Consider the following 127,208-nt stretch of genomic DNA (forward strand, 5'->3'; position numbering starts at 1 on the left):
CCCACATTCCCCAGAGGCCACATCGCCCTTTTGGGTTCCCGCTGGCCTGCTTCATGGAGGGAATCACAAAAATGAGTTGATTGCAGCTGCAGTTTCAAAGGGGAAAAAAGGCCAAATTCTGCTCTGAAATTAGAAACTTGTTTTAGAGAGGATGAACGTGATGAATAGAATTCTGTCTGCTGAGTGCACCCGCTCACTTTTGAGGGATTGTCTCCACACATTTAGGAACTCATATGTCCACATGTGGATTTGTGGAGCACCTAAAAACACTGACAGTGCTGACATAATTACTTCAGCTTACACACACACACACACACACACACACGCACACACGCTGAGGGTGCCGACCTCATAAATCAGCGGACGACACATGAGGCAGGCGTAGTGTCCGCATGGTTATGTGGGACCACTCATTTGGTTGCCTTCATTGGAGACTATTTCGGGCGTTCTTTTACTTGACACAGATTTTGAATTAAAACAATGGGGGGAAAAACATGTTTGGTACATTTGTTAACACCACGGGAGTGTTTTCTACCCATCCACATCCATCCATCCAGAGGAAAACTTGCATCAACCTATCCATCCAAAGCAATAAATGCATCTATTGGGCTTTTGAAGACTGAATACATGCATCGATTTTAAACAGATACCGATTTACAGGATGTCAAATTGTATCAGTCCTGATGAAGGATGTTGACAATATGTTTTTGGTAAACACAAGGTCTTATTTGTATTGTGGGTGAAGTTGTCACACGCATAAAACTTTACTAACAGCGCAGATAATATTTTAGTGGGGGGGTCATTATGGGAAATTGTTTTCATCATCACATGCACAAATCTGCACACGAGTTGAGTCAAAACGTTTACAGATGTAATTTGGAAGCTTGGGAATGAACTGCCACCTCCACAAGTGAAATTACAATGTTTTGACAGTCTTCATGGTGGCGTGCCTGTGCTCCGCACTCTCTTTTAGACTCTTGGATTGCTTAAGCACAACTCACCAGTTACGGCCTACTTGGCTTGTTCGGAGACATGAAAGGACACAAACAAAAGGCGGGGAGCTGAATTCCATGAATTTTGTTTTGCATGCTACACATGTCAATAATTTTAGAAGTTCCGGTATAGACATAGACAAAGCCCCATTGATTGAAATCCATTCACTACACTCGACCTATGATCCTCCATGCTGTCAGACATGTGCATTAGCAGTGTAATCCGGATCACACATGCTCTGGATAACTCACGCTAAAGGCTGTTTTGTACAGCAGCACTCTGCATGTCATACATCAAAACGGACAGGACATGCATGTCCTGCTATGGTCATTACCTTCAATGACATATTTAATTACATATAAAGGTTCTTTCGTAACAGCAGGCCATTATTTTGACATTTCTCGCTCAATGCAGCAAGGGTGATGAGTAAAGGAGTAAATAATACGGAGTTCAGATTTACCGTATTTTCCACACTATAAGGCGCACCTAAGAGCATTTACTTTTCTCAAAAGTCAACAGTGCGCCGTATAATCCGACGCACCTTCTGATTTCTTGGATATAGTATATTTCATGTTCTGTAAAGTGCTTTGTTCCAGCTGAAGTGGTTGTGAAACCTCGATACAAATAAAGCTGGATTGTATTGTAGCTCCATCTAGTGCATACATAATGCAACTGCAGCTACTATTGTAGCTCCTATTCTATGCACCTTATAATGTGGTGTGCCCTACATCTGAAAACAGTTTTAAAATGGGCCATTCATTGAAAGTGCGCCTTATTCCCGGAAGTGCCTTGTAGTGCGGAAAATACGGTTAAAAAAATTAATTGACTAGTCCTCTTCAAAACTCTGCCTACTCAATTTTTCTTTCATTTCGTCCATGATATTATTCACTTTATCTTTTGAAACATCCTGAAAATTACAACAGTATCCTACCGGGGTGAAATTAAAAAAGTAACTTAAGATTTTGATTCAACTCGCAAATAGGTGCGTTCTTCAGAAACTAGCTGGAAATAAGAAAAATCGCAAATAAGTGAATGTGTGAATCAGAAACCACGAGTAGGTAGGAGTTCAATGGAAAAAACTTTTACCCACATTACCTAAGCTACAGTAGTTCCAGACATGGTTTTGTGATACCAACATTCCATTCAGGGTGAAAATAAACACAGTCATTCCTGATGCTTACTTGAAATGCCACCGTATTTGCAGTCTGACAACCTCCTGGAATCCCAAATGTCAAGCACTCGCATACGTGTAAATATACACTTGACCCTTGTAAGTAAATATGCGCAGGCACAAAAAAAACAATAGCATCACAATACATTGATATGAAATGATTTATGACTATGGAAATGAGTCGCTCACCTCCAGTATGGCGTATGAAGAGTGAAAGGTGACGCTACTGCAGTGACGATGATTAATCGTAAAACTGCCCAAGTACCAGGAGCACCGTATGAGATCATGCTATGCTGACATATTGATTTGACAGCCGATACATGCAAACGTTTGCATGCGTCATCTCCATTAGCACATGCGTCGCGCAGATATTTTTTATGATGCTTTCTAAATATTATGGGTGTATAGTACATCCATTCAAGAGCTCTTTAGAAACAGGCAATTTATCATATCAAAGAGCTGAAAGATTGCCCATAAACTGATTTTAAAAGAACTCATGTTACCTTCATGCTGAAATCTCACATGAATATTTATAAAGCTCCGGTTTTGACTTATTTAAATCAGGCTGAGTGCTAGTGTTCCTCTTTTTTTTTTTTTAGATTTGAGTGTGGCCATCTTCAGTTATATGGAGCGCATTCATACTTATTGAGATACTCTTGTTTTGTCGTTGAAATCAATGAGGGAGGCAGTTCATTAAAATGTTTGCGGAGTCGCCGCTATTCAATCACTTGCATGCAATGAGGTGCGAAGACCATAAAGTGGAGCAAAAATAAATAAAGTGCTTGCGGACACATTGGAACAAAAGAAGACTGTTTTGACATCGAGTGAATTTTAACTGCGGGACCGCTGGCAGTGACTAACAAAATTAACATAAAGTGCCTCGGGCTGTAGCGTTAGGTGGTGTTGCTTCTCTAAGTCAGTATAAAACCAAAAAGTGAACACTCCATTACACACTCCATTTTTTCCGGACGCATTTGAGGGCTGTTATTGACCATTCATTACTTCTAATGCACTGTGCCTCTGAGATAAAACGTTGCACAGTTGTTCCAATTTGTGTTCAAAACATCGCTTTGGTCAGTCGGTAGACTTTTGTTCATATTTGCTGTATATTTTATACATAGGTACACGGTATATGTATATATTATATTTTTATTTATGTACGATTGTGATAAATTCATTGTTGACAAGCTGAATTGATAATGCCACAGATTTGTTTGCATCTGAATTTTGAGAAGTCGTCACATTGAACGCTGAAAAGACTCAAGTCAAAGTGTTTTGTAAGTTAACTCTAATTGAAGGAGATGAATAAACTCTTACATATTATTACATGGTTCATTTTCCTTTATTTTAGCATAAGCCTAACCTATGAAACCAAAACACTTATGTATTGTAAAATACTGTTTATTGTAATACAGATGGAAAAAAAATACATGGGAAGAGGACCTTGAAAAAATAATCGCATATTAAATCGTAAACGGAATATTGCGGGGGGGAAAAATTGCAATTAGATTCTTTTTCAAAATTGTTCAGCCGTAGTTCTGAAGTGAGAGCTATCCTATCTTCTGATTGATTGATCGATTTATCATTTTGTGTGTGTATATGTGTGTGTGTGTGGGGGGGGGGGGCATGGCCATCTATTGCCCCACTGCCACCTTGGCCCAGAGGCCGCGGAGTGGAAACTGCCGTGTGGAGCGTGATGACACCCATGAGGATGTAATTACGTGAGGAGCAGATGGTCTTTGCAGGAAGACGCTCCGAGTCAGGGCGCAAGCCGCCCGCAAAGTGAGCGCAACTGCAGTCGCACACTCAGAGCACTTTAAATGGAAGCCAGGCATGTAAAGCTTTGCGCAGGTGCTCCATCTCTGTTACAGCTGTCCCACCGCAATACATCAAATCAGGGGCAGGGAAAAAAAAAAAAGACGCTGACTCATTGTCTTGTTTTAGCTCTTTTTTTTTTCATGCAGTTAAAAATCTCATAAAACAGGCAGTGGCAACCCAGAAAGCTCCCATGGCATTTTATTAGATTCAACCATGACATGTAGGATAATTGCTTTTATTTAAAAGACCCTAGCATACCAAATGTACTGTTGTTGGGATTCATGTTTCAAGCATTTTGTTGTTTCCTCCAAATATACCTTTTTAGAACTCACTTTCCCCATTGCTTCTGTCTTTCGTTTGGTGTGTGATCCTTTTGACTCAATTTACTGATTGCTGTTCCAGTAATGACTTTCTTCAAGCCTTCGACTAGCTAAAATGTCTTCTTTTGTAACCTTGTTCTGTTCCTCTTTTCCGCTTCTATCTATTAGCCCATTGCCCTGCTCTCCATCATTACCGGTCATTCGTTCTTTCCCAATGGCCTCCAGGTAAGGCCATTGTGAGCAGATTCTTTTGCAATGCTGACCTGGCATAGAAAAGTAAAACAAGGCAAAAAAAATAAATAAATAAAAACTGTACTATATGTATTATAAGGCGCACCTAAAAACACTCAATTTTCTCAAAAGCCGACAGTGCGCCTTATAATCCCACGCACCTTATATACGGAACAATATTCAGATTTTTTTTTGGGACGTAGTTAAATTTGTATTTTAAAATGCTCAGTAAAGCGCTTGTGCCTTATACTCCGAAGCGCCTTATAGTGCAGGAAATACGGTCATCAATAAATAACCAGACAATCTTGTTCTCCGATCAAAGTATACAATCTCTTTCTTCATTCCAACCATTAACTGTTAGTTCATGAGAGAGGTAAGTGAGGATACTGGGTTGAAAGATTTTTGTGATCACAGCGTGCATGCACCGAAATGTTTTTGTTGTTGATTTTACTCAAGTAGTTGCGTGAAACATAATCATCTGGTTCCAAAGAGACTTTTTTTTGTTTCGTGGACAATACACCTGCTTAAAAAAGCCTATCTGGATCCACGTGATTTTTTTTGTGCATCCACCTGTTAAAATTGAGTACATTTAACCAAAACGTTTTTCACTGCATAAATTTAACACACCAATTTCTTTCGGTGTGACGTCACTCACGCCAAGCTTAGTCTGAAAGGAAAGGAGCAACGACAGTCCTCCGAGCGGGTAGTTCGTTTCAATTTTCTTGTCCCATCTAGTCATTTCTCTCTCTCTCTCTCTCTCTCTCTCTCTCTCTCTCTCTCTCTTCTCTCTCTCTCTCTCTCTCGCTTCCTCTCTTGGAACATACCTGGAACTTAGCTCCAAGTTGGAGGGCGAAGCTCCTCGCAGCTGTGCTGCACATGCTCCATCATAACACTCCGCTCGACAAAACTAAAATGTAAAAAAACTAAACTGGGTTGGAATTGTAACGAGGCTTGCTGCAAAAATACCGTCTGTTGAGGTGTAAAACAAGAAAACTTGCGGCCATTCAATCCCTGTCAAGTGTGAATTCAAGATTAGTCCCATTTTTTTCTCTCGTTTAACTGCTGCTGTTGCTATTGCGGCTGCTTTTCTTAAAATGTCATCTTTTTGTAACCACGATCTCGGCTTTTCTTATTACTTCTATCAATGGTTCATTGCCCGTCACGGACTGATCACACATGGGATTCTCTCTTTTCCTTAGCTGCCGCTTTGCCCTTTCAAAGAAATGGCTTCCTCCAAGCTTCTTCTGATTGGCTAAAACTGAGAATGTTTTCCTCATAATCATCAGTCCTGCTTCTATCCATTCTCCATATTTTGACTTGGAAGCATTGTCGTTGTCAGCATCCTTATTGGCTACCGTGCAGCTAAAAAAACAAGAAGCCATTTTTAACGTTTTATATCACTGCAGGTATGGCTGAAAATGTCTTCTTTTTAATAGAGTACCAATAGATTTGTGGACTCACTACCTGCTTCTAAAAAGACAATGTACACAATTTTGCTTGTCTGCACTCCCACAGGATACAGATGCTTAGCGCGCAGCCATAACCTTCTTTTATCATCCGGGTCGAGAGTGACGACTATCGCTCGGTTGTTGTTGAGAAGGCTAAGAAAGTATTCTATATTTCATAGATGGAGTCAGAAAAAGCATGCCAGTGTTAAATATAACTCGATGCAGCGTAATTCTGGATGATTAAGTGGATTCACAACACAGGGAAAGAAACAAGGTGATTTTTTTTTTCTCACATCAGCAGATGTAATCTACTCACAATTGCGATTGTCGTTGTCATCCCAACCAGATGGGCACACATGAGTGTGCGCGCGCTCAGTTGAGAAGAGCGTTTTGCAGGGTTGAACAAATGAGGCGTCCTTGTCGTCAAGTGTGTTTGCTATAAAGCTGCCACGCGGCGGAATCAATTACAGCATAGTTTGCGCCCGTGACATGACCTGACACAACACGACGCGACAATGACTGGTTACCCCAGCGGCTTCAACAACTCCCATCATCAAGGCGCCAAACACCAGAAGGTCAATGATACTCGTCTAATGGCCTTATGATCCCATTTGGTGTCACTTAGATGACAAAACAAAACACGTTCCCTCGGTATGCCTTCATTGAGCACTTTCGTCCATTCAAAGTGGTCGCAGGATGATGCAGTGCAGTCCTAAAGCACTGCGAACTGCAACTCCAATTACAACTCTTTTTTTTCTTTTTTTGGTGAACCTTGAGCCAAGGGCAATGAAGGATGTGGGAAAACAGATACGGTACAGTATGAGCTTCCTTGTCTGCAGTTGTTGGGTCATTTCATGGAGCGACTTTTTTCAAGCTTCTGATTGGTTTACAGTTTTACTCCCTCATCTATCAATTTTTCGTCTTCTTTTTGAGCTTTTCTGCAAAGACTTACTTCAAGCCTTTGCCTCACTAAAACGTCGCCTTGTTTCGATTTCTATTCCTCTCTGCTTCTGATGTATTTGTACATTTTGCAGCAAATGCTTTCTACCTGGGAAAAATATCAAATTCAAAGATGCCAAGTGTGATGTAGGGTGTTGGACTTGGTCGCTTGTTCAGTAACTGCAGAACAAATGTTTACAAAACTTTGAGGAGACCAACAAAGAACTGATGAGATTGAGTTTAGGTTTTTGTTGTTGTTTTTTTTTTTTTTTTTAGTGTAGCAAGTTTTTAAAGAAGTTTCTAGACTCTTTGAAATGGTCCAGTTTCAGGCTTGTCAGAAATACAATCCGTCTGCGATCGAGTAATCCATCCCTGGAGGTAAGCCCCATCAATCTTCCCCTTCAAAAATAAACAGCATTCCTCTTTCAAGGGCACAGCAAAGTCCAGGTTGGGTGCTATATACAGTATGTGTATGGGGTGCTACTCACACTGCTACTCACACATACAGTAACAGCTTGCTGCATCCCATTATCTCCTCACAGATGGACATGCATGATCCATGTGGCCCCTCGCCTAAGTTCTGGATAATTTATTCTCTCTTTTTTTCCCTCCTAGTTTTATTGTACTCATGTCATCTGAACTGTAAAAGAAATCAGCAGGCTCGATACGATTCCTAATATGTGCATGCACACGCACGCACACACACGCATGCTGTGGCCTCAATTTACAACATACTGCTACGTCCTTCCGTCCAACAAACAACAAAAGGTTTTGAGGGATTCTGGATCTTGGTTCGCTTCTTTGTGTACAAAGTCTTTCTTGTTGTCCTATGACAGGTACGAGCCACTTGAGGCCAGGTGTTCGTGCAACTAAGCCATGTCTGCCATCTCGTGGTGAATGGTGAAATTACAACTTAAACTTCAATCCCTGCATATTCACAGTCTGGCACCCGAGGATTCAAATATTCACCCCCCCCCATATTTTTTTTATATTTTGGACTTTACCTTTTTTTCTGCATTTCCCCTATTTTTCGTGGAAATCATAATGAATGTTTATCAGTGTTGTCTGAAAATTTATTTACCCTTCCCTGGACGATGGATTCCTATCGAGTATGTTTGCTATCGGTTTCCAAATTTTGGAAACAACTGTTTAGTCACAGCATCTATCGGAGTACGATTCGTTTAACGCTAACATTCCAACCCAAAGTCTTACAAATTGACCCCTGCTTCCTTACTCATTCTTCCGTGAATGCAATTTTATCGCTTCCTGCTTTCTCCCAGCACTTATCTTCATATTCGGCCGCGAATGTTCTTTCTGGAATGAAAAATACATATTTCGACTCTCCAGGCTGACTGACATTATCTGGTTGACCCCACCTCCGCCATCAAGATAAGTGCTAAGGACTGAACGCTCTGATAACAGCTTAACAAATGACCCAATAAGTGTGTCGCTAAAAATGTCAGAGGGTGTGATGCTTTTTTGATGTGAGTGATGTTATTGCTTGAAGATCTGGATTCAATCTCTTGTTGCGTTGTGCTCTTTCATCGGAGGTCAATGGCATTATCAGTGTGATTTTCACCTTGCATATGTTAAGCTCGCAACAGGCAAACCAATGTCGCTAGCTACTCTTCCGCTAGAAGCAGAGCATTATGGTGGCATCTTAAGGGCATTAAAGAAAGAAAAGAGCATTATTTTTATTCCAATGTCATCATTTTTAAAAAGAGACAAAGTATATTAATTGTTTCTTACGGAAAGTACTGTTAATATACCCGAATTCGCTACAAGCTAGTTTTCATCGGTCCTCTCTTTGCCAAATGTTAATTGACACTTCATTGAAAATGAATTGAAAGTATCAGATGAAGGGCATACTGTCGTTATGCATATGGTGGTGTTTTTGCATTTTTGTCTTTAATACATAAAATTATCATATACTGAGACACAAACAAGAAACTCTCAAAGACAAACAGGCTAACATATATCTCGCTCTGGACTTTGCGCCTTACCCTCTCAGTAAACAGAATTTTTTCTCTTTGCAAGTGAAGATGCTGGCTCAACTGTTTACATTTAATTGGATCTGTTTCGATCAAGTGTATACATGTGCCACCTCATTAAATCAGAATAGCAAAATAAAGTACTGAAGATAAAGAGCACTAGCCTGGCATTAAACCATTGCCGGATCTTATTTGCCACCGACAAGCATTACTTCATTCGCTTTGCCAATTATCAGAAAGGAAGTAGAGAACAGCAGATAATAAAATACTAACTTGGGGGAAAAAAAGCAAAGAACCTGACAATGCAGAGCATCGCCTTCTTCTTGGATATTAAAAAAGAAATAAAATCTAAACAACAGTGGCTGGATAGACAATGCATTTCCAAATTTCTAAAGTAAAGGTGCTTAGCAAAATATTCAGTATATTCACAGTTGCATTTGACTAAAAATATGAACATGTCTGTTCCCTAACTGTTCCCAAAATTTTGATATATATCTTTTTTTTTTATCAAAAAGTGACACAGATCATAACCTATGGTAGATTCCGGATATTATTATGTCCTTGCCACAATGAGTACCGTATGAACTAAAGTATTAGCCATATTTATCTCACTTCATAGATGCAATCGTTCACACAAATCAACCGTTGAGCTCATTTGATCTCTTTGTGAAGAAAATATGCAGCACCTACCAAAGCAGGTAAACACTCCAAAAATGGTCGCTGATGGTGTAAGTGTTGCACTTGCCTGATTTGTGTGTGGGTAGCGTGGGATCGGTTCCCACTCAGTGAGGGTGTGGATGTGTGTGAATGTTTTTTGTGTCTATATGTGCCCTGCGACTGTTCAGCGTGTAGTATGCCTTGTGCTCCAAGTCAGCTGGGATAGTCTCCAGCAGCCCGCCTGTGACCTTGTTCAGATAAGCGGTGTTGAAACTGGATGGATGGACTCCAAAAATGTGTCCTCCATGATAGCCCAAGTGCATATTTGATTTGCGAAATGATCGAGATTTGCGAGCACATTTGCACATACTTTATGCACATAGAAGAAAAGTAGACTTTTTGTACAATATCTCACTAAATATATTTACATGACATACAATTTGCCATCAGTGCAATACATAGGAATGTTGCATATTTACCAAAAATGTTAAACTTTTTCCTTTTTATGAAGAAGAAAAATAATGACAGAAGCTGAGTGTTTTTTCTCTCACCATCTCTCTCTTTTAAAGGAACATGTGCCACTCTCATATTTTGCTCTCATTCCAGCTCCGCGGCAAATAAAAAAAATAAAGTCGGCACCATCCTATGCACAATCGGAACACATGTACATATACATCTCCATGTATGGAATGGATTTCGTTTGTTTTTGTACAAAGATTCTAAACAACTTTGGCAGTTTATCAGGAACTTAATCAAAAAAATATGACGTGAAATGATGCGGCGTAAGCTTGCCTTCCAAAGCTCATGTTCACAGTGGTCATTCAAAAAGGCCAGAAGCTACCAATTCAAAAGAAACAAAAAAAGGAGGAAAAAAATAAACAACTAATCCATTCTTTCTGGAGTCTTTTGTCAGATATGTCATGATTATAAAATTACAAACACCTATGAAGGTTTACGTAGCAGTCATCGCCATTTCTAAACAAGATAAAAACAAACCAATTCCTTGCGGTGGACTTACAATACAAAGAGTTTAAAGGCTCGGGGATCGGGACCCTGTTTGGTGGTTACCTTGGAAACATGGGAAAGACGCAACCGAGAGGACGTGCAACAGTGCTGGGTGACAAAGCAAAATACACTTGGAAGAAAATCATGCAACGCAAAAACAGCTGACTCCTCAACAGTGCTGTATGACAAATACAAAATGTAATTAATTAAAAAGGTCAATTAAAAACAAGGAACTTTACAACTGTGCTGGGTGCGAAAAACAAACAATAACAGGGATTCCACAATATGTCTAGGTGGCAAAAAGTAAAAAAATAAGATACAAAAGACTCCACAACAGTGCTTGGTAGGAAAAAGTACAATAAAATAAGGGACTCCGCAATAGTGTTGGTGGCCCAAATATAATATACCGGTATATATTTGTTCTTTCTAAAATAAGGGATGTTGTAACAGTGAAGGGTGGTTCAGATGACAAAAAGGGACTCGATTTTTTTGGAAGGGCAAAATGATAATAATTAAAAAAAAGACAAAAAATCTCGGGTGCAACAGTGCAAGGTGACAAGAACTGGGTGGAGGAATGTAAAATGAATGCATAACAAAACCATAAGAAAACACAACTCGCCAAAAAGTTGGGTGGCAAACGTGTTGTAGAAATAAATCAATAAACAACAAATAACAAAAAAATATAAAGTAAAAACACATCAAGGAACTTTACAACAACGCTGGGTGGCAAAATATATGTCAAACAAACAGACAAACGAGAGACTCTGCAACAATCAGAATGCCACACAGTCATAAAGTGACTTACACTGGATCATCGAGCAAATTTTCCAACACACTGTACTTAGTTCATTGCCACAATTCCTGTACGCTTTGTTCTTTTTTGTTTCATTTCATTTTTATGTTGTTGTTGTTGTTGTAACTCCACTGGTTTGGCACTTTATTGGAACAAATCTCAGTTCAAAAAAAGACCAAGTGTACAAAAGATATTTTGTCTGCTTGAACGTAACCGGTAGAATATGGTACTTAATAGTAAGCATACGGTCAGTAAACACTTGTACGTACTTGTAGTATTCAAATGAACATTCCAACAGATGTTTTTTTTTTCTTACACACATGCACAAAAACAAACAAACAAACAAACAAACAACTCCTTTGCTCGCATCCTGCTTTGGATCATCTCAAGTAGAACACCATTCCAGTCATTCTCATCTGTAGGACAAAACCATTCAAATGAAATACTGCATTTTTTTCCCCACACCCCACACACCCTAAATTCGCATTACGACACTTCCTCGGCCGAGCGTGTGTCCGTCTTGAGACGCACAAACTCTTTGGCCACCTCGTCGTTGGTCCTTTGCGAGAGTATCCGCATGATGGTGAGGCCTGTCTCGTCCATGGCGATGCTCTTCACTAGCGGGTAGCAGGCGGCGCAGCTGCCCGAGTCAGCCAGCTCGCGCAGCTGGATGACGGTCATGCCGATGATGCGGTCCTCGCGGGCGAAGCAGTAGTCCTTCACCGACACATGCAGCTCGTACGCCTCTGGCCCGTGCTCGTTGCTCAGGACGCTATGGGAAAGAGGGAATGCAAAGCTGAAATCTCATATGATTGACAAATGCAGTGAACAGCAGTTCACCTTTCACCTTTCTTCAGTAGGTTAGCATTTTTTTTCTGAACGTAACTACAGTAATCGTCCACGAGGTTGTGGGTCTCTATGAATTTGTTTTGTGAAACCCGCTCCAGCTATTATCTGGAAAATTCCCCTGTTCAGACAACTTTGAGTTGTTAGAATTTACACTGTCTTCACGTTATACACCCTCAATTTATTTATAAGGATAAGAAGAATTTGAAATGAAATTGTTTGCCTTGGTCATTTGTCATCAGAGTTAAGATTTCATAAATGTCTTACAGTATACAACGATACCGTATTTTCCGCAGTATAAGACGCTTCTGAGTATCAGGCGCACCTTTAATGAATGGCATATTTTAAAACTGTTTTCATATATAGGGTGCATCGCATTGTGAGGCGCATACAATAGAAGCTACAAGAGTGGCTGCGGTTGCGTTATGCATCAACTAGATGAAGCTATGCTAAAGGGAATACAATACATTATAGCTATATTTATATAGAGCTGCAGCTGTAACAAGCCGCTTTACAGAACATTTAAAATACTACATCCAAGAAATCTGAATATTGATCTATATATAAGGCGCACCGGATTATAAGGTGCACTGTCGGCTTTTCAGAAAATTGAACGCTTTTAGGTCTGCCTTATAGTTTCGGAAAATACGGGAATATACTTTGAATTTTTTTTTTTTTTTTTACTATTAACAGCTTCTTAATGCATTTGTACTGCGGTATGGCAGTTAATGTTACTTTGCCTTTGCCATGAGACTAAAATTGTATTTTTGTATTTTATTTACTTAGTGTGTGAATGTTACAATATTACTTATATATCCATAAAGGTTTTATATGTGATGCCCCAAAATGAGAATTCTCATCCGAAAGCAAAGAAACCAATGCCGACAACCGAAACACAGATAATACAATACCTTAAACCGGCCCCCACCCCCCTTCATCAATAATAGTGTGTCAAAGTACAATAACGATTGTGACAGTGACATGTGAAAAGCCACACACTTGTTTGGGGATTGTTGAGTTAATTCAGTCTTGTTTTTCCAGTCATGACTTACTATTGGAATGTTTCGTTGTACTTTGGTGACCAGTTGTTGTTCTTGGTCTTGGTGCTGAATTTGCGCTTCTTGTCAGCCAGGTGTGGCCCGACGGCGTTGACCTCAACGAATGGCCGGAACATGGCGGTGGTCTGCCACTGGAGGTTGTTCACGCCGACCACTGATACACAAAGTCGGGCTGAGTTAAAGCTTTGAGCAGCGATGAACCTACCCTTGAATTGTCAGACGAGATGCAAGTAAAAAGTTTGAAGGAAATTGGAAGAGGCAGTGTTACTACAAGTAGCCTCTACTATTTCTGCCAGAAATTGTCACCTCATCTCAGAAGGAGGGTGTTTGATCAAGCTCCGACCTTGTGGAGTTTCATGCATTCATGACAAATGATCAAACTTTGCTGCCATTCAATGACAAAACGGCAAAATTTTGTGTCGCCTGTCTGATTAATGTCATGATTCCCAACCACTGCATCGCAGAAAGTGTGTTCTCTGTCCATAAAGGGTGCCAAGGAAATGATCAGTTTCACTTAAGTCTTGTTACTGACATCAAAACAATGCATGTGTATTGATCAGTTTGTGCCAAGGACATGTAGTGACAGGGTGAGCAATTACAGCCAATGCTCTTTCGCCAGATGGCAGGAGAAACATTTACCGTATTTTCCACACTACACGGCGCTTCGGAGTATAAGGCACACCTTCAATGAATGGCCATTTTTACTTTCTCATATATACTTTTGTTTGGTTGAATGCATATGTGCCTCGACTTAAATGTTGGGAAATACAGGTGGTGCACAAGGTAGGTTGTGACAAGTCGAAATCTTTAGAACTCTTTGCAAAGGACCACTGGAAATTGTGAGAATGACCCCATGATTTCCTGTGTTCTTGAGGGTTCTTGAGATTTTTGAGGGTCTCCTCATGATTGAAAATGCCTACCAAATTGTACGTTGCTCTCTGAAACTGGCTTTGGGGGCTGAATTTTCAAAAGGAAATCCAAACTTGGCCAAACTACACTTCAACGTAAAAAGTTTCTTTTATTAACACATTATTAGCACTCCGGACTATTTTATGATTTGCTCAGCGCCATGGAGACAGACATGAATGATTGGTAAGTCGGCTGCTCCAGACCATCCAGCACTTCCAATGTAACTTTTGATGTTGTGGCTGAGAACGAACACAAAAAAGGACTGATGATGGAAGATTAAGGCAAAAAGCAGCACTCAGCCTCTTGTGTTGCGCCGTCTAATAACAAGCTAATGGCACACCCCACTGTCTTGGTAATAAAGATAAATGTAAGGCTGTGAACATGTCGTCATAGCGCTTATGTTGCTGACAAAGTGTGTTATTCAGGGAGGCTAAAAAGAAATAAAATGGCACCCATTAAAAAGAATCTGCGCAGTGAGACAGAGCGCAACAGCAGGGGGGAAAATGCTTAAAAGTCATACGCCCCCTGTTGGTAAGAATGACAATTCATCATAATTGATAGGACGGGCTCTTAAACACAAAGTGTCCCACACACATATTGCCAGTGTTTTTTTTTTCTTTTGTTCACTGTATCATAAACAGCGATCCACTATAACTGCTGAGCCTTGGTTGCGCACCAAAACAGCAGGACCTAACGAGGCATGTTGACAGTCTCTGAGATATAGTTTCTTATCAATTGTAAACATGGATTAAATGCACTCTTAAACAACAAGCGGTCGCATCCCAACGTTGTGTCGATCCACTTTGACGTTCGCATTCACAGGCGATGCATCTTTTTCGATAGGAGTGCTGAAGTACAATTTCAATTCCTTTCAAGCGTGACATATCTCGTTGATGTCTGATAAAAACCACACATCTCGTGTATGGGTTTTTTTTTTCTGAGAGCAACAAAAAGGTGTTTTCTATTAAAGTACATGAACTAACCATCGCGAATTAACAGTAGTAACGTGACCAGTAGCCACCATCTTTGCAGAATTTTCTGAAACGCATGGAATGAGTGCTTCAAACACCTCTAAAATCCTCTCTAACAAATACATTCGTTAAAAAGATAGTTGGTGACACAAGAACATGAGCTGCTCACATTGCTCTTCAAGCATCATTTATTTGTCCAAAAAATAATTAGTGCAAAGTATGAATGACTCTCTCTAATAATGCCTTCCCTGTCTGCAGTTGAGTAATGAAATGACTCTCCCCTGGCCACCATCTGAGGTACACCATATTTGTTTCTAAATGGAGCCACAAGCACAGTCACCTGCTGCTTCATTCATTTTCGGGATCCCGGCCGGCAGCACAATCATCTCGGGAGTTGCCTCAGGCGAGCGAGCGTGAATACATTTGAATAGAAATGACGACTGATCTGAAGCTCACCCTTCACGCTGACTTTGTGCTCTCCGGTGCCAGGGTGAGAGATGAGGTTCACTTGTATGGACACCTCGCCCACCGAGCCGTTGCTTGACTGACCTGAAAACACGGCAGCAGAAGAAAATTAAGGAAAAGGCGTGGTTAAAATTCAGAGATGTAGCCAAGAAGACAAAAAAAAAAAAAAACATCAACAAAACAACTGAAACCCAGAAAATGCTGAAGGGATGCACGCTTCTTTCAACAATGTTGGCCACAAGATGTTTCCTTTAGCCCAAGGCTGAACAAGAACCGCAACAGGAGTTACCCAAAAAAAAAAAAAAAGACAAGAAAAACTGAAATATCCTGTCTGGTTTGAAGGCCAGCGAGAGGCAGATTGTGCAGAGGGATACATTAAATCTTTTTTTTTCACAGTGAAGTTATCCACAAAAATGGCAATGAAATACTGGCAGCACTTTAGGGGCGCTCACAGTGGTCTACAAAATGTTGCAGTGCAACATGCTGAGGGGCATTTCCAATGTTTGACCCTTTTACATAGAATAGCAAAAGGCAAATAAAATGTTACAGTATGCAAAAGTCATAGAGTTTGCCAAAGGGTTTCTTGATACTAAACTAAAATAACTTCCTAAGTTCTTACATCAGTAGCTTTGGGATTGTACTGGAATTGTACTGGCAAAAAAAAAAAAAAAGAAGAAGAAATCCCCACGGCTGTACATGCTCATTATAACAGTAGAAAAACAAAATATATATTGGTGGCCTGAGTCTTTTGGAAGTCGTGTTGGAGTTTCTTTACAAAAAGATTTTTTTATTATTTTTTAATACTAATGTGACCAAACATTAACCCGCTTATAAAAATGCCACATCACGTTCAGCATATTTGCAGAATGTACTAGTGCAGTTGCTTGAAAGCGACTGCAGTCCACATTTCAGGGGCTGCTACCAAGTCAAGTACCAAAAAAAACCCAAAAACCCAAAACGTAGTCTTTCGATCAGATTGCTGAGCACGTCTGCGCTGCAGCCAAGCGGGGACGGACGGTGAACGCCCGAAGGCTGCGAGCGGGCTCTCGTACGACGGATGATGGAGCGTGCTGGGCTGATAGCTGATCGATATGTGCCAAACACGATGCATATGTTATGCCACAAATGAAGAAACGAGCCAGGTGATTTATTGTTATGACAGCGCGAGGGGAGGGCTGAGAGTCCCTGCCGCATAATTAAGCTGCTAACTTTTGTAAAACAAAGAAACATCACAGCACTTTTACCTCACGGATGTGCTGATACAGCACAGTATTTGTAATCACGTACAGGGACGGAAGCTCGACTGTACATTATCAACATACGTATAGTGTGCACTGGCTTGGAAGAAGAAGGATGCTGACTGGCGTTGCCCCGGCAACCCTACTTTAGCCTTTTGTATCAGTGGACCAGTCAGGATACTATTCCTTAGCTGCTGTTTAGTTAATGTTTATTTGCAATAATGTCTTTTTTTTTTTTTTTTAGATGTTGGATCATGTCGGATCACGAGATTCCAGATAAAATATTACACAGAGCCAACTATTGATCTTTGAATACGATGTGAATGTCTGCATTGTCTCGCTATTGTGGCTCCCCTTTGGCCAATTATTGCTGTTATATAATTTTACGGGTAACTTTGCGATTTCCACTTCTATTTCTAAAGTGACGGCAGTGTAAGTGGAAAAGATCTGATTGACACTGTCATTGCGAGATGGAAGTTATTGATTCCAAACTGCTGATCTCTACATTGCCTTATTTCTTGGTTGGTAGTTTGCTGAACTTTTTTTTTTCATGTTAAATCCTCCAAATGATCAAACACTGAGGCTATGCTGTGACATGAGATGGTGTGGGCTAAAACGTTAGCCCAGGTCCTAGAATATTAGAATCCAAGTGCTGGGATCGCTGGTACCAGGTGGGATTCATTTGAATTCCTCAGTCGAGTTGATCAAAGTCAAAGTTTTTCAACTCCCAACATGGCAACTTCAAACTAAAATGGCAGACTTTCTGTTAAATTTTATGTATCGGTCCAAGAGACTCATGATAGATGTCCACCCAATTTAAGGTCAACTGATATATTATTATTTTTTTCTTAATACCAAGGGGGCGGGGCACTACTGAGCATTTTCTCTTTTCAATTAAATGCAGACTCAACATAAAGCTAGAATATCTGCCCGGTTCTAGCTATCGGTTAGCTAAATGGGGGGTTAATGTAGCTTGCCTGTGTTTTGGGGTTTTGTGGTAAGAAATCAAGTTCGATGTCATTGTTGTTATCTTTGTGTTGAAAATCTTGTATGTATGGTTGCATGATTGTATTTTTCTGATTCTCGAAAAATAATCCAAATATAATAATCTTCTAAACTCCCTCCCTGATACAGGTAGTTGCTTCATGAGGTAGCTTCTGCTCTTTGCATCTCAGCATACCAGTTTTGTGCACACCACACACGCAGACACACAAAAAACACTGCCTTGGAAACAATTTTTAAATGGAAACAAGCCAGACATGGCCAAGCATATAGTTCAAGTCTAAAACACTCTCATGAATACCAAATCAAATTCAAGTAGAGTCTTCCAATTAGCATCTTTATTGGCTATGCCCAGCATGTAGCATTATATGCAACGTAAGGGAATCACACGTTTCCCAAGCACACGGGGATTCTGGGCGCAAAAAACCCAAATGACCCACATGACCACAAAATAAACCGCACACTTTGAAGGGAGAAACATCCCTTTTTCTATTGTCGCCTGACCGCTGGTGCGACATACTTTGGCTTCTGTGGAATAAACGAGTCCACGCACGCCGGGCTCTAAATATGTCACTGTCATGAGCAACGGGGGGTTGGTGATTAATGAATGAACGTTCGAAAGCCAGCACATCGCTGCCCTGTTTGCTGACCTAATGTGCATCGGCCACCACACCACCTTCACTTCTAGGTCCCGCATTTGCCTTATTAGGTGTGTAGTGACTAGAATGAAAGAAAAAATGCAAGCTGTCAGTTAGCAAGGTGGTGCCTATATGCAACCCGTGTGTATGTGCGTGTGCGTGTGTGTGTGTGTGTGTGTGTGTGTGTGTGTGTGTGTGTGTGTGTGTGTGTGTGTGTGTGTGTGTGTGTGTGCGTGTGCTTCAGCAACTTGGGCTGAATTCCCTCTTGAAATACTTGGGCACCTGGAGGTGTTTGATCCGTCTTACAGCAGGGAAGGGGGAGAGGTTGGTATCAAGAAATAAACCGAAAATGGGCCAGTGATGATAATGGGTTGTGAGAGAGAGAGAGAGAGAGAGAGAGAGAGAGAGAGAGAGAGAGAGAGAGAGAGAGAGAGGGAGAGGGGAGAAGAGTGTGTCTGTGAGAGAAAGAGAGAGAGAGAGAGAGAGAGAGAGAGAGAGAGACAGAGAGAGAGAGATGATCATGGTTTGTGAGAGAGAGAGCGAGAGAATGTTTGAAAGGTTCCGTTCATATATCTATCAAAGACAAAAGGCAGTCACCAGGTGAGCAAAAATTGTTATCACATGTACAGTAGCACAAAATATATGACATAAACAACAGCTCAAAAAGTAAATTAGACTTCGTAGCTAGTGGGGTGTCTTACCTTGAGAGGTTTGGGTGCATATATATTTCTTGATCAAGGCATCTGTAGGTTGAGTGTAAAGGCTAAGAGCATATTTGAGGGACTTCATATCCGGGCTCTTCTCCAGGAATGTCTTCTTTAGCCCGTTTCCTCCAGCATGGAAATATTGCTGCAGTAAACAGGCAAACAAACATTTCTTGCGTTTACATCGGACAATGTGTTATATTCATGTTGCAAATGGTTCAGGGATAAGTGGAAGTGGGAGCAAATGCATTAAGCCACATTTTCAGCGAATTAGCATGCATGGAAATGTGGAGGCCCTGTCTGGAATGTTCATGAAATTCAAATCAAATGTATTTAGTGTTTTGTGGCGTAAAATGAGAAAAGAGACGAGATCAAGGGACGGTGAACTCTCAATTGGACTGTACATCTTATTCCTATGCGCATCTTATGTGCTTGCCTAAAGTATTGCATCACTGCAACCAAGTTGAATACCCTGTGAAAGACTGGACTTTGAATACAATCTTCAAAACGCCTGTGAGCCTCACATAATTCAAGTTAACCCTGTTGCATAGTTGTTATATCTTAGTATGAAAAACTGTTTCACTCGTGTTTTTATGCATGTAAGGGCAGCGAAGTTTAGGTTGGTCGAGTGGCTTGTCCAGTGATTGAAGGGTCCTCGGCAAGACACTGAATGCAGATCTGCTCCCAGTGGAGCTTTGGGCACATTGTTGTCAATAAGCTCCAGGTACCATTTTCCCAGTTGTTTGTCAAAATGTTTCTTAGCTTACGGTTTACACATTGATCAAGGTGTTACGATGGCCATATATTAGCCCCTTATGCATCTATCTTTTTACTTTGTTTATTTTTCTAATATCCCTTGCCTAATTAGGGTCATGGCTATCTCAGTCCTGCAATGATCACCAGTCAATTGCAGGGCAGGTTTGACACATTATTTCCTCTGGAAAATTGCAAAGCTTCCCTGAACAGATTTTCTTCCCCCCACATTGTATGTTTAAAAAACTTACATATTTTGGTTATGTTTGTCTACAGCTACACTTTAATGGGCAATGGTTTTCTTGATTTCCACATTTTGTCTGGGAAATATTGGGCATGGGACCTGCAAACTATTAGATTTTGTTCTGAATCCTGGAAAGGATATGGAACTGGAGTTTTTATTTTCTGTCAAAACTTCCAGCAGATGGATGGCATTTCTCCATTGGGCAATTGACGGCCAGTTTGTATTGTGCATTACTGCGATCTTGGGGACTGGAGTGGAACAGTGATTGAATTTAGCTCTAATTACAAAGGCTTGTTTAAGAGCCAGAAATGAAGAGACCATCACTATTGGGAGAGCTTTACCACTATCACTGGTGGAAGCACTGAGAACTATTGTAGGTTTTCATAATCTCTCATTTTGTGTGCATTCCATTAGCTGCAATGCTAATAAAATACATATCCAGCATATCAAACTTGGTTGGCGAAATGGAGCAACTGCCCCTCTGCTGTCATCCTATTCAGGATGGAGTTCAGATGAGAGTAAACCTACATCATTAGAAATGTGTCTGCGGAGCTAGCATCCCTGTCTCATGTGGACTCTTATGTGGGTCTGCACATGGATCCATTTTTCTGTCCATTTGCATATGCAGGTTTAAAGTTCGGTTTGGTTAAATTGTTGCGCATGGAAAATCCAGCTTCTGCATCCTGTCACTGTTGTTGTTTTTTTTCTTTGTGTGCACATGTAAATGTTCTGAAATTGTTATCAAGAGGAGGCGCGTTGGATCGATCCGATCGCACAGCTCCAAAGCAATAGTGAACGATGCTAATTGACTGTTCTTGTTGGAATACTGATGACAATAATCCCGGCAACCCGATTGATCCAAACCACCGGGTCGTCGTCTCAAAGTCGGTGCAATCAATCCGTTTTCTTTGCAGCGCCGCTCCTCCCCAGAACTCCAAAATTTGTTCCCACACAACACAACTGCTCAGATGTCAAGCCTTTGGTCTCCCAACTGTCATATAAGAGTGAATTAATATGAGCACACTGCATGCTTTGCTTTGCCAGAAATTTATGAGCCATCAGGAAATATAAAGTAGCGAAAACATATAGATGTGCACTGCTATGAATCTCCGATGCATCCTCACTAGAGGTGGAGCAGAACATATTCGTATAAACACAACACTTAACTAGATTAGACACAGCAGGTACAGTAGTACATAACTCAAAGTCTAACCAGTCAGGACACAAATAAGATGAGTCTTTGTCACTGTCACTTTATATTCCAAAAGAAGGATAGTTTCACCAATAAGTGGTGTACCTACTCTTCAAATATCAATAAACAACAGACTAACCGCAGTCGGCATACTGTCTAAAGAAACTGAGCAATATTTTGTGGAAACTACAAATGTGCCAGCCGGTTTGTAATAACAGCTTCTCATGAAAAAGAAACCGGGCCAATTTTTTGGTTGATTCCATTATTGTTGCTTCTGCCACATTGAACTGCCCAGCCAGGACAGGGAAGTGTGTTCATCACTACACTTCATTGAAGTCCAAACTGCTACAAACTGCGACAATATGTCCATCTTATCGCATTTTTCCTCTTTGTCAGCAACAGTAACCTTCTGTAGTTGCATCACAAAAAAATCCACATAAATCCTGTTTATATGAGTCCCACCTGAACAGTAAATTGCATTTTGTGGCTGTATGGGGAACCCAAGAGCCAAAAAAACAACAAAGCAAAACAAAACAATGGCTTCAAGCCATCCATCCATTCATGTCTGTTGGGCCAGTTCACTCTCGAACATAAAACTCACCTTGATAGTGGGAAGCACAAGGTCCATGGCCGCACATTGCCGTGGAGTCAGACTCCTGGCTTCCTCGCGGATGACATGCTCCTGCGGAGGGACACAAACATCAAGATAATGACCAACGTAAAAGTACAATTAGCTTGCTGAATTGAACCGTGGCTTGCGCGCTTTGCAAGTGCAGTCTTCAATTCAGCGTGGGAAACAAGAACATTGCCATAACGTGCCAGGATAAGAGAATCTGTCTTAATCATGAGCAGTGTAGTCAAAAACATATCAGGATACTGTAAAATAGCTCAACTTCTAATGCCAATTATAATTAGCTTTTACAAAGCCGTTAACACCCCCATGCTGATATTTATGGTGCATTGCAGAGAAAATGCACATCCCGTCCCTAAAATTAGAACTTGCAGATGAAACGCGAAGCCCTGCCTCGCTTTCTTATGCATATTCATTTAATCAGAGATGGCTTTAAATTGATTTCCATGAGCCGATGTGAGACTGCAAGCACTTAAATCGCCATCTCTGCTAAAATGCAAGGCAAGTGCCAAACTGCGCCCATTTCATTTTCATTGACTCCGTTCCAGTACAAGACACGGTAAACCAAAAAATAAACGTGGTGAACCGCCACAGTCTAAATTGATGCGTCGTCTTTCCGATGAAGAAAAATTTTTGCTGAAATTAATTTAATTCAGTGATCACTCACGTGCTGACATGAAAACATTGAGCATGTGAATTCCTTTCACCAAAACAACAGCAACTACAGTGGCAGCAGCTTTGTCATAGTAGAAAAAAATGTTTCATGCACAATATTAAAGATGATTTTACAATAGGGGTGCCGACACTTTTTCAGCAGATGAGGTCGAAATTGCTTCGATTAATTTTGTGAGAACCCCCAAAGCATTTCAGAACAAAAATTTCACAGTTTTTGGGGAGTATGACTTATATATTTTGAGTTTTAAGCAAGCAGGAGTTAGCCGGCTGCTGCGCTGCCGCCACGCCATTTAAATACTGAAAATGAAGCATACATAAATCGGGTTTTACAAAAATACGTAACAATATTTATAAATTCATATGCACAGTATCTGTGGATGAAATCGTGAATCCTGCAGTCCCTGTCAACAAAACGTGCGCAAGCAATATACCTACCGTGCCGAGTACATACAAATAAATGGGAACGAGCTGACAAGGAGCAACCAGCGACGTCACTATGAAATCCATTAACATGATGGTAGGTGTAGATAAAGTGGTATGTACGCTAAGTGCAGCGCTCCATTTAGCACAGACAGCCCTATACAATGATTCATAGTACACTGCCCATTCCGTGCATAGTATTAAACATCTTGTTGTGCGGTGATGTTGGTGTTTAGAATTTCATTTGACACTGATATGTGCTCCATAATGTGCAGTCCTTCTGCCCAGTATGCCTTGGTTCAGTACTTTCTCTGCAATTCAACATAATAGTAATTTTTCTTTGGTGTAAAACTCATTTGACATGAATTATAATATACCACTACCATTGATAATATTATTACCCGTCCATCCATTATCCAAACTGCTTATCTTATAATAATAATAATAATAATAACAAGCACAATAATTATTATTAATATGACAACTGTTATGATTATGATTGCTATTATTATACACAATCATTATTATTAATATGACAACTGTTATGATTATTATTGCTATTATTATCAATAATAATAATAATAGATTCAATACAATACTACTACTACAACAATAATAATAATAATAGATTCCAAAACCCCATTTGTACTACAACATAGACAACCCCCCACCCCACACCACCCAATTTGCAGCCGAGTACTATACACCCTTGGCTATCATTTGTTCTGAAAATCCCTCATACGAGATGATTATGACTCATGACCAGCATTAACAAGAGGATAATAAACGACTTTAACGCTCCAGGAAGGATACAGACACACGCCCATCTGTGCGCTCCTCTCCAGATGTCGCCCCCTCGAAGGATGGCAGCGTTTCCACGAGCAACGGGCATGGTTGCCGACTCCAAGGAATGCAAAGGCAAAATCATATACTGGGCGTGCATCTGTTGCATCACACTCTCAGGTTAAATACCTCCGGTATCGGCATATCACGGTGGTTAGTCAAAGCAAAAGTTCTCGGAGCCTGTGGCATTACTCGTCCACGTGTGACATCAGTAAATAGACATGATTCGGCTGGATTGATGCCGAGGTACTGCAGTGGCGAACAAATGTTTTGGTTTTAACAGATGTTGGCAGTTACCATTCCTTCTTTGTTGTTGTATAATCACACTGCACACTGTGAGTGCAAGCGTGAACCAGATTATACATGCACACAAAGTTGCACTGCTGCATTTAAAATCCTTGAGGACATACAGAAAAATTTTGACCTAATATATTAATTGGACCGCATGATTTGTGTTAGGCTGTTAGGATTTGTTTCTCTTAGGCTAAGTGGACTTGCAAATGGGTATTTAAAAATGCATAGCTTCTGCATTACTGGTTTAAAAAAAAACTGCAACCACAAACACACAAAACAACCATTTTACAGAGCCGCAGACATGTGGCGGAAAAAAAGTTTTTATTCTGGCCACAATCTAGATTAACCAAAATACACTACTCAAAAAAAACAAAAATCAGGACATTTGGGTTTCGGGTGCATTTCCTGGTTTAAACTAAAGGGCACCACAACATTTACAGGTGGATTTGACCTTCTATAAACCTTTGAATGGATATCTCCAAATGTTTCAGTAGTTTTTGCACGACTTGCTGTTCACGAAGAAGCAGCTGACAATTATGATGAAGAGGACTTCATCAACATTCATTCTAATTCATTTAGGTAATGTATTGGCCCATCCGTGGATTAAACACCTGTTGTGAATTTTCCCATTCAGATTCTGTTTAGAGAACTCATTTGTTGAATGTTCATTAATTGGCTAAACATTCCCATATACGCGCAAAAGCTTTCCATTATACGTCACACGCGTTGGCATTCCAACATTCCTGTGACACTCGTACGCGTGACAATATGCTATGAATTATTCTCACTCGAATCCGAAAGGACTGATTCGGGCCTTCATTTTTAGCGGCCAATTAGTGTACAGCCCTCGTATTCGGGACCTAAGTCATTCAGCGATTTATAGACCAGGAGCATCATTTTTAAATCTATTCAACAGCTGACTGGGAACCAGTGTAAGCGGCAGTTAAAAAAAAAATGGGTAAGCCTTTTTTTTTTGTATAAAAGTGGGATGAAGTACTTTCCTGAGCAAATCTTTTGTTTTGATGACGTCGCCCCTTTTCAACGTCGCCGCTTCAGTCACTTTGAAAACACTGGCGCATATCCGTATACATAGTAGTGAAACTTTGTCTTTGTATTCGATAGATCCCATATAATCACGTGAGACTTCTGCCTCTGAGGTCTTGTTTCAAGATTGGTGGTGGAACAGAATCTTTATTTTGTGGTCTTCCGTATTGAAGTAATCGGAGCACACCACACAAAGTATGCCCAAAACTGTGAGATGCCTGATTTTTAATCGTCAGGTGTGGGCTCTATAACAGATGAACAATATTTTGAAAAATCCTTATGCATGAAGTGGGCCAAAGTCACATACCAGTAAGTCTTACTGTAAAAGTAGACGCTGTTGTCGCAGCAAATGGTGGGACCTTGCAGAGGTTTTTGTCCATATAGCATCTGAATATACTGTATAATGGCTCATAAGACTGGAAAACTTAGAATAGTCATTAAAAATAAATGAACAGACCAGTGAATTTCAAGCATATATCTACAGTGGCAGAGTATACGACCTGACCATAAAGTGTGATATGAGTCACCAGAAGGCATTATGAAGCAAACTCTACAGCACATTAGCAGCGGAGTGAAGAAACTGGATTACCTTCAATTTGGACAATTGTCCCAAGTCCTTTGCCGCATTGAAGATCATCTGAGCTCCTTGCTGCTGGAAGAAAAAAAAAAAAATTAATTCACCTTTGTGCCATATAAAACGAAAAATGCATGGTTGTGTAGACATCCACAATGTGCCATCATCGGGCATTCTCACAGTGGAATTACATTAAATACCGTGTGTAGGAAAAGTGGTTTAACATTATAGTGTACACTACAGTAATCTAACATCATTCATTGGGATAGGGAGCAAGTACCCCCCCCCCCCCCGCACCCCCAAATATTTACAATTCAGATTAAGGAAAAAAATCTGTTACCTCTGCAGGGCAATTAATGAACAGAGAGCAGCAGAGTTATTGACAGTCTACAGCAGGCGTGTTTCCAATAAAAATGAAGAATAGAATTGCATATATTCATAGTTAAATCCATAAATATGCCACAAACTATAATTTGGAAACGGTTTCATATAGTTTCAAAATTAACATGAGAAGAAATGATTTACGGATGAATCGATTAAAAAAAATGAATAAATAAATAAAAACAGCACCCTACGTACATTCACATGCAGTAAAGACCTTACACGACCAACTTCAGCACCTCCCCCCTGCCCCCGACATTTTTGTCTCTTTCGAGATGTATTACTTTCCGTTACTTGAGACAGATTCCAATTTCGACAGGGCTTTTCTGCCATTTTGTGACATCTTGAAACATTATAGAAAGAGCACAAAATGATAAATAACTGAGGATTAAAAAAAAAAAAAAAGCAATACTATTTGAAACACATGTTGAGTTCTCAAGTATTGCTCAAAAAAAAAAAATTAAAATTAATTGATCCTAATAAAATCTTCCAGAACCCACTATGGAATAAAATGAACAGATTATGGCAAACATGAATGAATGTGTTAATCGAAAACAAACAAACAAACAATAAGTTACAGCCAAGTGTGCAACTTAATGGCTCTTAAACAGCAAATGATGAAATACATTATTGGTTATCATGCAAAAGACAAAACAAACAAAAACACTCACACTCTGGTCACTCAGCGGGGGCAAAACGATGGTTCTCTCGATGGTGTTCAGCACGATCTTCCAAAGCTCTTTGAGAACACGTTTCAGCACTGTCTTCTCACAAATCTTGGCGAATAACATCAAACTGCAAAATAGGTGTAAAAAAAAAAAAAAAAGAAGCATGTGTTTTAATCACAGCTTTAAGAGACATCTTCATAAATAACAGGATTAGCCGAGTGCTTGATAATACTTGTATGAGAGTAAATCATCAACTTGTTATGCTGTTTTCCAACTGCAGGCTGACATTCACTCTGAGTAATTCCCGACGGAGGATGGGAGGGATTGAGCATTTCCCACCCTGCAAACCATTCACAATTCATCTTATTACCATAAAAATTCCTTTTACAAGTCAACATCTATATGAAAAGGGTGTGGAGTGCAGCAACGACATACAAGAACATAGAGTTAAAAGGGCTTTGCTGTCTGTTGGCCGCTTGCCATTACCGCCACACAATGCTCGATGGATCAATTTTGTCCGAGCCAAGAAACCGCTGCTTAATATCTCCGTGACAGACCAATCTGTCAAACCGGGTGGCGTGGAAGGATTCCAAGTTCGGGCAGAGCGATTGTTACACTTGCAAAAATATATCTTGAAAGGTACGCTGACTTATAACTACGGCTGGATCCGGAAAACTACCTCAGTACCTTTGACTTGCAGGCAGAATAGTGCGCTGGATTCACTTTTGTCTCTACCATGGAAATAATGCAAAACACAATGATGGATGCTAAAACGTACATTTTTCGACACCAAATTGATAAGGTGGGGAGCTCTCTCTTCGCTATTAGTCAGAAGCAGTAGGCCAGCGCAAACATTGCAGCTGAGAGTAAAGGTATTGTATTGTATAAGCATAGCTGACTAAGCTCGCCTGCGCCATGGGTTTTAACAAGGCCTATCAATGGAGCATTAGCATTTTGGGTGATATGAGCTAACAATATCATATCGTTATTCTATACGTAATCCAATTTATCTGCAATTGACACTGACATCCACTCAAAAAGCTTTTTCAGTTGCCTATAGACGCTACAAGATCGTAGCAATTGGCAAAGCGCTTTTTGTTTTTGACCTCTCCCCCTCATTTCGATGCTTGGCACCAATATGCCACTTGATGGTGACAAACCCAAATTATTTGATACATGACTCTGCCCCGAGTAGGAAAACAGTGAACATGTATGTTTTTCAGTGAGTAACAGAGGATAAATTCCTAGCCGCAAATATTTAGGGGGTTACCTATACACTGCATACGTTTGAGCTGAGCAATTAGCTTGTTGAGGAATTCACGTTTGATCACAAACCCGCATCCATGTAATTTAGGGGCCTAGTTTTTCGCTATTCATGGCAGGGCTCGACCAAGATCGCGCCAAAATGGCCGGCGGTATACAGTCATCCGAAAATGTATCATCGAATTCAATGAACGCTACCGTGAGGGACAATAATGAACTCCTCCAGTCCCCCTTTTTGTGGCAGTATATTGTGCAGATGGGAGTAAGGATTAGCATTTCCATACCATAAAGAGGATTCCCCCTGTAAAATTCCACTGACCTCGATGCTTCTTTGACAATGGCTGAGAGGGACTTCTAAACCTCATCTGAACCATTTATAATCTCTGTGGCTGTTTCAGGAATGGCTTGTATTTCACACAATCTGTTCTTTTATCCCTCATTCTGTCTTGAGAAGGGTGTTACTAAGAGGTATAGCATCAGTATTCATGTCTCTTTAGAAAGCAAGGTTCACCCCTAGAAAAACCACTTTACTGCATGTACACTATTGTTGTGCAACCTAAGATCAGCGGGCTGTACAGGATGAATAAAAAGAGACCTCACTCACTTTTTATCGAGGAGGTCCATAAGAGGCCGAAGGACAGTCTCTGCATCCATAGCGGCATTGCTTCCCTTGGCCGAACCTTTCATCTGGATCAGCTCCTGGTTCATCTGCTTCACACAATCCTCGATGACCGGTTTGAAACTGAGGAATAGAAACGGAGCATTTACTTCCGCCTGTGTCCGTAGAATGTGTAATGACATTTTGGTTCAGCGAAGAGCATTTTTTTTTAGAAAACGCAAGAACCCGAGGTATTGTTTGAATGGCAGTTGGTCTATTTTTCAGGAACAGGCTCTCTTGCTATCTTAACTTTATAACCAATATCAGGCAAGGGCCTCAGGGCAGCATGGAACAGCATGATGGAGTTTAGCATGTTTCCCTCACAGTGCTGAGGGCTGCGGTTTGAATTTTGGCTCTGGCTTTGCTGTGAGTTTGCATGCCATCCCTGACTTCCTCCCACATTCCAAAACATGTATTTGATCGGATAATTGAAGACTCGAAAACGTCCACAGATTTAATTGTGAATGTGAGTGTGAATGGTCGTTGGTCTCGATATGCCCTGCCTGGAACCAGTTCAGGATGCCCCTTGCCACTTGCCTGAATCAGTTTCGACTTGCCTGAGCTCACCTGTGACCCAAAAGAGTATAAGGGCTAAAAGAATATGGCGGCGTCAACAAAAGTACGCTCCCCTTTTCCAAGTAGAACTGATCGAAATTGGCTTAGTTGTTTCGAACTGAAGACGATAACTTGGTGGACAGAAGGCCATAAAGCAACGTTGAGGAGTTGTTAATTCATGAATGCGGGCCGTAAAGTGCATCCCGGGGAGCTTTTTATTTGTGCCTGAAATGTTTCGGACAGAGTCTCTAAATGGAGCGCGTGGCTGTTAGTTGTAAAGCAGATTAGCGGTGTCATTAGTCTGAGAAATTTGTACATGGGTTGTGCTAATACTCACCTGGAGCCCAAGACACCGCTGAGCTCATCCAACACGGTGTTTAGTTTATTCTGAAGCTCCTTGAGCAGATCACTGGCCTCCGCATCCAGCTGTCGTGGTAGAGGAAAAAGACGGACAGTTACTGCATGGCTGCACTCCGCAGAGCTCCCACACGGCCTTACAACTTTGCAGGATGCCTGGGCTGGAATGAAGCGGGGGGGTGGAGGGGGGGGGGGGGGGGGGGGGTGGTGATGGGGGTGTTGGTGTTCAACGGGGTTTGGTAACTTGTTTGCCTCCCGCTCGTTCTACGTGCCATCTGTGCCGAGCATCGCTCTGAATACAAATGGATGGCTCCGAGATGAGCGCGGCTATAAGACAAGGCGTTGGCGGAGTAGAATCAGCCAGCTAGAAGAAGCTGCGTGCACTAGTGCGTACCATACAGTAGTCACAGCTGGGAGAGTCGAATATCAAGGGAAAGTGTAGTTCTGGATTCGTTCTTTCCATTTTGAATTGATGATAAGACTCAAATGAAAAATATGAGATGGAGAAACAGGCCACAGGAACGAAACTGATTTTAATAATGATGAGTCGGATTTACCTGAATTTTGGGTATAGAGCAACAAAGTTAGTAATGTTAATTATTACATTGTTAGCCGTTACGTTACGAGTTGTTAACCCCCGTTTATTAATACTGTATACAAACATGTCGAACAAATAATTTCAAAATATGAACATAGTGCAAAAAAAAACCCCAAATAAACTTGGCTGTCAGAATATCTGCGACATCTGTGACAAATCTGTCATCAGCTCCAGTTTTTATTATATGTAGAAATATTAAACCAACATATGAAAAATCACATTTCAATCACTTTGAATATCCCACCCCCCAAAAAAAAATATTTATACATTTTTATAGCCAAGGTACATTTATTATTTATTTTAATTTCAATTTATATTATTTATTTTCAAGGCAGGATATTGCTCATTTTTATCTTTAAGTGAAAAAAAGACGAGGCGATCAACAACAACGAGCCATTTTTAGGCCTTGTAAACTAAATTTAAAAAAATACAAATAAAGTTGACTCACTCCTGTGGCTTGCTTATTCAATGTTGTACTTTTGATCCAAGCCTAAATACAACTACGACGGAGATTAAAAATAAGTAAATAAATACAATTATCCTTCTTAATTGTTACTTTTTCACTTTTGGATTCTCAAGAAAAAAAAATCAAAGACTTCATGATGCATTGATTTCAATTGATTGTAATGGTGACTGCGGTTGCTTGGGAGCAACAAGACATTGGCCTATCAGCACTGGCCCCTAAACAGGATAATGAGCACGGCCAACAAAAACAAGATCATTCAATTTAAATTTAGAATTAAATAACATCTTTACATTGTCAGATGATATCGTTCTCTATTTCTGATTTGATGCCCACGGACTCTCAGTCAAAGATTTGATGCACTGCTGTCTGGGTTGTCAACGGTCCCGAGTAGCAGATGTTGGTCTTCGGCCTTGAACTGAACTTGGAAAGATTTTTCCAGAGGGTTCTTTCTCGAATCTAATTTTATACAATTTACGTATAGTGTGTGGTATGCTCTTTTTCATCCATCCAGCCATCCATTTTCTAATCAGCTTACCCTGGAGCCTATCCCAGCTGTCTTCGGGCAGTAGGCGGGGTACACCCTGAACTGGTCGCCAGCCAATCGCACACAGACGAACAACCATCCGCGCTCACACTCACACTTGGGGACAATTTCGAGTGTTCTGCTCCTTTTCAGTTGGTATTCAAATCATGTCACCTAACGATGATTTGGTTGGCTTGCTCCGCAGACATGGCTCTGTCGGCACATGAGCACCGCTGATTTACGCGTTTGGCTGCTCACTTATGGACACATTGATACTGCTGTCAGTACAGCACAACACATTCCGGTATAAAATATTTTTGTGTCACAGAGAAAACTGGCCAAATGTTGGACTTTTTCATTTTACATTGTAGCGAAGGCTCGGTTTAAGCATCCGTCTCAATGACCTGGCGAACGTATTTGCCTGACCTCTAATCAGTTGTCGGGCAGTCTCTGAAATATATATTTATATATTTTTTTCCATCCTGTGTCTGAGAACTCTCACTTTAATGGCAATATGACTGAGGAACATCCAACCTCACAGTTTGATATCCAAGGCCACTGTCGTACCCCGGAGCAGAAAATTCAATTCTGACTTCAAATGGTCATTGACACTCCGGTCAAATGTTTGAGTCCTGCCAGTAATGCCATTTTCTGAGAGGTAGTCACACCTTTCCGTATCATCTGTGGGTCATTTCTCTATAGCTTGTTTCTTTTTCAAAAATTTTTTCAAGGAAGAATAGTAAGCCTTGGTCCTGTGAAAGGTTTCAAAATAGTTTTTACGTTTCTGGAATTGGCTGATGAGGAGAATCACAAGGGTGATTAGGACAAAAGAGTCTGAGAAATACAGTAGTTTAACCACAAAGTATTCTCACATAAATCCTTTAAATCTGATTTTTCTATCCTATCCTGGTAACCGATGTTAATTCAAAAGAAGTTTTGAATCTGAGTTATCAGCTTATGGGGGTCACCTCCCAACTGAATAAACTCTCCTCTGGCTTCGAGCCTATCACCAGAAGCCAAGCTTTGTTTTCATTTGCCTGTTTCAACACTTGCGCACGAGGAGCCATTCTGAATGCAGTTACTGAGTAAATAAGGGGTTGATAAACCACTGTCTAAAATGCGACACAACCCACCAAATGGGGAACAATCAAGACTGAGACCAATCTGTGGATGTCAGGATTGCGTCTATATGTGTGTGTTGTTTGATGTTTTGGCAAACCTTATGCCAAACTTTCAACATTGCGCCAAAGCTGCAAAAAGCATTCCCTGAGACACAGCCGAGTGTCTGGCAGCATTGGAGAACCCAACAAAGATTTCTGGAGTCATTAATACATCAGCAGTAAATGCCCTGGAGGGTACCAGGTACCACGCTCTGTTCGCTGCACCATCTCCAGGAACGTAAAGTAATCTAGATATCTCTCGAATCCATAAGGTGAACATTTGTGGCTGCAGCCTGGATGACCTGATCCAAATCACAACCAGTTGAACTCAAAAGGGTTGTGTGGGGTGGGGAGGAGGTGGTCGACGAGCTATGACACGTTTCTTAAATTGCCATGGTTAAAAGACTGGCTGAGAGGGGGTCAGGAAGCAAGCTAAAAATAAAAAGATGGTAACACGTGTTTTTTGAGCCACTATCCCGACAGTGCCGGTGATGGTGAGATAGAGCAGCCTGTCCTGAGGGATGATGGGCAATTCAGATTCTGTATGCTTGGTGGCACATGCTGCCTGAAGGTATTCATACTAGAGGGGTGTGGTGGAGTGAAAAAAAGCGCATGAGTAGTGGCGAAAAAGGGCGGAGGGGTGGGGAGGGGGGGAGAAATTCGTGCTTTTTGACATCATTCACTAAATGGCGAGAAAGGGCTGTTGGCGGGTTCTACTACACACACCTTACAGAAGGACACAACCCCCTCCTCCTGGAGAGAGAGAGCACATAAAGGAAATTGGGAGGCGGGGAAGGGGTTATCAGGACGGGTGAGTATCAGGGACGAGGGCATGACCATAGGAGACAAAACGCAAGGCGAGACAAGGTGTTAGATATTTACAGAGAAACATGCAATCAAGTAAGAAGAAACCACAGGGGCTGCATCGTCAGGAGTGAGATGACAGTGTTTCACACACATTGAAAGGGTTGATCAGAAGAAAAGGTGAACTTTGAGAATCGAACTCTGACTGAGTTCCAAAACCTGCATTCTGCATGGGCCCACTAGCTCCAAAACTATTTGCTCATCCTAGGGCCTTGCCTATAACAGGGGGCTGGCTTGTCCCAATGGTGTTTCCAACTGGAAAATTCACTGTCAGCAAAATGAGAGAAAATTAGACCTCAAGGTAGGTACAAGCAAAATTAGGGGAACTGATCACGAGGTAGATTCTTTGACAGGGTAGCCAGAGTGCATAAAGCATGCTCTGTCACAGTAGCTTCCCCTTCCAAAATTGCTTTTTTCTCCCCCCAGTAGGCCAACCATCACCAGGGACCTCTGACGAGTGGTTCCCGCAACCCAGATTTGAGGCAGAGTCTATTATGTTGAAAAGCAGTACAATGACCACAGTGACACAGAGCCTGGCTCTTTGGCAAGGTTACCATAGTCACAAGTAGGATAATCGTGGGGGAGCGGGGGCGCCGGGGGAGATGTTTTCACGTTGAAGGTTTGAGGTTGCAAGTACAGATAAGAGTTGGAAATACGATATTAGCAAAGTGACCGGGCAGATTAGTTGACAAGTCTGGTACACGGGAAACTGAGGGAAGGATTACAGCACAACACTGTCAGGGTCAATGCCTTTTCACTTCCGAAAAATGTCACCTGAAATTATAATTTACATAATCATGACCTGGTACTTATTTCTCGGGCTGAACAGTGTGAGGATGTGGCGTTTCAGCCTCCGTTGCTAACTGATGGCAAGTCTGTTCAATTGTCCTTGAGAAAGACACGTAATCTATGACAAGCGACCACTGCGTCTTGTCCATATATTTCATCAGGAAGGGCGGGGGGGGCAGACAGACCTGTTTCCCTCCCATTGACTCGAACATCTTCTCCAACTGGACTCTGAGCTGCTGAATGTTGTTGAGAAGAATGCAGGGCTGTCAAAAGGGGTTAAAAACAAATAGGACGTCAGCACACGATACATATTTAATGTTCACGTCTCGCAAAATAAATGACAGCGCCTATAGGGCAGAAGCAGCACCTAAGGTTTGACTCACTTATAAAATGGAAAATACATGGCCAGTACATCAGCAAAAGAAGCAACCCCCCCCCCCCAAAAAAAAACAGGAATGGCAAACATCCATCGGTTTGGCTTTCCTGTCACATCATCTACACAAGTGATGCGAGACGTCTGTACTGCATTGTCAGTCAGCAGAGGAATATTATGCTACCGGGAGAGGAATGCCTGCGCTGAATACACCGGACATTATCGATTTTTCAGCTCCCTGACAAATTTAACAGATGACGAACATTAATTACAACACTTTTTCTGCTAGCCCGCTAGTAATTCTTCTCAGCTTTTAGTCAGTCGAGCGTGATGTGCATTATCTGCCCCAAATAGTAGCAAATTCAGCCCCGCAGTTTATAAAAAGGAGGATAGATCTAATGGATAGGGCTGAGATTGTGTTAACCACACAGGAGCATGATTGTTTCCTTTCAAACCACTAAAAGCAGACCGGGAGAACATACTGCACATACAGTAATGACTCCATCCTCCTTTTGCATTTCTTTTTTGGGATCTTTTTGCATCGGGTGTTTAGAGAATGAACAATGTGAAACGAGATTTCTCCGAAACCTTCTGTAACTTGTGGGAGGCTGAAAAATGTTGCGGAACTGGCCATTAACGCAGGAGCCTAAAATCACAGTGACAGATGAAATGTGTCTTACGGCTTTTATTTACAAGCTTGGCTATGAAATTGATTTAACCCTTTGAGTTTCAGGGGAAATTACGTTTAAAAAAATCGCTATTCTGATGAATATTATGTTTGTGGAATCCACTCATTTTTATCCATCTAATGGGGATCCCATTTTGCTTTGTGCTGCCACTTGTCGACTGAAAATGACATCACAGTGCCTAAGAGCCCAGGTAACGACCGTCATGGCTCACCTCTTGGCTGGGTTTGGTCATGTGACATTCACAAGCTGGGGAAATGTTAGACTTTACTGCCCCTTTAAAGGCTTGTAAAGTTGCTTCTTTTTTCTTGACTTTTTTTTTTTCAGATCAGATTCATTGACTTCCTTTCATTGCTTTTAATGCTGGTAATGTACACTCACCAACCCTAACTTAAAGTACATATTATTAATTGAACAAAATGTTTATGATTCGTGTTATCTCGCTTGCCGTTTCATGTGAGGAGTTTTTAAATCCACTACATTATTGGAAAAGTCTTCTCTGACCATCTCAGTTGTCGTACATAGTAACGATCTGTAGTCACTAGCTTAGCCTAACCTATGCTAATGTTGCAGTAGGGTCATAGTTCCAGGAAACATTAGCATAAAAACAGTTAGCATGGTGGTTATTGAGCGTGCCTTCATTTATTTTTAGAGTTGTCTTGCAAAATTCTTCTATGAACACTTTTCATAACCTTGAAATATTGTCGGTCCTGTCGTAAACATAAACATTAATAATGCTAGAAGTAAAAGTCGAGGACAAGGTTTCTGGCTTTGATGCAGCGTCACCCGAATTACTGCCGCGATAGAACTATTTTTTGTTACCGAGTATGTTTTTCTTCCACTAACACTTCCAGTTCAACTACTTGAGACTTTTTTTTTGTTTGTTTTGTTTGTTTTTTGGCACTTGTAGTGCAAAAACCATCAGTACTATTTCAAGTGCAAACCTGCTGTGAACTTATCGCTAAACCAGTCATAAAGAATATGCCTGCTTCAAGAGAGTTCCTAATAGCTGGGGGGCTGAGCGACTGAAGTCTCCCCAGGGTGACCAGAGGGGTAGGAGGTGGAACAAGTTGAACAGTTTGCACAGCGGCGTAAAAATATGTCATCACACAGCAGTTACCGCCACACTTAGTGTTTTCCATTTGATGGATTTCTATTTATGCCCTTCGAGGTGTATTTTATACAGATGATTACGGTAGCTTCGTGATAGATTACGCCGTGTTCCAACTGTACAATGTCCCAAGTTCAGGTTATATTGATGCCACGGAACTCTAGCGAAGGAGAAAAGGCTCATTTCCTTTACCAAGTCTGGACCTCTGCCAACATCTTCCCCTAACACACCCACACAGATGACTGCATTGTAGCATACAGTAAATTTCACCACGTGTGGTTCGTGAATGTTCATATTACAGCATCAAGTTGAAAAAGTATATCAAGTCAGTGGCTACTATATAAATAACATCGCTAAATCTTCACTGAGTATCCTGCACACTGTGCTCATGACAGGTTGACTGATTCTATTTTATGTGGGGGGGTGTTTGTGTTTCTTTTTATGATTATGAAATTTATCAATGCGCTGCTACAATACTTCTAAGTAGATCTTTGAGTCATCTAATTGCATCTCTGCATTTATCAGCTCTGCGTCACAGTGCACGGAAAACAAACATCATTATAGTGATTGCATTGTTGCATTGTATTTGATGTATGAGTGCCACTGCATCATGCCAATGGCTTTTAACTTTTTTTTTTTTTTTTACATTGTCATCCATTTGTCTAACAAGAAAACAGTTTTTTTTTATTTTTTTATTTTTTCCCCCCAACTCAAAACATACCGTAATATGTGCATTGCTTTGTTTGGAACCCTTTGCTTCATATTCCATCACCACCAGAAAAACCGGCGGGCGTAATTTGGGTGCTGGGAAGGACCTTGCTAAGTGTTTGGTCATCTGTCACATGAACCATCCGACACAAAGGCCCCGCAAAAAAACTTTGGGCCGGGAGATAAATAATTATGCTTTAAAGTGCATCACGACTCACGGAGCTCGACTCAACCAAGAACACTTCCATTTGCTGTTATACCATCGGCTGGATGGACTTGAAATAATTATCTTGGAACAAATCTAAATAAATAAATAAATAAATAAATAACAACCCCGTGTCACATATCTGCATATAGTTGAGCGCACTTACCACGTTCTCCTTGTTCAAATACAAAGGGAAGTCCTTGGAAATGATTGCGGCATACTGCAGAAGAACCTTGTTGATAGTCTGTATGGAGGGAGGGAGGGAGGGAGGGAGTCAGCATTTTAATTAGAATTGTTTGCTTTTGCTGTTAATGAATCACAGCAACATATCAGGGAAAAAAAAACAATACAAGCAACGGCCTGATGGCATGAAAGATCAATACAGTCAGTTATTACTGAGAAAAAAAAAACAAAAAAAAAAACTGAGGAAAAACAATAGCACTGCACGCTGCAGTAATAAAGCATTTGTGACTTTTTTTTCTAAAGTTGATGATTCTTAACACGTCATTCGGAATATTTTCATTTCAGTTTGTTGGTTTTCTAGTGTGTTTTCCTTTTTTTGTGGGGTGTTTTTTTGTTTTGTTTTGTTTTGTTTTTCAACATTTAACCCCACCCAAGGCGTGGACTGTTGCTATGCAAATCTCATAGAACCTCAGGTCAGCGAGCATCAAAGAATTATTCTGCATTTCTTTGGCTTTTGTTGTGACAGAAGAACTAGGCAATTCAAGAAGACCACAGAGTGAAAGTATAGTAAAGTGAGTGGAATTACATTCAAGGTGAATGTAATCCTGAAAAAAAGATTAACGTTAGGCATTGTTTTTTCTTTGGCTTTTTCCCACAAAAGTTGTTCTAAAACATGGACTAGTGTTGAAGATGACATCATGCAAGACCTAAGCAATTTTGCCTTTCCGCGACCATCAAAGCATTGTTTACTTTTTCTTTGTCTTGAATATCAACGATTCAATATTGTGGAAAAACGTAATTCATTTCAGTCGCTCAATTCAAAAAGTGAAACTCGTGTGATAGAAATTCACCACATACAGGGCTCATCTCAAGTCTCTTAATTGCAAATTTCCTAGCTCGTCGCTGCTCCAAACATCCCAAATGACCCAGAGGTTATTCTCATATCGCCATATTAAGGACCATGGATGCGTCATTGTCAAGACGTCATCTTTACTAGACATGTCCATGAAAGGACAATGTTAATGAACAGTCGTCTCATTTCCCCACCAAAATATTTCTACCTCCTCCTTGTCTCCTTTCTCTGTCACTCTCCTCACTCCTCAATGGAATTTCTGAAGGCGAGTCACAAGCATATAAAAAAGGAACGAGCAAGGACCCCCCCCCCCCAAACAAATCAAATAAACTTCAAAAGCTCCACCGTATTTTGTTGCTGAACAAAAACCTGACCTTGGCAAAGCGGCACATGAAGTGAGCCAGAGCCTGGGGGTTCGGACACTCGAGCTTCTTGATGATCTCAAAACTCTGATTCAGCTGCGTGAACACGTCCACCACCGAACAGGAGAAGAGGGCGTGCTCGGACGTCTGCTGGAACTGTCGAGAGAAAAGCGTATTCAAATGTAGTATTGCACGAAATGAGTGAAATGTCGGTTTGAACACTGGAAAGATCCTAGAACTTCTCTCTCGAAAAGCAGGACTCAAATCCACTGACTGTTTGAGATATTTCTCGGTCCGTTTTTACGTATCAATCAATTATTCACATAAAGTCACAGATTTAAGGTGCAATTACGAAAGTGTGAAATTATGCTCCGATACACTCATTGTAAGAGAAAGATCTGCACTGAGCACAGGTCCTAAACACTTGAAGGGAACAAAGTTGTATCTTTACTTCAAGTGGCATTCAAAAAATTCTACATTACGTACAATAATCTAAACAAATGAAAAATAAATAATTTGTGAATAAAACAGACATAAGGCAGATATAAAATATTCAGAATGCACAATTTTCTAATTTTAAATTGCAATAGTGAATGGCACAATGGTTGTAAACTAATTTTTGTGAGCTTTGAAAGATAAAATAAAAAAACGGTTATTTCAATGTTTTGTAAATTTTTCTAGGGAAAAAACAGTTTCAATAATTTGTATTTATATTAAATTACACTGATCCATACAGAAAAAAAGGGTGCCAGAAGGCAACTAATTTATTCATTCATCTCATTCTCTAATATACTGGCAGCCTCACCCCACCCTTTTTTCTTTTTTTTTTTTTTTTTTGCCTTGAAATCAGTTTTTTTTCTGTTTCATTCAGTCCCATTCGTATTCCTGTCTCGTGCGCGACCCGAGGCAAAGAATGCCTCTTGTCTGTGTGAAATTCCTTTTTATCTGAGAGACTCTCTCTTCGAGGAGAAGCGCAATTTTTCTTCGAGGGCTGTCCTTGGCCCATTTAAATAAAGCAAGGAACACTTTCATTTTTATTTTATGTTATTTTGATTTTTTTTTTTTTTTTACTCACGCCGTCTTTCTTGTCTCTCTCCAAAGCTCCATTGAGGAAATCCATGGCCACGTCCTCATTCTCGTCAAGCCACTGAATGACAAACGGCTCAAACCACCTGAAGGAGAAAAAAAGGCGTTTGCAGTATCCCTTATGATTGTGCTTGGGTTAAGGTAAGTGAGGAAGTCATGAGATTCAACATGGTTTTATTTGAAGTAGGATTCTTTTTACAAGACGACCGTATTTCCTCCACTCTAATAGCTGGCCTAAGTGACCTGGTGTGCTTGCCACTTCACCAAATGTGCTCATCACTAGGTGTCTTTTATTCTTATTACTATAGCTGATAACGCGGCAGATGTCTTAAGCCGACATGCATCTTTCAAGCTGGAGTTTATGGTGGCACTGAAACATTTTAACCCAACCAAACAACAACAACAAAAAATCTAAAGTGCTGTTGAAATGCTGTCATTATTTTATTTTATTGAATGCTGCTGCGCTTTTACGAACTCCGCCAAGGTTAACTTTGAAATCTGTTCGTGTGACTCGCGCTCCTTCTTGGAGTGACACGGAATTTAATGTATGCGTCGCCCACCATCAATATTAACTTTCAGACAATGTTGCCTCTGCGACAGTCGTCCAACTGTGCTTATAAATCAGGTGTGACAAAGTATTCGTGTGACTTTCCCCTCCTCGCCGTCATCTCGGAAATGCATTGAAACGCGTCTTGAACGGACGGTTCATTTTCTGCGGTGCCTTAAAGTGGTCTCTTAATTAACGGATGCAAAAATGTTGGCATGGTTTGATCAAGAAGGAATTCCATCTGGCTATTTAGCACCAATATATCACGGCAGCATAATTTCACATGTGATACGTTTTGACCGTATGTCCATTCAGTGTACGTACGTTGAGGAAAAGAGCGCATATTACTTACAGAGAATACTCTGGCGGAACCCCCTTGAAGGCTGGCAATTCGCGCACGTACTCATTATGGAACCATTTGACTTTGAAGTGAAGATTCATGTATTCGGTGCTTTTGCATAAGCGGTGCTTATCATGCTCTGAAATGCAGATTAAAACAAAGGAAAGGGAAAATGGTTAGCTCAAAACGCTTCATGGCCAAATCGTAAAGCTTGGTCAGAAAAAATAAAATAAATCAAAAATAAATAAAAACAAGCTTGTTCCATTCAACCTGTAACATTGTTTTAGAATTCACTCCACCTCGAGAGACCAAAAATGTGCAAGCACGTTCATTATAAATACGAGACTTAGGTTGCCGTGTTTGCTTTAACACAGACAGACATCTTCCCAGGCACGATTGTGCCAACAGCCTGCAGCTATTGACGGTATTAGAAAATAAAAAGCATCCAGCAGCTCCCTTTAGAAAAGACAGAAAGCCCTTGAATGATTGCAGAGAAAATCCAGATAAATCCGTTTTTGCCTGACGTTGCTGCTGAGTCATGAAGTCTTGTCTCACTTCACTAATTTTGGAACAATTAAACCTTTCTGTGGGGTACCCTCGTCATAATCAAGTGTAACAAGGCGAGGAAAAATAAACTTGGAAATACTTAGTGTAAATCTGTAATATGAGAAATACCTGACGTGTCCTTTTACTGTGTCCTCCATTATCAAAGGGCTACACAACATTTTTTATGGGTTTCCCTACTTCATTAATAAATGTGGCACTGCCTCTTTTAAGTTGAACACACACCTTTGACTCTGCCTCCGCTTTTTTCTCTTGATGTCCATGGGGAGGTAAGCATTTTTCGAGTTGGAGAAACTTGTTGTTTTCATTTACAAGTTTTAAGTATTTCGACACATTGCTGTGCCATATAATTTCTGTCGGAGTATGCTGTATCAATATAATTGGCGAGGAGGACATTGTTTTCTGTTGTTTTCGTCAGGTATGTTGTGTTTGTGTGGCCCTTTTTTCTTTTGATGTCCATGGGGAGGGGCACGCTGTATCTATATATCGTAATTGACGAGGACGACATTGAAACGCTTAAACGCAACCAAAACACGAAATCCTGCTGTGCGCCATCACTATTCTTAAACACAACGCAGTCGGACACCACCGATTACTCAAGGGATGGCAAGAATGATGCTGTCAAAGGAAAGAAGTGAAATCCAAACAGCGACTTTTAACCATTTTACATCAACATGTCTTTTCAAAAGCCAAAAATGGACAGATTTCATTAAAAAAAAATTAAATCCCAATCAAATAATTGCTGTCTGTCGACAGGAAGTTACATGCCCGTCCGTACATTCATGAAATAATCCATTATCTTTCCAGCTCAACCCATATTATATCTAAAATATTGAAGTTCAAAATATTGATTGATAATAGCAAGTGAATTGTGGACTGACGTGTACGGCCACAGCATCGTGTCAAAAAAAAAAAAAGCTTAAGATGCTAACAATATGAAGGAATTAATCTATGGCTGCTCTCATTTAGCTCACACCTCCTTGACGCTAACTGAATAGACGGTTGGAATCCAGCTCGTTGCACTCAAGCTGTCACGCCTTAATCCTGATAAGAACCGCGGGTGCTCAGCCTGATGAATAGCGCTAACTAAAGCCTGCCATCCCACACTCTTCTTTTAGCCCAACGAAAATATTGCCAGGTGTTTAAATTACCGTTTTTTTTAACATACACATGCTTGTTGCATTTAAATAACCAAAGCAGTACTGGCTGTTGCTAGATTTCAAGAAGACAAAGGTTGCGAGGGTGATGAGGGATTTTCACACGCTCTGAAAATAACAAAATAAAAGCTGCACCGCAAATGTCATCTTTGTTTTGGTTCTCATTTTATCACTGATCCCCGACTCCTGACACAACAAATAGCTCACACTGTAGTTTGTATCGTAGAGCCCTTTTTTCCTCTCCCCCTTTGCTCCATGCTTGCCTTTTAACTTCCTAACTGTTGAGTTAGTTCAAATAGTGTTTACATTTTGACAGTTTGGCAGGGATCCCCGGAGCCCGAGTTGAAGACTTTTTGGAAAGCACTTGCAGTATCCTTCCTGAAATGAAACCAGTCAACGCTTTCCAGTTGCTTTTCCTCTGAGATCGCTGCTCCCATCCACACCCGACCGTCATGGGTGAATCGGCTTTGACGACACAGAGAAATGTCAAGTTTCACTTGGTGGCAGCTTCGTTCGGAGTATGTTTTTCAAGAAGGCAATCGGTCATCCGTGTGCAAGAACGGAATGTCAGGAGTGAAGAGCGAGATGGTACAAAGTGTTTGGAAAACAGCAAAAACATCAGGTAAAAAGTCAAATCCCTTCACAGTCCACATTCACCGTTTATTCCAATGCCTTTTTAATCGTTTCTGTAGTGCTGAAGTACACACCATGTTTTCTTTTCTTAGTCACATTTATACTCCTTTTATGCTACCAGGCATTAAATGAACAAAATGTCCCCCCTTTGTGCGATATACGAGGAAGCCAAAGCACCCAAAGAGCACGCAAACTCCACACATGTAAACTGAGATTTGAACGCAGAACCTCCAACTGTGAAGCAGATATGCTACCCACTATTGCTCCATGCTGCCAGTTTTGGCCAAACACGCACATTAAAATTTGTCACCTGCTATCTCTGGGAAGCAGATGGAGGTCATTTCAAAGAAAAGGTCAGCAGGTGTTTAGTAAGATTGTGTTTGCATACATTATAACGTCATCATGAGGTTTTTTTTTTTCATAGTTCCTTCCAACATCTTATAAGTTAGCATATTTTATTTGTAGAGTGTTAGCTGTTCTCACAGAGAGGTCGTGCAAAGTGCTTGACATGGTTAAAAAACAAAATCACAAACATCGTAGTTAAATCGAGGAACTAGGTTAAGAGTGTTCAACAAACTAATGGTTTTAGAATATAAGAGGAAGCTGAGGTACCTGAACAAAACTCACGGTGGGATTCAAACGCAGAACCACTTGACTGTGAAGCAGACATGCACACCGCTACTTACTGTGCAGCCTGCATCATCTGTACGGGAATCTTTTTAATCACACCATATCCCATTTGCTTATTGGAGGGAAAAATAAAACTCGAAAGGACAAAAAAAAGTGTCTTTTTCCATTTTATATATTTTGCAACTGCAGTCTCTGACTGGCCCTCAATAGAGCCTATGAAGTCAAAATCAAACGTAAAATTGTCAATGCTTTTATTTTGAAAGTTGTGCTTTTACTTTATGCGCACACGTGTGGATGTTGGTCCAAGCGATGGAGCTACGACTTGTCTGCAATGTTGCCAATTCAGCAAAACTTTTTGCTACATTTGGTGACTTTTCCCAACTCCTCAAGCAACTATATTTTCCCCTAAAAGAGATGAACAAAAGCGACCAGAGTGGTCAGAATGTTAACAACATTTTAATTTCCCGCATGGTGGACGAAAGCGGGCTAAGAGAACTTAGGAATACTCAACGCAAATCGACAGTTTCACGGACTCCACGTATCGGGTGTTTTGGAATGTGTAAAGATTTCACTTGAATGGCTGCTTATAAGTTTGTTTAGAATGACCATCCATCCATCCATCCATCCATTTTCAACATGGCTTATCCTGAAGATGGTCGCTGGGGGTGCTGGAGTCTATTCAGTTAACACATAGAGACGAACAACTATTCACACTCACATCCACAGCGTCACCGTGTGGGAACCGATCCCACGCTGCCTGCACTACACCATCGGCGACTCTTGTTTAAAATGTGTATTTCCATTTGACAACAATCCTTGCCATTTTCACATGTAGCATTCTATTGAAATAAGACAATATTCTTTTTCTCAATATGTTCAAAATAATAAGAATGGCCCTTGGCAAGAGTTCCAGTTTTCCATGTGGCCCCTGTGCAAAATTAATAGCCCCAACTTCGCTCGAAAAAAAAAAAAAAAGCACCCCTGACTTTGAGCGAACTGTACCTCTCCTTCCATTCATTGGCACCGCAGCCCAGAGCCTTGCAATAGAAGGGAGAATCCAAGGGAAATGAAACGAGGCCAGCGGGAGCGGTGCAATAAAACGCGGCAGGGCTGCGTGACTTCTTCAGAGTGAGTCATTGGCGTCATTTTTAGAAAAGCTTTCAATGATTCATATCCAACAATTGCAACTGGGATTGTAAGCGACAAGTGCCTTTTTTTTTGTGTGTATTTAACAATTAAAACAGCTACTAAGGGTCCCTGCTTTAACTTGATTGATTTACTGGATTGTGTCGTGTATCCCATGAGCAGGTACCTAATGAAGCGTCTGGTCAGCACGATGTTCTGAGGCCCATCAATGCATATCTTTCGCTCGTGAAGGTCAGTCAGTGTATATTCCTACCGCTTATGTAAATCCATTCTCATGAGGTCTTCTCTCGCCGCAACACGGCGAACCAACCGCCTGTTTGTGCATGTTTGAATGTTGAACAAAGACAAGAGAAGGACAAGCCGCAATATGTTCTTCTCCTGCCCTCACACGTCATCCTCTTTAGCGATATTTTTCTCAAGTCTCTATTCATTGCTCTTGTATTAAAATGATTGATGCAAGTACAGAAAGTAATGTTAGCCACACACTGACTCTAAAAATGAGAGTTTGTCTCTGTCAAAATGTGAACAGCATGTTGAGCCAACTATCCCAAACTTTTTGTGAGGAGCGTATGATAATATTTTTAGATTTATTGAAGAAGAACATGACTTTTGTATGCTTGTGCTCATGATTTAGCTCAATTAGTTCGTTCCAGTGGGATAGCAGCTGCAATGTCTTCCAAGACCTTGCTTCACTATGTTCTGTTCATTTGATCTGTCCAACTTCTCCTCTTTCTTGTGAGAAAGCAAAAACCATCAAAGATGCTTCCCACTCCTGTCATCTCACTTTTCAGCCCACTTTTGTTGGGGAACAGTTCGCTTGCGGTAGCGTCGAGCTGAATAATTGTGTTACTCTCTGTTGATTGGCAGACCAAGAATTGCCCCTTCCGTGTTTACGATGAAATAGTTGACGGGTTCCTTCAGCGCGCAATGCTTTCTGACGATACGGCATTCGTAGGCGACGAAAAACACGGCAATAAACTGATGTGCGTGGCCATGCCGCACAGCCGTGTCGGCCCGCTCAGTGACTGTTGTACTTACTGATTTTCAATTGATTGTTTAAATTGATGGTCTCGACCAAGGGTTCCCAAAAATGTTCCTCGAGAGCCCTATCCTCCCCGTTTTTGATGCCTCCCTCCTTAAAAATCCCGATCCTGATCCTGATCATTTGAATCAGTTGCGTTGGAGGTGGGAAATATGTAAAAAGGCCGGATGGGGGCTTTCGAGGAACATACTTGGACACCACTGGCCAAGAGTGGACCCCCTGTACTGTACTTGGCATTCTAACTGTTTTTTCACGCGGTCATGACTAATCACCGCATGAAACACTATTTCATCCTGCTTCACAGTGTTTGCAGAAAACATTTGGCTACATGCCTGTCAACAAAAGCAAATGTTCTGTTTGTTGCTAAGCCTGTGATTGTGAAACAAGTTCTTTTGTGGCCCCGCCGGTGGTTAAACAATGTTGACTATCCTGAGGGAGGAGTTGGCTCAGCATCCCTGGTGAGGATGTCTTTTTATCTGACGCAGCGATTCACTCGGGAGCCCTCTTTGTTTCAGCGTCATTGATTTAAATCCTTTGTCCCGCTGAGCGGCCAAGGTTTTTTGCGAGTTTTTGCGAATGTATTGAATGTTGATTCTTCAGGGTCTGCACAAGTTCGCAAACGGTCTCAAAGATGGGCGCCAAAGATGGCCACAAACAGGTTTTCTCTTCTCACAAAGAAATTTTGAACATATTCGGCAAGAAAATTGATGTCATTTTTTTGTCATGAAATACCGCTTGTGTATGAAATTAACAAGTGGCAGCTTCGTAATCTCTGCTGAGCTCAAAGGTGAGAGGTGTTGTTTGGCAACTCATTTCAAAACTTTGGAAATGACCGAAGGCATTTACAATCAGTTAATTTGTTCTGTGCAGATAGGAATAAAATGTAGCTAGAGGGAAGAATTCATTTTTATTGACGCTTTTGTTCCCAATGCCATTAGCCATACTGGCAACAGCTGCACAGTCATATTTTATGAGATGGTGACAGTCCCTCTACTCGATGCCAAATCAGTCACCGGGTGTTTCATCCTGATTAAGCAACAGAAACAAATGCCTTCCTCAAATCGATATCTCCCATATCTTTTTCAGGGAAAAAAAAAAAAAAACAGGGGAGTAACTAGAAAATAAGCCCATTTCAACTTGTTGCTAGCCAGAACAGCAGCACGAGAAAGAATTTCCAGGAGACTCCGACGTGGTCGTTGCACAATGTTGTGTATGTCCGTGCTTGTTCTATGGAGAAACCGGAGTATTTTCCTTGATTCTTGATGTGAGCCTGCCATTCTCCATAATAATTCCAATTTCATTTCACATGAATTATATCAGAATCAGAATCATCTTTAATGGACAAGGAATTTGTCTTCGGTAGTACAGGCTGCACGAGTATTATCAAGAACAAGAAACTATGATATATTGATACATGATGCACACAAAACAAATTCAATTGGGCTGTTTCTCTGATTTTTGCCCAGTCCCAACCAAGGATGACAAACTGCAGACTATCTTATGTCTTCAAAAATGACCCTACATCAGGGGTGTTAAACACAATTTTGTCGCTGGCCACATTGTAGTTACGGTTGCCCTGAGAGGGCCATTATGAATGTGAATTTGGTGAAACGGTATAAATGTTTAATCACCTCCACATATTACATGTACAATGCACAACAAATTGGTGGAAAATAGTTTTGAAATCAGAAGTCAATCATAATGGTTTGTTCAGCCATTGTTTATTTTTAATGTAATAAGTATAATAAGTAACGGGATAATGCTTACAAGATCTCTATGTTTTGATGGATTACGTATGACAATTTGAAATTATAGTTCAGACTTTGGCAAGCATCATGGAAAAGTTGATATGCTTGATTTGCTTTCACAGGCCACACAAAATTAGATGGAGGGCCGGATCTGGCCCCCCGGGCCTTAATTTTGACACAGGTGCCCGACATGATTATTCTGTAGGTCTGAGGTGTGTTAAAAGTGAATTTGTCTCGATAATAGGGTTCGAAACATGTGTTTTACTTGTATAAACGTGTGTTCCCCAGACGGCAAGAAGTATTTTTTTTTCAAAACCAAATCTTTTTCGGTAACGTTGTCATTCCACACCACTTTTGCCTCCGGTACCTTCGGAAAGACTTGGGGAATACTGTTGCAACATATTCCGTAGTGAAAGTTCTTGTTTGTTTATTGCTAGATCATGTGAGATGTCTGCCATTGAGGCCTTTTTTCAAGATCGGTGCTGGAACAGAATCTTTATGTCTGACGTGGTCACACAGATTACAGTGCGACCAACGCTGTTGAAAGCCTATTTTTTTTTTTTTTTTTTGTCTTTATATGTGGGGTCAGCGGTGCTGGGTGATATGAAAAAATAAATCTTCTATCAAATGTAGATATCAATCTAAATAAGAGGCATAAAACATGCTTCTGACAGATACCGCATTTCTTGAACAAAATCTCTTCTGGGACGCTGCTTTGTCAGGATTTCATAACTATTTTACCGAATGGGTTACAACTGACATCTTGCATGGGAGCGTCCAAACAATTGACAAGCCTCTTTTTATTGGGGGGCGGGGGGATGACTTTCCACAGTAAAATCGCACAAAGCGCACATCCAAAAATAAGGCTCTGTCAAGTACCCGTGTACAAACGCATGAAGAAGCACAAGGAAGTGCGCTCATTCATTATTTCACACCCTCCCCTTCTGTCTTTTTCTGCCTCTCTTTGTCTTCTCTCGCCCACATTCAGCTTCACACAGAGATGCTAATATTAGCATCATCTTTTTTTGTTGTTGTTTTTTTTTTTTACAGCCGCACTGCCACCAAGGACTTCTTAGCGGGAAGCAGAAGATGCATCAAAGCCCTGATTAAGTCACGCGCATGTGCTCGCACGCGTGCCCATTCATTTTTTTTCTGTGACGCAACATAGGCGCGCAAATAAACATGGCGGCATCCTTCAGGCTCACTTTCTTACATAATCTCGTCCCCCCCTTCTGAGTGATTTCCATTCGGTGTCTGAGACCAGCTGCTCAGTGGTGTTATGTACATTATATTGTATATGTAGAACGGGACCGCCTTTGTTAATGTTTGTGGCATCTATAATGTGTGTGCGTGTGTGTGTGTGTGTGTGTGTGTGTGTGTGTGTGTGTGTGTGTGTGTGTGTGTTGTACATCTGCAATTGGCAATTTCATTTGGTATCTGGTTGTCGTAGCAACGCAGGACACTGTGGCACGGGGAAAGCAGCAGCAGGTACACGCTGTGGCTGTGAGGGCATAAACAATCCTCAGTGTTTGAGTTTGACATCTCTGCCTATCATTACCAGAGGACCTTTCCTTTGACTTTTCCTCTGACATACAATTTGTGTATCTAATCACTTACAAATGTGCAAATGTGCTCCACCACATGCTTGGACAAAAAAAAAAAAAAAATCTCTTGTTGCCATTGTCAGGATTTGGACCATACCCACTGTCAGTTGATCTCAACTCGGATTGTGTGAATCAGAAGTGTGTAATCAGTGTGTGAATGAGAACAGCTGATGAGCTCTATTGTGACAGGCAACGAATGAAAGTGTTGGTGTCACCTTATACCTGATGAGCACATGACTTAATTAGTGCTCGGCGAACAAATGGATTTCGACTCAAATGTAAAGGAGCCCAAATTTGAGATGAAACACACCTTCCATGGCATACTTCATGTCCAGGGCGAAGAGGTGCCATGTGATCTCGGCACTAATCTTCCCCACGTTCAGCTCCTGAGGAAACCTGTCGAAAATGGAAATGGATTCCAGTCAAACTCATTTCCCTATAATGATATGTTCCGCTAGGTGGCCCGAGAAGAATCTTAATTATTTTGCAAGACGATACGATTGGCGAGACGCCCCATGTAACGAGAACAGCCAGAGCATGGCCCTTCACGGAGGTTTAAACATTTTTCATCTGCCAAATCAATCAGAGAATGACTATAATCTAGCATGGCTGTAGAGCAGTGGTTCTCAAATTTTTACACCAAGTACCACCCAAAACATTTAGCAGCAGTCCAAGTCCAACATTAAAATACTAATCCGTAATAGGTCTGAGTGTTGAAATGAATCAAACTTTTTATTCTTAAAAACAATATTTACTATTATTTTAAGGAATGCAAGACATAATCATATTATCCACTTTGAACAGTAACATTAGTTTCAAAGAGTGGTTCTCAATTTATACAGTATTATTTTACGATCTTTGAGCAAAATATTGATTTTCAAAGTATTGTATTTTCCGCACGATAAGGCGCACCTAAAAGCATTCAATTTTCTCAAAAGCCAACAGTGTGCCTTATAATCCGATGCGCCTTATATATGGATCAATATTCAATCGTCATATCGCACTACGTATGTGAGCATTAGGCCTCCCAGGAAATTGGAAACAACACAACTGCAGCGCCATAAGTCCGACAATATTCAATGATTATTCTGCATACCACAGAAAATGCTTAACGTGTTGCAGCCTGTGCATGGTCCATTGCAAAGTCAACACAAACTATGCATTTTGAAAATGTGGTTAAAATTGGTAGGAAACATACAATAATTATAGGATATGATATGAAAATCAAGATCTTTGACAGAGGCAACCGGTTTGCCAAACAATCAGCTACTTGGAATGCAGTAGAGTGGTGGTCAGAAGTTGCATGTGACACATCAGTGGTTTAATTATCCGTATTCTCGGACAATGATGGGGAGACATTAATAGACGAAGGGCTCCCTGGCATAGAGGAAGGTCAGCTCTTCTTACTGTTGATTTTTAATAGCCTCAAGTATTTTTTTCCCCCAGCTGAAAGCACAATCACTCCGGTGTGTCGAATAAACACAAAGCGAGACGAGGAGGCGGATTTGTGATGTGAGCGGCGAATGAAGGAAATAAAAAACAGAACCCGAGAACAATCGTTCCTCCTGCTTCCACGTCGATCGTGCTTTATACCTTCAGCAAACAATAAAACGTAAATCTGTGAGGATGCATTCTACCTCAATGCGAAGTAAACAAGCTCTTTGCGGAATGGCTTTTTTACGTTTGGAACAATCTTGAAAGCTTCGAATCTTTTGTGGGCAACGTTCGATATTTATGTTATATGTATCGTCGCAAAATGAACACTGATCTTTTCCTAGTTTCACCCTGAAAACAAATGAACAGCTTTCTATTACAGGTACTAAGATTTTACACCCCCCCCCCCCCAAAAAAAATGGTGGTCGTTTTGGTCCCGGAATTTGACCAGAGGAGGAAAAGTGGAGGAAATAGATATGATTATTGCAGAGCTATCATTAGACAATGTAGGAGAGTGTAGGCAAGGACGCTTAGGGCATAAACATTCATAATGAGCATCGTAAATCAGCAGGGCTCAAAATAAAAGAAAATGAGCTAAAAATATGAATGTGTACAAAAGGACGAGAGGGGATGTAATACTGCAACGTGTAAGTGGGCCAGCAATAATTATCATTGGCTTTGGTGAAGTCCCCATTTTTTGTGGAATGTGCAACATATGCTCAGCAATGACAATCTCCTATTCAATCAATGCGTTTTTAGGAAGCCATTCAATTAAGTCTCGACACCGATGGGAGGAATGGCCATACCACTAAATTGCCTTGGTTGATTCCGGGATAAAAATGACCCATCCGTCCACATTCTATTGTGCTTCTCCTCTTCAGAGTTGCGCGTGAGCTGGAACCGATCACCGTTGCCTTTTGGCATGAAGTGAAATAACACCAACCAACTGCAGGGCCCGTACAGTATCATCAAACAACCACTTCCATTGTCGCATTGACATCTAGGAACAATTTAGACTAATCTTCAATTATCATGCCCGTTTTCATATTGTGTTTTTCTTGCACATTATGTTTCTTTACTTGTATAAATAATGATCATGTCAGTAATAGTCGACACAATAGATTTATTTTCCAAAGTAAAAGTATTGTGAATCAACAAAAAGATAAGTCTGCTTATCATGAGGATAACCACTGATGAGAAGCTGAAAATTCCAGGGATTTGGACAATTTAAAATTAAACTCTGTCTCAAAACCATGAATAGATGATCAAACGTGATTAGCGATTAATTGTTTCAACTCTTCTCCATTTTGTTTCAGTTGTTTCAAGACAATTAAAAAATAATAATAATTTCTACACAGTCGACTAAAATAAACAATTTATTGATTTGTCTGACCGTACCTAATTAATGAGTGTTTTATAGTACATACTGGTTGATGACGGGCGTGTAGGCTGTCCGGTCCTCGTCGATGACTGACACCATGAGGGTGATGAGTTTTGGCCAAAAGTCCAGGTTCTTGATGGATGGTCCCTGCTCCTCACGTGGGATGTCCTGCTTCCGGCTCTGTCGAGAAGTAATTCACGAAACGTTAGGCCACATCACTAAGTTGGATGATGAAAGGAATTTTTCAACAGGAATAACAAAAGTGATGCGTTAATAGGAAGCGTGAGAAAAAAAGATCTTGTCAAATACTAAAAACTCACAAATGTATTTACATTTGTTGGGGTGTAACAAATTGTATATTGGCGTTTGGATTTTTCGATTGGGAACTGAAGCCGTGTCAGTTTTTCAGGCATGGCAGCAGAATCATTGATGGTGCATTTCTACATGTAAATTCCAAGTAATGATGACAATGACAAATAATATTTCCCATACCCTCCCAAGAAGATACTTTTCTCCATTTGTTAATGCAAATGGTGGCCCATTGGAAAACGGTGAATTTGCTTCAAATCTGTGGTTGAATAATTTAGTGGGAATGATCTAACAACCTTTAGCGCATTGACTTTGGTGCAGCACACAGAGGAGGCGTTGTTAGTGAGGGAGCTTGCGAATTGAAATTACAACATGTATCCATCCATTCCTCAGCATCCAATAGCTGCCATCAATGATTAACGTTGTGTTTTAGGTGCTGAATCAAAAAGATTCCATCGCGTGTTTTGCAGTGCCGAGGAGGGCAAGAGAGTTTAATCTCACCCCAACAAGGATGCAAATGATGATCGTGCTACACTCAATTCTGAGTTGCCTCGATTTAATCACATGGCTTTGGGACCGCTACAGTAATGAAAAGGGATTACGTCATTCGGATCGCAGCTTCTTCTGAATACTTCTCATTTGCGTTTTCGGCTCGATGTGTTGAAACTACAATTCTTCATCCATGAGGTATTTTTGTAGAAACATGGCACAGAATGCTAATGAGACTCCGAGGAATTCTTTTCATTTGTAAAAACAAATCTGTATAAGTCTCATTTAAATTCACCCCGTTAAGGGACAACGGTTACTACAGTGGACAGCTTATCGTGTTATCAGGTTACACGGTGCATGAAAGGGTTGAGTTCCCTTAAAATCTTTTCCAAACTAACCAACTTGGGAAATTCCAAGTGCGTTTCTACATTTAAGCACTAAGACGACAAGTAATTGCAGCGATGGGAATTGTGGTTGAGGTTTGTGACTAAATTCATGTTCAGTTGGAAACATGAATAATGAAAAGAACATCCCTGCAGGGTTAAGTCAGTCATGGGAAATCCTCTCGGTACAAGTGCAAAAATGAAGGACGCATTTTCAAGGTTGGCTCCATTGGCTGCATCACGCATATGTTCAAACTCCCTTTGCTCATTTGTATTCGTCTCAGGTCACTATAAGCACATTGTTGCATGCGATTAAGTAGCACGCTGCTGCTTGTGTATTTATTTTTTTATACAGTCTCTGACCCGCCAATGGGCTCTAATCTTACTTGCACAAAGAGCGGAAGACAGTACGGGAATATTGGATTGCACCTTAGAACCGCGACTTACTATGACTTGCTTGAGACAGTAGCAGAAAGATTTGATAGCAGCACATCGCTCTCCCAGAAGCTAGCGACTGCTTTATATTTATTGTCTGTTGCTCTCAGCTCCCGATGTGTAGGCAACAGCATTTGCATGCAACTGGCTCTCTATGACCCCCCCCCCTCCCCGCCCCAATCAATTCTCACAACTCAGCTCCAAATTAGAGAAGAGATACTGAGGAATGCTCTCTGGGAATGTGGTTGATTACTGAGAGACAGCACAGACGTGTTTGAAGGGGAGCCAGCATAGCTGACATTAGAATATCGCCAGTGTCCTGCGATTGGCTGGTGGCCAACCCAGGGTGTGATGCCATTTTGTTCTTGTGTGGCCAGGAAACTTTCTTCAGTTTGATTTTAACGTCACAACTACTTCCTTTTCCGAGTGTCCTCTCCATCTGGTGGTTAGTCTGTACTTTTTGGGGTTTTGTTTTTGTTTTTTTTAAATGTCCTATATCTTGTCTTAGACATTTTCTATGTGCTGTATGTAGTCTGGTGATCCCGAGTTTGCCAAGATTTTGTGTTTTCAATCAGCTCCCCACTGACTTTTTCTTCCAGTGTTTTTTTTGGGGGGGCTGGGGGGGGGGGGATTTTAAATAAAGCCCTCCAACACCAACGCCGTCCCGCTTTTGAATGTTTTGGGATGCATTCTAGTTTGCTTGTCTTCCACATTCCCTTCTCCATAACCCCACCTTACAATTACATTCCCCCCAAAGGAACAGTGTGGGATTTTGATTAGGTTTTTTTTCCGATTGACTGAAAAAAGTTGGGTTTCACATGAAAAGATATGAGACAATAAATCAACAATTCAGATCCCACTCTGAGGTATTTACATCTGGATTACATCAACATCAAATGTGTACATGAGCAAAAAGTACATGAGGTGTGCCAGAAATTCAAAGTAAAAGTTTGCCCCTAAAGTAATCGCCCAATAGCCTATTGCACTATCCCAGTCTTCTCTGTCATGGCTTCATGCACTCCGGGAAAGATTCATCCGGGATCCTTCTTAGCTCTGCAGCTATGTCTTTAAAACGGGTCCCTTTATGACTATCTTGAGCTTTGGAAAGAGCAAAAATTTCAAATGATGACAGATCAGGTGAGGACCTCAGCAAATTTTGTTGAGCCCCCAGTGTGCAAAAGGATAAGCGAGCATGCACGCAGGTGCAGTGAACAGAGACGAATAGGTGGAGTAGTTTACAGTTTGAGATGGGACACGCTCTGCAGGTGACATTAAAAACCAATGCCGTGCCGAGTATTTTTCACAAGCCAGAGGTCAGAGCTCAGCTGATCTGCCCGTGGGAAGATCTGTGCCTCCTCTCAAATCTTTGCTCGCGGCGCTGGCGGCATCATTTCCAAAAAGTCCGTGTTTGTAAATTAAGCCGCTGAGTCACCGGACCAAAGCAGCAATCTTTTGATTATGAGTGCAAGGCAGCAAATTTTAATTGCAGAATTGTCCATGAATGTGTGGCTTGTAAGTGAGCACCATGTCGCTGATTCACTCATTCTCCAAAGTGTATTTTGTGGCATCAAAAGAGGATTCGATGCTGCATCTTTCAGATTAAAAGGGGAATCTAACTGGCTAGACTTATTTTATGGTGTTGGTGAATAAAAGCTGAATTGTTGATCCTGTTTTCACCAGTCTAGAGAAAAAAAATGAAACATTTAGTCGCATTGTTCCAACATTTGTGGAGGAGGGTGTAGTTCCTCCTCTTGCAAAAGTTCTGCAAGCTCCACAGTGGATGAGCCGCATTTGTTTTTTTTTTTCCTCCATTTACCATGACTGATCTTTTACTGTGAGGATTCTAGAATTCGTTAAGCTGAGGTCCCCCCAAAAAAAACGCCCCGACTTATTTCATGCCCGGGCGGAAGCGGCGAGCTCGGTTGTCATGTTACGCAAGATGTCCTGTTGTGTCAGGGCTACATCTCGGCCTGCCTTGTAACGAGACGGGGCTCTCAAATGAGTTGTAACCACGGCGACAGCGAGGGTAGCTCGTGTCTGTGACCACAATAATTTATGGTCACAGCGAGGTTAGCTTTGGGGCAAAATCTTTTCCCCCCCCTCCTTCTTCTGCATCGAGAAGCTGTCTACATTGAAACAAGCGCAAAAAGATGTAATTAGCAAATGTGCCAATCTCACCGGAGTGGTAATTGCCTGCAACACCTCTGGCTGTTTCAACAGAAGGAAAGCTTAATATTCTACTTTTGAGGCGGATTGCCTCCGATTATAGCCTAAAACTGACATTATCTTCTGTGGTGTGGCAGTCATAAAATTCGGAAAGAGTTGCCTGATAATCCACCCAGACGTGGCCAATGAATGAGAACGCCTGGAAATCCTTAATGCAGCAGAGCCATGCTGTTTCCAGAGTGTCTGTTGCCTCATTTAAGAGCCTCCAGGTGGTCCCGGCAAGCCAGCAATATTCATGAAGACTTTAAAAGGTGGTTATTTTTGCATATTGCATAAACAGTGCCTGTTGCTTTGCCTTCGGCTCTTTGAAAACGTTTTATTGCAGATTGAGGGTGACAAATAATGTGATAACTGTGGCGTAAGAGAAAGGTTGCCATTTGTGGTAATAGGAGCTGTCAAATAAGAAGTCAAATTGAAGTATACATTTATTTCAGTTCATTATTACAGTGGAGCATCCAGTCAGGACAGTCGCAAATTTTGGGGGTCCACTCCTGTTTCTGTTTTTCTTGTGTGGCGTTTGCATGTTTGCCCTGTCCTTTTGTTGTTGGGGTTTTTTTTCTTGGTGTGCCTCTTCCAACATTCTAGAGTCTTCCCATTTAGGTACTTTGAGGAATCCAAATTGCTCATCGATGTGAATGTTTTTTTTTTTTGTTTTTTTTGTGCACTGTATGTATGCCCTGCCATGGATTGCCAACCAGTCCAGGGTGGACCCTGCCTCTTGCCAAAGTCAGAGGGCACAGCCTGAATCATCATCATGATCATCAGCAAAATAATAATTCCTGCTTGGGCCCTCATAAAGTAAAGCACATCTGCGAAATTAATCCTTTAGCTGCTAACATAGGTGAAGTCTTGCACTGTTCAATTTTGGTGACGTCCAAATTGGGACCACTTATCGGGTGTTCGATGGTGGCGGTATAACAGCCATCGCTTTTTGGAGGTAAACCAGCCTAAGGGGCGATTAGTTATGTACAGATTGCTCCAAAGCGGACTGATATTATTGAAATTGGATACCAGTTTCCTTTTCATTGGAAAAAAAATTGCATAAAATGATCTTGTTAGTGAAAAAAAAATGTACCTTCTCGATGCTATAGGTCCTTTAAGGATTAGTCATCTAATGAGTCTTTGCGACGAATCTGCCTACCTACATCATCATATCTTAAAGTGGTACTTCAGGATTAATGGTGATTGCATGAGGGCGCCTTTACGAGCATACAGTGTGCTGCTGTTCCTATAACCCAAACAATCACGACCACGCAAGGGCGTTCATGCGTGTATCTAACCCAACGAATGCAATTACGTTGCCACAAATATTGTTTGCAAACTATAGTCTGTTCGTCAATGGCATGCATGATTTGTTTGCTTCAATCTGCATTCATTATTAGGTTAGTGAATTATTGCTTTATCTGCAAATGCTTTTGCCACAAACGGATTTCTGCTCTTTAAGCAGTAGCCAGTTGTGATCATTTTTCTTTGCCCCTTTTTACAGACAAACGTTGAATTGAGAGATGTGGTTTATCTGTGTTTCAGCTCCCAATTCCAGTTTTTCATTTCATCTCTAAATTACATTTTTTTTTATTACAATAATAGACAGTGTACAGCATAATACAATGTTTGGCGAATAAATGGGATATAGCTTGGCCAGGCAGGGCTGGGTCTGAATCCACTTTGAATAATAAATATCTGGAAGTACCGTAATTGTACGTGTGTATGTAAGTAATGTATTACTGTAATGTAAAATTCCTTTGAGGATCAACGCAGTGTCAACCTAATCTAATATAAGCAATTTCACTGTTACTTTATTGCTTTCATTATAACAGTGTAATTTGTTAGTTTACCCTTGACATTAAATAAATTAGAACGTACAGTTGTGTGTGGCTCAAGAGTGAATGAATCAATATTTGGGCAACATAAAATGTAATTGACGCAAGTAAAAAGGTATATCTTTCGAACATACACTGCTTTCAAGGGTACATATTATGTAAATCGACTTCTTTGTAATCGCTTGCATACAAATAGCTGGTTCTCTGGAGTGCTTACCCACCCGTAAAATTTGGCATGACAGTTTCTTTTTTGGGGAACTGACGTCTTCAGAGAAAGCTGTTTGGATTGTGACGCTATTGTCATAATTACACTCATTCAAATATTACTTCCCTCTCACTGAGTTTGAGCACCCGCAATTTGGCAGCGACCTGAGCAAACCTGTGACATTCGGTTGGTCTTAGTTGTGGAAAGTTTGCACTCCCATCGGCACACCTTGAATCTGTGTGTGCGGGTGAGTAGTGGTTCATTTGCTCGCGACAGGATAGGCCACCAAAGCCAGCTGCTTTAAACAGGGCTGTGATATATATATAAGTGTGCTGTGATATTTGATCCTTGGAGTATTTTAACCAAAGCCTGAAGCAGAAATATTATGAAGACACCTGGGAACAGTTTTACTCTGTCGGAAAATAGCATGTTTAATTTAAATAAAACTTGCTGTTCATTCAAGCATTTAAAAACCGAGGTTTGGAAAGTCTTCATACTGGCCTGAGTTTTCTCAGAATTAAAACAAAAAATTGTCACGTTGATTTATTGCAGCGATTTGTTGATTTGAGGAATAAAACAATACAGACTACAGAGCTCTTTATGTGCAATTTATCCATCCATTCTCTTTTGTGCTTGTAATCATTAGAGTCATGGATGAGCTGGAGCTCATCCCAGTTGACTTTGGACAAGAGGCCGGACTGGTCCCCGGTCAGTTTCAGGACACACAGACAAATGACCACTCTTGCCTATGGGCAGCTTTGAGTCTTCAATGAGCCTATAACATTCATATTGGGAGGGAGCCGGCGCACACGAAGAAAACCCATTGCCAGAATGGAGAGAACTCGCAAACTCCGCAAAGGAAGGCCGAGCTTCTATCTGTACCCCCGAATCTCGGAACTCTGAGGCAGAAGTGCCAGCCCCTGGGCCAACATGTTGCCCTGGTTCAGTGAAATAAAGATGACCTATGTACATGGCAACTTTGCCACAGCTTACCTGGTCCAGCAGCTGATTGTACAGCTCGTGACAGTTATCGAAAATGTATTTGTACGTAGAATCCAGGCAAGCTTTCACACAGTCCTTAACCACCTGGCTCGCTCTGGGCGGACTCTGGAGCTCTTGGACCTATACGTGCACAAAAACACACACAAACGCACACACCCATTAATGTAAGTGAAGAAACACACTCTTGTGAAGATCCAAGCCCTTTGCGAGAGTTAATCGAATTACCTGCATCTCTTGGCCGCCAATAGGGATAAACCAATCAAATCACTTGATGGTCAATACTGCATTGCGAGGCAACACTTGACAAAAATTTGCTAAACTCGGGCCCTTTTGTCATCCATTTTACTGATACACCATTTACAATATTGCATCCAGTCTGTGAACACATATAACTGAATGCGTTTTCAAAGAAAGTTGCTCTTCCAACCCATTTAGATCAATTAGATAACAGGGCCTCTGCCGATCCGAAGAGGGAAGACATGAGTTTATCTTTGTGTTCCAGCACATTTGTAGTTTTTGTAATCCCTTGATGGACTAGCGTTTTAAAATGTGTTCTGCTTGCTGTCCGTGTATAATTCCCACAAATTATTAATGTTCTTTTCCGCTGGCCTTTTTAGTTGTTCGCTGTCAAACTGTTGATACAAATGCATTTGGACACCTCATTTTATTAGGATGCTGCTGAAAACCTGCTTCTGTGCTCGTGTTTTTGGGAGACCACACGTTGAAACCGAATGAACTGCGCTTTTTTGGCTGTCCTCTAAAAATAAAAACATCACATTTTATGACAATAATAAAATAATAAGTTCCGTTTGAGTTTGATTCACGTGAGTGCCGTTGCAGTTTAAAGACTTATTGTCACCAAAAAAAAAAAAAAAAAAAAATCAAATGGAATCTTAATGGGGTGTAAAGGTCAAGTGAGAGATGTAACGTAGTAAAATGCAGTTCAACCTTCCCTGCAAACTCTCAATTTGCTTGCTTTGTATGATATCACCTTCCATGTTTGGACCGTGTGGTTATGTATGACCTCCTGGTGGAAAAAGGCAACCCACTTACATCCATTATGCATAATACAATTGACGCGCGGCGTTAAAGTGTGTCTCCGCAGTACATCTTAAAAGAGGATCGCGCACGTGTCGGAATTCTCGGCGTGGTCGTGACGCGCAGAGCAAAAGCTGCGGTGACCCAAAGTGACACTTTTCATTCCATCGCTCACAGATGCCATCTTAGCTATGCTTCTGTGCTTCAGCATTCAAGCACCGCCACCACCAAGTGGGAGCCGAATGGACCTTTTGAGACACATGCTGTTGAAGAGAGATGGGGCGTGAGGAAACAAAGCAAGGAAGCATTTTCAATACAGAAGCTTGACTGTAGAGGATCCATTGTATAAGCCTCCAGTCAAGGACTTGGTGGGAACAGAGACATGCATCATTTGATTTTGAATGGTCAACAGTGTTGAGAAGAGCTAGGGGTGGGGAAAATTGAATTTTCATTTGACAAAAATCAATGGGGGTTTGTGTTTACAATGAAATGTTTGGAGGATTCCATGGTCGTGAGCAGTATTGTGGTTCAGTAAGTCGAGGTTTTGCACTAAAACATTACATGTGACACCATATGAGAAAAATTAGCTACCGTTGTGCTCATCATCATCCATCTTTATGTTTCCATTGATTCGTTTTAAATGAATTACCATACTCCATCCCCGCCCCTCCACATATACCACCCCGAGTGATTGATGCAGGTAGTCAAGGCCAAGACCACATGTGTGGAGACCGGCTAAGACTTTCAGGTCATGTCAAGGCCAAGAGTACTCTGTGGCATTCAGGCTACGTCAAGACCAAGGCGAAGGAAATGTGAGACGGAGGGCAGCTGAAATAGTGACGACTTTGTCTTACTTTAATCACAAAGATACTTAGTCATTGTGAAATCGAGACGTGTCTAGTTGAAGGGTGTATGAATGGCAGTGGGTCACTACGGCGGTTAATTATACCTATTGTCATTTCGTGGAAGAGTATTTCATTGTTCTGCCTGTCACTGTACGTCACTGGATTGATAGATGAACTTAGAAATAATTTTCAGACCAATTAAGTGAAAGTGGCTAATTTCCAGGCATATTAGTTGGGTATCACTGCACAAGAGATTGGTACCTTCATCCTGAAAAAGGTGATGCTGGTCAGAAGATCCACGGTAGACTTCAGATCTTGGAGACGCTCTTGGTTTCCAGCAGGGAAATTGTCCTGGATGGGGGAGAAAAACAACCTGACTTTCAACAGCCATCCCCACCTCAATATCATTCAGGCCCGAAATATGAAAATGGATGACAGATTAACGCCCAGCAGTCATAACTGAATGAGTGTCTGTCCAATCGTTTAGCAGACTAGGGAGGTCTCCTCTGATGAAAACTTTGATTTCACCGCCATGAAGCCATCAGGCAGTGCACGGGAGCGTAACGGGGAGCTTTTAAATCCCTCGCAGCATTCTGGCACACTTACATTATCTCTTCCCTCTCTCACTCGCTTTGCACTAATACCATTTTTTCCCCCAGTTTCCTATATAATAATAATAAATGCTCTTGCGATGAGAGTTCCCTATATCCTCCGCTACCTTTTAAATCAACGCACAGTACGAGTTGGAGCAAAACTCTCAGCCGAAGCCTGCAGGCTTTACTGCAAAAACGGATCTGACGTCCAGCTCGTGGATCAAGCCCTATCTGTCATGTTTCGGTTTGTGACCAACAGGTGGCACTGTAGGGCTCTCCCTGCAGCTGCACACCTGTTGGTCGTTATGTCGTTATTGCTTTAAAAGGACTCCCGGCACGACCACTCGGTGTCAGGTCATTGTTTGGTTGTTGTACCTGTCGTGTTTGTTTGCTGCTGTCATGTTTGTTCCGGTCATGTTTCAGTTATAGATAGTTTTTGCTTCAGTCATGGTTTTTGGTTTGCTACTTTGGATTCTTTTTGTTTTCAGGACTTTGTTTGGTTTAGGATTTAGTTTTCTCTGTGTTTTTCTCAATACAATTCGTCAAGTTCACTCTGCTCCTCCCTCGTGCGTGCTTTTTGGGGTCCACCACCACCTCGCAGCGTGACACTATCGGCACATTATGGACTGTTCAAACAGGGTGATACACTAGCCAAAATTGTGTTTTCCAAAAATAACACAGATTGGCCTTTTGAAAAATCCTGTTATGTTGTTCCTTTAAAATGGAATGCTATCCCTTTTTCTTTTGTCTTTATAACCAGGTTTTCCAGATACTAACTGTGTTGAAGGCTCCTTCTTGCTTATCGTCTTTGGTTATATCGCTGGTAACATGTAGCCACCGAGCATTGTGACATAAGAGCAAGGGCGAAGACATCTGACACAATTCAGATATTTTGGGTTGACATTTGATATTGACATTTGATGAGGTTTGCTGCAGAGCTGCCTCGACAGCTACAAAATCCGACTTTTTGTTATTATTTATTTATATACATTTTTAAAACCATGCCGTTGTAAGTTACCATAACTCATTTTTTACTCCATAGGGGCAAAGAGAAATGTTCAGAAAGACATGCATTAGTGTGGACTTAAATATCTTGTTATTCTTATTATTTTACACATACAATGACTCTCAAACACGATCCTCCAGTCCCTTGCACATTTCTTTTAATATGTATCCTTCAAGTCCAGGCATATAAAATAATAGCCTCTTGGCTATTGCATTGTTGCAGCACTGGTCTCATTCACCACAAGGCTCTATCTCCCTGCTGACACCGATATTCCCCTGACAATCAGCGCGCATCCACACAGCCTTTGCACACAATTCAAGTCATGAGTCCTTTGGAGACGTGGACTTGAGACGCTACAGAGTAGCCTTGGATGTTGACATCTTGGCATCGCTCTTGAAATAACCATGCTGGGACAGCCGGCAGCAACGCATGCATTGTATTTAATAATCCTAGAATGTTTTTTCCTAAAATGCTGTGCGGTTCAATTCTGTGCTTTATTATGTTTCTTTTGGGACCCCTTTATAGCTGAAATGGGGTGATTCACGAGAAGGGGTGTTGTACTTTGCATGTACAGTAGCTGTGTTGAAATCCTTCTGAGACAAATATCAGAGTTTTATTCCACCTTAGAAACAAGATAAGAGCGGTAAGAGGTGCAAAATAGCATTCATTTAGCCCAATAATTTCTCCCAAACCGTTAATGAAACCATTAATGGCGGATGTTAATCGATGCACATATGTAATAGATCATGTTGCCCCGGGGCCAGTGTAATACTGTGGCTCAGTAGCTATCCCTATCTCATGGCAAAACACAATTTTGAATTCAAATTCTGTAACATCACAAGAAACAGAAACATATGGAAAGACCTGAGTTCATCGCACATCAAAGTAGTCACTTTTTGTGACTTTTATGGTGTCGCTTATCGCTGTAATTTATGAGCATTGTTTTTTTTAACTTCATTTTGTTACTTGTTCGACTGTCAAGAATGTCAAATTGTTGACCAGTGACCACATGTTTTAGGATGTCACCAGTTTCACCTGAGACATAATAATTTCATTTTCATTATTTCCTACGGGAACGATTGTTCATAAATCTGAACTCAACAGCTTGGCTTTGACCTTACAGCCTCCACAACTACCGAATTTAAGAGACACTCGTGGATTAGATACTCAGTTTAAAGCATGTTCGTTTTAGGTCTGAAATTAGCAGAGCATGATATACATAACATTCTGATGCTTTTTTTTTGTTTGTTTGTTTTGTTTTGTTTTGGACAGGCTGATGGAGCAATTTTGTGCTGGCTGGTGTGCTCGCCTCTCTCTGAGTACTAGTGTGTTGTGACTCCATGCATCCATGTCACTACTTTGGATTATTTAGGATGTCAAAGGCATATCAAATTCCGCAGCAACCAGCCAGAGATCTAAACATGTTTTGTTCTCTAAACCCAAGTATAGAGGTGATTTCTTATCACCTCTCCGGTGTCATACAGTATTCAGTATTATAAACTATGACACAGTGGCAAACTACGTTAATCTCTTCAACAGTGTCATCTTAATCCCTATCGGTAGAATAATGGGTTTAAAATCCTGGTACAAAAATGTGTAATCTCATCAGAGGTGAAATTAGTTGGCAACAAGAATGTGTGCTTCACTGTATTTGCAAATTCATCTTGGACTTAAAACATTCTTCTTTCTGCACCGCAAAGGATGGATTTCTCTCCTGTCATGATGGACAGAAAAATAAAATTCCGCCGCGCTCAAAAGACAAAGACATATTCCTGCCTGGAGGATAGCTGCGTGCATTTAATAAAATATGTCTTGAATTCATAGTAGTTTTTTCCTGACCTGAAGTCGACATGATGTACAATTTGTAACAAGTCCGGATGCTGGTGCGTGTCAGAAAAGCAAAGTGCATCTAGCCGCCTCCGTCTAAATAATGCACCATTAAGTGAAAACACATTTTTTGTTGCTGCAAACATTTTACCAAGACTCAACAGTCGGTACAGAACATCTGTCATTGCAAAGTTTATAAAGGCTAATGTACATTATGAAATGTGTGCCGATTGCCCAATTTGACCACATACGAGCAGATAAAAAGTGACGATGAATTCTTGATCAACACACGTCCCTATCTGTATCAAAATGGCTCAGGTTTTTCTTGGTTCGTGTTTCATCGCTCGACCAAGTTTTGTGAATGAGCTTTGAGGTGCTTGAATAACCCCGAATAACAAAATAACACTCACTGATTGACTGACCAAACCACACCTGACCCATATACGCTCACCAACTGCCCAACAGGAATATGTCCCTATTACATTACGCCGATGGTCGAATGCCGACATATCATTTTAATCGGTGAAAAACAATTCTGCATGGCCAGCCCACTCACAAGACGTCGGCCTTGCATGTACGTATAAAACGTCTTGGGCATTCAAGTTCAGCTCATGAATAATGAGAGCAAGCTAAAGTATTGCGTTTATATTTTAGTTCCCGATATTATGTGTTTTTATTTCTGAAAGCAACTTCTAAGGTGAGACCAAGAGTGGTGCCCTACCTCACATCTCTGTAATGGGTTTAGTTTAGCATTATTATATTTGTGCAAGTGAAGTTGTTTGTAGCGTTTATAAAACCACTGCACCAACCAAGCAAACCATGTTTATTTTATTTTTTTCCTTCATGACTCTTATACAGCACTCACTCAAATTTAAGGGCACAACTCCCAATGGGCTTTTGCTGAACAGCATGACTTTAGATCAACGTGTCCAAACAACAAGCAGCCTACTAGAGAACCTTGCAGATCCCACAAGGGACACCATGTGGGTACCCAAGATGTCACCGTACATTAGGCCTGTTTGGTCGACATTGACTCAAGGCCTCTTGTTTTATAAATGCAAACTCGATCACCCACGGAATGTCATTCGGGGAGCGGAGAGAAATTCACAGGGTGAGCCAGGTGGGAATTGTATTCCTTTCCAATTGTGGCCGACCGGCTCGGCTCAGAGAGAATGAAAGCGAGAATTGAATAGTGCATGTGACTTGTGTGTGCGTGGGTGAGAGGCACACCACAGGGTGGTGTTGGCAGGTAATATTCTTTGATTCTGTTGTGTGTGAACATCACTGCCAAGAAGCAGGGCCACGGCAAAATAAAAGCTGCAGTCATTCAGTCACGTTACTCAAAACACACATGCACACAGCACGCCTGCTTTTCAATCCACCCCTGTCATCTCTCCGTCCAATCCCGTCACCTCTCATCCCATCCTTGCGTTTTATATCGGTCCCCGCGTTGTTCCGCTTGTTGCTCCGGCATCAGCTGCCATCAAAGTGCTTACCCACTCGCGAATCAACACACCGCGAGTGGGTTGGTGTCGGTTCACTGCGTGGCGCCACCGGCTGGACATAGGTTTTGTATCCGAGTGAGGTACTCAGGTGCACACACACAAAGAGGGGAGGAGGAAAAAAAAGAGCAATGGGGTGAAAGGGCATGATGTACCTGCATGTGGGCGCATGTGTATGGATGTGTGTGAGGGTGTGTGTGTTGGAGCTAACGAGATTACCGCTCATGGGATTGTTCTAGAGGCTTATGTACTAAATGTCAGGAATTCAATCAGCCTGAGTAGAGGAGTGCAGCACCTTTGGCGGACCGACGTGCCCTCCCAACTCCAACTATCGGAGATGAAATTCTATTTGCTAGGATCCGTTTACTTTTCATTCTGCCCTGTTTCAGAGGCTAGTCAGATCGAAATCAAATGTTGGAGCTTTCAGTCTTGGCTAGGAAAGTAAGCATTTATGTTGCTGTGCTTCTCTTAAAGATAATAACGAATAAAGCTGAAAATTAATCATGGGACCAACATTAGGCATCTCTGTAGAGTTATCAGGGAACATAAGTCATATTCTTGCTTTGATAATCGACGATGTTTTTTTTTTTTTTTTTTTGGAAGATCTGACAAGAACTGTAACACCGCAGTCGTCATGGTTTGGCTATCGCTCATAAAGTCAGTGTCGCTCCTGTTCCCTGTTACGCCGATGGCCCAACGTCAACAGTACATCATTTATCAGTGAAAGACGATTCAGCACCAGCTTTGTTTTTTTCCTCCTTGTTTGAAAGCGCTGATCACAAATGACTACAGTCATCAAAATGGCTTGGATTAGACTAGACCGTGTTTGGCGACCTGTAAGTGGGTATGTCAGAAGTATGGAGGGGATAATCGGTAAACCTCACACGTGTACAAGCCGGGCATGAAACAACATAATTTAAGCATGAACGAGACAATCAGGCCTTAAATCACTAACTTCAAGATACTTGAGGTTCCTCCCTAGACCTGGAGGTCCCCTGGTCGTTAAAAGATTTGAACATTGCCAAGAGTAGAGAAGTGACAATGATCACGCTATCAATTTGACCTATGATCTTATCTACAACCCAATCTCGAGTAGTATATCAATCGAAAAATCAATACAGCTCTCGCTTTGGCAAAGAATGATATATCCGGAAAAGTTTCAAGAAGATTTGTTGGACCTGTGGCGTTGCTGCCAAGAAAACCTTCGGGGATGCGAGGCCAAGTCCTAATTGCGATGGCATGACTGTACTGCGCACGAATGTAGTTTATTGCGCAAACAGATGCGCACATCGATGCGTAGGAACACCCTGTGAGGTAAATAACACACCTCGCTAGTTCTGCCTGGAGGTTATAAAACATGAGTGGCACAGCGCCTGCGCTCGTCATAAAGCACACGGCGTGTCGCTAACAGCTCGAGTGGAAAATCCTCCACATACAGTCGAACATCTGTGCTCAGGAGAAAATGTTGGAAAGTCACCAAACTGCTGACCATGAAGAGTTCATCTATGTCGCTAAAACAGCCAATTGATGTTGGACAGAATCCTCCGGAGGAAAATGTCACAGCCACTTTTCATTTTGCACTGTCCTTTTTCCATGGAGGAACTGTACGCTACGTAGCATGCATCCTCGCTCGGCCATTGGAGGTCGCCAATGACCTTGCTTGTTCACCTGATATGCAAGGGTCTCATAACCTTGTTGTTGCGTTTTTTTGTTTTCTTTCCAGCTAAGTTCCAGTAGACACTCCACAATGTTGTGTGTGTTCATGTTTATGCTCCAGGGACCTATGCTACTTATTTTTTCCCCCCTTAGTTCTTACCAGTTTCACTCGACACAAATTGTGCAATCATATCTACCAGTAATATGATTTAAAATAAATGTTTTCCCATGAATACACACCTCTCACATCTGGAATTGAGTTAATAAACAGATCACACTACACAGAGTGCATTGGAAATATACAACAGCGTTTGCCAACATTTTATGCTGGTGCTGTTCTACCTAATTGGACCAGCAGGCTCACTTACATTCTTTTCTGGACTCAGTTATGTTGTCTGTCGATAATTTGCCAAAAACGAATCTTGTAATTCATCATTCGTTAGATGATTTTTCAAATGAATCCCTTCCGGCTTTTGTTTTCTTTCAATGTGATTACACGCTGCTATGAAGGTTAGTTTGTCTGTGCTTTGACTGACTTTATTATAATGGGACCTGGAGGGAGGGGGGTTTAAGGTGACCTTGATTCTGTCTCATTACACACATATCCACATTGATGTTTACAGAGGGTTCCTGATGGTTTACAGAACTTATTGCATAGCATATGAATCAAATTGGCTACCCCACTGACTTTTTGGGTGGTTCTAACTACGTCCACCACTAGGGGCACTGCACTGTAATACATTTAGTGGGGGCAGAATAAATGTCATAAATAACCGTGAAAAGGACACACATCATCACTTTTACCCTCGTTACGTCCAAAGGCTTGTACGCAGGTGCATCCACTGCTGTCCGCGTACAGGCAGTTGCCCTAATACACGCTGTGATTACGCAACTATAAAAGCTATCAAACGGATCGCATCAATTCAAGGCTACAAATCTCGAACGACTTGCCAGAAATTAATAGTTGATAAATGACCGTCAAAAAAAGATAAGCGGCCCACACACCGCTTGTGAAATAACTGACCAACATGGCTTGTATGTGAATCAGACAGGGTTTTAGTACGGAGTAAGAACATTTGTTTTTTGTTTTTTTTACAGGTTAGCATTTATTAGTGAATGAGGCCCACTGTTACAAAGAAGAAAAAAAAAAAGACGTCAAGTGGCCACAAGCTTAAGACAAAGTGACAATCAGTGTTGAGACTTACACGATACTTGGACAGGTCGATCCTCAACGAGTTGTGCAGCTGATCCAGTAATTTCACAAATTTCTCCCTCTGTCGGGAGGAGAAATCAGCCACGATTAGGTCACGACTTGGAGTTGGATCGAAACATTGATGCCACTACTGGTTGAATGGAATGGTTGGGACCATCCTTGATCCCCAGTCGTTTAAATGGCCCAGAAGGCAACACTCCATCTCCATTAGTGACTATTAAGCGACTTGTCATCTGCTTGGAACCCTGTTGATTCATCAGGGTTCACGCTGTGAAGCAACCGAGTTAATATGGACTACACGACTTAGCTTAACAGAAATAAAACTAGTTTGTAGCCTGAAGAAGAATGTGACGTCAGTGAGGCCAAACATCCACACAGAGCTCCCAACCGGAGAATGTAGGCATTACCTTAGTAGTTGACATTTATTCACTTGGTCCCAGGTTTATATTAAAGAACTTACCCCAAAATTGGAAGCGGCGAATCGATCCGAAGCAGAGGCGGTGGTTGTGGTGGTCGTGGTTGTGTGAGCGAAGTAGGCGTTAATGTTCGCAAGCAGGTTACTCATCACCGCCGGCACACTGGGACACATGTACTTGGCGGACAGGCAGGAGAAATGCCTGCCAGGGAAAATGAATGGTAATTATTCGTAATTATGGTTGTGGGACGTGGGCACAATTAAGAACAATAAACTCAGAGACGATTTGAGACGACACAAATGAAGTCTGATTCCTTTGGCGGGCACATGCATTCATGAATCAATATATGCTTAAGTAATCACCATTTTATTGATGTTCCAAACAATCCTCTCTGATGAAAGAGTTCATTTTTGAAGAGATCCTGAATGAATAATGCAGACATGTGCTGTAAAGCAAAGGTGTGTGGACTGGAATAGCCATTCCGTTAGCGATAAAACAAATCTAGTTTCTTGGAGAGTAAATCAAAGCTTCTTATTGTTGGGATGTTACAATAACCACACATTTAGTGATTTATTTTCTAGTATAAGTTGATGCTTCTAACAGATGCTAACCTCGCTTTGTACTTTGCATATTACAGTAACCATAATGTTATTATATTGCATTTTATATCACACTTGTTGTCATTAGTCACATCAGAAATGACATCAATACACCCTGTACTGGTCGCCAACCAATCATGCTGTATAGATAAACAAGCATTCTATAGTATGGGCAGTTTAGTCTCGAGAATTTAGCCTACAAGGTACCCTGAGAAAAGCCACGCAAGCACAGGGAGAACTTGCAAACCACACAGAGGACCTGAGATTCAAACCCGGAACCTCTCGACTGTTTGGCAGACATGCTAACCACTGCTCGAAATGGGCATTACAACTGATTTTGATCGATGATAGTTTGTTAATTTCTCAAGACACTCATCTTGTTTTTTTGTCGAAAAACCGAGTATTCTACTTCAGCCACAAAACAGACAATTTGAGATTTTCTTGTCCTACCAATACAAGGAAATAGAAATAGGAGATAACACTGTAACCAACCAACATTTATGGAACATTGGAGTCATCATACTTTTATGAACATGAAATAAGTTCACACTCATATATACATAAGGCCAGTAGGGAATTGCTGAAACGTGACCACAGCACAGATTTCCAAAGAAATGACGGTATGCTAATTCCAAAAAATATGAATGCTATAGCATCTGCATCACTGCTTGTAGGGCACATAAAACGCGTGCTATTCAACACTGCAGGCGCATCAAAATGTAAATGTGTAGTCATCTACAAGTTTACTTGAATGCAAAATAGAATACAGCAGCACAAAGGTGAGGCACCCTGCTGAAGCGAGAAAACCAAGGAAAATAGCTGCTTTGCTTTGCTAATGCTCTCACCAAGAAGGCATAAAAAGAAGGGGAACCTCCTGCTATGTTGAATGTTTCCGCATCTGTCCAGTTTAAATACCAACGGAAATGTTTTGGGAGAACGTGCCTTTGTAGTTGCAAAATAATCCCCGCAGCTCAGCTTTTTTTTTTTTTTTTGCCTCATTTGATGTTTCCACAAAAGGGTACCAGTGATGGCAAAGCATGATGGACACGTATAAGCGAAAATAGAACATATTGCAACATTCTGGAGTGATCCGTTACTCTGTCCTGGCTGTGAAGCACAATACAGTGGAACTTCTCCTGATGAAATGAATTGGTTCTGGAGGAAATTTCTGAACTACAAAACTTTGTAAGTTGAAACGTGTTTTGCAGGTAAATGCCCTAATCCATTCCAAGGCCCCCCCAAAATTCAGACATAAATGTTTTCTAAAGCATAAAAATGCATCAAAATATGTAACAAATACATGTTACAAGTAGATTATTGTAAAGAACTGATTCAATGACTTTTGCTTTTGTCGGCTTTTAACAATCCTTTGAAAATGTCCAAGGCAAACATCAGCATCGTGAGCGATCTCCCGACTGGTGAACACTTTTATGGGTGATTCACATTTGGAACGCCTCATGGCCCGAGGGGCAAATGATGACAATGCTGCGAGTGGCGGCTCATACTGTATTTTTACCTTTCGTATCTTGAAATTTCTTTCATAACGAGGGGCAATATTTTCCTGTTGAGGCGTTTCATAACTTAAAAATTTCGTATGAAGAGACGTTCGTAAGTAGAGGTACCACTGTATGTCTAAAGTCAGTTATCAGGCTGTTTAGCGTTAACGTGAGGATACACAACTCCCCAGCCCCCTGCGCATTTTCCACAATTAGTGGTGGGCACATTGTTTTGTTGTTGTATATGTTCATACACTAATGAGAATATTAGAAAGCATGACACATGGTCAATGGGTGTATAATTTTGGTTTAGGTAGGTTATCATAACATGATAAGCTCTCCACTGTTGTCACCGCTGTCCCTGAATGGGTTAATTTAAAAATGTTACCTAACCTATTGCCAGGCGGTAAGGAGTAGCATCTTCAGAAAATTCCAGATTTTCTAACTGCCTCATTTCCGATGGGAAAAGGTCTAAATTTGAAGTCAGAGCGCCCTGAAAACATACTTCAGTTCCCTTGTAGATTAGTTCAAAAGAACATGCAGTTTTCACATCCCGACTAAATTCTAAGAACAGGCTGTACACAAACATGTTTTGATCCAAATGTCTCCATCATTAGTCTGCTTTCAGATACCAAATTACCCAGAGGCACTTGTTGTGAGGGGGCGAGGAAGGAGAACCATGTAAAGTGATTGATGATTGCATCTGTTGAAGTCCTGTGGTGCTCGGTTAGTTCAATCCCCAGAGCCATTAGTCCCAATTTTGTGCTGCACCCCCTTTGAATTTGCCCCCCGAATGTAATGTGGGGGACAGAGGAAGGAAGTGGTTGTTCAGTAAAGATGGGGGGGAGATTGAGGTTTTTGAAGAATTTACGGTGAGGTACAACATCCTAAACAGGTTCTGAACTTAAAGCAATTCATTGGGAAAAATGCTCTTTCAAGCCATTCAATGAGATCTTGTACTACAAAGTACCTGCTCAATTATCCGTCGCATTCGGGAGCAGCTCTCAATAGGCAAAATGTGATCAAAACACTTTTTTTTAACCTGTCGAACGGCATCCATAAATTATCCAATTAATCAGCTAAATGGCCAAGTACATTTGGCGCAATACAGGTGTGCAGTTTTATTGCCGTCAAAACCATTTTCCATAGAAAACACACCAAAAAAAAACCCTCTGAAGCTTTGTGGCCTTCTACGCACAGATGATGACTTCAATAAAGTCGGTTGCTGTGTTAACCCGCAATGTGTTCTCGCCCTTTTAAAAAGCCAGATTCAAACGACGATTAGTGAGATGTAGTCGTAACAAATGGAACGTTATTAGCTGTGACTAACAGCCTGCACACTGCACATCATAAACACTGTTTAATGCCTAGGGAACTTGAGCGTTAATCACTAGGACTTTATGTAAACGTACTTTATTAATTCTGTCATAATCATCATCACCATTTAAAAAAAAAAAAAACTGAAATTGACGGTCACGCGCACACATCAGGTCTAGTTTGATGGCCTTGGTAACTTGATCTGTGTTCCCACCGTTGAAAAGTTGCAATTTTGATTGTGAAACAAACCTGTGGTAAACATTGGTTGAATACGACACTCCCACTAATAACTACTACATTTAGCGCCATGGTGAAAATACTCATTTTCGCAAAACTGGTAAGAACTGGAAAATGCAACAAAAAAGTTTGCGACTGCCGAGGCAAAGATTGGCTACATTTTTGTTTTGTAAAAACAAGGGAGGGAGAGGACTTTTACTTTGATAAACCCTGCGTTCACCAATGAACAATAAAGAAATAATTAAAAATAAACAAGCAACCAGTAGGGTGCTGCAGCCACTCCCTTTTCTTTTGGGTTCAGGATTTACAGGAACCTTGAAACCAAATTTCGATTATATTTGGTCCACTCTTATCCTTTATGTTTCAAATTGTTTTACAAAATCAAGCGAATTGTTATGAATTGCATTTTAGTGAATTCCTGCTCATTGGCGGTTCAGCATCCTCAAATTCACCTTTGCAATTTTTGGTGGGGGGGACCGTATTTGCAGAAACCATCTCTCATTTGTTTTTGTTTAGTCTTTTTTTGTGTCCTTTTTTTCCCCTTTACGTGCTTATTTGAATTTTTCTTTCCAGATTTTTTTTTTCGTGGCAATTATAAGTAAGGCATGGTGGCCGACTGGTGAGCACATCCGCCTGTTCAGAGGTCCAGTGTTTGAATCTTGACTCTTTACATCTTCTCCCTGTGCCTGGGTGGATTTTTTTCCAGGTACTCCAGTTTCCTCCCACATTCCAAAAACATGCATGGCAGGCTCATGGAACCGTCGAAATTATCCCAAGGTGTCACTGTGAGTGTGAATGGTTGTTGGTCTATGTGTGCTCTTTATTTACCCTGCCTGCTGCCTGAAGAAAGCTGGGATTAGGCTCCAGCATGCCCGCGACCCTTGTGAGGACAAGCACTTCAGATAATGAATGGATAGATTTCAATTATAAGGGAGCATTAATTACTCGCACATTCGCTGTTCATGTTTGGACCTGGGCCCTCTCCCACTGCAAGTAGCAGGGGGTCCGCTGTACTTCCGACACCTGAGTTTTCAATTTTCATTCTGAGTTTTGGGGGATGGATGAATGGAAGGAAGGTAGAAAGGAAGGAAGGAAAAGGAATAAGTATTCTCAATCTGGAGATTGAGAGAGTGTTTGTGTCCATAATCAATGTGACCAAAGGAGTTTTTGCTCGACACCAGCATCAAATCAATCAAACGTGGAAACTCAATAGTCCTCGGAGCTCTGATAATGCTGAGGAGACACTACTGTACTTCTCCTCATCTTCCTCTTCTCTTTCTGCCCCCCCCCACTCTGTCCGATGAGACAGTGACTGATGTCTGAGGTACAGGACCGTAGATCAGGGTGGTACTCACGTCATGGCCTGATAGATGGACTCCACTCCGTATCTCATGGCAAACTCGTCGACTATCTCCTGGGACACGTCGTCGTAGTAGACTTTCCACGCCTCTTCGCCTTTCACTTGCGGGATCTTCACCACGCCGTTGTTCTTGCCCTCGGTCAAGTAGTGGAACAGGTTCTGCAAGTGGGACGGGAGATACGAAGGGACGGAGTGCGCGATGATGGAGAGTGGTGTCAGTTCGTGTTAGATTGCCGGAGACAAAGCTGAACCCTTACAAATCTGACAGATGTAGCATTTTACAAAAACAAACGGCTGCACACAGCATATGTTTCTGGCGCGGACATACCTGCTCACAGAACTTCATTACACGCTGATTAATACAGATTAGATAGATTAGTTCGATTTCTATGAATTGGTACAAGGTTACCTCGTGTAAACAGGTGTACTGGCCGTGAGGTGGCACCACGTTTTCCTCCCCCTTCATCTCCACGCTGATTTTGAGCCTGATGGCGCCGGACACGGCCGACTTGTCGGTCCTCTTATCTGCAAATCACAACCGGGCCGACTTATTGAATACAAAAGAGAAGTACTGAGGGTCTGATAGGAAATCTTAACAATAATAATAATAATAATAATAATAATAAGGCATATATTCTTAAAAGTCAGAACAATATATTTATTGTTGAACCTATAGTGGACACTCTTCATTGTCTCCATTGGCAAAAGCTACTACATTCATAAACCATTTCCAAAAACATAACTGAAAAGTATGTCAAGCCGGAACCCAGAGAATAATGTTACAGTACAGGAACTGTCCTCTATGGTGAAAATGTGTCCTTGAATTCATCATAACAACATGACGTATAGTATGCAGTGCCCGTAAATCAACAAAAGTCTATGAATCACATTATCGAAACAAAATGCCAAGCATCATTGATTGGATGACATCATGTACTATCAAGCATCAATGCTGTCCTACTCTCAAATGTGCATAATGAACCAGAAAATGTTCACATTCATCATGGCAGTTTTGGGTAATCAATAATATCTGGTTGATTTTACTTGGCTGGAACCGCCAGAGGTGCTGTTGTCTTGGTCTGAATTTGTGATGTAAAGCGTGATACACAATAGCGATATTATGGTCAGATTTGAGTCCGAGCTCTGATGAGAAAAACATCAGCGGCAACAATTGTAAATTTTGAGCCTGTTCACTTTACGAAAAATTGTCCTGTGTGGTCAACAAGTTAGGTAGAGCCGAGGAATGCATGACTGTGGCATGAAACGTTACGGTGGACATTTAGGAAGCTTTTCTCAAGTCATGCAACACCAAAAATAAGTCCAGATTTTAATAATAATCTTTCTTATTTGCAATTCTCGTCAGTGGCACCATGCTGCCTCACACAGGTTCGTCTCCGGTGGCCGTTCAGTTCCTTGTTAGAGAACAGCAAGTTGTGCAAAAAAGTCGGACATTTCTTGAGGAGCAGATCACGTGCATTCACATGTTGAGAGGTCAAATGAAGTTCTCTTGGAAAGGTTATTTTGCATTTTAGGTCCTTCCTGAAATTTCACCAGGAAGCCGAATCTCCCCAATTTCTGCGCGTTTTGTAAAAGGCAGCATTGACACAGTAAAATATACCAAGTTCGTCTGTTGGTGGATTTCAACCATCTGTGGCAATTTATACAAAGTGAAAAATAATTAAGGGGCAAAGCGAAGGCATGAGGCCTCGCATTGAAGAGGCGCTCAAGAGGCTTCAAGAGGAGTGCAGCTGCGATGGGGTGATCACCCACCTCGGCAAAAGCCCTTTTAAACATTCATCGCAGGTATTTAAAGAGACTCTGAACCGCGGCACCGGCCATGGGGTCACTATTAGCGCAAATTGCTTCCTTTTAGCCAGAGAGACAAACAATACTTGAGCGGCAGTCTGCACTCCTATTAAGCCGCCATTCAAACCAATGGGAGAGCGGAAATAGCAGAACACTCGGAATGGGAACCACAGGGCCCGCGTGTTCTTTGGTACTTGAGCGGTATTGATGGCCTCAATTGGAACACACTTGATCCGACCGTAAATTTATCCTGCTATCTTTGAGGATAATGGTTATTGGATGGGAGCGGATATCGTGGTTACACTGTGGCTACAGTGTAATGGGATTTTGTAAGGGAGGCCGGGACGAGGAGATCAATTTGCTTGTCGAGCATAAACTTTGTGGTCTGATGACGACAGCCACGAATCGGGATGGGAAATGCAAGGGACAAGCTTTCACTTTATTCATTTTTATGTTATTTAGTAAGTTGAATTGTATGGCACACTTTTCAGATTCGTATTCGCTTTAAACTTTGAAAGTTGTGTAAATTTTTCATTCCGCTTCAGAATTTTGTGCTGCTTCGTGTTTGTCTATCACAGGGAATCGTAAATTGAAGTTTGTGATTAAGGTGGTCAAGAAAATGGGGAGAAAGCTGAACGGGTACAAATACTTTTTCAAGGTGCTGTACAGCGAGCGCTTCTGAAGACTCTGGGCGGATTAGATTGACATGTAAAGGCAAAGTTAAGATTTTGACTGGACAAACTTCTAAAATCCACATAAGATAAGATATATATTTATATATATATCATACACACTTTCACAAACATGTACTGGAAGTAGCACCATCCATCCATCTTCTGATCCGCTTATCCTCACAAGGGACGCGGAGCATGCTGGAGCCTATCCCAGCTGTCTTCGGGCAACCCTGAACCGGTTGCCAGCCAATCGCAGGGCACACAGAGACCAACAACCATCCACGCCCATGCACACACCGAGGGACAACTTCAAGTGTTCCATTAACCTGCCATGCATGTTTTTGGAAAGTGGGAGGAAATCGGAGTACCCGGAGAAAACCCACACAGGCACAGGGAGAACATGCAAACTCCACACACGAAGGCCTGAGCCGGAACTGAACCCTGCACCTCTGCACTGCGAGGCGGATGCGCTAACCAGTCGATCACAGGGCTGCCATAAGCAGCCCTGTCAAGAGGAGAAAAAGAAGTGAATGCATGTCAGTACTTCTGATAGTGTTTTGGTCAGCCGAGAAGGCCTCGCTGGCCCTGGAGACCCACTACTTTTGGAGATCGACTGCTTTTGACATTTGACGCTTGAGGTAGCTTAGGCGCAGTTTTTTTATCGGGTCCTGTTGCGTGCTAAAAGCCACAGTTTAGAAGTTCCATGAGATGCTTCAAGGCGTTTTGTTGTCAACCAGTCTCGCATGTCATTTGTGGTTAAACTACATACCTAGATTGTACCAAACATCCATCTCCCCACTGAGCGTGCGGACCTCGATGATGGTCTGGCCCAGGAAGTCATCCGACTCCCGCTTGAAATGCTGCTTCACCCGCGACTTGATGTCGTCGTCCTCATCCCACACGCGCACCTTGATGCGATCCGTGGCGTTGTGACATTCGCTGGGGATTGCGCAAGGATAGGCACGTCGGTCAAAGCAATCAGTGGCGGCGTGTTCTACAGCGTTGCGTTTGGCTGACAGCTCATCGGGTCGGGGCGCTCAGCCGAGCAGAATGATTTAATGTCAAATACACAATTGGAGATAAGCACAGACACATACATTCCTTAAGCCCCCTCCCCCCACTCACCCCCCTTTTTTCAAAGCAGAATACAAGAACAATTCTTGCCTGTCATGAGATAAAAGTCTGTTATTATTGTATGAACGGGCATGCATCTCATTTGTGTGTGTGCCGAGTCGTGCTCTCTGCCTGGCAGGAAGCGTCACCCCCAAGACGCTGCATGACCTTTCCTCTGCATGACTCTCTCTGAGCGCATGCGAACATCATCAGAGCGGAGCTGTGTGTTACACAAGAATGACTGCGTCGCCGTTCCCGAGGAGGATTATCTATTTGCGAAAACGTCATTATGTAAAATAAGCGACGCTTCTGTCCAACGGGGCTACGCCGTAACGCCGCCGCCGAGAATTTATAGATGAGGTCAGACCGTGTCCGCCCCTGCAATTAAAACCAACAGATTAGGTCGTGCACGAATGACGTCTCGGGCGCAAAATCCACAGGAACGCTCGCTGCAGTATTTCTGCTGTCATCCCTTTCTTTGGGCAGCCCTGCATTCTCGTAGCTGCGCTCGTCTGGGATTTTGCTCTTTGCTAAGCACGCAGTAATGCATCACTCTATTAATCTACATCCCCGTAGTAATAGGAAAAAGTTTTATTACAGCCACCGCCGGAGAACTCATTACAGGTGTGGAGCCGGTGCACGAGTGGAAAAGGCCGAAATTGCATAAATTGGAGTTTTCATCATGGATCATTGCGGCTTATTATTTTTGATTGTTTTGTATGTATGGCCTACAGTAGATGTGTTTACTGTACATATACAATTTTGGGATTACAAAGACACTAGGCTGCATCGTGCTCTAGGAATATATCGTTACACAGCCAAAAAGTCGTGTGCAGTTATCGCCGTACTTGCTGTTTTTCATTTTGATCGTATTGTACTGATGGCCAAGAAGTGTTTTCATCGAAAGAGTTATTATGATTGACTCTACTGCAGCCGTCACGTTGATGAATGATGCCAAATGTCGGCACGCAATTTCTTCAAATGCAGTCCGTTGTTGAAAAATGTGCCGGAATCCTAAGCGAATTTAACATTCTGCCAGTGATCGTAAAACTCAAGGATATTTTCTTAAACGCCCCAGCCGTAGTCGAGCTAAATCTATGAATAGAAGCTATATCAGGATGCACGGAAACCTCCAAAGGAATGATTAAACCCAAGCCCTTCACGCGAGCGTAGCACCCCGGCAAGTAAAAACGTTCAACGAAGGTGACGACAGATGAGCTTGTGCAGTGATTCATAAACACTGTCAGGCTCACACATTACTGGCTTCATATCTGCTATCAAAAGCGCTCATCACAGTGAAGCGCCGCAACAATGGTTCACCAAGCAGTATTGTTGTCAAGCGCGGGGCATCAAACGCAAGATTTGTCACTATAAATCTGCTGTCGGAGGCAAGACCTGCTTGTTTTTATGTTGATTGTTGTGCATTGATTAATGCCGCCCGATCGCATTCTGCCGCAACTCACCTCGATTTATTAACATGTATTACCGAAATGACACAAACACTAGACGGCGTGGCACTTTTGCGAGGGGGTGAAAAAAAGAATACGTTGATGAGGAGCAAAGATGCTTGAGATTTCTCAGTGTGGAAGCACACAGGGGATAAAAATAGTGCATTTATAACCTGATGTCTGCTGAGGTCTGCGTGATTCTCGAGCATTCTTGCAGCATCCAAATGGGATGCGGCGGAGGCAAATACAGTGGACGGCTGCAGTGCATAATGCATAGTGCACGTCTCCGAGGCCGCAGATTTATCAACATATCAGTTGCTGGAGGGCTTTTGGGAACCGGAGCTTTCCATAGAGCAACCGAGGACAACCGGCCCTTGTGCAAACGCTATGAGTCATACCGCCCTGCCCGTGTATTTACATGCACATTAAATGATATTCTGCAAATTAAAAAACATATCCCGGTTCAGTTAAAACGTATTTAATGAGCTTTTCTTGTTGCTCTTTTTTCAGACTGTAAGGTCGTAATTACTGAGCTCATTACTGCTTGATCAAAACCTGCAATGTTTGACGGGTTTCAACTGCTATGTTACGGCAACATTATTTAATTTTGATGTGGGAAATGAGCGATATCGCCTGAAAAACAGGACCGCCATCAACAAATTGTGAGGGATAATTGCTCATTGCTATCTCAGACTTATTCAGTGACTTTGATGATACCAGTAGTACATTTGTCATAAGTAGTGACAACGATCTGCCCTTTGGCACAGCTCCTCCAGGCTTTTTCACATTTTCTGTCGACATTTTTAAACAGCAGTTTCAAAGACATGTAGTCCTGTCAGACTTATCTGTTGACTGTCGATTGAATATTAACTTTTTTCTGTTTGTTACATCTATATTTGTATGTTTTTCAATCATGTAAAGCCCTTGGTGACTAAAGTGCTATATCAATAGAATTGACTTACTTTCGGTGATTAAAATTTTAAACCGTTGCTATTACCGTTTGAAAGTTTAATTGTCGTTGCTACCGTATTTAGCGTCTCTGGGAGTAAGCGGCCCTGGAGCAAGCTCCTCTTTGATGCAACGTGCTCAGTTAATGCAGCAACATTAGCAATACCATCGGCTGTTAACAGCGCGTAGGTCGATGCTCGAAAGTCATTAGCCTGATATAGCCACAGGTGCACACAGATTAGACGATTGACTTATACGGCTTTGGCCGAAGACGACTATGTCTTCTTTTCACCTCGGTAATGAGTATAACACATTTAGGTAAACGTGCCCATTGCTATTTTCTACTACTTTAGGTTGCCACCTGCTAGCTGACCATGCTAGCAGGTCGGCTAGCAGTGCTTTGGGGTACTGCTTTTATTTTGTTGGTACTAGAAACAAAATGCTTTCGATGTATCAGTCTTTATGTTATTTTTACTTTCATGTTGACAGTATCTTATACCGAAGATGAATGCGTTCCAAAAGCCAACGACAAGAATATACCTATTCAGTATGTCACAGTCTTCCTACAGTGTTCCTATTTTTTCTGGAATTACTGAGAGAAAATAGAGGCAGGGAGCAAAGCCGTCAAGAAATTCTGGGGATTATTACACACCGTTTCAGAGCAGGAGAAGAAGAAGCAGAGGAGTAAGAACATAATATGTCACATACAATTTATTTGGTTGGGAAAACTGCAGGGATACAAACTCTGGTGCATACCCTGATTGATGGTACTGTAAAATTGCAACAGCACTGGTTTCAGCAATGTGGTGCTGCAACTGCTGTGTTGCACGTTCTACCGAACTGTACTTCCGCTTAAACTATTAATAACACAGGTTTACATGCTAAATAATGGATTGAACCCCCCCCCCGCGCTTCCCCAAAACCGAGCCTCAACAGGAACCATCTGGTCGGAGAGAGGATGAATTCTTCAAGAGTAGGCTACTTACAAGTAGAACCTCTCGTCCCACACTGGATTGAGGTTGCCAAAGATGGTCTTTGTCCGACGCTTGGTCTTTCCCACCTGGACGGTGACGTAGGGGTCGCTGGAGCCAGTTTTATCCTTGGCCTGGAGCCCTTGAGCACTCATGACTGAAACAGGAAGAAGTGAACGATTCTGAGAAAAATTCACAGAATGATAGAAAACTGAAAAGTGAATGGATATTTATGCAAGGTAAATGAACGAAAGGATTGGTGCTAAGCCGACAGTCAATGTCAGAGGTTTGTTCTTGCTTGCGCAGACTTGATGAAACATTGATGAAAACATTTCAAGACATGATTGTGAAAATGTGTTTTTGCTTTAGACATCATATTTGCAGGTGAGCAAAAGGCCAAGGACCAAGAATTATTGCGGACATTTCAAAATGTCCTTTTTTTTTGGATACCTGATAAACTGCGTGCAGAGGCTCATGTTTTTATCAACTCATATCTACAGTGGAACATTCGGAAGAAGGTAGAAATACAATATTGTGGGGAAATGAGGCGAGGCTTTTCAATCTCCTCATCAACATCACTAAAGATAACATCACATCATTGCCGCGCGCAATAAATGAACCGTCTGTGTAGCTAAATTACTACTATCACCGTAAATGCCCATTTCATGTTTCATGTTTCAAGGGGGATTCAATTAAAGGCAAATATAAAGTTGACTTTGTTACTCAAAACAGCTTTGCAGATTTACAGACAATTGTCAGTATAAAGCAGTCTGTCCACCCCACCCGTACGGAGTGCATATTGGGCTTTTTTGAGGCGCAGGTCCGATATATGCGACCTGTCCATTCAGACTGCTGTCCTATTGAATAAAATGCGATACATATCCGACCTTGGACCAAATATGAAAACGGATATCAGGCTTGATCCATTCACACTGTCGGAAAAAAAAAACCCAATACAGGTCACATACGGGCAGAAAAAGCCAATCTGGGGCATGGTGTGGACATACCGGTAGTCTTAGTGTAGCATGTTGGCAAACATAATTCTAACATCACAACTCTAAAAAATGTCAAAAGTATTGACTCGGTTGAGTAGTTTCACTTTTGATGGTTGGGCAAGCAATTCGCAAATCCACTTTCAATCGGATGTCCTCTTTAATCAAATCACACATTGACTGAAGCTGAACCATAAGCTTTTCAAAGTCCTTGATGAATATGGTTTTACTCCGAATACTCGTCAAGCAGCAGAATTTTTACCAGTCCAGATCTCAAATGTACGATGGATAGCCAGAGGCTGAAAAAAACGAGCTCTGACTTCACTGACAGGATAGATATTCATTTCATTTTGCACATAGCGTTAAGTCTATCCATAATTAATCTCCTGTCCAGGCAGCGGACTCGTGATTCAGAATCCTATACTTCCGCACATGCTGACGACAATGCAAGAAGTAAGACAGTTATATTTCAGCTCCATAAAGGGGTGATGGGGACACTGGGTCATTAAAAATGCAAGGGACTAGTTAAATAATTCAGGCTACGTGTATATCCCCGGCTCAATTCGGACCGGAATTGGAAGTGTGACTCGAGAGGGTCAAACAACGGTGACCCATTCACTCCTAGAGGACACAAAAACATGTCTTCTGTGGCAAAGGGCATATTTTAGGAGCAACTAAGTTTGTCTTAAGGTGTTACATATTAAAAAAAATAATAATGGCACCTAATGGCTTCTAGCTAAATGGGCTGTCACTTGTATAGTGCTTTTCGACTTTTGGTGTTCAAAGCCGTTTACACAGTTTCCTCATTTACCAACTGATGACACCGCATCAGGAGCAGCTGGGGGTTCAGTCTCTTGCTCGAGGACATTTCGACAAAGTCGTAATTGGCCAGGGATTGAACCCCCAACCTCTGGGTTGGGAGACGACCACTGAGCCAGCTCCACACGGCACACGCAGGAGAACTCTGAGAATCTAATAATGCTGAAAAGTCATAATCCTCTACTGCAGATCCGAGGCTTTATTTGGACATTGATGTTAAATGAAGAAGCCTAGAGGCGGAACAGCTCCCGGTTGCTGTCTGGGAGCTGTAGCGTCCATGCCAGCCCTTGCTCATTTCATGAATGATGACTAAATAACCGCTCAATACCTGCATTCTAAAAAGGAACATTCAATAGGCCCTCGGGATATCAAAAGAGGCAACCCTGGGTCTTTTCCAAAAGCCCGCTCTCTTTCTCTTTTCACTTTCTTACTTTCCTTTTCACCCAATTCAATATTGGCCCTCTCTATTCGTGCCTCACATTCTCAGCATCTGCTGCTTGCTCTCTTGTATTAACAAAGCCAAAACTGCAAAATGGGCAGTAACTGAGCCGAGCCTGACAAATAGTAGTTACCATTGAGATGGATTGGAGTCCTGCGAATGAGGCTACCCTGCCAACTTTCCGTCTAGGGCCGGCCCAAGTGTAGCCAACAAAAAGGGCAAAGATTGCGTTTGGTTTATGGTTTCCTATTCGGTGACATTTTTGTGAATGGTGAATTTTTGTCAATGGCGCTAAGACACCCAGCTCGCAACGGATGCCTCAGTCGTCGCTCCATTTTACTCGAAAGGCTGGCAAAGACGATAAAGTTCACGGCGAGGGATGGACTATCAATTTCCCTTTACAACCAGCAGAAAATGTTAGGTTGTATTAAGCATGAAATAACCCATGAAATGGAGAGAGAGAGAGAGAGAGAGAGAGAGAGATCCCGAAATGTATGCGTATTTAAGAAAAAAAAGAATCAAAGTGCACTCCAGCTGTCTTGTCAAATTCCACTCAGGCGCTTGACATTTTGATTGGCATCTCAAACAGCTCACTGGTGGCGTCAATTTCAGAGCTCACCGTGCAAATTTGTGTGAGCCTATCCAGTTGTGGGATTAACCTGTGAGTGAACTCCACAAAAATCTCGCGCATCAGTGCCTTAGGGAGGCTTTTGATTTGAGGCTTGTTTAACATTTGCCGGAAGCAGGGCCACCGCTTGCTTTTGTTTTCACTGCAGCTACAGTTGTGTTCAGCATAACAGCAATGTGTTGAAAAAAAATGGAGGAGATCTTTATGATGGGCGTTTTTGATTCCATTCATACAATTGCATTGACAACATTGTACTGCACATACAAAAAAAAAAAAATAACTACCAAGTGATGATGATTTTAGCAGACCATTCGGAGGAATTTTACTCGAAAGGCTGGCAAAGACGATAAAGTTCACGGCGAGGGATGGACTATCAATTTCCCTTTACAACCAGCAGAAAATGTTAGGTTGTATTAAGCATGAAATAACCCATGAAATGGAGAGAGAGAGAGAGAGAGAGAGAGAGAGAGAGAGATCCCGAAATGTATGCGTATTTAAGAAAAAAAAGAATCAAAGTGCACTCCAGCTGTCTTGTCAAATTCCACTCAGGCGCTTGACATTTTGATTGGCATCTCAAACAGCTCACTGGTGGCGTCAATTTCAGAGCTCACCGTGCAAATTTGTGTGAGCCTATCCAGTTGTGGGATTAACCTGTGAGTGAACTCCACAAAAATCTCGCGCATCAGTGCCTTAGGGAGGCTTTTGATTTGAGGCTTGTTTAACATTTGCCGGAAGCAGGGCCACCGCTTGCTTTTGTTTTCACTGCAGCTACAGTTGTGTTCAGCATAACAGCAATGTGTTGAAAAAAAATGGAGGAGATCTTTATGATGGGCGTTTTTGATTCCATTCATACAATTGCATTGACAACATTGTACTGCACATACAAAAAAAAAAAAATCACTTACCAGTGATGCTGATTTTAGCAGACCATTTGGAGGTGCCGTCCAGCACAGCTTGCTTGGCTGTCTTGAGATGGCTGGCGAAGTCCTCCTTGGAAATGTCGAACATCTCTTGGATCACTTCAAACACCTCAGGTCGGTTCTTCTCTCGGATCTTCATTCGCTCTTTCATGGCCATGATTATGTTTTGGGTCTTGTCCTCCGCTCCGTGCTTGGAGCTCTTCTCCACTGCCCCTAAAAAAAAGATGGTGGGAATAAGATTGGATTGGAGCGGTTGACGGAATATGTTGCCTATACATAAATAGCAGCGGTCTTTTTTGGACCACATAGATTTTGACAAACTGGAAAAGGACCAAATTTGAAAAAAAAAAATGTTTAAAGGTAGAAATCAGCCTTAAACTGAATGGAGTTGTTGAAATGTGTGTGACTGCGGCAATGTGAGACAATGACAATCAACGTTTCACAAGGATAGGAAATTTGATATTTTTATTTTTTCGAGAAGTCTCTTGATAAGCTGGATGGCCTTCATTGGCAGCCTGTCGGCACGTGAGGCAGAGCATGCGGTCGGTCGGCAGCCCATTGATTGCACACCATATCATCTTGTATAGGCAAAAGGTTTCAAGATCTAAGATTTGATTTATTCTCATCTCAGTGATAAGCATGAATCGCAATTTCGTTTGGGGAAAAAAAAATATTGCTCTGCTAGTATAACACCGTTACAAAGCATTGCGTTTAGGTGTGGCTAATCCACTTAAGTGCGCATGGATTTCAGCAAGCATCCTGCGGCACTTTTTCTATTAGCTGACACTGTTACAAAAGAGACAACCCTGATTACAGTACAGATTGGAGATGATAATGTGCGCAAGTGCCTGAGCGAGCAACGTAAATGAACCATAATTTTTGCCTTTGTGCATTTGGAATCTGTATATTTTCGATTGATTGTTGATTAATCATTTCTTAAAATGGAGTGCGGGTCAGGAAGTTTTCAGACTTACTCTGTAAACAGTCTGCATTGAGCAGGTCTTGGCACTTTTCGTGGCATTTGACGCCACACTCAGAGCAGCGCATGCCTTGGCGTGCGATGCCCCACAGGAGCCCCTCGCATTCATGGCAGTAAGTTGGCGCAGTGGCCGTCCACACCTCAAAGTTGTGCGGTGTTGTGGAAGAAATCGGGTATATCAAGGCCTGGAGGGTCTTCTTGAAGACGTGAAGTTTCTGAAAAGAGACAAATCGAGAAATGTGAGCATTGCCATCGAATTTATAGATTGAACCAATTGTGATGAAAAACGCATAGGATTTGGCACAAAAAGGTCTGACGATGTTAGGTTACTAAAAAAATGGTGGACGGAAATAAAACTAGCACGACCGGTCCACTCACTTCCAACGGCCCTTGCACTGCTTTGCTAAAATAAATGAATAAACAATGCTTGGCATTCAAATGTACATGGAAAGACTTGAGTCTGGTGGACAAATTAAAATTTTCAGGACGCGTGCATTCCTCTGCCCACCAATAATGTGCCCCCCCCCCCCCTACACCCTGGCTAAGTGTCACTGTGCCATGAATACCTACGGAAGTTTTAGTTTCAGATTACCTCCAGGTAAGCTCTAAGAAAGTTAGCATCCCTTGTTCAAATTCATGCAGTCATTACTCATTGCAAGTTTTGTTGATCCTTTTCTGATTACCCTCGAACGATAGCAAAGGCCCGCTGTATGACAGTAAATCAGGCCTACATCTCATTAAACTCAGATTAACAACATCCTTAGCCCCCAAGGCTTTGTTCCAATCGACTGGTTTGCGGACCGAAGGCTCCCTGCACTGAATACTGGAGTAGACCAGCCCCTTTTTGACAGAAACCTCCTCAAATAGAATGCTTTACTGCAACGGTGGTGCCATCAACAATGAGTGGGCTCTGCCAATTCCCGAAGGAACGATAGATGGGAGCCGTAAAGAAGGTTTGAAAGATGGGAATGATCCATCCAGATTGAGATGGAGTGAGAGCGGTGGAAAGGCAAGAGCCATAGAGGCTAGATAAATCTCCGCTTGTGTCGGCCTCCTCACCCCCTCATAAAGTTAAAGAACTTTAGAGCAGCTCGCATTGCCTTCTCGTACCGCCAGATGATTAAATGATGCCAGATGACGGGACAACAAGGCACAACACAAGAGACTTTGAGTCGCTCATGCAAAGAGCTGAACCCTAGTGGACCTCTAATGAAATGCTAAGAGGGACTGTGAAAGATTTTCCTTTTTAATCTAAGGTCAACGAGATGGAGCAGATGTCTCCGATTTATTCACTGATGCTGTGATACGGTTTAAAGAGATTCCCCACCCAATTGTTGGTAACCCCTGACGTATTTTGTTACTTTTCAGTCAGTGTATCATTTATTCTTTCCAATTTCATTGTTACAAAACTCAAAAAAAAAATGATACAATTCCCCACCAATGTTTTGTATCACACCAGCCAGCCGAAGTGTGAAGAGCACTGGTGTGAGTCACCCTGTGAGGTAACCCTGACTGTGTGGTGTAAATCACAGACATAAGTGTTTGACAGACGCCACGTCGATCTGAGAGCAAGGCGGCAGCGCAGTCAAAATCTTGCAAACCCCTTTGGCCCTTCGCCTTGCCTTTCACCACCTGTTGTTTGTGTTGTCTGGCGCTCAGTCAAAACACCCACTTGCAAAACCCAATGAGACGTTCAAGTCACAGTGGTTGCTATTTGTGTTGCAGGTCTAAAGATTGGTCTTAAGAACACTTTAGGGTCAGGCTCTGAATCAATTGTATTTCAACTTGTTCTTTTCTTGGTCTGACACTTTAAGCACTCGGATTTTATTCTCAAAACCAAAACTGCTCTCATATATTGTTCATCACAGTTTGTTAATTTCTACAAACAAACTCATGAAGCCTTAACCTTGATTCGGTTTCGACCTAGTTTTGACCTGCCTTGTTCTTGACTCGTTCTCACATTGAATTGGCCTCACAAGTCCTCAAAGTCTTGGTCTGCCCTGGTTTCGACCTGCCTTGGCCATAGTCTTAGCCTTACATTGTCTTACATTGTTTTGGTCTTGGTATTTACTTGGTCCCGACTTGAATTTGTCTGTTTCTTGAATTTGTCTGTTTCTTGTCTCGTATTGCTTCTCCCTTGGTTTTAATTTGGTCTCAAAGTGCCTTTCTCTTTGTCTTTCATTGGGCTTTCATAATTTTTATTCTACACATCCATGGTAGGTTTGGAAAAAACTTCCAAAAGTGTATTCTTAATCAGTTTGGGACATTACATTTTGCATTTACGGCCAATCGGCCATGTTTAGACACCACGACAAGAACAATTTTGGACTCTTGGGTATTGATAATCAGTGGTCTCCTGATACAGTGGTTTGTTTCATAGTCCAACAGCATGCAATGCAGGCACTTTTAGACTATCAAAAGTCACAGCCCTTTACTGTATTCAGTAATTATCTTGTTGAATACTAACTGTATTGAATCATTACATTATCAGCATGCATACTAAATCACTATCAGTGTGGTAAATGCAGAACCACCCAGACGTTGTCATAAAATGATTCGTCCAACTCGACAAATTCTGAGCAAATAGAAACATGTCTTTTTATTTAGTGACAGATAAATAATCCAAAATAGTTCTTGTAATTTTCTTTTGCTTTAGGAATCAATGCTAGACCAATTAGATGACTGGATCCTTATCTTCACACTGCTACAATTAGGGAGCTTTAGGTGTTCAGATATTCTTGGCAGATAAACACAACCAAAGTTCTTTGTATTGATGTTGACAACACAACTGAAAAGCTGGAAAATAGATGGCGCGCACATAATGTTTCCATTCTGCCCTAAAAAGCACATCAACTGGAAACGTGATTCAGATGTCTTATTCGTCATCTGATTCGAAACATCCATGTAAGGTAAAAAAGAGTGGTGGACACCAGTCAAAATGTGAAAGGTGTTGAGACATCTCATACTTGGGTGGTGAGGGGCAGTTTGTTCAACGTGGATGCCCGATAGCTAACATCAACGCCGCAGGACTGCGATGACAAATTACTCGCTGCGTTGCTCCCTATATATTCTTCTTTCATCACCCTCTTTGGTCCGGATCCACTCCCTAACGTCATTTGATTGTTTCTACAGTGCTCCCCCCACCCCACCCATTCACCCACCCTCCAGCCCCTTCTTCCAGTCCTCACAGGGAAGCACTCTCCTGGACTTAATGCAGCAGATAAAACTCTGACATCTGCTCGGCCTACTTACCACGACCGCACAATCTGCAGCCTTGCTGGGAACTCGACCACAAAAATACGCAACTCTCTGTTTGCCCCCCTGTCCGAATATACTTCTCGACAGATGCCCCTCTAAGTCCCTTGCTTACAAAGATGCACAGTCTCAAATTATAAAAGGGGGCATCCTGGATGCACTAATAAACACAATGAATATTTTATGTCTTTACTCAGCCATCTGGATTTTCCATCCTTAAAACCCTTTTAATCTCACACAAAGCTACCGCCTATCGTGAAATAGTCGCTTCAACACTAACAGGCACTGTGCCTTAATTAGTCAATGGGTCTTCTTGAAAAGATCAACACTTTCTCCCTTTGTATATGTCCTCATACCAAATGTTAGCATGTCCGCATTTTAGCAGTTCTCATTTCTTCTCATTTATTGTGCAGTTCTCATTTATTGATCTGCCACATTTTGATTTCGGTCTTGCATAATGCTTGTGGAGGCTCTCAGTCGTACAGGAAAGTTCCATCGTAGAAAGGGTTCTGTCAGTCGTCATCTGTACCTGTGGGTAAAAAACAAAAATGCATAATGTTAGAATGCTTGCTTTATTGTTTTGCCTTTTTGGCTTTTCGGCTTTTTGCATTCAGGCTGTTGCAATATTTGAACAAAGTGACTCTTTGTGTGCTAGTATTTCCAGCCAGCAATTTTCCATTTGTAAGAATACCTGACTACTACTACTACTACTACAACTATAAAGCTACCTGAGCACTTGATGTACTCTGGTCTGTTAGCATACTGACTGTTAGCATATTTACATTTGATCCGTTCATATTAGAAATACATATAGTACTTGACTATAGCGCATGTTTTTAAAATTCTTATTGATCTGCCTAAGTGCTTTTAGTTTCTATCTTGCTAGATGTTTGCAAACCTGCTACTGAACAGTATTTCACCAATTTTCATTTGGCAAAGTACATAAATTCAGGGGATGTGAAATCAGTATCCTATTTACCTCAGCACTTTCTTTACTCATGTTGCTATCTTGCTATTTGTTAGCATCCCATAAAGTGCATAAGGTGGGTTTCAGCATTATAGTAGATATCCACTGAGGTCCCAAAATAACCCATGCCAAACACCCAGGTTCACATGGTAACATTTAGCATTTTCAAGTTTTCATATTTGCAGGGCTACTGTTAGTTTAGTTCTCCAGAGCAAGCCCAAATCCCAATAAATCTGCAATAGGACATAAGGAAATCAAATACTTCATGTCTATCGTGAGAAATCATTCCATATTTAATGCAAGGACTTCAGTTGTCATGTAGCCCCAAGTTAAAACTGCTCTGCCAGTTGTTGTGCTTAGAAAGTCCTCTCACTCCTGCCTGCTGTAAATCCACCTCTCCCTCTGGGAGAGACGAATTGCAATCAATTAATACAGAGACAGCTTTGGAGGTCACCACAAAAGTGTCTCTTGCTATTGACTTTTACATTCCGCCTGTCCTCTATTACAGTAACTCAGCCTTCAAAGGGTTGCTTGGTGTTTATTAATTATTGCTGCACGCTGTCAAATTGGACACAGCGGGAGCATATTGTGATATATGGCAAAAACAGGTTGAGAGATTATTTGGACCAGACATGCCAGAAGGGAGAACAAGCCTAATTTAAAAAAAAAAAAAAGTCATAGTTGGAAAATCAATTTGGTGCCAATCAACCATTGAACAAGTTGAAAACTGAGAGAAATGCAGCGAAATGGCAAAAACAGAGTTACAGGTTTTGCGATTGGCTGGCATCCAGTTCAGGGTGTACTCCTCCTACTGCCCAAGACAGCTGGAATATGTTTCAGCATGCCCTCGGCCCTCATTGGGATAAGCGGTGTGGATTAAGGATGGATGGAGGTGCAAATTTGTCGGAATGAACTAGTTGCATAGCTTCTTGGAACACAAACATGAGTAGACACAACACTGTGGAGGGAGTACATTACAGTCTCGTGATATACTAAACTTTGAATTTGTTTTTAATACGATGTAAAATCCCACATTTATTTTCCATTGAGAGTTTTCACATGCAGCAGTGATGCTGTTCATGAGCGCAGCATTTCGATATTTAATGTCTTCGTGTGAGCGGTGGCATCTATGAACTAAGGTAAATGCAGACCCAGCAGGACTACCTGTTTGTTTGAGAAAAGGCTAACATCTATTTGAGGGAGCCATTTATTTCTCTTGATTCAAACACAGCATTCATCAGAGGGAAAGGTACTTGGGAGTAAATGCATACATTGCAAGTTAGCAGCCTTTAGACCTTGTTGACCCCAATAAGGAGAGTAGTGAAAACATCCTTTGTATCAAAAAAAGAAAAAAAAAACGGACACCAATGTTCCTGTTTTCATAAAGGCATACTGTCCAGTTCTGTTAGAATTGCTGCCATGGAAACATTTCTTGACGGTCACCATAGATTATAAACTTACTGAGACGTTCCATGCACACTCACCAAGTCCTCGTTATTCAGGGTGGAGCGGTTCACCAGAGCAAACGAGATGCCTGCCTTTCGAGCAGTGAGGGTCTGCGAGCAGAAGTGGAACAAGGTGATGAGAAGGGAGAAATCAATGACCTATTTTTGAGAGATTTTCTGCAATTTATCCCAGGCAGAGGATGAATTTGCACGAGCAAGTACAAATAAGTTTCCACGCAGCGGCATAGCCAGAAACTTTTCAGTGGGGTGACCTGGGTGACACAAGGGAAGGGTGGCCTTATAAGACTTGTCTGTGCGCGTGCATCGTTCTTTATCAAAATAAAATTCACACAGATCCAGAGCAATGCCCATCACACTCATAATCAAGTTGGAACTGGTCCAAGTCAACAGCAATATTTTGCTGAGCTCAATTTACTCGAGAAATGCCATTTTCTTTGGAGTTGCTTTGCTTTTGTGGCCTAAGCATCTACTTCTATCCCATACACTGATTCACTACCTAACAGCCATTTAGCAATCACTTGTCCTCCACATTGACACCATTTTGCAGACTGCAATCAATGGCTTGTATAATGAGTGGGTGTGCGTATACGTTTGCATTTTATTTCATGAACCCGTGACTGCGGATGGCATGATAAACAATGACTTCTCGGCCATCTTATCTGCTTGCTGTGGCATTCTAATAATGATTTTTGATTGACACGGACAGTAAGAATCAAATGTTACGTACACTTCAGGTGTTTTTAGTTTGTATTCATATCAATTGTATATTTATTCTTTAAAAATGTAAAAATCACAGATATCAACATTTTCCCTCAGGCTACGGGAGTGTCAACCACCCAGCTCTGTGACTAATACAAAAAACTATGATTGCTGATTTTCCAGCATTAACTTGTGTTCAGATCTTTTAGTGACAAGAGTTTCATTGGAGGGAAAAAAAAAACGTCCACAATCTGTACCAGCGTCCTGAAACGGATTGTGTTCCACCGTTAGTCAACTTGAGCAGACACAAGGAAACTTACCAAAGCCTGTGGTTTCCAGGAGGCCAAGAAGTGAGAATGAAAGAGAGAGACAAAAAAAAAATTTAGACACATCGCAGGAAGTCAATTAGGACTGAAAGCACTAACAGCAGAGTAATTGTGTTCCATAGTGAGCGGACAAGTGTCTTAACTGCCATGCAGGACTGCTGATTGTTGTTTTCGAGCTCTTCGGCAGAAAACTAATCATCAGATATTTTAAAGTCCATGGCGTGATTTTTTTTTTTTTTGAGGGGTGTGGGGGGGGTTGTTTATTTTTAACCCACCCATGCACTAGATGTTACTCGTTTGCAGTCATGCTTGACTTTTCTCTAAAGCTCGCTGTCTAGTGAAGCTACTTGCTCATATGTTCTGCTGTATGCTCTGCACAATCATTTGACAGAAACACGTAGAAACATAAACACACACACGGACGGACACACTCATGTTCAGGTGAAGCCGACTGTGCTACACAAACCTGACTCACACGCACACACAACACACACACACTTGCTGGGACATTTAAAAATGCACGATGAGCACCAATGGGCAACACGAATGTAGACGAGGGGTGGGAATCGCCTTGGAAGTTGTGATATTTTGCCAACTGTTCACGGTACACTGATTATGTTGTGAATAATTTATTTAGAGGGGAAATCAGCTACGACAGAAACAGACATAACTCTGATACTTCATGATAGGTTTGGAACTGATGCATGGCCAGCTTTTTGAAATATATTTCACACAAATATCAAAGGATTCCAACCAATTAATATCACAGTACTTTTTTTGTGTCTTTTATGAAGTGATTAGCCTTCAATTGTGCAAAATGATGGTTCTCATTAAGTTGCAAGAAACGGTTGCATTGGACTATTTGCATGGGACGCTTCTGCTTTGCACAGTACAGAATATTATCCGATCGGCAACTATTCGTCAACAGGTGCTGATGTATAGTAAATTCCAGATCACAAACTAATTGCCATGATGGCAGCGCTGACATATATTGCTGATCAGGACTATGTGCTCAGCTGCAAAAACAAAAACAAAACAAAACAAGAATGTACAGTATTAGTTAATTTTTAAATTGAATGTTTTTTTTTTCTTTTTTTTTACGTCTATGTGACTGGTAACGAATAGCCATACCAGACAACGGTCCGGTGCTTTGGGACATCTGCTGAACAAACTGTTGGTATTTTGTCCCACCTCCGATATAGATGCACAGATATGCGCGCGCACACGCACACACACACACGCACGCACGCACGCACGCACACACACACACACACACACACACACACAAATTACATGTATTTTTTTTTAATAAACATTTTCTGAAAATTGCAACCCATTGTAGAGAAAGTCAGGTCACACACACACACACACACACACACACACACGCTGCAAACACTGACAGCTGACAATAGCGAACCGGTCTTTACCACCAGCCTCTTCTGTGCACAGGCCAGTTATGGTAAAGATCTACGGACGGCCATGGGAAATGGCGGAGGGAACCTCTACATGAACTGCGAGTGTTGATGTAAGTTTTTTTTTTCTTTCTTTTTTATCAACATGCACCAGCAATGCTGAGGTTGCTGCAGGCAATACGAAATGACTGATAGGATCTGATCAGTGGTGATATCACTGCTTTTCAAATCAATTTCCATCGTTTTTCTTGATTTCTTTTGTCTCTTTTTTTTTATTTTATTTTTTTATACGTCTTCATTCTTTTATGTGGGTGAGCCCTGCTGCTGTTGCCCTGAAGCAATCATACAGCGAATGGGAGGGAGGTGGGGATCGGGGGGTACGGGGGGACATTGACAAAGGAGTAGGCATGATAAGGGGGACGGGCACCAATTGTTTTGCTGACTTCATCCCACGTGTAAAAGGCTTGGTGAGCATCACTTTTACATGATTTAAAAGCCTCACACAGTTAAATCAAGAGTCAATGAAGTCTCTCCCCGGATATATATTTTTGGGTTGAGTTGTCATCATTTCAAGTTAAATACAGTGATAGTAATAATAATCATCATTAAAAAAAAAAAAAAAAAAAAACCTCACCAAAAAAAAAGCTGAAATCTGACAACTCACTGAAAAATATCACCCATAGCTGTGATGGGTCTATGGAGGAATGTCAAAATATACACGCAAAATCCCCAAATATTAAAAATAAATAAATATTAAGACAACAACCCATACTTACCAGACAATGTTGGTTATTAATTTCATGAGAGACATGGACAAATACAGCATCAACTCACGTTGTTCACTGTGATATAAACATTTATCAGCATCCATTGTCATCAAAGCATTCAAATGCACCTACCACTTTACTATAAAAGAGTATTTACATGTTTGTTTGTTTTTTGGGGGTGGAGGGGGGACGGTAAAGTGGCTAAAGTACATGATGATGAAAAACATACATACACAAGAGACGGTCACGGACAAACAAGAATACACACTTTTTATCGTTATTGGCAGTGAGACCTACGTGCCGCGAAATTGAACCGTGGCGTTACTTTCGGGTATGTTATGACACATCAAAACATCACTGGGATACAATGTCAAACACTCTCTCTTGGGTAATTAATCAAGTTGTAATACCCACTAGCTGGAGTGCTTCTCTTCAAATTTGGGTACGAGATGTTGAGGCATCCTATTTGAATGTGTTTGTAGGTCACTGTTGTCACCCTCCAAGCGAGCAGTTTACACAGCAAGCATATTCTAATCCAGTGAGGTTTGCACTTCGGTTTCATCAGTTTATTAAGCAAAGTACTGCAAATATTCTGACTTTGCGGATTATTTGTGTTTTCTCTTCATTTCTATTGTGCAAGGTGCTCTCAATCACAACGAATATGAGAGAAGCAATCGCATACCTTATAATGACACATCCCAACATGCTGTGATGTTATTTTAACTTTTGAGATGATTTCTCGTTGTTGTTTATTTCTATTGTTCAAGGTGGCATTGATTATGACGAACTAGCAGAAGGACCGGTCCCATTAATTTTATGACACAAAGATGATGCATGCATGCCCCTGTGGGTGACCGAGCATACCGTCGCATCTTTTTGACTCAATGAATTCTTCCTAGCTGTATATTTGGGCATTAAAACCTGCTGCAGGTGTCGCACCTTTCCAATACAATACACGACAGTATCATAAAAAATCTGAAGATGCCTGGCGGGTATACATGTTTTCATTTACAACCATGCATTTCTTGTTTGATCTTCTCATGACTTTTTTTTTTTTGGATCAGATAGAATGCAATCAGGTCTTCAGTAAATCAACATTTCGATTGCGCTCCTTGATCTGATACTCACGCAGCACGGGGTTCCACCAGCGTGACACAGCGTAAGGTCACTCAGATCGCTTTGACATAAATCACATACAACTCCGTTCGAGGCAGATGACTCACCAGGTCTCGGACAAGAGGCACTGTTCTCTTGCGGCGTAAATCTGGCATGCTGTCAATACCGTAAAGAATACTGCCGGCCCTAGAGAAGAAGACAGATTTAAAATGTATTAATATCATAACAACGCCAATGCGAAGGGAGATATTACTCGCGGGAGGTCTTTTGATTTATGCGTACTAGCGAACACTGTGGATCATGCCTCCTCCCTTCACCTGCGCCACCTTTGGATGTGACTTCATTGCATTCCATTGGGATACTGCTTTTCGTCCTCGAGGCTGCATTGGAGTTCATATCGCTTGCGAGAATTCTTATACCTCCCAAATCACTTTTCAGGAAAGCCCCAAAATGGCTTCTTTGTTCAACCGTTAACAGTGTATCAACAGAAAGAACAGCGGGAGCTTCTGATAGATACTGATCCTTTGAGAGGCTAGCGATCGCTTTTCAATATATCTACCTTGCCATATTTAATTTTGGCTTAGCTGCACACATACAGGCACATATTTGAGGCAATGCGTTTAATTATACAAAGCATTTTTTGAATGATACTTAACAATGCTACTAATGTACAATATTTATGACATGTGCGTCTTGCCCAAAAGTGAACAGACTTTCATGCATCTTAAAGAAGTTCAAATGCTTTGGTATGCGCTGCTGTTTTGATTCGCATCTGAGTTTAAATTGTATCCCAATGTGTGGGTGATGCCGACTTATTGTCTCTGTGTGACATTTAGGTGTACATTGTCCTCTCGACTCTCTGAATTCTCACACTCCCCACAGCCGGCTCCGCATCCTTCTCCCCCCCCCCCCACCCCACCACCCCACTGTCCCACCAGCACTGTTCCTTCACCACGAGGCTCTGGGTGGCATCTCCTCAACTGTCACTCAAAGCCTCTGTAATGACCTCGACAGCAAGTTTTCCCTCTGTGCTGCTGGAGCTCCTCAAGCATTTGTGTCATGCTGTATGACCCCTGAGTTACACACGATTTGACGAGCGGCAGGGCGCACCCTTGCCTCACCTTGGGGTGGGGGGTGGGGGTCGGGGGGCTGGACTCTCGCTGGGTCTATGCAAAGGGCATGCTCCACATGGCCAAATAGTGAAGGATTGTAGGTGAAATAGTAGTCAGGTGTTGTGAAAATTTTGGAATTTAGTTTTTCTTTTTCTGTAACAAACATAGCTGGTTTAGCATCTGGGTTGCATTTCTGGCTCACAGTCAAAAGTCTACAATTTATCTTTGGTCTTTTTGTGTGGAGTTGGCATGCTTTCTCTGTGCTTGCTTGGAGTACCATGATAAAGTGAGTGAGAATGGTTGTTCGTGCATATGTTTCTTGCGATTGGTGGGCGATCAGTCCAGGGAGCACCCTGCTTCTTGCCCAAAGTCAGTCCAGAGACTTCAGATATTTTTCATTATTTATAGTTTGAAACAGTTGTCATTGTCTCTAATCATTACAATCGCTTGCTTTTCACCCATAGACAGTTCACAGCGCACCGGACCTTTGCAACAGAACCCACCAATGCCGCCTGTTCCTTTCCACTTTTGCTCAGATGGAAAATGGGCTCGTTCAGATAAGTTGCATAAATGTGTTTCATCCAACTACATAACTCCCTGGAATAAAAACTGAAATGTTGCTCGTTAGTCTCATATTCATTTCAACGTTAAGCCCAAATGTTGACAGTGTACAGCAAAGGTAAGGAAATTGGCCTGACTGTTCCAGTGCTTTGTGTTTAGCTTGCCCTATTTCACAAATTGTAGGGGGCATGCTGTCTTAACTAATTGGGGTTGCCTGGCAGAGAAACTAAAGATTCCTGTCACATTTTTCTGCCTCTGTTTGTAGGGTAAAAAAAAACAAAAAAACAGCCCGAACAGAAAGTTGGAGCCAATCAGATGAAAAAGTGAGACAGCACTCACCCTCCAGACTGCAAGCCGAGCAGTTTGGGGTCCAAAATACTGCGAGGCTACAAGAAAAAAGACAAATTCAGTGTTAAAAACGCCACAGGTTCTGAGCTACGTGGCCAATCACGAAATGGTTCATTCATAACAAATCACTCCCCCATTCGGGAGTCAATTCAGGATAAAATAAATGATGGGCGACGAGTAGGAGGGGGAGATGGAGAGCACAGCAGGAAGGGAGGGAAGCACCAAAGGCGAAAATGGACCAAATTATTCCACATCAATGTAATTTGTGGGCTCAAGACTGAAAATGATGTCGCTCTTGGTGCTTCAGGCCTTGATATGCCTATTGTGCAATGCTCCCTGTTCACTGACCAAAAAAAAATAACACACAAAAATTCCTCATGGAAAAAGAAAGAGCAAGAGTAGTAAAATCTGGGGACAGAATGATGACATGGATTTTTATTTATTTATTTAACACATGCGGGATTTTCTCATCCACACCTGACAGATACACCGATAAATTTGTGACTTTACATTTGGTTCCACTGTGCTGACACAATCACACCGACATGCGTCAACATCACTTATATGGTAATAACCAGGGACTTCAAACCTGAGTATCCAAAGCACTGCAATCTGAAAGGAGAAAAATGACAGGGAATTCAATCAACAATCAGCAAGCATCTGACAGTAACAAAAATAGCAAATAAATAACCAATTCATTTACTGTCATACATTTTGCCCAAAGGCATTGATGAAAACCGGGTAAAAATGCCCAGCGAACAAATCTTAATGACGTTGTTGCTGTGTGCAGATCCTGCAAGCACACAGGTGCAGCTCAAATTAAAATATCATGGAAAACATCATTTCTATCAATATTTCAATTCAAAATATTGAGATTTTGTGAAATATTTCATGATTTTTTTGTTGCGCTGATAACTGATGATAACTCCATATTAGCCATACGAATAAATTATAAAATCATTTAAAATTAAAATTACTTTTAATATGGAGAGGCCCTCTGTAAAATATGTTCATTAATCTGCATATACAGTATGAGTATTACTTTTTAAAATAAATTAACTTTTCTACCATGTCCAAATCCTTTGAGGAGCACCTATAGAAGCAATCAACACACACAAGGACTCTCTGAATGGAGCATATACTGTCATACATTTGTTCTGGTGACACAGGCGGGCTGAGCTAAATGACCAACCATGCACATTAAATACCTTGGATCAATGCAACACAATACACATGGCATCTTTGATCGACGCATGCAGCCAATTTAACAGGCATGTTGACACGGTGCTGTATGTTAGGCGAGCTTGAGCAGTTCGGTATCGGGTAGCAATTTTTGCAGACGAACCGGCGAGAGTGCAGGCCGGACCGCAGAGGCGTAATTAGTCCACTATTGATCGGCGTGTGATAGATGGCGGCGCTGTCATAAGCGAACATAGTACAAACTACACACAGGTGTTCGTAAGAGGGTGATTAAATTGCAGCCATAATTAAAACAAGCCCGGGGAATTTTGTTTGCTGTTGACATGCTGTCAAGAGGACTGTTCAGACAATATTAGATGATGCACAGTGTACTTGAAAGTTAGCACCTATTTACGGTATTAATGACTAAACATTAAAATGCGAATCTTTTTTTTTCCACCAGGAATGCAGTCACCTAGAAAAAAAAATGCAGATGAATGAAAATAAATTAGGCTTTTTATAGCAATGTGAACCAATTGCCTGTGAGCAGGAGACAACATTGAAGCAATGGGGTTTGATGCAAATAAATTACTACGACCTTCCATAACACCATGGTATTATGCCGCGTGACAACTTTTGAGTGTAACATTGGAGCAATGTGATTGGACAACAGTGTAAGCGCCGTGACCATACAAGGTAGGATGCAATTATTAACCTAGGGTTCGGTGTTAAAATCTTCATTTGTGTACCGAGGCAAGTGTAGTTTACAGTGTTTCGGAATCTGGCAGAACACGTTACGCCTTGCTGTGTGGTCCGACCTTTTCTACTACACACCCCGGCACACCTGACAATTTGGTGACGGAAAGTAAACTAGGCTTTAGACCAAGTGACACCAGGTCTAAGTTGTGGTGCTAGTGGGGTAATGTGATTTTGGTGGATTTGATCCAGGCACAGGCAGCCAGGTAGTCTGTACTCTGTTTATGTGTGTACTGGATGTCACTTTATTGCATTCATAAATGTGACATCAGTGGGCCGTGAACCCTCAGGATCACACAGTTGGACCTCACTTTGCGCTACACTTGCACTGGGCACAAAGGCTTTTTTGAGACTGCCCGACAAAATCCGATTTTGACGCTCTGTGACGTCACTCTACTTGACAACAGCAGTCCTATTACAGAGGCGGAAATGAAATGCATTGCCTTATCGGTCTGTGGAGAGATAGCGCCACACAAGATGTGTCTAAACAAGTCTATTTATGAAAGTATTTAGTGTGTTGCCACCGTCAAACACTATCTGTACTGGATGACGCCTGTGTTCTGACATTATTGCTATTGCAACCTGTCAGATGGGTCATTAATGTGGCCCAGTCTGAACAGGGCCAAATCCGGTTTGAGTGGTTGCTAAAAACAGTGGGGACAGTTAGCGCAAAAAGAAAAAAAAAAATGGATTTGAGGTGGAATCTGGGTTGAATCAGAACAGCCCTCAGTCTGAACACAGCCAAACAAAGAACAATGTTGTTGTTTAGTGTTTTTGATAAAGAAAATAGCAATTTGTAATAAAAGAGAATGTAAAGAAATCAACTTGTTTGAGAGAGAGTAATCGCTCTACGTTGCCATGAGTCGAGTCACAACAGTTGTATGGTGACAAATCGGTCCTTCTGATACTTGCCCACATCCTACTTCGAGAAGATTGTAATTGTACAATTGCAATTGTAATCCTTTCTTTACCATGTCCCATTTTGAGTCTGCTTTTCCCCTAATCAATTCACTGCTGACGGTTTGGCCTTGGAAGCGTTCATCCTTTTTGTCAACGTGGAAAACCTAGCCAGTGCACATTTGTGGTTTGCTGTAGCCGTGGTCACAATGCATCGGATGTGGCTGCGCCCAAGCAGAGGAGCAGCACTCAGATGTGTCTGCAGGCACCGTGGACAGCAATCAGCTCAGCTACTATGAGCCGCAGCCTGACAAGATTGAACCATCGCTCGACCACAGCTGCACGAGATAAAAGTCTTACAATCGGCCGAGATGAACCTCAATTCACAGGTGCCTTAAATCTCAGGGGGGAGGAAAATAACAAAGATAGTGCCCGAGGTCTCTTCCTGTGCTGTGGGCAAAAGTGTTTCTCGAGTAACAATCGCAGTAAATTTAGCATCTTTGAGCCGACACGCATGATCACACCTCGCGTAGATCAGCGCTCATTGGAGCAGAAAAGCCTGCTTTTGGCTGATAGTGGAAAATACACAACAACATTCGTTCCGGGATGGACACAACAGAGACACATAGTAAATATATGCTGGTGTATTCCGATTTACTCGTACAGGCAGAAGCATGCACACACTGGGGAGAAGAAGAAGAAAAAAAAACCTCAGAGCAAGGGAAACAATCATTACATAATCAAAAAACAAGCCCCCAATTCAGTAATAGCTGCATGCCACGAGGCTCTAGCGTAGTGGAGAGCTTTAACCTTGTCTCAAACTGATGGGAGGGATTTTACTGATGCTCATCACTTTAGGTCTCTTCTTACAAGAGGATTTGATAATTCCAGCATCAAAGGACAGGAGAGGGATATTAAAAGTGCAATAATAGATTTTTTATTTATTTATTTATTTTTTGACAGAGTTGTGATCAGATCACGATTTGTGAAATAGATCAATATTTCCCAAACCTGAATCAGGCTACATTCAAAAACTCACCACCTCACAAAAATGCCAGATTATATAATATGCAATGAACCACTTGTATATGGAGGCTCAATGTTCATGATGCTACAATATTGCAGAATTTTGAGCGATCATTTTGTTTTAGTTTTTACAGTATACTTTCAAGTCCAAAATCAGAGTTGCGTGCCTTCCGTGTAGAAACAGATCTTGCCGCAACATGCAATGAGGTCTAATTGGAAAACATGCAGTGCAATAGAAGAAGAGCAAGAAGAAGAGACAGAGAAGGTTCTCAACTAAACTTTAGTAATCGAGAAAAGAGAATATATTATTCAGAGTAATGTATGTACTGTGTGTAGTAATGCTGTGTGTCTTAAAGTATCAGTTGTTTCAAGGTTTATAATTCCCATAATGTAAGGACCCACAGAATAGTTCGAGACCACCAAGGGGCAGTGCCCTAAGTGAGTCTGACTCACTTGGTTGAGTAGAGATTTCTATTTCCAGGTTCTTCGTGTCTTTTTCACAGGGTTACGCAGTGCAAACACAAGTACCGCTTGAACTGCTAATAGTTGCTCCTTAGTTTTCGTCAATCACAGCACCACTATAACATCAATGCTAATTTCCATTAGCCGGTCTCTAGATTTTCTCTTTATATGTTAGCGTTAAGCTGGAAGGATTTCGTCTGATGTTAACTGGTCATTAGACATCATCCATTGCAGTGTATAAAGCAAAAGCCCCCATAAAGACACTTTTTTCACTTTTGGAGGCAGCACTTCATTACCAGGCTACCAAAGACACATTGGCAAATATTAATAACCAAATTGTTTGAAATGAATGCTCGAACAATCAATCACCAATTTTGCCTGATTATAATTTGAAAAGGATTGATGATACATTAAGGTACATCATAACAACAGAATATAACATATTAACACTTAGAAGAGCATATCTCCATACCTGTATTTAAGCTACAAATGCTCTTCGTCCCACATGTTAACAATACCGGTATTCTGTTTCATTTTGGCTACATGTTGAGGATGGATAAATGCTGTAGCAAAAAAAGCTTAGCCTGAAACTGTCACAGAAAGACGACACTGAGAATACCGGGCCACATGAAAACTCACTCCTGTTTTGTCGTGACAAAAGATTTCAGGGAGATGCCAAAGGATGACATTCTCAAATAGTGTCATCAATAAAACCTATCAGCAAATATCTATTGTAGCATATTTTAAAATTGGTATGCTCGCAGAGTAACAAACAGTGCATTTCATCTGAAATGAAAAGCACACTTCAGTGGGTCGAGTGGCGGATGAGTCAGAGGGATCAAATGAAAAGTGAATTAATGTTCTTTGCCTATCGAGACTTCAGAGTGCAGCATCTGAGAATGTAATTACTGATCTTGGCAAGCGCCATGACAAATCAGCGAAAACATTTTCTGCAACCTGTTGGTTTCTTTTCGAGTGGACCGACTTCAGTGAGGCTTTTTTTTTTTCTGATCCAAGTCTAACACTTTGTATGCCAATGAGTGCTGGCAAGGGCTACTCAACAGCACTCTTTTGGCCTTATGGGCCGTCGACCCAAGCGTATCGAGGAGTCCATGCTGTAAGAGTCTTCAACGAGATGACTGTTTATCTTCACTGGGTAAACTCCGTTTTGACTGACAAACCACACAAAGAGGTGGCAAGCTGCGATGCCAAAAAGTGACACGCAGGGATTTCTGGATGGAGGCACTTTCTGGAAGAAGGCACAGATGTGGTAATCAGGCAGCTGTCGCGATTTTGATTGTCGTCTGCACCTACGTTGAAAAGCTTTGTTCTTTAGTCTATATCGGTTCGGCCGCACCCGCTGACGGATTCCGCTTGCCTGTTTTGATTTCAAACTCTGTCGTTTCAAATGTTTTTGAAAAATAAAAGTAATTTAGTGGGTTGGGCATGCCAACGTGGTAACTGACCAGTAGGCTACAGTATGATTAGGAGGTCAGAGGTCACTTCCGTCACACAAAACCCACAAAGACATGTAGCCTGTGTTAACTTCACAATTTAGCTAAGTTGGTCAAAAAAAACTAAGCTTTATATTGGATATGCATTCACTTGACAAGACAATGTAACAGACAATACGGAAAATGGTTCGAGAAGCAATAAATGTGATTGTGAATGTGTTAGTACAGCAAACCAACGCAATTACAGATACGTGCATGAGCAAATACGCGATAGGTTGCAATTGAAATGTAGTGGGGACTCAAGTTGACTTACTTTGCCACAGTAACTTGGGACTTGCCTGAAAACGTGAAGGTTGAGATATTGAGGCTGACTTCTGACTACCTCCCGGCATTTTTTTTACATTTACCAAATACCTAAACATAACTGCATGTGTATCACTTTAAAATGCAGCTAAACAACTTGCCATCCCCCGTGCAATGACAGGAAGAAAAAGATGTATCCTCTACATATTTCAACACCCAATTCAAAACTGATGATTTCAGATTGAATGATGCATGTCCTTACTAGGCCATATAGGAACACAAAAGACCTTTTCCCTGATGTCTCAGTCATCCCATCACTCCAGTCCCAGAATTAAAACGATCACTTCTTCTAACTGACAGCGCACGGTGAGGAAACAAAAGTAACAATTGTCTTGTTAATCTCTATATTTGTCATTTCATTGGCTGGTAAACAATAAGGGGTGAGGTCTGACTGACTTTCCAGCTGAGTTTGCTACAATTAACGGCCTTAATTAGAATGCCAAACTTACAGCAAGGCTGACACCATGAAAAAAAACACCATTCGAAAAATACCTACACTGAAGAAAACCTCCTTGGCAGAGGTAATTAAATGATCTGTCACTTCTAATACCTTAAACTACTTTCATGAGAATGAACTTGTGACAGAAAGAGAGATTTGTTGGGGACTTCACAGCTCTCTGGGCCACGTAATTTTAGCTTCTACAAGATCCGGGACTCATTAATTGTGAGTTGGTTACAGCACTCATTACTTTGCTGAGACTCTAGCACTGCCTAAGGACCACCACAACATAATAGAGAAGGAACAAATAATCTACTTAATCTACTCTAAGAGTTGCACTTACACGTTACCTCAGCTTTAAACATTTGCAGGTGATGACTTCTCTGAGAATGTATGTGTGTGTGTATTTTTTATCCAAAACAAAAATGTAACTTGTTCTCAGCAGAAACTAGTATTAGCCATCCAGAGTAATTTCAGAAGTCTCCGTTACACTGCAATCTCACAAAATTGCAGTATCAGAGTCTTGACAGAAGATTTGCCAATTTTCTGCCAAAGTCGCAGTGGCACAGTGTCCCGCAACTAGATAACTTGGTGCATGAAAATATCGAAAAAATTCATTGGAATGGCAGAAAACTTCCTGGTCAATCTCATTCAGCAATTCTTTGTTGATGGCCGTTTCGACCCAAAAGGGACACGGAAAAGTGCCAGCTAGAGGAATGGCATCCACATAACCCTTGGAATGTAGCCTCTCACTAACCATTGCAAATTCCAAAGTAAAGTTTGCACACAGGCTATTTGTATGAAAAAAAAACCTTCAAGGCCAGAACTATACAACACCAAACATGAAACCATGGCAAATGAACTTCTTGGAACACCCGTTGTAGAACAGTCCGTTCGGGGGTTCTGACTTAGAGCATTTTGAGATCACGAGTTGCTCGCAATTAACTAGCTGGAGCAGTGGCACAAAAATATGTGGTCACGCAGCACAAAAACATATGCTCAATTACCGTCGTACTCGTTTAAATGATTTTTTTCAACTGTGTGATCATCAAGGCCTTGTTCCGATGCATGTACATTAGGGTTAAGTTGCCATCTTAGGGACAGAATTCCATCAGAAACAGATGCCCCCTGTAATAATCTACCCCAAGATGTGTGACAATATATTTTTGCTCCTACTCACAGAAGCTAGTCCATGTCCGAAAATGCATCCAACAAAAGAAACATCTCACTACAGATGGTGAAAAGAGGGTCATAATTGGAAGCACACACATGCATATTCCACCCCTCATTAAGCTTTACGCCTCCATCCCATGAAGCCAGCGTGTGCTCGTCATGAGTGCGCTCTGATGCATGCTGGCTGGTCTGTGTGCGAGCTGTGAAGGGAGTCTCAGCAATGCTCCCTGCCACTCCTGCCAGCTCCCCCTACTTCAACTGACTACAGCAGTGTCTGTATTCAGATGCTAATTCACACTCCCAAGGGCATTCTGTAACCAGGTCAGCCTTGCTTGGAATATTTATAGAGGTCTGCTGCTAGTGAAGTTTGAAGGAGGTATACCCTCTTTATGCTTAGTGCATCATTTCTTAGCAAAGTGTGGCTATGAAAAATGCAGTTACAAGGGGAGAAGAGCCTCTGGTATAGTAGAGGTGATACCCCCGGATTTTAAATTATACTGATTCAGTCGAGCCATTTTCACCAGGGAATCTCCGCAAACTTTGAGAGAGGTTGGGCTTTCTCATTGGGTCTTTAGAAACTTGCCCAAAGAGGATGTTAGGCTCAGAATGTCCGCAGAACTTTCAGAAGTGCACAGGAGGTCCTCGATTTATGACGTATCAGCATATACTCTGCACGACACTGTGAAGTAGTGGCATAAAGATGATGTGATCACATGGCACAAGAAGGCACGCCGACCTACCGCTGCACTTATTAGGGGTTAACTTTATTTTACACCTCTAAGGCCATTCATAAATAATCTTTTTAATTTGCCTGTACAGCTAATACATGTTTTGTGATGTCAAAAAGGTTGACCGTAAAACCGATTGTTTGCATTTCCATTATTTCATATTGGGAAAAAAATGTTCAGATGCCACACAACTCAGAGGTCAACCGGCATTATGAAACGGTGTTTTACCTGAGAGGAACATTTGATGTATAACCTCAAGATGGATCATGTTCCGTTGTGCGTGTCATGTCTGTTTGTGTGATACTGTTACAGTTTAAATACAGTGGAAAGTAGCAAAGACCATGCCATTGATGGTTTCTGACAGCCAAGCATAAAGCATGACTGCACAACACAAACTAAAAGCAGAAAACTGCTCAAACTGTGTGTGCCAATAAGGTAGGAAAAAAAAGAGAGCCAAAGTCAGTCACCCATTGCACGTTTTTATTACGAGTCCTATGCCCGGAGTCTACTGCATGCCTCACCTCGGACATGCAACACTGAGGGATGATTCAGTCTGTCAATGAGTCAGTATTGCCAAAATGGTGCTACTCTGTCAACCGAAAAAGTCAACACAAGTTACAATGCACTGACATAAATTGCATCGGTGCCATTGTTATATATTATATGGAAAAATAATTACTACACATCTAAATTCGTTTAGCTTCTACCAGAGATGCCCAAGCCTGGTCTTTGAGCGCCCCTGTCAAGTCAGCTTCCCTCTTCCAACATACCTGATTCGAATGATCAGCACATCAGAAAGCTTTGCTGATCATTTGAATGAGGTGTGTTGGAAGAGGAAAACATGTAAAGCAGGTGCTTTCGAGAACTAGGCTGTGTCACCGCTGCCTTATACTGTGAAGACGGATGCTGTTTGAAATATTCACTATGTGGACATATTGTACCTCTAAATCCAATAAGCCCGGGGCCTCATCACTACTGTGGCTTCTTCTACGACAATGCCCAGGATTGCCAAATGTGTTCTCATCGGATGATTTGAAATGATGGACCATTTAGCTTTAATCACATTTCATCACATCCCTCGCACGAAACAATTAGACATCTAATTGTATGTTATACCGGTCACTGCTTTCAAGCCGTTTTTTGAATTCGAATGAAAGTTATGCAAATTGTATAGAAAGGTGATTAGAAATCTAAGATGATAATGGCTAGCATAAGGAGATTTCTGTCTTCACTGCACGATGTCAGAAGTAGGTATATAAAAATGATGAAAACCAATGTGAAGGAGCCCTACCTCCCGCCAAGATCTGTTGCTCCAGTTCAGCCATCTGTTTCCGGTACGCCCTCAGAGCAGCCTCTTTAAATGTCGGTCGTATTCGCTTCTTTGGTGGTGCCTCTGTGGCTGCGGGCTTCTCCTCATCCATGCTTTTTCTTTTATCCTCCTCATGTTCATCGACTTTCTCAGATGCCTCGGCGGTCTCCTCAACCAGCTCCTCGATCTCCTCTATATCCTCATCGCCCCCTTCCATATCCTCGGTAATGTCATTGTCCTCTGTCTCGTCGGGTTCCTCGACATCCAGATACTCCACCATGGCGTCATACTCGGCCGTGTCCTCTGTCACGTTGGTTTCATACTCCTCGCTGTACTCCTCATCGTACGGCTCATCCAAGCCGCAGTCATACTCGAGGACATGTGCCTCTTGGCTCGCATCATTGTCTCTTGTGATGCTGAAATCTTCAGCCGTCTCAAAATCTTGAGGAACATCATTGTCCTGAGAAGGCTGGACATCCTCAAATGCGTCATTGTCCTGAGAAGGCTCACATTCCTGCACAAGCTCTTCAGTTTCATTAACATTAGTTCTGTTCTCCAAATTAGCCAGAACCTGTTCCATCACCTCAACGTAATGGGTCTCGCCATCCTCAGATTGTTCAACGGCTTCCGTCTCTGCATCTTTTTTCTCTTCCTCCGGTTTGTAGTAAACGGGTTCTTTGTGAACAATTGGGTCTGCCGCAGATGGTGAGTTGGAGGTGGAGATTGTACGGAAACGCCCCATGAATGACGAAGAAGAGTTTGTGGGTTCTTCAGGAGGTGCGGGAGTATTCTGAGGGCCAGATTTCCATACAACCTCCAGAGCTGATTTAGCCCTTTGCAGTGTAGACCCAAAGCCAAAACCAAAAGACTTCTCGCTGAGGTCTATACTGAGCCTGCTGCTCCATGACTTAGGCACTTCCTCGACCTTTTCTGTTCGGATCTCACTCTGACTGCGGTACATAGTGGTAGATTTACCTTGAGTTTGGTGAAAGCTGTGATTGACATTGATTTCAGGAAATTTTTCTTTCGGGACTGCTTTTGAAGCTTCCTTGGGGGCATCTTTAACAACTACTTTTGGGGCATCTGGAAACACTACCTGAGGTGATTGACTTGGAGATGCCTTAGGGGCTTCTTTGACAGACACCTTTGGGATCTCTTTCGATACTGGTGTTTCTTTGATTGGGATGCCAGAATCCTTTTTGGGTGGTACTTTATTGTTGTTGTTGCTCTCCTTATTCTGTACTATAGGTACCCCTTTTGTGGGTACCTTTGTAGCTTCTTTGGTAACTTCCTTAGCAGCAAGTTTCTGTGTGTCTTGTAGGGGTTCTTTCACACTGACCATCGGGGACTGTTTAGGGGATTCTTTCGGTGACTCTTTGGGAGTTGAAGCTGGGCTCATTATTGGGGTGATTCTAGGGCTCTCTTTTGGTGACTCTCTTGGACTTTGTTTTGATATCATCGCCTGGGAAACTTTTGGGGCTGCTCTGCTCGCTTTAACTGTCTCACCGCAAATGACCTTCGGCGCTACTTTAGCAACATCTTCAATGGCAGGCTTTGTGGAATATTTAGCTGTAGGTTTCGGGCTATCTTTAGGGAAGGATTCAGTGATCTCTTCAGCTATGGATTTCTTCTGTTTCAGCGGCTCTTGCGGAGTAGCATTTGATGTAATTTTAGATGAAATCTTTGCAGAAACGTTTATAGTTTCCTTTTCTTGTATTTTGGGTGGTTCATCTTTCAATCCAATTTTAATTTGTTTATTTGTCATTTTAGCTGTAGCTTTGGAGGGGTCTTTAGATAATACTTTCGTATTTTCTTTTGCTACCGCCTTGGAATTCCCTTTAGACTGGCGCACATGTGCTTTGGTAGACTCACGCTCCACAACGGGTGTAATAATGTGAGTGGTTATTGGCGGCAGAGCAAGTACTCTGTCAAGCATCATGAACTCCTCCTCACCTTCAAATTGTAAATCAACTTCTTGGCATTTAGTGATATTCTCTGGAAAACCCGGGATGGTGGATGGGTCAAATGGACTGCTAACCTCTATGGACGCTTCCAAACCTGAATCGGCACCTTGCTCTATATGATGCCAATCTTTCCAAGGTGACAGGTCAGCTTGCAGAGAAAGTTGGGAGCCACTGTAGTGGCTTCTGTCCCCAGACATGCAAACAAGTCCATTGCTGACACCACTGTCAACAGTCTCAGTTGTCTCAATCTCATTTTGTTCATAAGGTCGATTCTCATGGCTGAGTGGGTGACTGGGGCTAGCGTACCAAGAGGAGGCCATGTCCTCTTGTTTCCTCTGCCACAGTTCTTGATCTGAGGAGGATAACAAGGAGCAGCCGTTGGCCCGTGTAAAGTACTGGCTTTCTGAAAAGTCCTCCGAGTACGACTGACAAAGTTTTGAGCAGTCCGATTCAGAACGGCTGAGTTTGGGCGTGGAATAGTCACTTTGAGAGAGCCAGCCGGAGGTCACATCAGAATAGTAAGCCTTCCCATGCTTGTCGGGGTCATAGTATGTGTCATCGGCATAATGAACTGCACCTGAGTAGCTTGCCTCCTCCCCTGACCGGCTGTGGTCATGGGATCGTTTTTTCTCCGATTTGCTCTTGTGAGCAGGCTTTGAAATCACCATTGCATATTTGTTTCTGCTTAGCTCATCTAATTCCTTGTCACTGTCCATAGAATCCCAATCATCACTCTCTACTACTTTATCTTTCCCTGACACCTTAATATCCATACTTTCATAAGTTTGTGAGGAGGACATTGACTTGTCCTTTCGCTCTTTCCCGTCCCGAGTTAAGCTGTCCGTGGAAACTGTAATCCCAGTACCTTTAAGTTTATAGCATTTTTTCAAGACTAAATCTCTGTCTTGGGGTGTTGCAAATATAACTATAATGGGACGAGGTTTTGCGTTAGAACATTCTCGCTGTTGTCCTAATCTATGAGCAAGTTCAATTTTAATTGTTTTATGGGCATCAGTGAGACCCATTTTGTCTTTTAGTAATTTATATATAAGATGTTCTGTTTTTTCTGATCTTTCTTCGGGGACATTAAGGAAGCGCAGAGTAGAATTATTGGCCTGGTGGCTAATTTGTTTTATGTAATCATGGATGTCACGTGTTTCCCTTCTTGACTGGACAAATCCAGAGCGAAGTTGCTCAATCTCGCTCTGAACGACTTCCACACTGCTGGAGATCTCATCAATTGAGCTCTTCAGGGCGTTGACATGGCCACGGAGCTCGGACAGTTCCGTCTCTATCTGGCTGATCCCCTGAAGTTCCTTGAAGATCATCTCCATGACATCCTGTGTCTGACTGATGCATCCCGTGGAAGAGGAACCAGGTTCCAGAGTTGAGCTTTTCTGCTGCCGTCCCGCCCGGTCCAAGGACTTGCTCCGGATGCCAAGTGTCTTCCTCCAGTTGCTCACCTCGGAGTCCGAGGAGACACATTCCTGACTCTTTTTCCATTTCCTCAGTTTGCGAAGAGCTCCCAGCCGGAGCGTTTGCAGACTTGAGCGTTCCACTCGTTCGCCCTCAGAGCTCCCGTCAGAGGGAGCCAAACTGATGAGGCTCTTCCGGTTCCGTCTTACTGGCATTGTGTGCGATTTATGCTCATCCAGCCTCCGGATAGGCTTTGCGTCGCTCAGTGTGTCGGAATAGCTACTGTCGATTGAAAGAACCTCTGGAAATATGCTCTCATTGTTGTTATTCAAAAAAGGGGCGGTTTTAGGGAGTCCATTTGCGATGGCTACGCGATAACTGAAAGTGGGTGACAGGGACGAGCAGTCGTTCTTCCCGTCGTCGTCTTCCAGCGATACGTTACGTGCTGAGGAGCATTTAGAGATCTTTTTAACAGTGGTCTTCACTGTGTTTGACAAAGTTGGATGGTGTGCTTGTAGGTCAGTGGTCAATTTTGTTGGCTCTTTATTTTTACTTCTCTCTTTCTTCTTGATTTGGTTTGCCAATTTCTTTGTAAACATTCCTTTGCAAATCTTTTCAATGTAAGATGATATAATCTTGATGAGGGTAGAAACCATGGATGGCAACCCTGAAGACTCTGTAGCATGAACAAGAGAAGGTGACAGCACTGGCACAGTCAGGATTGTCGGCGTGTTTGTGTGGAGAGCAGTCCACTTGTCACCAGAAGCAAATGGTGAAGCAACCTTGATATTGTTTAAATCCAGGAAAGGAAATCCCCCTGCAAGGTGAAAAAGAAAATCGTTAAATTGTTTTACTCTGCAATATCGATGAATCGTTGATACAGCCATACTGTACGAGCAAAAATACAATTTCTCAGTGGAAAAAATGAATGATGAATGAAATAATGGCAAAAAATGATGTCACCCAGTGATGGATGGCAAAATATTAATTTTCTCAAATCACGTTCCAACAGAAGACGAATGGTGTTGTCAGATACATGGCGGCGCTTTCCATTTATTGATTGCAATCACAAGTATGACATATGAGCTAATTAAACATTGAAAGTCAATGATCTGTGCTGCCATTTGTTTCACGTGTAAAGTCCTGATGTGTATGGCTTTGTATTTGAATCAATCATGTGGTGATAATACACGGGTGCAGCAGACTGTACGTGTGCAAAGGCATCGTCTTGAAAATTTAAACAGTCTGGAGTAGCTGCTGGAGACGTTTGTTCCCAATGAGAGAAACCGGTCATCTGAGTCGAAAGAGCAATGCTTGCCATCCAGAGGTTTTGGCAGCTGCTTCATATTAGTCCTGGGATTTACAGTGTTGATACGACAGTCTACCACAGCCTCAAGCCCACAAAGACCTGCAAACGTCAAATGAGTTGTAAAACACAGCCTCACTGTTTGGCTTTCATAAAGAAGATCAGCATGTATTTTGGGTTTGGGTGTGTATGGTTATGTTTTTCTTGTATTTATGCATTTATGTAGTTTCTGTTGTATTTAAATTACTCCTTTGAGCAATCATAAGCAGTCACCTTCTGCACATTTAACCAGCAAAACATCAACCCTTGCTAGTCAGTCAGCATGCGTTCTCAAGCTTCACTGGCGCTTGTTTTTGTGTTTGAGTCGCAACTCACTGGACCATCATCAGCAAGTAGTCTTTATTCATGAGATCATTGGGCAATCTCAATGTCAATCATTACAATAGGACGCTGTCAGCTTGTCGACACTAAATCTTGGCGTGTATATTGAATAAATGAATGAATTAATAGAAAAGAGCTCAAATTAGGATTTGTCGAAATTTCATCTGGATATTGGACTTTTGAGCTTCCACTGTATGAATGAAATATTTAGAGCAATTGCAGGGAATGAGCAAGAACAAAATAGCTTGTTCCTTCCAAATCCGGGGTGTTCCTAAATCAGCTGGGGTAGGCTCCAGCTCATTTGCAACCCGAATTAAAGCAAACGGCAAAGAAAATGTATGGCTGAAGAATATTGGTCATCTATATGGGTGTTGTGTATGTTGATTAGGGAAAACCCATTTGCAGCCAAAAAGAAACTCAACTTTTATACACCTTGCATGGAAATAAAGATTTGATATGCCCCGACATTGCCACACAGACCAAGAAGTGATGTAATAATGCTGTCGGATTCGGTTCGTCAGCATGCAGCTAAGGGTTGTGCGGGCCACCTTTCGAGTTGGCCCATGTCAAGTTAACCCATTAACATCATTCCTCCGGGACCGCTTTTTCAGTTCTAAACATGACTAGCCCTGTTGTTCAAGGCCGCCTACACAACTTCTACTGACTGACCTCCTCTGGAGACAGTGTGGGCACAGATAGCACTTGATTGACGTCTCCCATACATTGTTTTTTCTTTTTATTGGATCAGGGCGTCTGAGTTTTTGTTTTACTTCATTATCGCTGTATTAATTCAGAGAGGCCTGGAGATATAGAACTCTTCCACCTTCCACACTAACATTTTTGTATCAGCCAGCTTCAACAGAAACACCTTGGAGTTTTTGACTTGTAAGGCTTTGACTACTTTTGCAAAGTATTTCCTCTGGGCTGTTTGATTGGGAAAACAAAATTAGGCTTACAATTTTGAGGCAGTTATAATAAATCTAGTAAATATATAGTAAATATAGTAAATCTGACTTTCTGTTTAATATGATTCATATTATATGGCCTATGTTTTGGGTCATTGGAACAGAATTGAGTAATTGTTGCGCATCTCGGGTGGAGATTTCTATAAACGTCATGCCTCGTAGCAAGCCTCCATGAGCGAATTATCACACTACTCTACATTTCCCCATCAGCCTTACACAGCTTTATTGCCAGTTTTGGCTAACTGTTTAACTGCCCAGCTGCAACTTTACTGTTGTGCCTTGCTATCACGTTCATCGTAATCCAATAATAAAACCATCTGAAACACTAATCACCTGACCAGCTCACGGAGTACCAAAAAGGCAAACACATTCTCATTTCCGAAGGGCGGCACAGGTTGATTGCCAATTATCCTCCAAACAACCCCTTGTCTGTGAGTGTTGTTGACACCTTCCTCAGTTGCGTTTCCTGTTTAGACACAAATACCGCCAACCGTCTGTTTCACACGCTCTTGTTTCGTTTAAAAAAAAAAAAAAAAATTAAATACAAGAGCTGTGAGTCGAAACACATTTACTCGCTCAAAATATGATTGCGCTTCAGTGGCATTGTTCCCCTCTCCAAGGTGCCTAAAAACTAAGTCAATACTGTTAATTCTGTGTTTAAATCCCTGGCTGGTGGGTTGACGTTAAGGGGAGTGATGCAGAGAATCACATTATACTTTAATATGGGCTCTTCATACCCCCTGCAACTTGAAATGAATAAATACAAACTACTGTAGTATAGTATCCCCCCCTTCAGCCGCCCTCCCACCACACACACGCATTTTAAAACAGCTCCCATGTGTTTAAATAATGCATCATGGTTTCATCAAAATATCTCAAAAATGAAGAATGTTATTGTACTTTACACGAGGGCTGTTTTCTCGGACTTAGGGTACCTTAAGTTAGAGTGTGGATGAAAAAGCACTCGTGGGGGCAGCAGCTCACTGCAAGTATATAGTGCATAGGCGCATGACTTAAATATGTACCCCAAAACTAGGATTCCAAAATACTTGATCATTTGAAACTCATCTTACAACATTGCTCTTCAAAATATATGACTTTCAGAAGATTTGGTTTACTGTAGAAAAAAATGCACCAGAACGACAAGCATGCTTGCATGTATGTTGCCATTATGCATATACTCGTGGGCCATTAAAAAAAGGCCATGAACAGCAAATAAGCACATTTTCAACAAAGGACTCACTACCAAAGGTTAAGGTCACCCCAATAATTGGCGAAGGAGTGAATTCACGGGTAGTTAACTCCACTTTTTGAATATGATTTCATTTTTAATTTCTACTTGTCGAAACGACCAACAAATGGCATTTCGTTAACAGTCGGGTGGAAATGCATAACATCTTACTCACTTACACATTTTCAGAAACGGATAACTAAGGATTTAGCTCTTTGTTTAGTTTTACTCTTGATTGTTGTGCAGGCACTCCAGAGACCAAACTATTTTTGTACAAGCTTTTAAAAGTGAATTTACCATAGACATGCCCTATAAGGCCTGTTATAAAAGATGTCATGAATAAATGACTGATGATCCGGAATCATTTTGATAATATAATCAGGAAACTATCATGATACATTCTTGAGATGAGCCACTTAATTGGAAAGGGAAAACTGTCTAATCTGACAATCTAAAATCAGCACTTTCCTGTCCAGTGGTTTCCTGTCTTGTGGCTTGCGCAGAGAAATGAGTGAAATAATTGAATATGATCCGCACACTTGAATAACACAATGCAATGAGCAGCAAAGGGAGGATACAGGAGCCACTGTAAGATGGGGAGAAGTAATGAGTGAAATGAGGTGAGTTGAGGTTAACAAAGTGAATAGTTTGCTGTCGTCAGTGGATTCAGTCATGAATGGAAGATTGAAAAAAAAAAAAAAATCAATAGATCACATGTTCAGCTATGAACAATCCCCTCTCTTTCCGATGTCTCCTGGGAAAAACTCCAGTCCCTCTGCTACCCAACCGGGGATAAGCCACGCCGCTAATGGCTGGGTGCTTTTAAAACACGGCGACGTATGTGACCTAAATCAGCAAGTCCAGCTGGCCAACTCAACATACATGTGAGGTGTGTCAGAAGATCAGGCTGATTGTCGCTACTGAAGGTTCGATCAGATAATCGTGTTTTCGGATAAAAACATCAAATACATTGAAAGATTAATACGATTTTACACTTTAATTTAAGATGTTCATAACAGGACACTATTTTCCTCTCAAGAACCATTAATGAGAATTTAGCAAAATCTCTCCCATTAAATTGTAGTCTATGAGACAAAGTGGCGTCAGAAAACAGCGATTTTTGCCTGCAAAAGCAGTTGTCATGGTCTTACTATTACCGACTAGTAATAGTACTCCAATCATGTGGAACATTGGTGATGCAGCCGTGAGTTGCCATGCTATGACTGGCACCTGTCGACTCTTCTTCACCTGTCCTCCATTAAAGTCGAAAACTCATAGTTTGTAATTTCAGTTCTCATCCCACATGGGATACTTTTTTAGCGAGGGAAGACAAAGCCCAAAGGATGAAAATGTGAACTCCTTTGTTGTTGGGCTTCTTGCCTGCCACCATGTGTGAAATTACACACCAAAGTAAAATCTTTTGTGAGCTGCATATGGCAGAAAATATGTCTGTTTGAGAGCCGTTTAGTCCCTGTGATATCAGTCAGACTAATTAGAATAATACCGCCCCCACAACAAGTTTGGCTTGCGGCCACGTTCCTTTCGGCCAGAGTACACAGCAATCATATTAAAGCCAAAAGCTACGCAGAGCTGCAGTACTGTTGGATGCACTCAGTAGCGTTGGCTAAACGTGTGATCAGCATTGTCTGCGGATAAAAGGCACGCGGGGTGGACCTATCTTTCCAATCTATTGAAACGTGTGTCGTATTTTGAAAGTTCTGCATCATTGATCGATCAACAAATTATGAGATTACAACCCAGGACCAATTTTGCATAAAAATGCAAAATATCTGCTGATCCAATCAGCCAAGTCTTGTCCATACTAATAATGTGAATGTTAATGGTCATCCAGGTTAGGTAGGCTTCAGGTCACTTGCCACACTAATGAACACGATATAATAGCCGTGCCTTCTCCACCTCCCCTCATCTACAGTTGCGTCAACAAACACACCCAAGGCCACTTTATGAGTGAAATACAGTACCACACGTCTCAGTTCTGGAACATAAAGCACTTTCCGTGTCCGCTTGCTGTCTGAACAAATCACAGTAAAAGAGCAGTCGTCTTAAATGAGTGCTTATTAACAATTAGTGCGCCGCCTCGCAAGGCTCCACCAAGCCAACATCTTGACACGTGCATGTTAGGACTTGACAAATGAAGCATTCAGCCTCCTACCCGAGCTCGCGTTGCCACACAAATGATTCGATAATATCCGTGAGGTATCGCCTGAATTGTCCCGTTAGGGTGTAATGATGCAGGAATTAGGCGGAAGGGATGACGGATGACTATATCACCTTTTGCGCCCCATTTGCATTTTATCAGTTTGACCGCCACATCCAGCGGACCAGCTGCAAATGCAAAGATTATTCATTCCCAGCCATAATACCTAGGACATGTGAAATGATCTTACAGTGCCTACAGCTCAGCTGATTGCCCTCTTGGTCATTCTCTCCGTAGCATAACATGAGTGGCTTATGAGAGCTTCTAATGTTGCATCCGAGGGGATATAAATCACTGCCGGTTCAATATTGGGAGGTGAAGAAGCAGACGTTTGTCATTTAGTATGGAGACGGCGCATTGTCCACCATATCATTGCGGCCATTGAAAGCAATAGGGACAGGCATAATAATAACTGCATGGATTTATTGATGGTTAAGAATGCTGTCTGTGTGTGGAATTGATTGAATAGCGACTGAGGCAAATTGGCATGCGCGACATGGCTGCAACGAGCTGAGGTACCGTTGATTCATCCATCCGTCCATTATCTGAACCACTTTATCCTCACGAGGATCGCAAGCGTGCTGGAGCCTATCCCAGCCGTCTTTGGGCAGCTGGCGGGTTACACCCTGAACTGATTGCCAGCCAATTGCGGGACACATAACCAACAACCAACCAGTCACACTCGCAATCACACCTAAGGACAATTTAGAGTGATCAATTAACCTAAGGTGCATGTGTTTGGAATGTGGGAGGAAACCGGAGTACCCGGAGAAAACCCACACCGGCACAGGGGACAATATGCGACCGCCACACAGGAAGGCTTGGGCCCGTAATTGAATCCATGACCTCTGCACTGTGAGGTGGACGTGCCGCCTGCTGTTGATGAGTCTCAACTAATTTAATTTTAAAAGGAGACCAACTTGAGGTTGAACAGTGACTGAAGAATACTCATTAGCTCCTCAGTTTTGCCAACTTCAGTGCTATATTTAGTGACTTTTATGACACCTCTTTTCTCACAATTTTTCTGGTGTGATCGAAGTTATGTTCACACCTTCACATCCAGAGTGCAGATGAACAACATGTGAAAAGCCACCACTGGCTATTTTAATGACGACCGTCCGTCGCTTGATGACAGCAGATCTGGGGGGGGGGGGTCGCTGCCCAATCATGGAGAAACTCTGGGTGGGGGGTAGTTATAATGTTTGGTTTTGTCTCACATTTTCATACACAGGCAGATAACAAAATATTTACTCAGTTGTTTAATTTCACATTGGATGGGTGAGCAGGCACTTAAGAGACCCAACTATAAAATTTCAAAGGGAAAGTTGGTGACGCTGAGCTCCATTACACATGAGCAACTAACAGCCTTGATTATTCCACATATTGCACGGGAACACTGGCATGAGAAACGGGAGTCCCTTTCGAGAAAGATTCCTCCAGCCTCTCTGAATATTTTCCAAAATATTAATAACGCAATGGATTAATTGTTAATATTCCCCATATTCGAGCATGTAGTTAAATGTCCGCCTTGATAAGAGAAAACACTAACACCATCTAAAATTTACTAAAAAGTACCTGCTCCAAAGAGTATGTATTGGGCCTTATTTTCATGGCCATCACTAGTTTTTTTTTCTTTTGGTATTTTCTTATATGTGTGCATTTAGAAACGGCGTTTCCGCCATTGTGGGAGTGAGCAATGCTGACTTGCTCCCCAGCCAATGGAAGTGGCTCCTCTCCTACCCTTTATATTCAGTGCAGGAAAGGTGCACAGCCTCCATGGCAGAAGCATAAACTGACTCACCGGAGTTCATGCAGGGTATCGATGCACGCATGCAAGTACATTTATAAGGAACTGCAAGAGGATCTCCACTTGTGGATGATGAAAATTTGGACGCGACCCGATTGTTAGTCCGTGTGTGACAAACGCTCCACCTCCCGGCTCCCACACAAAGTAATTACTTTTTTTTTTTTTTTTTTTTAACAAGACGAGCAACAAATCTAGTGACTTTTTTTGGTGTTACTGGAGATTTGGAAAATGTGAGCCCCAGAGATTGAGATTTTTTTTTTTTTTTTTTTTTTTTTTACACACACCTATATGTCCAGAATGCAAATGGATGGTATTTGCACAAAGCCGCAACAGGTTAATTTAGCCAGTTTAATTCCTCCTGGACCCACCCAAACAGTTACCCAAATCTATAGTGGCTCTTTGCAAATGTGCACCCCCCCGTCGAACAGCATTACCGCAATAATCATTGTAGATCTGTACTTACTTGAACCATTGTCACTGATCTATATTCCGCAGCACCAGACACTTAAAAGCGCTCAAGGACTCTGTACAATTGCTTCCTAAAAGATGTTCTACAAATACTGCTACTGGTCACTTTAAAATGGTGCAACAATTATCTGCACCAACTGCACAACTGTCGTAGTATTGCATTCTACCTCTGATCACTTTCGCGCTGCTTGATACTTTGCACATTGTCTCACAGCTGTCATTGGGTGGTACTACTGACATCAGCCATCCCGTTACCTCTGCGTCCCGCGTCCTAGACGCACAATTTTCCCGCGGGACGCACCGTTCCAAATAATGTGCGTTTTTGGGACGCAAGGAAATTTCTCAGTCAAAACAAACTATGGTAAATATTTTTTCCAGCAACGATCGCGGTTTTATAATCGCCGCCATTGTTGTTTTGATCTCGCGTTCAGTAATCTCGCGTCATTAGATTTCCGTTCTCACGACACGAGATTGGTGAGATCGGCCTTCACGTCGCGGAAAGCAGACGATTGCCAAGTTGTGTAACGTTAAAACAAGTGTTGCGAACAAGCGTTGCGAAAGTTTATTGCGGAGATATCACAGACAAAGCAGCTAAAGTTGGATAGTTTTTTGCGATAATAATCTTGTATGCCTGAATTATTTAAATTTTTGCAGCATTTGTGTGTGTGTGTGTGTGTGTGTGTGTGTGTGTGTGTGTGCGCGTGTGTGTGTGAAGAATTCCTGTGGGCCGAGTGCCCCTCCACTCTGAGAAAACTCCAGAGGAAATAAAACAAGGATGGGAGCCACCACAGCCACACCTACTCCCGTGAGCAAGCCCGAGGCCATCATCACGAGTATCCAGGGACCCTTTTGCTCCATTTCCCTAGAGGGGCATCTGATCAGCAGAGCACTCTCACACACTCCCATTTGTCACAGCCTTTCAATATGTGTGCCACTCTCTTGCTAACCCATTTCTCCCAATTGCCAGATCGGGGTCATCATATTTTCGGATGGGGGTGGGGGTTTTTTGTTCAACACATTGTAGATACTCTATATGCATGTGTGTTACGTCATGTCTCTTGGAGCACATGATCGCGGATTACGGTGGAGTGTGGATGAATGTGGGCGTGTGCGCAGCATCTCGCACATGCATGCACACACATGTGCATGATTGCTTTCTGTACCACCCGACGGAGCGAGAGAGGGAGAGGAGCACACCACAGTGATGGCGGGAGGGGGGGGTTACAATCTTCAGCTCATGTTGCCTGTGTTTAAAACCTGTGCATTTCCCTGATAAATCAAACCCCAAAAAACATTACAATGCCTCCCCCATTTTTTAAGGCGCAGGAGGAGCGCTTGTCATTTGCATCCACAAAGGAGAGGATGCGAGGCTTGTACATCATTTTTCTTGTTCTTGAAATAAACTGAGCGCAATCTATATGATCCCACCGCATTCCGGTCAAGCAGCGTGTCGCGGTTGTGATGACAGGGCCACAGAGAGACAATGGGTGGATGGATGGTGGTGGTTACAACAAATGGGGTGAAGTCCATTCATTCACATGCATGCATGGAGAAGTCTCTCACACACACACACTAAAAAAATATACCTGTTTATGTCAAGTTGCTGTGCAGCAAACGCCGGTGGCGATGGTGGTGGTGTTTCCGTGTCCCCGCGTTCAAATGAGTGCCGTTCGGCGATGCTGGTGAGGTGAGGGGAGGAGAGGAGAGGATAGGAAAGGAAAGGAGGGGAGAGGAGAGGGAGGGGAAAAGGGCGGCTTGGGTGCGCAGCTCACGGGAGCCTCTCACGGCAGTGGCATCATGGTCACTGGGCGCCCGTCAGACAGCACGCATCCCGCAGCCGCGCCTCCACGCCTGTCCTCCTGCATGCTTCACTTTCTCACCCTTTGCCAAAAAAAAAAAAAAAAAAAAAAATCCTCTCTAACCTCCTCTTTTGTTCGCCTGGGTTGTGTATAGTCCGAAAGCTGGATGCAGATTGGTTGTGGTAATAGTGGTAGTGATGGTAGTAACTGGGGGAGGCAGACAGCAATGATGTTGCCGATGCTGCTTCTCCTCCTTGCTGGCCAGACTGAGGCTGTGCTCCCCTGCTTGGAGAATGTCTGTCCCCTCCCTTGCATGAAACTCACTCCCTCACCATCCTCCCCCTTTCTCGGTTGCTCGCTCGCTCGCTCTCTCTTGCCACCCCTTCTTTCAGCACAAACTGAGGTGTACAAACGACACTCGTTGCAAGTCTGCCTATTCCCATGCAAAGACCAAAATGGTGTAATAATAGACATACATCACAACAGAATATTTTTAAGGTCTTCAAGACATTATAGTGGTCCATTGCTGTGACACCACCGTAAACCAATTTTGTCCATTTTGTTCAGTTTGTCCATTTTTAGTCTGTAAATGGTCAGCACAGTGATCAATTGGTTAGCACATCGGCCTCACACTGCAGAGGTCCAGGGTTCGATTACGGCTCCGGCCTTACTGTGGGGAGTTTGCATGTTTTCCCCGTGCCTGTGTGGCTTTTGTTCGGGTACTCTGGTTTCACCCCACATTCCAAAAAATTCCATGGCTATAATGGAACACTCGAAATTGTCCCTAGGTGTGATTGTGAGCACAAATGGTTGTTCGTCTATGTGTGCCCTGCAATTGGCTGGCAACCAGTTCAGGGCGTACCCTGCCTACTGCCTGAGGACAGCTGGGATTGGCTCCAGCATGCCCGTGACGCTTGTGAGGATAAGCGGTTTGGAAGGTGGATGGATGGAAATATTTCAAATTCAAATGAGAAACAGGGGGAAAAAAAAGCAATTACCTACCTCGACTCTGATTTGCTTGCACGCTAGAAAGTGTTCACAACATATTTGGAATATCCCATGGTTTCCATGACAACCTTGTCCTTCAAAAGTTTGGGGTTATTTAGAATCTGCTTGCTTTTGAAAGAAAACTTTTTTTTAAACTTCTAATTAATTTTATTTTATCTTCAATTTAAAAAAAAAATACACACACATTCTAAGTGACCCCAAATTTTTGAACGGTGGTGTATTTGTATATATATCACTCACACAGATTGTCCACTGCTGTTATTGAATCATATTGCTTGCACTATTATCCACAACTGAGGGACTGTCATCATCTTCAGTGGCCTGAAAGAAAGGACAAAAGAAAAAAAAACAGGGATTAGGAAATATTTTTGGGGGGAAGCAGGAAAAACATCCTTCAAATCTATCAATATTACTTGAAGGATGATAAATGTTCACTTATACTAATGTGCAGATTCACTGGTACCCAGGCTAAAGTGCTACCTACTTTCTGAGTGTTCTGTCACATTCTGAACATTACATTCTGGGATATGTTTTTTGCAGAAATTGAAGACTTGGAGTTACAATGCTGCACGAATGACTAAGAAATGGTGCTGTTATATGCTGGTCTTCTTTGCCCAGCATCTAGGGTCCTGTCTTGACATTGTAGACACACATACACACACACACACAACATTGATCTAAGTACGGCAGACGTCATGCCATTTCACCTGTGAGTTGCGTCTGGGTCATTTAAGCAGAGTGTGATTATTAATTTTGGCATCTCCTGGAGGACTTTTTCATGTATGCTGTCCCATGTTTTAAACACAATGAGCAGATGCTGTACCGTATTTTCCACACTAAAAGGTGCACTGGATTATGAGGCGCACCTTCAATGAATGGCCTATTGTGTAATTGTTTTCATACGTTGGGCGCACCGTATTATAAGACGCAATCTACAATGCATCCACTAGATGGAGCAACGCTCAAGGAAACACCAACAGAACGATCAGATGTCGGTAAAACGTATTTAGTAAAGCAGCGACACAGTTCACTTAACCAACAGCAAGTTATAACATTGACTCGTTAACGTTGAACTCTCTTGCCGCTGCGCTATTTCCTTGTTCAACTGCGTAAACCAATCGCCTTAAGTTTGAACTCTGCATGTCTCGAGCAAGGAGCCATTTTGGGGTCGAAATATTACCGTAATGACCATACACAAGGTGCATCGGATTTTAAGGCGCGCTGTGAGCTTTTAAGAAAATGGAAGGCTTTTAGGTGCACCTTTTAGTGCGGAAAATACGGTATATCCAATTGCCACTTGGACTTTTATGCGTCTGCTGGCTTACACAACATAACCGTACCTCGGTAATGCGCTCATTTGACTCTTCCACTAACGCTTCTAATTCCATCACTTCAAACTTCCATTTTGCTTTGGAATTTTTTAATCGTGAAACCCATCAAGGCTACCTAAAGCGCCAATTCCTCTTTTAAATATTGATGTCTGCACCACTTTTCCACTAGTTGCCAACAGCGCACACAATCTGTTCGCGAGTGAACATGCAATTAAGCGGGCACTATTTGGGATTTTAGAAAAAGCAAGACGCCCACCAACAGTGCTTACAATCTGTTACAGTGAACAAATCATTTAGCCCAGCTATTTCTTTCCTAAATCAGGTCCAAAAACAGAAGTTAGCAAACAGTGAGTTTTTTTGCCTCTTAATATATTGCGTTTGTCACATTATAAAAAAGTCAGTTAAGATGTGAAAAATTAAATACATGCGAACCCCCCTTTGATTGAGGTCTTCATTTTGTGTTGACGCCAACAAATGGAGACTCTTTGTCAGCTTGTCTTCCTTCAGCGGCCACTAATTGTCTGGCCTCCCAGCGAAGTCACATCCCTCCCTCCTCATTCCATCGCTGGAAAATAGGAGGAGGGAAGATGTACAGGGGGAGAGGGGGAAAAAAAACGGTTAAGTGGTCTGTGCGTGGCCCCCTTTCCCCCCCTGCTGGTGACAGCAGTGACTGCACACTCAAACCAATCTTACCCGGATGACTTTTTTTTTTTTTTTTTTTTTTTTGCATATTGCAGAGCACTCAGCCAAACAGAGCAGAAGTGAAAGTGACTTATTTAAGCGATGCGCCATGCTTCACTTCGAGTATAATGCAATCCAGAGTGGAGTAATCAGAAGATGAGTTGTGTCGGAGACAGACGATAATGGAGGAATTCAGTTGTGAAATATTTGTCGCATTGGTGCAAATCAATCCTTTCTCTCTTGTCTTTTGTGTGTTTTTCTAGCTCGCCGTGTACTATCTGAACTTGCTTGAAGCGGGCACAGCTGTATACAAATATTCATTCCAATCCATAGCAATGATTACGTCTTATCTTTTGTTTTCATATTGAGTTCATTTCACATTGTATCTCAGATTATTAAAGTTGTCATCAAGTGATGCGGTTTGCTGTTGACTGGGGAAATAAAGTGAAAAAGTGCCGCTTCTTGCAGTGAATTTGCAGCCCAATGTTGTCATGTGGCGAGACTGAAAAGAAAAAAAGAAGAAATTGGAAATCCACAACAGCTCTGCTGCACTCCAGTGACCATTTAAACTACATCCTGAGCCACTTTTAATAAGCATTCATTTGCTTTAATGCTAATGGGTCCCAAGAGGTCTGCGCACTGTTCTAAACTATCCAGTGAATTGTGTGAACTACACAGGCAGCCGACTACACTGTATGAAAGACGATCACGCCGAAACATCCATATCTGCCACGGGCAGTCGCCCCTTTTATTATTATGTCAAAGCCAAACGTACAGAACTGAATCGAGTTTTGTTGGATGCACAGATTAGCATTAGCAGCATACTTGAAGTTGTCTATGTGTTTGGTAATGTATCCATGCATCTCAAAGACACAGTGTCGAAAAGCTTTTATTGTCTTTATGGATGCCCCCCCCCCCCCACACACACACACACGCTCTGGAACTATAAAAATGACTTTAATCTCAACGCTCAGGGTCAGCCCACATCATTATCACGAGAGAAAATTAGATTCGAGTGAGGTTCAGATATGCTGCCATTCTCATTAAGGGAAAAAAAAAAGTGAGCCACACTCACCAATGCACTTATTTGGTAGACATTACAAACAGACAACTTCCAAAAGAACGCGGCTAAAAGAGCGACAGTAAGGTGAAACTCATATCCAGACGACTAACCACCCATGATCCTGATGTCACGTACTAGGCCACACCCCTTAAAGACACACACTGCACGTCACAATTAGTTGTGGTGACTCAGCTTATCCCAACATATTATTGCACAAAACCATTTCATTTCTTTGCGGTTTTTGAAATTATGTTTGTATTCGTTAAAGTCCGATTTTTTCCATTATATTTTGTGGGGGGCTGCAATGACTCAATGTCATTTCAGCTGATTTTGATGGGTAGTATTGATTTGATGAATGAATAAATTGAGCTACAAACTTGTTTATAAAGCAAATTAAGCTCATGAGTTTTAGAGTGGCTCACTTTGTTCTTCAGACTCTGAGCTGCTTCGGAACGAGTAGTCGCTCACCTCATCGCAACGCCCTAGCGTCGGCTCCGCAGTGCATGGGTCTGGGGGGGGGGGGTATGAGCAGTCAGTGGTTTCCACCAGTGTTCCAAGTGGATGTAAAATGAGCTTTAATTATGTATCCTTTGTGTGTTCAGAAGGGAAAACTATTTAGAGGCTTTTATTAGGACACCTGGGAGCTGTATTAAATTGTGTAAAAAAATGCATAATTTGTCTTCTCTTATACTACTTGGGCAAATTACTGTGCATGACAAAGAGACAGGCAGAAAACCAAACCACAGGCAATTCATGTTCAATTCAAACAGGCTCCAAGGGTGCTTTGCGCCGAGACTTTTTTTTTTTTTTTGCATTCCCCAAGGTCACACTTTCAGAGGCATGAAGCTTTTATCTTAACCCAGGAGAAACACACGGACATCTAAAAAAAAAAAAAAAAAAAAAAAAAATCAGTATATACATCGTTCAACCATCTTCCATGACAGATTTTCATCCTCTGGAGGCGCAAATGCTGCAACATCAGCGCTAATGAGACAAGCAGATGGCCTTTATGTTGGTCCTTACGAGGTTCAAATCCCTCTGTTGAAGCGTAAAGGGCTCACGTAGCACTAAATCCATCACGTGGTCAGCAGATTAAAGGAGAATATTGTTTCATTTATGATGAGGGGAAGACTTGAAGATAACCCAGTGGATGACACATGAATGTATGCTGTCTTCAGCTTCATTGGGCATCCCATTTTCTTCGTGTCACCTTTTCACATCACGAAAATAATTCAGCAAGTTATTGGTGGAATATACACTCATTTGATACTTCATTAAAGGGGAAGTCAACCCCCGAGTTTTCTTGACAGTAATACGTTCTACCAAATAGCCAAAATATGGCATTCTGATTCATTTTTAGCCATCTCAGGTGGCGGCCATTTTGCCCCTTTCCGTCAACTGCAAATGATATGACTGTTTTCTGAAGCTGAGCCTTGATTGGTTGTTACCTCAACCGGAAGCAACTGCGATGCCGTTTTTGCAATCGACAGAAAGTGCAAAAATGGCCGCCCGTTGAGCTGGATCAAAACGGATGGATTTTACTGCTTAACCCATATTCCACAAAGTCAATTTAAATTCATTGCAAGTCACTCATAATAACATTTACTTCTTTGGCTTGCGCAGCAAGTGTAAGAGAGATTGAAGCCACAAGTGTGCAAAGCTTTAACAAGAGATGCTCTCTAAAATCCTGCTGGACCTTTCACACAGGGTTTCACTTGAGTGGAACCAATACGGATTTCTTTCAGCCTCCACGCTGAATCTTCTCAGTTATGTCGGATCAAGAATGACAGCACCTGGATTTCAGACAGCATTTGGAGATTCTTTTGTCTGTCCTTATTAGGGTGAGCTGGACCCTGTTGCAGCTGACTTTGAGCGAGAAGCCGGTTACACCCTGGACCGGTCGTCAGCCAATAGCAGGGGACAAAATAAAAACACTCCACAAACAATCCGGGTGGAAATATCAAATGTCAATCTCATTTAGGTGGTCAATATGTCTACCTCACAGTTCTAATTGTCTTGGCATTGGCCTGTCTGGACTTTGTGGGTTATGTCCTGTGGTTGTGTGGGTGTTTTCTGCAGTCTTTTATATATTTATATATATA

At 41.8% G+C, this 127,208-nt stretch overlaps 1 protein-coding gene across 5 annotated transcripts; it reads right to left on the bottom strand.

Annotated features, from left to right (window-relative positions):
• Positions 1 to 10,993: 10,993 nt before the first annotated feature.
• Positions 10,994 to 121,541, bottom strand: unc13c (unc-13 homolog C (C. elegans)). Of its 5 annotated transcripts, none has more exons than XM_019866708.1 (34): positions 120,811 to 121,541; positions 107,451 to 111,665; positions 98,272 to 98,294; positions 97,674 to 97,720; positions 95,769 to 95,847; positions 92,361 to 92,366; positions 91,360 to 91,431; positions 85,649 to 85,868; positions 84,660 to 84,887; positions 80,892 to 81,033; positions 77,166 to 77,335; positions 74,326 to 74,441; positions 73,912 to 74,075; positions 68,952 to 69,108; positions 68,484 to 68,552; positions 60,956 to 61,045; positions 58,803 to 58,931; positions 51,989 to 52,122; positions 49,438 to 49,523; positions 40,616 to 40,742; positions 39,706 to 39,802; positions 38,643 to 38,786; positions 37,399 to 37,476; positions 34,335 to 34,412; positions 33,223 to 33,249; positions 29,730 to 29,818; positions 28,784 to 28,921; positions 26,920 to 27,043; positions 25,883 to 25,942; positions 21,988 to 22,068; positions 19,195 to 19,342; positions 15,607 to 15,699; positions 13,265 to 13,424; positions 10,994 to 12,138 (listed from the first exon to the last, which is right to left on the bottom strand). In XM_019866708.1, exons 2-34 carry the CDS (start codon positions 111,502 to 111,504, stop codon positions 11,853 to 11,855), a joined length of 7,716 nt encoding a protein of 2,571 aa, XP_019722267.1. In that variant the 5' UTR covers positions 111,505 to 111,665; positions 120,811 to 121,541; the 3' UTR covers positions 10,994 to 11,852. The 5 variants fall into 5 exon arrangements, with proteins under 5 accessions (XP_019722267.1, XP_019722266.1, XP_019722268.1 ...); XM_019866707.1 differs by having other exon boundaries at positions 25,883 to 25,945; XM_019866709.1 differs by lacking the exon at positions 92,361 to 92,366 and having other exon boundaries at positions 25,883 to 25,945; positions 91,360 to 91,413.
• Positions 121,542 to 127,208: the final 5,667 nt, after the last annotated feature.

The sequence above is a fragment of the Hippocampus comes genome, unplaced genomic scaffold (assembly GCF_001891065.2).
Source record: "Hippocampus comes isolate QL1 unplaced genomic scaffold, H_comes_QL1_v1.1 scaffold82, whole genome shotgun sequence".
In the NCBI taxonomy this organism is placed as follows: Eukaryota; Metazoa; Chordata; class Actinopteri; order Syngnathiformes; family Syngnathidae; genus Hippocampus; species Hippocampus comes.

Coding starts and splice junctions, on each gene's coding strand:
- unc13c (XM_019866707.1), bottom strand. CDS start 111,504: ATGGTTTCTACCCTCATCAAGATTATATCATCTTACATTGAAAAGATT. Junction 74,442..77,165: donor GGATGTTTGGTACAATCTAG/GTATGTAGTTTA, acceptor TGTGATTTGCAG/ATAAGAGGACCGACAAGTCG. Junction 34,413..37,398: donor ATTTGAACAAGGAGAACGTG/GTAAGTGCGCTC, acceptor CCCTTTTGACAG/CCCTGCATTCTTCTCAACAA.